The following is a 134043-nucleotide window of genomic DNA, read 5'->3' on the forward strand; positions in this document are numbered from 1 at the left end:
GACAGAGGTGCACCAGAACTGCTCAAAGTGTGGTCGCCCAGGAGCATCACCTGGGTGCTCGTGAGAAATGCAAATCAGATTCTCTGGGGTGGGCACAGGGCTCTCCACCTCAACAGGCTTCTGAGAGATTGTGTGGCATCCAGTGTGAGAAGTGCTAGGTCAGTGTTGTAAATGGCGGGGCCTCCGTGGGATGAGCAGGTGCGTGGCCCAGGCAGGGAGGCCTCAGCCAGCGCTGGCTGCCATTGTGTTTGAGTGCTCAGGCCAGGACGCCAGCCTCTCTGTCTCTTTGCTAACCCGGCCTCCCTCCTCCCCAGAGTCCCAAGTGATGGTGGTTTACGCGGAGGACGAGCAGAGCCCTGCACACCTGGTTAGCACGGTGGAGCCTGTAGCGGCACCTGCTGGCCGGTGGGTGTGAACCGAGGGATCTCAGTGTCTCAAGCCAAGAGGAAGCATGTCTAAGAAGAGCCGGAACAAGGGCGAGAGGCCCGAGATGGAGGCTGACGCCGTGCAAACGGCTAACGAGGAGCTGCGGGCCAAGCTGACGAGCATTCAGATCGAGTTCCAGCAGGAAAAGAGCAAGGTGGGAGGGGTGCGGGCCCCCTCGCTCCTCGGAGGAGGGGGCGCTGCGAGTTCCCTGGTGGGGGTCTTCCCAGGCTGGGGTTGGGGGTGGGCACTCAACCTCTGAGCCTCAGCTTGCCCCTTGGTGAAATGAGTATACCATCAGTGGTGGTACCATGTGGGTTCCAATCTTGGCCCCCCCTTGGACCAGCTCCATCACTGTCCATGCCATAACCCCCTCACCTGCAAGATGGGGTCATAACCGCCCCCCCCACCCCCGATGGACCTATGGGTTGGAGTTAGGAGGCAAGGGTACTAAAGAGCTTCCAGCAGAGTCTGGGTCTGGGATGGGGCCGTTGAGCTCTCGTGGGGCAAGAACGAGCTTTGGGGCTGGTCAGTACGGTACCAGGTTGGGTGCCAGGCAGACGGTAGGCATCCAGGTCGAGTGCAGCCGTGACGGGCAGCCTGGCACCATGGAGGAATAATAACCAGTCAGTTCGAAGTCCTAAAGATCCGGTGTCATGGATTCCAAACACAGCCCATCGGTGTTGTCACTCGGGTGGTTTGAAGGCCAAGCAGGATGGGGCTCTGTGGTGTCTATGGGCGAAGAGAGGGGGAGGGAGCTTGCTCCCGGGCAGCCTGAGTGGCCGAGGGTCTGGCCTGTTCTGGGCAGGGTGGGGGAGGTTATACCCAGGCCCTGAGGTGGTGTGCCTTCCAGCCCTGCCCGCAGCACCGGGAGCCCCGGGAGGGACTGCTGGGGATTTGTCGTAGGTGTCCCGTCTTGTTGAGCGCACTGGGACTGGGCAGCAGCAGGGGGCCAGATGGGGTCCAGCTCCCAGGTGGGGAGGAGCTGGGGCCTGGGCCCTGACTCAGTCCCCTGCTCAGGACAGCGCCATGGAGAGCAGAGGTAGAGGCCAGGACCTGGAGGGGAGGAAGGCTGGGCTCCTGGAGCTTAGGGACAGATGTGCCCCCTCCCATCCCCAGACACTCAGGGCCCCACGCCTGGGGCGGTCACCCTCTGCCAACCTGTCCGCGCTTTGTGCAGCTCAGGAGGGATTCACCTGCTGGGATCCCTTGGGGCTGGCAAGTCCCACCCCGAAGGAGCAACAGCAGATGTGGCCACTGGGAAACAAAGGTCGTTCCGCCAGGGCTCCGTCCCACCGCCACCACCTAACTCACCTTGAGGTCTCGGGGCAAGCCATGTGACCACCCATGCCTCAATTTTCCCCTTTGTTACATGGGGTCCTCTGATGTGCCTGCCTCCCTGAGTCGTTTGAAGAATGGGACAGTCACACACGTGTGTTGCCTGTCACACACAGTCACCCGGCACTTGGCTGTGACATTTATTACATGTCTACTATGCAGGTCACACCAGGTGCCTTCGATGGCCTCCTGACCTTGGCAGTGACCTGTGAGGTCGGGGGGGCTTTCTCCAGTTGATAGGTGAGCAAACTGAGGGTCAGAGAGGAGAGGTGACTTGCCCAGGTCAACTAGCTCGCTGGGGCCACCATCACAAAGCACCACAGACTTGGTGGCTTAAACAACAAGAAATTTATTCTGGAGGTTGGAAGTGGTAGATGAAGGTGGGGGCAGGTTGGTTTCCCCTGGGGTACCTCCCTCCTGGGCATGGAGATGGTCATCTTCTCCCCCGTGTCCTCACATGGCTGTCCCCATGTGTCTGTGTCCTGATCTCTTCTTTTAAGGACACCGGTAATAATGGACCAGGGCCCACGCAGATGACCTTATTTGACTTAATTACATCTTTTCAGATTTTATCTCCAAATACAGTCACATTCTGTGGTCGGGCGGGTTGGGACCTCCATTGGGAATCTGGGGGACACACCTCCACCCATAACAGCAGGTCTCAGCACAAGTGTAGGTGGTGGCACTGGGTTGGGATGCAGGCCTGCGGGGACTATGTCCCCGGGTCACCAGGCCGCCTCCCTGCGGGGCACGCCCTGGCTGCCTGATTTCTCAGCCCAGTCACCCCCACGGCCCCTCGGGAGGGCTTTCCCCGTGTCGCTGCTCAGGGAACTTCTGTTCTCAGAGCAGTCGGCAATGTGCTTAAGGGCTGATAGGAAAAACAGAAATAGAAAACTTACAGTTGCATTTAAATGATATTTTTGTATGGTCTTATAAAATTATTATTGATGCTGCAGTTAAAGTGTTGTCGTTTTTCCAGAGGATCCTGTTGAACACCGTAGGACGAGGGGAAGTGCTAACTGTATCTGTTGATTCATTCATTCATTCATTCAGCAAACCCCTGTGTCATCGCTCCGTGTTGCACGGGAAATATTAGGACACGGCGTAGGGGCAAGAGAGCCCAGGAAGGCTTCACAGAGGCCGTTTGGAACCGGCTCCCCAGGCTCTTGCTGGCTAGCGAGCCAGGGAACGGTGCTCACACGGTCCCAAGCATCCAGCAACACCCATGAGTCCCTGACTTGCCGAGGCCCGGGTCTGGGGTGGGCAGGGGCAGAGCTGGGGCGTTACTGGTTGGGAAGTGGCTGCCACAATCAGGGTGGTGGCAGGGAGTGGGAGAAGTGGCTGGGCCTAGAAATGGGAAGCCAGCACTGACAGATCGGACAAGGAGTGGGGTGGCAGGGGGAGGGGAGGCTGACTTCCCTGCTCCAGCCAGAGCGGCAGGTGTCGCTGGCTCAGAGGCTTCCCCTTGCCAGCCGCCCTCCCCACCTCCCCCAGGGTGCGGTCCCTCCCGGTCAGTTTGCTCTTGCCTCATCTGGAGCCAAGGGCTGAGGAGCAGCGGGTATGGGCCCCTCCCTCCCGCTGTACCTCTGGACTTGGGGAATAGCTTGGAGGCGTCTGGCAGGTGAAGTGCCAGCTGCTTTTTAGACTTGCTTAGATCGATGGAGTAAGGAACAGGTGCTCTGTGCACAGCGGGCCAACCCAGCCTTGCTCTGCTGGACTTGGGTCGTGGCCCCTGGGCTCGGCCCTCGGCTCCTCAGGGCAGAGCCGGTGGGACCCAGCGGGGCTTTTTCCCTTGACCCCGTCTTCTGTCGGCATCCCTGCCTTACACACTGGTGTGGCCTGGCCCATCTCAGCAGGCCCGCCCTGCTCCCCTCCACATTCTTTCCTCCTTGTCCACCTGTGAGCAAACTTCCCTTTATCCACTCATCTGCCTTTGGCTTTCCTCTGCCCGAGTCCTCATGGGCAGCTGCTGATGTCCTGTTTCAGAGTATATAGTCAGGGTTCTTCAGAGATGCACGGAACCACCAGTGCGTGTGTGTGTGTGTGTGTGTGTGTGTGTATGGATGGGGAGGGAGAGGGAGAGGGAGAGGGAGAGGGAGACAGATATTTTTTTTAAGAAGTTGGCTCACATGATTATGGAGGCTGACAAGTCTGAACTTTGCAGAGCACGCAGCTGGAGATTTCAGCAAGAGTTGATGTAGTCATGAGTCTGAAGCAGTCTGGAGGCTGAATTCCTTTCTCATCTGGGAGCTCAGCCTTTTCTCTTGAGGCCATGAACAGATTGGGTGAGGCCCAGCCTCGTTATGAAGGGTCAGCTCCTTTACTCAAGGTCTGCTGACTAAATGTGAATCACATCTTAAAAGAAATACCTTCACGGCAACATCTCCACTGGTGTTTGGCCAAATGACCTGATCCCGTGGCCCTGCCAAATTGACCTGTGACGCTAACCGTCTTGAGGCTCAGTATCCCACATCAGTGCAGGCTGGGGGTGCGGCCAGTCCCCTCCTTCTGACTCAGGTCCTTGTCAGCAATAACCAGGGAAATCAGAAGAGTGTGGCCTACCAGAAAGGACAATGCCAGAAGCATTTAGTCCCTTGCCGGGGCAATCATGTTCAGTATTTAAATTTCCGGTTCCTTGGCATTCAATCCATTAGGAAAAGACTCCTACTTCCAGCCCTGGGAGAGGTAGACCCAGGACTGACGGGGTCCCCCATTTTATTTCTGTGGTTGAGAGTATTCGACACAAGGAGATGCTGATCTTGTGTCTTCGCCTGCGCTGGTTTTGCTTCTTTCTCTGCTGTTGTGAGTGAGGGTTGATCAATACCCAGGCACATGGTAAAACTCCTCACCCGAAATTAACTTCAACATGTCTGGGGAAACTTGCTGCCTCCCACGGAAGCAGCTTGTCCTCGGTGCGATATAGTTGGTTTCTGTTCTTCGGAGACTGGTGTGACTTAGAAAGCGAATGGATTGGCAAGGGTTCCTGCCGAGTGTGTGTTTTGTGTGATCCTTGAAAAGGTTGAATAAAGCATTTTGGAGTGTTTTAAGAAAATACTCCCTTGGCACATTTTACAAGCAATGTTTTAAGTTTTGCTGATTTGATAAATACACTCAGGCGGGGTTGGCTGCCTGTTATCTGCGGAGCCAGGCTCTGGGGCCAGGTGCCTGAGGGTGAGCCTGGCTCTGTCCCCTGCTGGCTCCTCCCTGCGGGCAGGTCACCACTGCTATTTTCCAGCAAAACAGGTACCTCCCTCCCGAGGCTCCTAGGAGTTAAAGTGGGGGAACTGTGGGAGCCCCCAGCTCAGTAAGGGTGGTTGCTCCCTGTCTGCCCCTCTGCCTCCATCTTCTCATCCTCCCTAAGTCCCCAGTCCAGTGCAGAGGCCCTGGAAAGGTATTTCTGGAGTAAAATATGTTCCTCTTTGGTGAGAGATGATCTCTGCCTGTGTGTCTTGTGTTTTGTGACAGATAAATTGTGCTCTCTTGTGAATCTCCAAATTGGAAGAGATGTCAAAGGCTTGACTGTCCTTTCCAGCATCTTCAGATGTTTTTTCACCTCTAGAGAAATTCTCAAGAAAATAGTAGGAAATCTAGTAGGAAGGAAAAGAGGTGGGGTTGATGAAGGTCAGGACTGTGGGGGTGGCACGAGGGGGAATTGGGGTGCAGGGACCTGGGGAGGGTCACGGAGGCCCTTGTGCACAGAGTGGCATGGGGAGGTGGCGGCTGGGTCTGGCTGGCTCCCCCAGCTCTGACCCTGACCACCTCTCCCGGGGCTCCGGCCGCAGGTGGGCAAACTGCGCGAGCGGCTGCAGGAGGCCAAGCTGGAGCGGGAGCAGGAACAGCGGCGGCACACGGCCTACATCTCGGAGCTCAGGGCCAAGCTGCACGAGGAGAAGACCAAGGAGCTGCAGGCGCTGCGCGAGGTGCTCATCCGGCAGCACGAGCAGGAGGCGGCGCGCACGGCCAAGATCAAGGAGGGCGAGCTGCAGCGGCTGCAGGCCACGCTGAATGTGCTGCGGGACGGCGCGGCCGACAAGGTCAAGACGGCGCTGCTGGCCGAGGCACGAGAGGAGGCGCGCAGGACCTTTGATGGTGAGCGCCTGCGGCTGCAGCAGGAAATCCTGGAGCTCAAGGCTGCACGCAAGCAGGCGGAGGAGGCGCTCAGCAACTGCATGCAGGCCGACAAGACCAAGGCGGCGGACCTGCGCGCTGCCTACCAGGCACACCAGGACGAGGTGCACCGCATCAAGCGCGAATGCGAGCGTGACATCCGCAGGCTGGTATGTGCTGCCTGCACCCCCTCCCAGCTGGCATGCATGCACCCTTTTCTTCCCGCCCACGTGCATCCTTTCCTTCATGCATTCTTTCCTCTCCTCTTGCATGCATCCTTTCCTTCCCACAGGTGTGCAGTAAACGCAAGAGTTTTGAGGACCCACGGCGCAACAGACATGGTTCTAGGCACGGGGCTTCTAGCAAAGCCCCTGCCTGTCCTAGTGATGGTAAAGAGGCTTTGGGCAGTTAGAACTCTTCTTGCTAGGTGTGGGATCCTTGGTATTTCATGGAACAGCTCAGAAGCACAAATTTCTCACCTGTAAAATGAGGTTAATAGAAGAAAGGACTGTGGAAGCTTATTGAAGTGCTGGGCATTTATTTATTCATTTCATTAATAAACCGGAGCACATTTATACATCCAGGTAAGATGAATACATAGGAATAGGCCAGCCATTCTGTTGCAACAACTGGGGAAAACCATAAATTGCAAATAATCGTGTTTTTAAAGACTGGAGGACTGTGGAATTTCTGAGATCTAGAAGAGCTACAATTTCAAAGGGAGGAGAGCGAGCCTGCCCAAGTGAGCTGACAGTTACCAGCCACTTTCTTCCCTGGGGGGCATTTGCTCATCCTGGGTGTGGGCTGGGGATTGGGCTTCCCCCAGCAAAGAGACTCCACCACGGTTGAGAGAGGTGAGCAGGGTTTTTGCCATCTCTCAGGGTCAACATGAAAGGTAGGAAACTAGAGGATCCCACACATGGGGCCGGTTTGCATCCTAAAATATTCACTGAGTTCTGGGGTGATGTGGGAGGCCAGTGAGGCTGGGCAGAAAGGCAGAGTGAAATCTCCCAGAGCCATACCATACTTAGGAAACAAAGCTGGCCAGATGGAGGGGCTGCAACAGGCACCCCACAAGTCTGCCCTTCGGGACGACTGTTGGACTTGGAACCTGTACACTGCAGAAGGTTGAAAAGGCAAGTAAGCTAAGCTTCTCAGACTAGAGTCAACGACAGCAACAATAGTGATATTTATAAGAGGTGCATCTTGATTATGAGGACACGGTTAGACTGAAAACTATAAGGATGAAAATAGGTACAATATCCAAACACTAAGCAAAAGAAAGCTGGTCTGACTTTATTCATGTCAAAGATCTTAAGGCAAGGAGTAAAACTAAAGAAAAGTAGGGACAATTCTTAATAATAAAGGGGTCAATTCTTAATAGCACTTAATAATAAAACTTCAAAACGTGCAAAAGAGAAACATCAAAATTAAAGGAGAAACAAATCCACAGTTATAGTTGGAGAATAGCACTCTGTCTCAGCAAGAGATAGAACACAGAGGTAATAGATGAACAAAGATAGGTAAGATTTAAACAGTACAGTGAACTGACCAGAGCTACAATGACAGAATACAGTATTTTAGCAGCTGCAGATACGATTCTTTTCAAGGGGACATACACACTTTCTTTCAAAAATTGTGTTCTTTAGAATAAAGCAGATTTTAGACAAAAAGGAAAAACAGTGAAAATCAAACTTCCAAGCTTCCATCTCGAGAAGAAAGAAAACGAACAGCAAATTAATCTCTGAGAAAGCAGAATGAAGGACCTTAAAGAGCAGGAATCACTGAAGTAAATCAGTAAAGAAAATCAACACATCAAAAGTTGATTAGAATAGGTCAACTGATAAGCTCTGAGGAACTCGGATGAAGGGACAAAGAGACAAATCCCCAGTATACAGACCGTAAAAGGGGCACTACCACAGCCCCTACAGAAATTAAAGAGACAGTACGTGTACTTTGTGAACAGCGTATCTAATTGGAAACTTGGATGAAGTGGGCAGATCCCTTGAACAAGTACAACTTAACCAAACTGACACTATAAGAAATAGAAAATGTGAGTAGACCTCTGGCTGTTCAAATGAAATCTGTAATTAATAGTTTTCCCACAATGAAAAGCCCAATCCCAGAGGCTTCACAAGTAAATTCTTCTAAGTATTTAAGGAAGAAATAAAACTAATTACACACAGACTCTTCCAGAAAAGAGAAATTGGGAACATATTCTAATTCATTTTATGAAGCCAGCATAACTCTGATCCCAAAACCAATGATACAAAGAAAAGAAAAAATGTAAATTGTCCTTTATAAACATAGACATAAGAGTACTAAATAAAATATTAACAAATAAAATCCAGCGATATGTAGATTAGGGAGGACGTGGAGCAGTGGGAACGCTCAGACGCTGCTGCTGGGGATGTGACTGTGGGGGTGGGGAGGACGGATGGCTGAGCAGCAGATGATGTTGCTGGGGCACAGGGACTTTGCCTGTTCTCCCTGTCGGGTTTCTGTTCATAGACTTGTTTGCAGAAAGTAGTTCTTTACCCGCTGTCTCATTTTGTGGACTAGGAAGCCAGTCCAGGGAAAGTGACTTCACAAGCAGAGAGTCCCTGTGCCCTGGCCTGGTCACTCACTCATTGACAGTACCAAGCTCCTCTGTGTGCCCGGTCCTGGCCTGACCTGGATCCCACCATGTCTGTGACAAGCTCTAGCAGTGCAGGTGGCCAGGAAGGCAAGGGGCAGGACACTTCAGTGACAGGCCCTTAGAATGTTTTCTGGGGGCAGGAACCTCTTTTTTTTTTTTTCTTTAAAAAGCTTTGGTCATTGGAGGACATAGTCATTCATTCCCCACCCTCAATACCTGAAAGATTTTGGATTCCAAAGTCTCCAAAGAGTAGAACTGTCACCTTCCTGGGGAGATAGTGAGTATCTCAGCATGGGGAATGTGTAAGTAGAGGCTGCGGGAGGGACCTCTGTGGGAGACCCTGTAAGAGACTTAGGGACTAGAGGCAAAATGACCAGATGTCCTTTTGGAGTTCCTGCCCAGCTGTCCAACTCGAGATCAGTCACCCAATTTGTGGCAGAGCGTCAGTATGCATCTAACCAATCTGGCACTGAGAGCAGCAAGAGGAGATGCACTGATTTTAAAATTTCTAGTTTATAGAAAACCTAAGCACATACTGATACTGAGTTCTCAGAAGTAATCTCCAGCTCCTTTTCTCTTCGTGTGTGTGTGTGTTGGGGGGGTGGCCATTATCACATCAGGGGAAGGCGAGCAGTTGGAGAAGGTCTGCTCTGGGTGTGAATCCAGTCTTGTTCACTGGGTGAGCCCAATCAAGTCGCTTACCATCTCTGAACCTGTGGCGCCTCATCTACAGAATGGGAGTAATCACATACCTGCCCCAGGGTGATGAGAATAAAGTGAACTCCAGCTTATCATTTCTGTAACAGGAGACCTGTAAACTATGTTCCTCTCTTGCAGGAGAAATTCATATTTAAAGTAAATAAAATGGGGGAAGGAACAAATATTTGCCTAAGGGACTGCTTGCGCTTAATTTAAAATGCACCCAAGGATTTGGTGTCTGTTTCCGTTTCAGCACTAAACAGGAATATCCTCAATTCAGGTGTTCTCGGCGTGTGTGTGGTTTTCCCTTAAAATGGACACTTGAAGAATCGAGGGACAAGAACAAGTGTCCATTTCTCTGTTATCCTGCAGTTTGGAAAATGTCACTCCCCAGGCAGGCCTGTTGCTCATGGCAATGTGTTCGGAAGGTGGCCTGCACTTCATTTCTTCAATCAGCTGGATTGGATTAGAAATGCAGGAAGGCCTTTGGACCCCTGCTTGTACATTTAACATACCTCATAAGAGAAGCAAATAAGAAAAGGCAGTTATGGTCCACACGGGGCAGTGACACCAGTTTCTGGATTCATTTCCTAGACCAGTTAGGCTTTGGCCTGGTTGCACATAATGGACGACCCCCCACCCCCACCCCCCAGTCCACTGGGGCTTAACAGTTGGAAGTTTATTTCTCTCTCACGTACAAAGTCTGGAAAGTGTCGCCACAGGACTCATGAGGGACTCGGGTACCTCCCAGCTTTGGCCTCAGAATGGGCTTTGGGATGTGGCTCTGGTCCTCATGGCCCCTCACCCTTGCTGAGAGCCAGCCATCACATTGTCATCCCAGGTTGGCAGTAGGAGGGCAGATGAAGAAGGGCGTGGTCTTCCCTGAAGTTCCATACACTTCCCCTTCCAGCACTTTGGCCAGCACTTACTCAGCCTCACCTAGTTGCAATGGGGACCAGGAAATGTCCTTCTGCTGAGTGCACAGTAGCCCCTAACAAATCCCAGTCTGGCCCTCTGTTAGTCTTCCAGGGCTGCCGTAACAAATTACCGCAAGCTCAGTAGCTTAAAACCAGAATGTATTCTCTCATGGTCGTGGAGGCTGGAAGTCTGAAATCAAGGGGTCAGCAGGACTGTGCTCCCCTCCAGCTTCTGGGGAAGAGTACTTTCTTGCCCCTTCTGGCTTCCAGTGGTGGCTGGGAATCCTTGGTGTTCCTTGGCTTGTGGCCCCGCCATTCCCGGCTCTGCTGCCATGTGGCCTTCTCCTCCCCTGTGTGTCTGTGTCTGGCCCCCTTCTTGCAGGGACACCAGGAGTAGATCCAGGGCTCACCCTAATCTGGAGTGACCTCATCTTCTCTTACATCATCATCACATCTGCAGAGACCCCTTTTCCAAATAAGATCACATTCTGACTTTTAGGGTGGATGTGAAATTTGGGTGAACACTAGTCACTGACGACAGGGACCAAGGAGGAGAGTGAGAACGGGTGTTGGAGTGGCAGCCTTGGCTTCATTTTTTGTTCCTCGAACTTTGGGGCAAAGTGGGGCTAACAAAATTACTCTCACACTGGTGGGCATGTTGGGAGCTGGCCAAATAAAGGTTTTCACCGGGACAAATGTCCTGGCGGATGTGGGACTGATGGGACAGTGCAGGCTCTGCAGAGGGGGCCCTCCGTTGGCATCACGGCTCTGCTGCTCACGAGAGCCTGGGCACATTCATCGCACTGGGCCTCAGCTGGCTGTAAGAGGGTGTGAATGCCCTCTACAGTGAGGGTCTTCTGAAGACCCGGAGAGAGCATGTCTCGTCAGTACACACGTAGTACTGAGCTCACACTGGCGTATGAGAAGGAAGGAACAGCCATCTCCCAGTTGGTGTGCTTTCCCAAACTCTGTCAGGCTCTTTTGATTGCAAGTGACAGAAATTCCACCTGGAACCAGCCTGAACCGTCATCTGTCAGCCTCTGTAACTGAAGGAATGGGATGAGCTCCGGGCACAGCTCCGGAGGCACTCACGCCCTCCAGGATCCAGGTCTGGCAGGCTCTGCTCGGCCTCCTGCCGCGTCATTCTCAGCCTCTGGGCTCTCACATCGCGCTGTGCCGGACCCCCGTCCTCACACACAAAGTCCAGAGAAAGTCTCCTTTTTGGCTCAATAAGGAGGAACAAACGGGTCCTAGCTATGTTGTCTCCAGGCTGTTGACTCTGATTGCATCACGAATCCGACCCCAACCAATTACTGTCAGGGGGCGGGGCATGTGGGTGGTGTGAGCCAATCAGGACCTGCCCTGGAAACTGGAATGGCTTCGGTCCCACCCCTCTCCTAAAGCCTATGCTGAGACCAGGAGCTAGGAGAAGGAATGGCTTCACACTTGGGTGTTGCAGGTCGGGGAATCTCAACAGCAGAGATTCATGGCCTCGTCAGGGTCCTGGGGGCAGGGGGTAGGGTGGCTAAGAACTCAGCCTGGGAGTCGACACAGAGTCGACAAATGAAGAGCCTGCCATTGGCTGTGTGAGCTTGGCAAGTCTCCTACCCTTGGGGACCTCCAGACTCTGGCTGGGGAAATAGAACAGCCTAGCAGATGTTGACTCCAGAAACCATTCTGCATTGTCCATTTGTTCCTGGAAGTCATCTCTGCTGGTGGCGACTGTTTTCTAGGAACCTCTCCTGTGGTGATGGGTGTAAGCCCTCTGCTCATTACCTGGGGTAAGTGGGGAATTGGCACTTTTCTAGGTGCAGAATTTGGGATTCCAGAATTGTCTTGCTTGCCATGCTGTTGCTTTGTGTGGGATGAGCTAGTGTAATGCATGGTGGGGGCTCCGTTTCTGGGCTCCAGTGCAAAGCAAGAAGTGTGTGGCCTGGATGCTGCGGGGGATCCTACATATTAACTTGCACCTTCCCCCCACCCCCCACTGATTCCTGCACTTTATTTTTTTCTGCTGGCAGTAATCAATCTCCAATCTACTGTAGTGTTGACTTATTTATTATGTTTATTGGCTACCTCCCCCTCTAGAATGGAAGCTCTGAGGGCAGGGACTCTGGCCTGTTTTGTTCACAGAGGTTTCCCGGTACCCATTGATGGCACCTGGCTCAGTATTTGTTGCATTAATGAAAGCAGGTGAGTGGTTTACATTAATGAACTACTTTCACATACTTCTTACTGCTTCTGGACTGGCTTCAGTGGTGGGGACAATGTCTTCTGCATCCTTAAGGATTCTTCCCTATAGCGCTGCGGTGCTTCTCCCCATTCAGAGGGATTTGGTCCAGGCAGGGAGCTCCTGGTGGGTCGCCACCAGGGGGAGCCATGGGGACGTTCTGCAGCTGCTTCAGGAACACACCTGGCAGGCCCTGGGCTGGATCCAGGAGATGGTCACCAGGGGCTGGGAAGTGGGGGAAGGGGAGCACACTTTTTACTCTCCAAGAAAGGTGACTCAGAGAGTTTTCCAGAACTGAAGGACTTTGCTTGAAAACCTCCTAGTATTTTGAGGGTACCAATTACCCCTTCTATTATATTTGATTAGTGTTTAATGGTCTGCTGTTTAAGTAAGATAGCCTTATGTTCACCGGGAGCTAACATAGATTAGTGGTGGCAGCCAACATTGATCGCAGCTTATAATATGCCAGGATCTGCACTAAAATCTAAATCTCCACAACTGGACAGGATAGGTTCTAAAACGGTCTCCCGTGTCCCCACTTTACAGAGGCAGAGGCTGGGTCCGACAGGTGGCCCCACCTGTGTGTCAGAAGGTCACACAGTGTGTGTCTGGGGGGGGGTGCGTTTGAGCCTGCTTTCGTCTGCTCCCCGGGCTGTTAACCAGTATTGTCCGCCGTGGCGGTCTGTGTCTGGATTCGAGGTGCATGATTCACAAGGATGAGAGTGCAGATCACAATCCGTTTTAATTCATCACCCCGAGTGTGCTGAGTGGGAAGGGCATTTGTATTCTTCTCCTGTGACTTTCCTTTTTTTTTTTTTTCCCCTAATGTGGTCTTTTTTTTAAAATTATTATTATTATGTTATGTTAGTCACCATACAATACATCATTAGTTTTTGATGTGGTGATCCACGATCCATTGTTTTCATATAACACCCAGGGCTCCATGCAGTACATGCCCTCCTTAATACCCATTACTGGGCTAACCCATCCCCCCACCCCCTCCCCTCTAAAACCCTGTTTGTTTCTCAGAGTCCATAGTCTCTCATGGTTCATCTCTCCCTCCGATTTCTCCCCCCCTTCATTTTTCCCTTCCTTCTCCTAATATCCTCCATGCTATTCCTTATGTTCCACAAATAAGTGAAACCATATGATAATTGACTTTCTCTGCTGGACTTACCTCACTTAGCATAATCTCCTCCAGTCCCATCCATGTTGATGTAAAAGTTGGGTATTCATCCTTTCTGATGGCTGAGTAATATTCCATTGTATATATGGACCACATCTTCTTTGCAAATGACACTACAGATAAAGGGCTGGTATCCAAGATCTATAAAGAACTTCTCAAACTCAACACCCAAAAAGCAAATAATCAAGTCAAAAAATGGGCAGAAGACATGAAAAGACACTTCTCTGAAGAAGACATACAAATGGCTAATAGACACATGAAAAAATGTTCATCATCATTAGCCATTAGGGAAATTCAAATCAAAACCACATTGAGATACCACCTTACACCAGTTAGAATGGCAAAAATGGACAGGAGAAACAATAAATGTTGGAGAGGTTGTGGAGAAAGGGGAACCCTCTTACACTGTTGGTGGGAATGCAAGTTGGTACAGCCACTTTGGAAAACAGGATGGAGGTGCCTCAAAAAATTAAAAATAGAGCTACCCTATAACCCAGAAATTGCACTCCTGGGTTTTTACCCCAAAGACACAGATGTAGTGAAAAGAAGGGCCATATGCACCCCAATGTTCATAGCAGCAATGTCCACAATAGCCAAACTGTGGAAAGAGCCGAGATGCCCTTCAACAGATGAATGGATAAAGAAGATGTGGTCCTGTGACTTTCTTAACACATGGCCACAAACTTCGTGGCTTAAAACTACAGAAGTGGATTCTTGCACAGTCCAGAGGCCAGAAGTCAGAAATCAAGGTGTGGGTAGGGCTGTGCCCCTCTGGAGGCTACAGGGGAGGCTCCTTCCCTCCTCTCCCAGCTCCTGGGGCTCCTGGTGCTGCGTTGCCCTCTTCTCCCTCTTCACCTGACCTCCTCCCTGTGGCTTCTCTTCTCTGTCCCTGGCCTCTCTTCTTCTTACAATGGCACTCATCAGTGGATTTAGGACCTACCCAGTTAATCCAGGACGATCTCCTCATTTTACTGTCTTTAACTTAATGACGTCTGCAAAGACCCATTTCCTAAATGAGGTCACATTCACAGGAGTCTGAAGTGAGGATGTGGGCATGTCTTTTTAGGGACCACAATTCAAACATCTACAGTATTCATTCATTTCCTCAATATCTAAGTACGTAAAGGAGACAAATTCTAGGAAGAACAGGTGCTACTGTTTGTGGAGACCTACTATGTGCCATTGGACAACTCTCATCAGAGCTAGTGTCTATGGAATGCCTGTTCCATGCTGGCCGCTTTCCATGTGTTAACACATTTAATTCTCAAAACATCCCTAGTAGTTATGTGCTGTTCTTATCCCCATTTCACAGATGAGAACACTGAGGCACAGGAGGAAATCAGGGAACATGACCCAGGCGATGGGGCCGGGAAGTGGTGGGGTCAAGGCCCAGTGGCCCAGTTCCCCACCAGCCTGCTTGTCTCTGCTCCCCTTTTGAGTGGATATTCCTATGACCCCTTTCCTATGTGCAGAAGCTGAGGTGTAGAGAGGTTATGTGGCTTGGCTGAGGTCACACAGCTTGCCAACGGGAGCTTAGTGCCCGGTCCCTAACTTCTTGCCCTGGACACTGTGCTTGCTTTTTCCACTGTGCCAAGTTGTCGATCTCATCTGGCTGTAACTTGTAGGCTGGGTGATCAAAGCACTAGAGTATTGCATTGCTTCCATCCTTCCGTGCATGGGGGGACCCCCCCAGATACGCATTAAATAGCACCACAGATAGCATATCTGCAGACTTTATCCAGAGGGGATTCCATCAAAATCGGCCTTATTAAAGCATTGGTGTTCTTTTCAGAACTTTTTGTGTGCCTTAGGTCAAGTAGCATTTATTCCTAAATCCCATGATGATAGAGTCATCCCTGTAGCCGAAACTCTTGTGGCTTTTGTCAATGAATGAAACCCCAGTGCTTGGGAACCTCTCCCTGTTAAAGCCTGCCTCAGTTTCCCGGGGCTGCTATAATGAAGGGGCCACAGACTGGGTGGCTGAGGCAACAGGAATGTATTGGCTTGCAGTTTTGGAGGCAGGAGGTCTGAGATCCCGGTGGCACGGGGCTGTGCTCTCTGAAGGCGCGGGGAGGAGCCGGGCTTGCTGCTTCTGGTTACTGGGGCTGCAGATAGTCCATGATGTTCCCGGGCTCCTGCGTCCATCCCTGCGGCCTCTGCCCTCTGTCTCCACCCAGCCTTCTCCCTGTGTGTCTGTGTGTCTCTTCCTCTCTTCTAAGGACACAGTCATTAGGGCCCACCTGCTCCAGGGTGACCTTCTCCTAACTGATTCTATCTGCAACTGTCCTTTCCCAAATGACATCATGTTCTCAGGTTCTAGGAAGGACATGGATTTGGGGGGTGCGAACCCTAGTACAGCACCCTTACTGGGGCAGGTTCCCAGCTGTTGGCTTTGTGTCTGGAATCAGTGCAAGTCTATGGCCCAGGGCCAAAGCTTTCTCTTGTGTAAGCTTCTTTCTGCTTGGTGTCCTCTGGAGAATGCGGGACAAGAGCAGGCTGGGCGAACTGGGGCTTACATGAAGGTTTGCGTGTGGAGAGGCTGAGGTCCTTTAGAGACCCCAGCATAGATGTCAAGTAACCAGTTGGTTCTATGAATCTGGTGCTCTGCAAGAAGTCAGGGCCTGGGGAATACGTTGGGGTGTCAGCAGCAGATGGGGGTAGTTAATATCGTGAGTGAGGATGTGGCTGCCTGGGGAAAGGGTGCAGACTGGGGAGAGGGCCAGGCCTTGGAAACTGCAGACTCTGATGGCGGCCAGAGCAAGGTGAGTCTGTAAAGATAGAAACCAAGCTCTCATGGCAGAGGGCTGGAGTGGGGGGAGAGGTTCATGGGCCAGATGCTGGTGAGAAGGATGGAGGACAGAAAGTTGTCCTGTGGGATTGGGGGGCCAGGGGAGCATTGAAGACCTTAGCAGGAGCTGTTTTGGTGGGGGGTGGGGGCTGTGACCAGACAGGAGAAGCTTGGGGAGTGAGTGGGAGACGAGACCCACCAACTCTGTGAAGAAGCTGAGCTACGGGGGGTGAGGTGGCTGGAGGGGACTGGGTGGGGGGTCAGGATTTTATTTTCTTTCATTAAGATGAGAGAGACATGATCATAGATATCTTTCACCGGTAAGTGTCCAGTTGGCCGTATAGATCACTGAACCCATAACTTCTCTGCTCCTCTGTGCTCAGGGGAGCAGGGCCTGGGCCATGGGCTGTGGTCTCTCTATGTCCTGAGTTTTCTGAGTTCAGCTGACCCAGGTCCATGGTCCTGCTTAACAGTTTCCTGGGCTTCAGGCCAACGAGGGAGAGATTTCCCTGTGCGAGTCCCTAGATTGATGGCTTATTCTTTCTCTTTTGCAGATGGATGAGATCAGAGGGAAGGACCGTGTGATTCTGGCCTTGGAGAAGGAACTTGGGGTTCAGACGGGTCAGACCCAGAAGCTGCTTCTTCAGAAGGAGGCTTTGGATGAGCAGTTGGTTCAGGTCAAAGAGGCAGAACGGTACCACAGTAGCCCAAAGAGAGAGCTCCCGCCTGGGATAGGGGACATGGCAGAGCTCATGGGCATCCAGGTGAGGGGGATGGCGGCAGGTGCAAGCACTGGGTCCTGTCCTTCTTTCTATGGGTCATGCTTCTGGTTACCTTGCCTGCCTGCCTCCTCACGCCCTTCCTCCCTTCCATCCGTCCATCTGTCCTGCCCTCCCTCCCTCCCTAAACAAGCTGACATTCATGATGTGCCAGGCCCAGGCCTGGGAATATAGAGGTGAGCATCCAGCTGCTTGTGCCTCCAGCCGTCCTGAGCTCAGTGGACAAGAAGGAAATGAAGACATCTGTGCGCATGTGCGATAGGAGCATAGGAAGGGGGCCCAGTCTTGAAGTTGGAGTCCTGCAAGATGGGTAGGGGCTTAGCCAGCAGGAAAGGGCTTTGGGGGCAACAGCTTGGTGCTTAATGTGCACAGAGGAGGCTGAAGCAGCACGCACTCACTCATTCACTCATTCATTCATTCACTCACTCATTCAGTCACCACGTTTGAATGTCTGTCATGCATGCTCTGTGCAGATCCCATATGAGGTGCTGGCATTTCAGTGGTCAGCAAGATTGGCCCAGTGGGTCTTGAGGAATGTCCTAGCGTGGCCATGATGGGCCTTTGTAAGAGAGGCACAGTGGATGGGGGCTCAGACATGAAGGTCCCCAGAGATCACATTTGGCTGTTCGGGAGCCATTGGAGGTCTTCGTGGTCTTGTCACTTGGAGATGAAGTCTTCCCGTGAGTCCCTGTTGGGACGTGGGGTGTCGGTCTGTGTGGCTCAACTTCAGGGAGCCCCATCTGGCTTTGGGCCTCCCAACAAGGAGCTCTCGGTCACATCCCATGGGTTTTCTGAGAGTGCTTGGAGTCCTGTAAGCTTCTTCAAAGTACATTTGTATCTTGACGTTTTTCTTAGGATCAACATATGGATGAGCGAGACGTGCGGCGATTCCAGCTAAAAATTGCCGAGCTGAACTCGGTGATACGGAAGCTGGAGGACAGAAATACCCTACTGGCAGACGAGAGGAACGAACTGGTAATCAGGCCCCTGAGACATAGATGGTGCCCTTGTAGTGCATGAGGAAGCCGCCCTGGGGCCGCAAAGCCTGCCTTGAACACATAGTGTGGAGACCTTCTGGTTTTCTTTACTTTCTTTCTCATTAATCTCTGATTAAAAATCTAGCATGTGCTCAGTGAAGAAAGCTGTGACTGCCCTTTGTTTCTACAGGAATTTATCCTGAGCTAACAGTCGGAGGGAGATGTGAGGGGTGTGGACAGGATGTTCACTACAGTGTTGTTTATGCTAGCGACCAAAACCGACCCGAAACGAAACAAAAGCCCAATTGTTCAATACTCAAGTACTGGGAAACATAATTACGGACCATTTATGCAGTGCATTGTGTGCCATCATTAAGAATGGTGATACAGATCCTATTTATTTGCCATGGAAATGGGCTCGCGGTAGATTAAATGATAAGCAGTTTACAGAACAAGAATCCATTGTCATCGTGCTGGATATTGGATGTTGTTTTAGGTGGTGTGATTATGGATCACGTTTATTTTTTGCATAAAAGTTCACGGATTTCTAATTTTAAAATAATGAACGGGACTTTGGGTTAAAAATATAAATCTGTAGTAAAAAGAGCGGTTTATTGAATACACATAAATTTGCTGGATAAACAGCCAAATGAATTTTTATGAAGTGGGAGTTGGTACATAAACTTCTTGACAAATGCCTCATCATATTCCTGTTGATTCTAAATTTTATTATGAAAATAAGTCCATCTATATCATATCTGAAGAACACGGAAGATGAACAGTGTTAATGAATGTTACCTTTTCGCAATTTTTTAAAAATTAAAAAAAAATTTTTTTGAAGATTTTATTTATTTATTTGTCAGAGAGAGAGAGAGAGAGAGTGCACACAAGCAGGGGGAACAGAGGGAGAAGGAGAAGCAGACTCCCAACTGAGCAGGGAGCCCGATGCGGGGCTCGATCCCAGGACCCTGAGATCATGACCTGAGCCAAAGGCAGACAGACACTTAACCAACTGAGCCACCCAGGCGCCCCAACCTTTTCACAATTGTAACAGGATCAAGATTAATTCATTTCCTTCAAGTATTTTTAAAGGCATATTTTTAAATGGCTTTAATCAGACCATATGTCTAATATTAGATGTACGCTTTCCACGTAAATATTCATGAACCAAAAAAAAAGTCCCTTGTGGGCTACAGAATAGTTTACTAAGAAGATTAGAAACAAATGTAGCTTGCTTGAAACAATTCGGAGCACCCTGAAGTGTTTAGAGCAGAAATCGACCAGCTAGCCAGCACTTTGATCTTAAAATCATGAAATAACTACCCTTAGCTCTTTGAGGTGGTTCTTACATGGTTTTAATGCTCGTGTAAACATATCGACACCCTAAGGGACTTTCTGTTGTTGTTTTACAGTTATGAATGGGCTATTTCCCCTCTGTATTATTGTTCTGCAACTTGCTTTGTGGGTTACAGCCCTGCCCAGCAGGACATGCTGACTGATGCTGTCTGCTCAGCAGCCCACACTCCACGATGCGGACCTACCGTGGGTCATTCACTCAGTCCTTTACTGGCGGATCTCTAGGCTGATCAGGTTCCTTTGCATGGAGTACATTTCCAGAAGAAGAACCCATGGATCAAAGGTCCATTTTATATATGAATGGATGCTTCTCCGACTTTTTTATCTTCCTTGACAGCTTGGTCCCCCAAATCAGGGATCTGCGGTCAGTCCATGAGCTTGATTCTCGGTTCCAGGACTTTCTGTGTGGCTAGGAGCACAGCGCCCTGGCTCTTTGCAGTCAGGTTCTCTGTCTGGGAGATGGGGATGGGACCCCGTCCTCGGGTTGTGGGGAGGGTTGAATAAGCCCGGCGAGGCTTACCACAGTTTGTTCTAGAAGGCAGATCTGACCACAGAGGGCTCGTTCTTCGAAGCCCTCAAGGTCCAGGGGTAGAAACTAAGTGACAGAGCTCTCCAGATCCCTCAGCCAGGCCTCGCTGTGCCCACGCTTCCTCTGAGCATCACCCCACATTCTGTGTTTCCTCTGCACTGAGCGAGCTGTGTTCTTATCTCACCATGTTCATTCCTCCTTTACTGACTTTGCCCTCCTCTTCCATCCACTGGGAGGATACCCTGTTGTGCCATCCTTTGACCCAGCCCCAGCCTCAAGAGGGGCTCCCCCAATGCCGATCAGACAAGAGAGACTGGAAGGATACCCTGCCAGTTGTCAAGACTCGGGGGGCGCCTCCAGGGCTAATGCCCACCCTACTTATCTTTGTATCCCCAGCACGGAGTCTGGCAATGAGTGGTGCCCAGGCCTTCCCTGTTGCCCGAAGAAGGCAGAGCTTTCTGCTAGGTCTGCACTTTGGGGGAGAATGGTGGCCAAGAGCGGCTAGGTCACTGGATTGACTTTTATGCCTGTGACTCCTGACCCCTGGGGGTTATGCCCAGAGGTGGAGGAAGTGCAGACTAGTGGACAGGGGGCCCTGAGGCAGATCTGTGAGCCTCCCTGTTGGGCTGCAGCCTCCTTCTCTTGCCTTAACCAGGGCCCTCTGAGCCTCACATAGGACATTGTGTTTGGAAGCCAGGTGTCTGTGGGATCTTTTTGGAGGTTTGTGCCATTCAGGAAATGTGGTCCTAACAGTGGCAGCTCCAGTCCCAAGGAAGGCCCAGGCTGGATCTCTGCCGGCCTCCATGGTGTGACGTCAGCAGTTCACTGGGTGTTAAAGCCACCGGCCTTCTGTGTCTTTCTGATCGTAGCTGAAACGTTCCCGGGAGACCGAGGTCCAGCTGAAGCCCCTTGTGGAGAAGAACAAGCGAATGAACAAGAAGAATGAGGATTTGCTGCAGAGCATCCAGAGGATGGAGGAGAAAATCAAGAACCTCACAAGGGAAAATGTGGAAATGGTGAGTCATTGGCTACCTGGGACCACCAGCCCCAAGTTTTGGTGTCCGTCTGGGATTCTCCAGCCCTGACCCTCATAGTCCATGTTCTCCCCGCGGCCCCTGCCTCCCCCAGGAAGCTCATGAGGGTCTCAGTCGCGCCCATCCCCCCTGCTCCCACTTCTCTGGGCCCTCAGTGCCCCGCAGCTGGGCCGGACTTGTGTTCTGTTGCCTGCCACCCCCGCGGCCTTAGATGCACCCCTCATTCCCTCTGCCCCTCAGTGCCTTCATCCAGAAAGTGGGGATGGCAATACCAGCATCGAGGGTTGTCTGGAGGATGGAGTGGTGGCAGGGCAAGGCCTCCCAGCGTACCTGGTTCTAGTGCACGCTTACTAGGTGAAAAGCTATGGCCATTTCTGCTCCAAGGGCTTTCTCTGCATAAGGAGTTTGCATTCTCTCCGACAAGAGTGGCTCGTCTTTGTGGTCAGGGCGGTTCTGGTCTGTGATGGTCTGTGCCAGAGTCTGAGGTTCATTGTCCAAGGTAGGGTGAGTCACCCCATTTACAGCAACGAGACTGAGGCTCTGTGGGGTGCAAGGCCCTCGTCCCGGTGTCCCCAGCAGGCCCAGGAGTGAGGGTGTGTGATCACCGGTGGTGGGCTTGCCTCCCCAGCTTCCTCGTCCAGCTTCCAGGGCCCGGTTTGGGTGACCACCTCCCAGCCCCGTGCCTGCCCAGCCCTTTCTCTCAGCAGTGGACCCTGCTGGCCGGGCCCCATGCTGGCTTCTGGTCTGTATCTGTCGCTTCCTCCAGCCTGGGGACCGGCTGGCCGTCATCCTTCCTCTCTCCCTCTGGCTGCAGAAAGAAAAGCTGTCTGCCCAGGCGTCTCTGAAGAGACACACTTCCTTGAATGACCTCAGCCTGACCAGGGACGAGCAGGAGATCGAGTTCCTGCGGCTGCAGGTGCTGGAGCAGCGGCATGTCATCGACGACCTCTCACTGGTATGTCTGTGCTTGGCGTGGCGCCAGGGGACACGATGTCAGGAACGGCGTGGCGGCTCCAGGGCGCAGCTGCTAAAGCGGGCGGGGCCTCGCGGAGCTCATCCCGCGCACCTCCCTGCTTTATTCGGCCCCAAAGCAGCCTGGACTTCGTATAAACTGGGAGCCGTTTCCATGGCTACTCTTTTTCTCAAATCTTCTCCCTGATTTGCTGTCGTTAAGAGGAAGCATCAGTTTTGAGAATGAGTCTTCTGGCCTCTACAGAGTGGGCACGATTTGTCCCTGAGAAGTCTTTTTTTTTTTCTTTTCTTTTAGCTCAGTTGTCGCAGACCATGAACTTGAAAGCCTGAACCTTATAATCAGACTAGAATTGGAAGGGCTTACTAAGACTCTGTGTGTGTAAGATTAAGGGGAGATGAGTATGTCTTAGTAGGTAGAGTGTTATATCCAGAGAATTCTCCAGCTGACTGTGAAAGGAGCTTAGGCATCATAAGGGAGCATTTGTATTAAGCTTCAGTTGGATCTTAGAAGCAAAGCGTGTTCTTATTGCCCAAGAGGGAATGTGGTGGTTCCATTCATGGGTCTTCAAAGTGTAGACAAACCAGTGATGAAAATTCTAGAAGAAGCTTTGACCATAATTGTCCAGGTCACATTGCTGGCTTATCTTCCTCTCTCTTTAACTCCTTCTCTCCTTCCTTCCACCCACTAATCCATTCTATCCCTCCAGCCTTCTTCTCATCCATCCATACTCCCATTTCCCATCCTCCTCCCATCTCTTCTTCTTTCCATCCATCCACCTGCCTTCCCATCCCCCCCTCCTTTCTTCCCTCTTTTCTTCCTTCCATCCATCCATCTATCCACCTTCCCACCCTCCCCTCCTTTCTTCCATCCCTCTTCCTTCCATCTGTCCACCCATCCTCTCATCTCTCTTCATTACACAGACTTGATACAGCATAAGATAAACACACCTTCAATAAAATGATGATACAGTTGAAAAAGGAATAATAAACCAGAGACTAGAGGAAATACAGATAGTCACATCCACTGAGATGAGGAGGGACAAGTAGGTGGACCATAGGGGCTGGAACCAAGCACCAGATTTGTCTCTGGGTTTCTTGGCAGCCAAGGGGGAAAGCAGGGCTTGGTTAGGAGGGAGAGATGTCCTGGTTTTGCCTGGGATAGAAGGCTGCACACCTTCTACTGCTCTGCAGACACCATTCTTCCTGACGGCGGCCACCAGGTGGCCACAGCCTCCACACTGCATTGTGGGTTCTAGCCCCGTAGAGCAAAGGAAGAACCTGAAGTCAGAGGAATAAAGTGCATCACCTGGTCCAGAGGAGGTCCCTGGGGATTTGGTCCCAGCTCAGTCTGAACTCAGCCACAAGCTATTTCATCCTGGGCTGCAGACCTCACTAGTCCACACTGCCCAGGGCTTTATAGCTTCCAGCCCCCAAAGCACACAGGCTGGGGCTTTCAGGATTGGCATATTTGGGGATTTTTCTCAAGACAGTCCCAGTCTTGTTAAGGACTTGAGTAAACCGGGTGGCCCCCTAGTTTGCAGTTCTGGGAAGCGGCCATCACGCCGGTGCTCAGAACTTGGACTGACCCACGCCCAGTGCGGACAGGCAGGCACGGGGTGAGGGCCGGTGGGTTGGCTGGTGTGATGTGAGCTGGCTGCAAATGCCAACAGGTGTGTCTCCTTCTAGGAGAGGGAACGGCTCCTACGCTCCAAAAGACATCGCGGGAAAAGTCTGAAGCCCCCCAAGGTAAGCCCGCAGTGGTGCATCTGTCCCGCTTTGTGGCCCTGCCCAGGCTGCAGGGCGGATGGTCCAGGAGCAGGGAAATGTGAGCAATCCATAGGGGGTCCTCGAGGCAGAGACACTCATGTCTCCGCATGTCTGATGGGGAGAAAGCCGTTACGGCGTCTCTCAAAGCATCATCGGTTATGGCCATGGGCCAGCGAATGTAATTTATTCATGGAAAACTTACCGATGGATTCTGTATGTGGGCCTCAGGGGCTGCTCACCGAAAATTAAAAGCATAAATACTTAGACCTTTTGAAGGATTTAAAGGGCGCTCAGGCTTGGTTTATAACATCTTATATCCTGTTCTGACAAAGTCAGGAGCTTTGGGATTTTTCTGGAATAACGCAGAACCGTTCTCTTTGGAAAATGTGCTCTTGTAAAGACAGTGCCCAAATGTCCTGGCAGAGAGAGCAGTGCTGGCCGGGAACATTCGATGCCACAGGGACCGGGCTGGAATGAAAAGAGTAAATTGGGGCAGGTGTAAAAAAAAAAAAAAAAAAAAAAGACTTGGTTTGCATTTAAACCTGTGAACATTTTTTTCACTGCCACGAAGACGTGGGTCTGCTCTCCCTTCTGTTGAACTGGATGTCCCTCCTGGTTTGTCTTTGGATAGAGATAGGGTCCTGAAACATTTCTCTTCTCTCAAGAAAACAGCGGTGCTGATGTGCTACACATAGCCACCAATGTTGAGGCTTTCATATCGGAGTGGCAGTAGGGAGCCCTGGGGCCTGTGGTGACCCAAGCCCCCAGCAGCAGATGTCACACATTCCAGGGGTTTGAGGGAAGTGGGGACCCTTCTGCATTAGTTTCCTGGGGTGGCTGTAACAAAGTACCCCATCCCGGCGGGGGGAGGGGGGCGGCGAGAACAATGCAAACATATTGTCTCATAGTTTTGGAGTCTGGAGGTCCAAGGTCAAGGTGTCGGCAGGGTTGAGCCCCCTCTGAGACCCATAGGGGAATCCTTCCTGGGCTCTTTTAGCTTCTGGTGATTTCCCGGCACTCTAACATTCCTGGTCTTGCAGCTGCATGACCCCACCCTCTGCTCTTGCAGTCAGAGGCCATCCTCCCTGTGCGTCCGTCCCATGGCTGTCTTCTTATAAGGACACCAGTTGTATGGGATCAGGGGCCCGCCCTGCTCTGCTATGACCTCATGTTAATGGAGTACTGGGGATAGGGCTTCAACATGTCCTTCTTGGGGGGACCCAGTTCACCCTAAAGCACCTTATTTTATATAAAATCTGAGGATTTTAAATGTTGGCAAAATCTGTGGTCCAAATAAAATCTATCTGTGGGCCGAACTTGGCCACTTGGCTAAGTGGTGGTGCATACACCGCCCCATTTCATCCTCTCGGCAACCCCGTGAGGTCAGCGTTGTTTTTCCCATTTGACGGCTACGGGAAGCATGCGGGTACACAACATAGAAATAGCTCAAAGAGACAAAGTGGATTGACAAGGCAGGGGTTCAAACTCAAGTCTGGGCCCCAAAGGCCAAGCTTGCACCACCAAGTCAAGGTGGACGAAGGGCATTTTAAGGCAAACCCCCCCCAACACCCCCCAAGCCTTTGTTCTCTCCCCTCTTTTTCTTAATAACATAACTATAACTATAGAATCCATTTTGCTTTCTGGTGTTTTTTTTTCCCCCCTTAACATTGTACTACGAAGCATGTATCCATGTTATGACTCTGTCATCAAAAATAGAAATTTTTATGGCTACATAATCCGTTGAGTAGATGGGCCATAAATGTGTTCACCATTCCGGGCCGGGCACGTTAGCTTTCAGCTCCTGGCAGCTCTCAGTGCTGTTGCAGTGAGTGAGTGAGTGTGTTTATGCCTACGTAGACAGCTTGTTCTGGGCCAGGTCTCCTCTTGTCCCTGAGTGCTGCCCGTTCCATGAAGTGACTGGACATTCTGCTTCTGCAAATGCCACCGCAGTGGCCTCCCTTTGTCCAGGAAGCTGTGTCCAGGGTCTGGACTGTCCCCATGGGTAGATTCCCAGAAGGTGGGCTATGGATCACAGGGTGTGAAGGCTTTGGTGGAGAACGCGGGACCCCCTGTGCTGTACGGAAGAGACGCATCATTTTGCATGGCTGCCATTAATGTGCATGAAGGCCATGGGCATCACGGGGCATGTTGAAAAAGCAACAGTCGAAAGGCCTCCGGCTTGACTGAGGAACCGGACATACTGCGGCATTATACACCCAGGAAGCTTCCAAGGAGGGTTTTCGGGAGACCCACTGTTGAGCCCTGACTCCGTTTTTCAAGCCTATATCAGAATTCGCAGAGTAAGGAAGGATTCTGTTTTCCCTTTTCCCATTTCTGAATGTGCTCGTGGGATGAGAACTTTACAAAGGCCTAGAACGGACTTGGGGTTTGCTGGGCTTGCATGGACACAGGTGAGGAGAGTGGTGGCTGTGTCCCGCTCACCACGCCCCGCTCACTGTCTCAGCACAGAGTAGGTGTCCCTGTGTAGCTGTTGATTGAATAAGCAAATTGCTTTTACAGGTAAAGTGCGTTGGCATGACACTGGACCATCTCAAAGGATGGGGATGTTCGGTCACTAATTGAAATAGTTCAATGACATTAGAAGGCGGAGTTTGGGAGTCTCCGTGGGAATTTTTCTGAGCTGGTTCAGGATCGTTTCCACTTACTGTTTCTATGACCCACAGCCTCTTTTCTTTTTCTCAAGATTCAGGGTAGAGCAGTTTCCCCCACATGCTCGTACTTTCTCCTGGCACTATCCGGGGCCAGATGGGGACCTGAGCAGGTTTTGAACCCCCCAGGGTTATCTCTTGGGCCTGGGTGGCTTCCCTCTCTTCCCTTCCAGAGGCTGCTGGGATTCAGTAGTTTCTTTCTCCCCTTCAATGCCTCCCTCGAGCCCTGTCCGTTGCACATCCGTGGGCTTTACCACACTTTGCCCGGGCCTCTGTTTGGCCCAATTTTTTGTGCCAGAATTTTCTGGAAGTCCCTGGACTCTGCATTTCCCCTGGAGGGGCTTCTCCAGCTCCACGCCCACACCCCAATCTGCTACATTTGCAGGGATGGCAGGGCCGTGATATCCTCATCCCAGGGAGACCGTCACACCCTGAGGGCCGCTGACCCTGTCTCACTGTGCTCCCGGGGACAGGACTGGTGCGGGCGTCTCTGCCCCAGCACGCTGCTCGTTCAGCCCTTCACAGGGAGTAGCAGGAGAACCCCGAGTGGTTCCCCAGGCCCCGTGTGGGGAGGGCGGGCTCGCTCTGCAGAAGGACCAGGATCACGGATGAACCTAAACAGAGCCTCTGCCTTGGGGTGGGAGGCGGGTTTGCTTTTGGAAAACTTGCCGTCCGGCAACATGGAGTCGTGTCTCAGTAGAGAGCCGAGTGCATGAGCATGGCTAAAGTCATCACGGTTGGCTCACGCGCCTTGGTTAAAGTGGGGCTGGGATCTGGGGAGAGGCTGAGACCCTGTAGCCTGGCAGCCACGTGAGAGTCAGGTCTGGCTCCAGGCCATGTGGCATTGACCTCGGGGAGCCTATTTCCTGGCTCTCACCATGATTGTCCCATCCAGGAGACCAAACAGAGCATCTGGCTCTGTGTCTGGCATGTAGTCAGGGATCCATAAATTATGATTTTTCCTTCTCCCTTCCCCTTACGTCAGTAGCTTTCCTTTGGCGGATCTGTTGAATGCAGATTCCCAGGCCCTGCTCTTCATTTCCCTGGTTCTCATTCGTGTCACCTTTTTCAAAAGAGAGGCCGTCACAGGTAACAGCGAGGTGAGCTCTCGATGCCCTTTAGACAGTAGCTAGCCATCATTTGTGAGAGGCCGGGAAGATCGCTGAGAAACATCAGAGCGCCGTGGGAAGAACCGCCCTTCCTGGGGCCCAAGTGTCAGTGCCGGGGGCCCCTCGTCCCCGAATGGCCCCTGGGGCTGCTGTCACCAGGAAGCAGCTGATGCCTGGGCGGATCCCTTATGGCAGGTCACTCATGGTCCTCCTGCACCCTGCAGGGGCTCCTGCATCCATTCTCATCAGACGCTTGGGGCCTATCCACACTTGACCTTGTGTCCCCCAAGGCCAAGCCTGCCGCTCTGTGGTGGCAGTTGCTTTGGAACAGAAGACAGAGCACACCACCTTCCGTGGCTGGGGCTCCTGGGCATTTGTCATCATGTGCCACGCTTTCCATTTCTAAGTGGCTAAAGGAATCTTATTTTCTCTGTAGGGTTGTTTCCACTCGACTTCGTTCCTGGGCTGTCCTTCCCCACAGCTCTGTCACCAGCCAGCCTCTGAGCAAACTCAGCTTGCAGATAGCATAATTTCTGGGATTATCTCCCCCTCTCCCATTAGCCAAGATTCTCTTTACTGTGAGTGTCAAAAACTAAAAGTCATTTAAGAAAGGAAAGGAATTTAAATAGCTGAGAAGTCCAGAGATAGCTGGTTGCAGGCACAGCTGGATCCAGATGCTTACACAATATTGCCCGGAACCTGTCTCTCTCCCTTTCTACTCTGCTTTCCCCATGGGCTGGCCTCTTTCTCAGGCAGGCTCTCCCCATGTGGTGCCCCGATTGGCTTCAGCAGCTGTAAGCTGGCGTTACTCCTGCCTAGCAACTTCTGTGGCGGGAGGGCATCTCTCCTCAGTGGCTCCAGCAAAAGTCCCAGGGCTGGTGCTCCTTGGCTCAGGTTGGTTACAGGCTCATTCCTGAGCTAGTCCCAACTCCGCCTGGGTGGAGGGGGGGAGCTTATTTGGAAACATGAGTGAAAGGCTATGATGTGGTTACATAGCTCATATCATGGATACTTTGGGAGGAGCAGAGTATCAAGCATTATTACAATTGAAATATACATATGAACCTGATTGTCTATATTTTTCTTTTTGTGATGGTCCTTTGCCTTTTAATATGGCATGAATATCTTTCCAAGTATAGCAGTTTCCTTTTTAATGGTATTATCGATCTATTTTTTCCAATGTGCGGGATCTTACTTTTGCTGTTCTGCTGAGAGAAGCTTCTCCAAGAAATGCAGGCTCCCGTGGGCGCCCCAGGTGTGGATCCTGGTTTGCTCAGTCTGTATAAATAAAATAGGACTGCTGAGAAGCCCATGAGTTTAGCTAGTCCGGGTTGCGTGTGGGGTGCTCGGGGGACAGACAGAGAACTTGCCCAAGTGCAGGAGGCTCTGGGCCTGAAGAAAGCTCTCCCCGCGTCACGGTTGCTAGCGCTGTTCCCAGGGGCCTTGCGCTTGCCCAGGGACCCAGGGCCTGTGGCAGGGCAGTGCCAGGAGGGCGGCCCCCAGAGAATGCACCAGCGCGGAAGCTGTCCTGGGTGCCGACGGTGCCAGCCCAGATCTTGGAAACCGGCTGCTCTCAGCCCCTGGATCTGCCCTGGAGCTGGCTGCCAGAGGCTGATCACAGAGCTGCAGGCACGGGAGTCGGCAGGAAGCCTCAGACACAGTGGGCTGGGCGTGGTGGAGGGGAGGAGAATGTTCCAGGGGAGAAGCGGTGCTTCCCCCTAGCGCTGGAGAGGCCTGGGAGCAGGTGCCAGAGAGGCTGCTCTGGGCTCACCGGGCGCACGCGGGCTAGTGGGCTCTGCCTCTGTGCCCCGCAATGGAGTACATCCTCTTTGTGCTGTACTTCTCCTTCTTTCTCTGTCTCTGTGCCCTGGTGTGTCTGTACTTTTCCGGCTGCCAGGAGATGACCTATAAGCATGAAGGTAAGCTGCCGGCTCTGGGCGACTGTTGGCCGTTCTGAGAAAGGACACGGCCCTGGGCTGGGGAGCCCCTGCCCACGCAGGCGGCTGTTGGAAGGGACGCGGGCAGGGAGGAGCGAGGGGGCTCGGAGGCTGCAGTCCGGGGAGGGTGATTTATTTTGGAGGTACCTCTCTTCCCCTCGGGGCCTTTCCATCTGCTGAGAAGGAGCACCTCTGTCCGTTCCAGGAGTAAACGGAACAGACACATTTGTTTTTCATTTTTGCCCCAGAGGCATCTTAAACATTTGGATTGGTTTATAAAAAGGAGTGGGCAAGGCAGGACTCTGGGGGTAAAGAAGATGGAAATCTGGAGGAGCAAGCCCCCAGAAGGTGTGTGGCCAGGAGCCGAGGCTTTTCCTGGGAAATAAATGCCCAGGGAATCTGAGAAAGGTGGACAACTCTGGGAACCAGACAGTTGCCCCGGTGCTTGACTCTTTCTTAAAGAGCCGAGCGTTCGAGGAAGCAGTGTTTTCTAGGTGATTCTGTCCTTCCGTGGAGGCAGGTGCTATTTGACCTTGATTTTGAAAATGTGGCATCAGGGGGAGGTGGCAATGGCCTCAAAGAAGACAGCCCCAGAGTTTCACGTTAAGTGTGAGAATGTCTTTTTCTATCTTGCTTTTATTAACAAAGGCATACATCTCTGTGGTGTATTTCGGCTTCCCATATAATGAGAAAACTAACCCTTCGAGGAAACAAACTAACCCAACCCATGTGTTGTACAAGGTTGGGGGGCTTCTTAGGCCACTCGTTGCCTCAGAGGGAGTTGTGGGTGCTGGGGGTCTGCGGATTCACCTCCTGTTGGGAGAGAGACATAATGTGAGTGTCCTTTTGTGCTTGATGCCCCGTCAGAGCTGTGTCCCACCTCCCACACTGCAGCATGCTGCCCTGGAGTCTTGGTCTCCGGGGCCACATTGGACTTCAGGGGGCTCCACTTGGGTCTGGGGATAGGCTGTCGACAAAGGCTGCCAGCCAGCGCCGCCCCAAACAGTCCTGTCCCCGAGGCCTCGCAGTTAGCAGTGTTTACAAGAAATAAGGTGGGTGAATGGCTGCCCAGAAAAATGAGGAGCCTGGAGCTCAGGGAGGTGAGGTGTGTGTGTGTGCAGAGGAGCTTTGAGTGCGGTATAGCTGTCGCTCCTGAAGGTGCCATCGTCATCAGGATGTCACCGCCGCTCACTGCTCCCCAGAAATCATCTGGAGAGTTTTCGATACCTGAATTCAAGTGAGGTCTCTCCTCTGGAGAGGAGATGGGAGTATATATGACTATCCCCAGCTTCTACTTGGAGAAGGAATCATTTGAAATTGACAGAGCCTAATAGGTCCCCACGGTTCTTTTTAAGATTTTATTTATTTATTTGACAGAGAGAGAGATAGCGAGAGCAGGAACACAAGCAGGAGGAGTGGGAGAGGGAGAAGCAGGCTTCCCGCCAAGCAGGGAGCCCGACGCAGGGCTCCATCCCAGGACTCCGGGATCATGACCTGAGCCAAAGGCAGACGCTTAACCACTGAGCCACCCAGGCGCCCCAGTCCCCACGGTTCTACCCGCTAAACTCACCTGGGGTGTGAGCAGGTGCCTGCCCAGCTGGTGCTGGCTGTGTGAACGAGGGCAAGGGCTGTCCGTGCAAGCCAAAAACTCTTTGTGGGCAAACAAGTTAGTTTAGCTTTGAGTTCATTAACAAAGACACGTTCACAAATACGCATCTGAGAACCGGTATTTATTGAGTGCGCCAGGCTCTGGGCCACAGTGGGGAATACAAAAGCCCAAATCTCACCCCTCATGAGCAAACCCCTGTCCTCCTGGGTGCCTCCAGCAAAACCTCTCCAGAAACTCTAGCTCTACAGGAGGACAGAGTAATCACTCTGTCTCCCTCTCCCTTCCTGATGGCTGAATTCTTTCTTAATTATGTTATTGATTATGGTTGCAGCCACATTTCTTTTACATTTGGGCGCCCGGGAGTGCAGACATAGACCAGCTTCAACAAGCACAGTGGTGGGGGTGCCCTCAACGTGCAGGACGAGCGCTGACCCCTCTGTGGGACGAGGAGTGGGGAGGGGGTTCTGGGAGGAGCCAAGTTCTGGATGAACCAGTGGGAGCCTGGGGCCTGACTCTGCAGTTAGTTATGGGTCTTTCCTCATGGTCATGAAAAGCATTCATCTATCGTAAACAGAAATAAAAATCTTTCTCGGGGGCTATTTTGGAGGGAAAAAAGGCCAATGTTCCTAAAACAAGGGAGATTGATCTGATGATTGTCAGTTAATGTCTGCAGTCCCCAGGGGACCGAAGCTCCTTGTGGGGGAGAGCATGGCTGGTTTTAATCATGTTGTGTTCCTCAGGCCTCATCCAGTGTCTGACCCATAGGAAGTGCTCAGTCGAGTGTTTGCTGAATGAATGCAGGAACGTATGCGTGAATCGCTCAATGAAGCCCCATATATCATGGTATTTGGGGTGGGAGAAGTGCTAGGTAGGCTAACCAGGGAGCCGGCACACCGAGTGTTAACATTGCCTCTGAGTGATTGGTGCACGAGGGTCCCTTACACTGTTCCTTCTAATTTTATGAGTGTTCCAAGTTTTCTTAATAAAAAGTTAAACAAAAATTGCCTTTTAGTGCAGGTCCGGTTGAGGACCTGGACCACACGCTCACCAGCCAGTCAGAGCCTGGGGTCCATCTGTGGACCCTCTGCCCTTTTAGCCTTTCCCTGTGTCTGGCGCGTAGCATGAGACATCTCATGTGGCCCGGCTGCCCCTCCTTAGTAGGACACACACGCTGCCCATCGAGGGTCCACATGCCGGGCACAGCACACGCATAACCTTGCTCTTGGGTGAGGTGGGGGGGTTCCATGTCTGTCTGATGGAAAAGGAAGCTTGTGCTCAGAGGGGCTAAGTGGCTGCAGAAGGAGCCAGGGTCAGGCCAGTGTGCTCTGACCTCCTCTCCCACCCAGTCCATCAGGAACCCCACCAACCGCCTCTTGGGATGCCTTTGGGGCTCAGATGTGTGTAGTCACCCCTGTGCCCCGGGGGGTGATGGGCTGGGGTGTGCGGGAGGGGAACTCAGCAATTTTGAGTCCGTTCCTGATGTCATGCACATTGACTTAACATTTCTAGAAGCATGTTGTGGAGACATTTTTTGGATTTGATGAGGAGTCCGTGGACTCGGAGACATTGTCAGAAACATCCTGCAACACAGACAGGACGGACAGGGCCCCAGCCACGCCAGAGGAAGACTTGGATGATGTAAGCAACCCCACATCTGAGGCGCTGCGGGGGCGCCTCCGGCACCTGACAGCCGCCCGCCGCTCCCCCACCTAAAGCTCTAAGCCTGGAGGGCCTGCATCATCACAACCCGTAGCCCCGAGGGCAGGTCGCCCTGCACTGGGCGGGGCTCCAGAATGCAAGGGGGGCTGCTGGCAGCATGTGGCGGTCCCTTTCTTTCCCCGGGGCTGATCTCACAAAGGAAATCTGTTGTCGCCTTGCTGTTATCTTTGCAATTAAACTTGCTGCGTGGTGGGCTGTCCCTGGTCCCCCTGTGCGTGTGCACAGGGACATGTGCATGCACACAGGAGCACACATGCATGCATACATGCACACACACACGTGCACACACAGGTGCACGCACACACAGGCACACCACCTAGTGGAAATAGCATGAACTGCTTTTTCATTAAGAAGATGACGTCACACAGGAGAGTAACCACAGGGTGCTGGCAAGCGCAGAGGGCGGTAAAAACCACCGGAAGCCCTCTCCTGCCGAGTCACCACCCTGACATTTCCCAATCATCGCGCACATGCAGGTTCATGACCGCGGCACTGAGTGAGCTGGGTTCACGAAGGTGCAAAGGGCAGCGTGGTCCTTGCCCCCCCCACGCACCCCCCAGCTGAATTCTCCTAGGAAACCCAAGTAAAACGTGGTCGTACCAGACACATGTGACCCCCAGGATGTAACAGGCAGCTCTGGGCACCAAACACCGTGTTCCACATCCCCATCTCTCGTGAGAGCGGGGGATGTCTCACGCAGACGCATTTGATGTGACAGGTCCCGCATAACGGGTGGTTCCCACTTTCCATGACTACAAACGATGCGCCAGTGCCCGTCCAGTACTGTACCTCTGCTTCCTAGGGGGTTGTCTCCTTCGGAGAAATTCCCAGAGTGAGAAGTGCTGGTGGGAGGGGCTGGCTCTGGGGTGCTCTTGCCCTTTCTCCCTTGCCCGCGACTCAAGGATCCCCCCGGGGTTCCATGAGTTCCCGGGAAGGGTGTCGTTGATTGGGATAGCATCTCCCCCCCGCCGCAGCCTGTCACTCCAGGGCCCCGGTGACATCCTGGCAGTGACCAGTTCCCTAAGTAATTACTGGCCACGGCTGTGAGGGCTGGATGTGTGCTTCTGTCTCAGTGGACCCCAGCACTCGGAGCCACACCAAGTCACGTGCTTCCTTATGTCTTTCTTCTCCATGACGCTAAGACAACCACCAGGGAGGAGGCCGACCTGAGGTTCTGCCAGCTGACCAGGGAGTACCAGGCCCTGCAGCGGGCCTATGCCCTGCTTCAGGAGCAGGTCGGGGGGACGCTGGATGCCGAGAGAGAGGCCCGGGTGAGTGTCGCAGGCCCAAGGGCCACAAGGGGCTGGGTGGACCGCCAGGGTCTCCACGCCTTGCCTGTGACACTTGGAAGGGATTCTGAGAGGTGTTGGGGGGCACCTACCAGAGTGACGGTAGGACTTGCTGGAAGAAACGATACTGTTGTCTAGCACACATCATGTGTACCGTCTGTTTGTAGGAGTGCATTCAGACTTTAGGACCCAGTGACAAAATCACAGATGTGGTGGCCTTGTAGACTTCACCCTCCTCCCCCTCCCAGGCTGTGAACACCCCACAGAGCCCATGCAGGGATTGTTGGGGGGGGTGCTCCCTCAAGGCACTCCGGTCCCTGCCGGCCTCCCAGGTCTGGGCCATGCCTGCCATTGTGCTGGGCTGAGCTCTGCCTTCCGGTAACTTCCACTCACTGGCCCTTACCCCATCTCCGGGAGTCACATAGAGCAGGTGCCTGCCCTTCCTTCTGAAAGGGAGGGGACACCCAGAGAGCACACCACAGGGGCCAGCATGTTCCAGCACGTTCCCGATCTCATTCCTGCAACAGCCCCATGAGGTTGGAGGTGGCGGATGAGGCTGTGGGGAGGGAAGCTTTTTGTGCCACAGTAAAGGATTCAGCCTATAACCTATATAGGTCAGAGGAAGTAAAGGGCTGGGCATGGTTTGGGCTGAATCGTGTAGTTTTTATTAAAAGTTTCATCTAGTTGCCAACATTTAAGCATCAGGAGATTTCACATAGAAATCCAGGTTCCTGACCTCTCTCGGCAGCTCAAAACACGCTCAGCCTGGCAGCGGCTGGCTTCCCGTTCCACGTGGTAGCAGCTTTGGCTGCAGCCAGGTGGTGATTTCCCCTGAGATGGGCTGTGTTCCACAGTCCTCCCCGTCCCCTCACACCCCACACACAGTCGGCTTCCCTGACTCACACACCTGCCTGGTCCTTGAGGTGTTTTGGCTTTCAGCCCTTACTGCAGGCAATCAAGGGCCCACAGAACATGCCTGGTAGTGCTGGTAAAGGCAGCCACTAAACTGATCAGAAAGCCGGGATGGGGAACCCTGACACGCCTGGCTTCTGGCTCACTCACGTCCTCGAGGACGCCGACCCCTGCTCCAGGCTTGCATGTCATTACCTATAACATTGAGGGGGTTAGAGCCACCAACGTCTCGAGACCCTTCCATTCTTAAAAACCGTATACGTGCAGTTGGGTAGGCCACCTTGGAACCCATGCATGGACGTGCTTCCAAGGCCTGGATTACAGCACGGTCCTTGCTGCTCCTCTGTCACCCATTCCCGGTGACCTGCTCACTTTTTGATCCTTTTCGTTCCAGACTCGGGAACAGCTCCAAGCTGACCTGCTGAGGTGTCAGGCCAAAATCGAAGACTTGGAGAAGTTACTGGTTGAGAAGGGACAGGTGAGCAGGAGTGATCGTGGGGTTTTTGCACGTCTGTCCCCTCGTGGTGTCGCTGTGGCCTTGGTGCCGAGGGGGTCCCCCCTCTATGGGTCTGAGTTGTTTGCTCCAGAGACATTAGAGAAAAAAACACCCAGGCCGAACCCAGGTGAGAATGTCCTAGCTGAGGTGCCTATTTGCAGGGTTTTAAAAAACCAAAACATGTTATGAAATTCTAACTTGGCTTTTTCATTGTTGGCCAAGTGGGTGAAAGCAGGAGACAATTCAGAAAGCAAAGTGGTGACCAGAATCCTTTTTGACTTGAATCTGAAGGAAAGCTGCATTCATTTATCGGGGTTTAGTTGTGAAAATGAACTGGCCCCTCAGCCCGTGCCTCAGGATTCCACGCTGTGTGTGACTCTGTCCCGGGAAATCCCAGCCCTTGAGTTTCTCAGAGTCGAGTTGCCTCCATGCACACATTCTCTGAGCGTGACAAGGCCGGGCTGATGGCAGGACACAGTAGGGAGGCAAAGCCCAGGCCCAGACCCGTGCCCTGGGTTGGGGGAGACCATGGAGGGGGCTCTGGGTGGTGGTCCAGCCTCTCAGAGGGAAACATCCAAAGGCAGTGCCCACCTGGAGTCAGTGCAGGTCAGCTGTTCTCTCTGTGGTAGGAGGTAGCTGGAACTTCTCAGCAGCTTAGCACAGTGAGGTTTATTTCCTGCTCAGTACACCGTCTGTCCCTCCTGGAGGCAGGGGTCGCCCACTCTGGGGGTCACTCAGGGATCCTGTGCCGGAGGCACCGCCATCTGGGAACCGCTGCATCCACTTCATGCCCTCCTCCGCAGAGGGCAGGAGAAGGCGGGTTTGCTGCCTCCGTGCCTTTCTCCCAAACGGTCACGGGGCCCCCCCTCACACCTCATGGTGAGGGTGCCGAGGGCCGTGTGGGGGTGGGTGGAGTCAGGTGGCACCACGGTCCCGGTGCACAGGCAGGCCGTGGGGGCTGAGGTGGGCTGGCGAGGGTTTCCCGAGGTCCTTGGCTGGCACGCGGGGCCTGGGGCTGGGTGTTCAGGGAAGGTGGTGTCCGGGGTTCTGAACAGGTGGCTTAGAATGAACTCGGCCTCGTGCCCAGTTAGTGGCACGAGGGCTTGGGTGGTGGTGACCAGGATGCTCTGGGCACAGACGGAGCTGGCGAGTGGCCAGCTCCCGCGTACTGCTTCTGTAACCGTGGTCCAGAACGCCCCACAGAGGCAGGGGAGGGGTGAAGGGCAAACACGCTGGGACTGGCTTGCCTGACGTGTTATGTGACCCACGCAACTGACGTTGTCTCTTTTCCTCATCTTTAAAACGGGGTAGTAATCATACTTCACACACGGGGGAGGCAGAATGGGGAGAAGGAAGCAGCCGGGGAAGAGTCCAGGTGGGAGAGAAGGCTGTTCTCAAACTCCTGTTCTACCTGCCAGTGACCTCGGCCCCTCTTGCAGCCTGAGCTCACGTGTCGCCTGACTGTCGTCTTCTACTACGTTCCGCCCCCACCCGAGAGTGCTCGCCCTATGTTTGCGGGCCGGATCTGCCCTCAGCACCTGCTGAATGGAAGGGCCAGTTTGGGACAAAACAAATGGCCATTTGTTGAGGGAGCAGCCACCAGAGCCCTTACCCTACACCAAGTTTTGTGCTTGGTGTGCAGGGATAATGTGTCAGTTAGCTATCACTGTGTAACAAACCACCCCAAAACTTAGTTGTTTAAAACAACAAAAATTGTATTTGCTCACAGTCCTGTAGGTCAGCAGTTTGGGCTAGACCCAGCTGTGTGGTTCTTCTGCTGGTCTCACCTGGGGTCATTCTCGAGGCTGCTTTGCCGACACATCAGCTGGGGCTAGGTGGCCTGAATGGCCTCTCTCTCCTGTCTGGGCATGGGCACCTGCTGTTGGCCAGATCTCTCCTTGTGGCCTCTTACTCTCAAGGAAGCTAACCTGGCTTCTTTGCCTGGCAGTCTGGGGACAGGAAGAAAGGGGAGGCCTCAATGCATAAGTATGTTCCAAGCCTCTGCTTGAGTCCTATTTGCGAATATCCCAGGAGCCAACGCACGCTCCAGCACGCCCCACTTCAGGGTTGGAGAAGTAGCCATCACGTCTCATTGGGAGGAGCTGCAAAGTCACACTGCAAAGGGTCATGTGCATGCAGATGGGCGGGACGGCTGCAGGCAGTCTGCTCCAGGCAAAAAGATGAGTGGAACATGGCTCTCTCCTCACGGGGACTCACAGCCTCGTGGGGCCTACACTTGTCAACCCAGGGACAACACAGGGTGATAAATGTTGGTAGAAGGAAGCCCAGGAGGCCATCAGAGCTGAGAGAAAGGAAGAAGGAAGTTCTTTCACCTATTCCTTTATCCATGTATCCATCCTCCAGTATTTATTGAGCACCAGCTGTGTACCAGGCCCTGTGCTAGGTGCTGGGGATGCCATGGTGGAAACAGAGGCCTGGTGCCCTGTGCTCACAGGACTTCCCTGGATGGGACCTGACCAGGCAAAGAAACGCCGTTAGGGAATCACGGGCAGTGGGGCCAGAAGGCACAGAAGCACGTCCCTGTGATGATGCCAGGTCCGTGGGTGAGGGGCAGACCCTTGGGGTGTGGCCTGGGTCCCAGCCCACGGGCCGAGGTGAGCAAGCCTGAGCGGGTCTGCAGGGCCGATTCGGTCCCTCTGCAGCTGCTTTCCCATCCAGGACACTCACAGCGCGAACTCTGTGTGCTTTCAGGGGGTGTGAGCCGTGGGGAAGGGACACCCCACAAACCTGCCGGCTCTCTTTTTCGGGTGTAGCAGTTTAGAGGGACCATGATGTCTTTCCAGCGCTGTCCCTTTCTCTGACCTTTCCATACAGAGTTTTCTATTGCCTTTTGGTCACCGACACCACTTTGCTCTTTAGCTGCCTGTTTGCTTCAAGGAGTGTGAACATATTTAGTGCTTTTTCTTAGGATTCCAAGTGGGTTGAAGAGAAGCAGCTGCTCATCAGAACAAACCAAGACTTGCTGGAAAAGGTAGGTGGGCATCAATCCCCTCACTGCCCCCTCAGAGAATCACCGAGCCCGGACAGTCAGGGCCCTCAGAGGCCCACAGAGGCGCCCCCGTGGCAGCCCTCCGGCTCCTGACCGGCTCTCAGAGGAGGGACCTGTCCCTTACCTTGAGTCAGAGCCCAATTCCTGGGGCTTCCCAGCCGTTGGCCCTGGTTCTGTCCTCTGGGACGAGGCCCGCAGAGCTGGTTTAGATCACCCTGCAGACACAGTGAGGGTCGCTATTCCTCCTTCCACCCTCCCACCTCTGCCATTGTTTTGGGGTTCCAGAGCCCTTCCCCTCCCACCAGGGGGGACTGAGGGTGCCAGTTGATGGGCAGGCCTTCAAGCCATCATGGTTCAGTTGCTGAACTGGAGGCCATGGTACCGACAAAGCTGAGCCTGTCTTCCTTCTGTGGTCATGGAACTTTCTAGACCTTTCTCGAGACAGCATGGGGAGTAGATTTAATGCTTTGGGACAAGACTTTAGCTTTATTTTTTTCTTATTTGTGCACAATTCAGAGTTGTTTTGTTTTAGTAAATTTACCGAGTTGTGCAGCCGTCACCACAATGCAGTTTTAGAACATTTTCAGCCTCCCATAAAGGTCCCTTGTACCCATTCGTAGTCCCTCCTTATTTCCCACCCCTTAGCCCCCGGCAACTGGCAGTGTACTTTCTGTTCAGACCTTCCATACTAGCAGAACCAGACAGACCTAGGTTAGGCCTTAGTCTTTGAGCATCCTAGAATGCCTGCCCTGGATGAGCCCAGCCTTGCCCTCTTGGGAGGGGGCTTGGTCCAGCCCCAGCTCTTCACTGGCCAGCTGCGTGGCCGCTCACTTCCCTGCGTTTCTCTGTAGCATTTGGAGCCCTGGGACAAGACCTGTCACTGCCCTCCAGGTCAAGTCCGTGCGTTGGGAGAGATTCCGTGTCCTTGGTCCTGCTCACTAAATTTAAGGAGCCATGGAGAAAACACACTGTTTCCAAATGTCCCCTGGGGCGCAGCACCCCGTCAGTGGAGAACCCCCTCTGGTTCTCCAGGCAGGAGGAGGGAGAGGCCTTTGCCTGTGGCTGTGACTCATGGAAGCCCTCGATAAGGAGTTGTGCCTTCTCTCAGTCAGTCCTGGCTGCTGCCAGAGGAGGACGGGCAGCTTTATGCTCCTTGGACAGAAACTGAGCCACGGAGCCATTAGGGTGCTTTTCCAGGGTCTCCCGGTGGGCGTCAGACCAAGCAGCCCACCTTCGCAGATAGACTTGTGCCTACACGAGAGCTGCTTGTGCTAAGCCTTCTCCTGAGCCCTCTGGTTGGGTGACAGCAGTGTATGCTTTTCTGCTGTGGTTTGTCCCACTCTGTCTGGGGGCGGGGTTATCACCCTGGCGGCTGGGGGTTGCGGGGGGAAGACAGCATGCAAAAAGAATACACACAGACTTTGGGATCAGAAGCGCCCATGCTGCACTCCTGCCTCCCTCACATTTGACCTCAGGAAGGGACTTAGTGGCTCTGTGCCTCAGTTTCCCCATCATTCATTTATTCAGCAAGTCTGTGGAGAAGCCCATCTTCCGGGCCAGGCCTGGGGCCAGAGGGATGGAGCAGGCACCCCCCCCCCCATCTGCACTAAGCAGGCCACGTCTCCGTGGAGACGGCGGTCCTCCTGCCCACTAACCCACAGGTGCGTCTGCTCTAGATTTACAGACTGGAAATGGAAGAGAGCCAGCTGAAGAACGAAATGCAAGATGCGAAGGACCAGAACGAGCTGCTAGAGTTCCGAGTGCTGGAGCTCGAAGTAAGAGACTCTATCTGTTGTGCGCTCTCAAACGGAGCAGACCTTCTCTTTGAGCCCAAACTGAAATTCATGTAAAAGCTCCCAGATGTCCTCCAGCATGTGTAAAGGGACGTGGTAGAGTTGTTTTCTTTTCTTTTCTTTTCCTTTTCCTTTTCTTTTTTTTAAATCTGTATGTTCAGAATAATTTCACTGCCTTAATATGTTCTGGAGAGAATGCTCACCGAAGTCTTTGGACATGTACCAGAGCTAATCTATTTATTGCCTACGGCTTGTTTTGCACTTAATAAAATAATTTGTTTTTGCAATATTTTGCCTTTTTTATTTGTGTTTCATTTCCATAACTACTTCTTTCCTGCATGCATAGTCACCTGGTATGCATTCTGCAAACCCGGACAGAAGCACTGTTACAATTAATAACACACCTTTTTAGTGACCTTGCATGCAGGGAATCTCTCCTTTTGAAAGAGCAGGGCCCGACCTGGCCCACAACTGACTCTGTAGTGTGTTTACTGCTAGTTTGGCCCATTTTCTATTTGCCGAGATAAACACAGGTAAGTAAGTAAGCAGGGGGGAGGGAGGTATTTGTATATAGGCATTTGAGAGAACCCGTATGGTTGTTCCAAATCCCCGTCCAGTGAATGCAGGCTTGGATGTCACACGGGGTTGCACTGGACTGAAAACTTACTGTTTGTAACTCAACCTGCAACTCAAAACTGCTATTAGCACAGAGGGAGCCTGAATGCTTTTCACGGGTAACCATCACATTCCAAACCTTCAGTAAGGTCCCCAGTACAGAGTTGGATCCAGCATAAGAATAGTGATGGTTTACTGCTTCCCACTGAAACCTCGCCCTCGGGTGCCTAGCATTGTGTTGCAATGCAACTTCATCTCTTTTGTTTGTTGCCATTTAAAAACCATCCACATTTTAAACATCACCTAGGTTTGTGACTCGTTTGTCTGAGCACCTGTTTGTCTGAGCACCTGTTTGTCTGAGCACCTGAGTGGCCCCGCTCTCCCTCCGCTGAAGCCTTTGCATGCACGGATGCCCCAGGGAAAGCCAGCAGCCTTGCGACACTGGTGTCCCTCCCGTTCTGTTTCCTCCTCCTGGCTTCCATTAAAGTTGTTTGCACCAGAACTTACCATCTTGTCCTTTGTCGTGTTGGCATGGACTGTGGCCTGAATGTCTCCAAACCAAGTGTTACCGTGCAACTCAACTCTTGCTTGAGCGTGAACGGGGTCTTCCATTCACAAGGCAGGAGCCGGAAGCCATGCGAGGTCCCTGTTCACACTTCGGCCAGCGAGGAAGCCTTTCCCAGGGCTTTGTCATGCGTCTTTCTCAGGAGATTTCCATGAGCATTTCTCAGTGTGCTAGAATTTTCTTTACGTGTCTCCACCATCCTTCAGAGCCATTAGAAACCAATTTTCTGACTTTTGTTCATATTAAAATAGGAGCTTTCTGTTGTCCCCTTTTCTATGGAGACTCCATTTAAGTGTTGTAGGTAGGAAGACATCCATAGAATGGAACCACTGTGAATTTTGGTCTTCTTGGCTAAGAAGAGAAATAAACTTTTCCCCCTGAACTGCTTCCAACCAGGTTAGCCAGGTTGGGCTTTGGGGAAGTCAACTGAATGAATGCCCACCCCCCCGCCCCCAGTCTCCATTCGCCTTATCCAAGAGCATCTGCGTAGGTCCCACCATCCAAGCTAGTGCTCATTTGGTTACATTTCTTAGTTGAGTGACTAAAGAGACCGATGGGTGCTGTCACTAGATTCTGCAGGAATGGTCCAACGCATGCTTACTTATCTTACTGTAATTTTGAGAAAATAAAAGCAGTTTGATTTAAAGGTATGATTTAGAAAGATCTTCTCTGCTGGCCTTCCCATAAAGCTAGCCTGTCCATTGCTCAAGTTTTCAAGGCAGATCTATATAATATATCCCTGTAATTAATTGGGCTTCTCCTGTCCTTTTTAAAAACATGTCACTTTACATCTGATTAGTAAGTACCTCTTCTGGGAAAATGCCTACTTTTCCTTCCTTAGTGTTTGAGATTTGACTATCAATCTAAGGCAGGGATAGAATGATCACTGGTGTGTTAGTGCAATTAAAAAAAAGACTGTGAATGAAATCAGCAGATTATTTTGGAAAAAAAAAAAAGTGAGTGGGGGGTTTGTGTCCTGGTCCTGCCGCCCTGTTTATGAAAGCGATAATGCCTGCCTCGTGGGGTTGTGAGGATTCAATGAGAGAGTGATGGGCCACAGGGTGCAGGGGACACGCCATGGCTGGTGGCTATGTTGTCTGTTGAGATTTCACGCACTCGTTCTTACCAAGTACTGGATGATGGTGATCTGTGGCTTCCTGGGTTTCCATCTCGCAGCAGGTAAACACATGACACCTTGTTAACGTTTTCTTCCTAGCCGAGTAGGTAAGAAGTAGACACATTTCCGCAGGAGATCCAGTGCGCTGCAGAGGTGGGACCACGGCGCGCGCCTTCGAGGACCAGGAGATGGTAGTTTGTGCGCCTTTTAGTAACACCTTTGCCAACTGGAATGCCTTGGTTTTTGCTGCGTAACGTGGGGAAATGGCAAGTGGTAAATAATCCAATAAAGTTCTGTTTTTAAACCAAATCTTTTCTCCAGGAGAGAGAGCGGAGGTCGCCAGCCTTTAACCTCCAAATCACCACCTTCCCCGAGAACAACAGCAGCGCTCTCCAGCTGTTCTGTCACCAGGAAGGAGTTAAGGTAGCGTGCTTGGGGGGGTGCCTCCGCTAAACCGACCGCCAGGGGCCCGCTCGAAGGCCAGGCGCAGCCGTAAAGGGGGACTGTGCCTCTGTGCCAGACATAGAACGGAGTTAAAGAGATGGCCCGGCCCCCGCACCGCATTTTGAAAGCCGAGTTCGTTTCTCAGAGGGTCACCCAATGTCACTCTATTTGCACCCATGTTAAAAGAGCAGAGCCGCGGGACGCAGCTTTGAGGGCACACGCCAGCTTGGCCGCGTCCCAGCTCTGGGCCGCGAGCCCTCCGAGCCGCACTCGCCCGCGCGCCAGGTCTGAACGGCAGCACCCACCCCGCGCGCGACGCGACGCGACGCGACGCGACGCGACGTGACGTGGCGTGGCGTGGCGTGGGTGTGACGTCAGAGCGGCGCCGCGCCCCGCGGCCCCGCGCAGTGAGTGAGTGGGCGGGAGACGAGGCTGCGGGCTGGGGTCCTCCTGACCCTCGCGACTTCTCGAGCCTTTCTGGAAAGCTCCGCGGGCCGGGCGAGTGGCAGGCACTGCCTTCTCTCCCTCGACCGAAGGAGCTGCCGGGAGCTCCTGGCCCCGAGGCGCGCGCCGGGAGAGGGACGGGCGAGGCCGAGGCCGAGGCCGCGGCGCTAGAGACCGGTCTGCACGGGCTGGGCGCCTCCCGCAAAATGAACGTTGGAAATCTCTTCCAGGATGTGAATGTTTCTGAACTTATGAAGAAGCTAGATATCCTTGGCGATAATGGGGTAACTATGCCGGTCGGCTTCTGCTCGCGCGCTCTTGTCTCCACCTGGGTGTGCTCTGTGTGCCTTTCCTTCCCTTTGGGTTTGGTTTCTTCCTAACCGAAGAGATCTGACACGTGCAGTGTAAGGCTTCTGTCTGGCCGTGCCCCCGCGGGGGTGGGCGGGCCGCGCTGTCACGGGGGGATCGCGCTGTCACGGGCGGGTCACGCTGTCACGGGGGGTTGCGGCGTCACGGGGGGGGAAGGGGAGGCTTCCGGACTTAGCTTCTGGATTTAGCTCCTCCCTCGCTCCTGCAAGGGATGAGGGCGCGCACAAAGGATCACCCAGGGGGACCGCGGGATCCCTCCAGATTTCCGAAAGCAGGACGTGGCATTTTTGCCCCCTTAGAAAATTGGCTCGAACAGGCCCTATCTCCAGAAGTCCTGGCCCCAGAGAGGGCAGGGCTGCAGCTGCATTTGAAAGCTGGCCTCTTTAGAGAGTGGGGGCCGAGCCCCGAGGTCCCCTCTCGGAGGGGCGTCAAAGCCGGTCAGCGCTGGCTATCTGCACGGGGATGTGGGGTCCAGTGTAAAACGCCCTTCCCACATTTTTGTGTTTTAGAATTTGAGAAACGAAGAACAGGTTGCAATAATCCAAGCTGGAACTGTGCTTGCCCTGTGTGAAAAGGTAGAGCCCCGGCACTTCTGTCCGTGCACCGTGTCTGAGCTTCCCAGCGCCCCGCAGGAACCTGCGCACCGGTGTCTCGCTTGGCTCTGGGGCATGTGCTCCTCGTCTGCGTCTGCATGTGCACGCGCATGCTGTTCCTTCCCGGGCCCAAAGCCACCCCCGCTTCCCCTAGAGAGCCTAGCGCAGAAGCAGAGGAAAACCCCGTCGAGGAAAGCATCTGCAGCCCTGGGGTGGATTTCCTACCAGGTTTTCCCCATGCCTGTTTTTTAAACTTAGTCAAAATCGTACTTGACTTCCCGTTTTTAGGCCTGCCTCCTCCGCTTCCACTCCGCCTTGTTCTACCCAGTGGCTAAATCAGAAGCTAATTATGCTAGATTTTGCCTTTCCGTTTGTTTTTGTTTTTTGTTTGTTTTTTCTTATTTATCGTTATGCAGCGGTGAACATCTCTACCCGGAGATTCCTACCTACCTTTTAAAACACTTCCACAGGATAGATTCTAGGGGTGGAATCACTGGGCCAACTGGTAGGGAGGTTTTTCAGAGATTTAATATTGTCAAAGTGGTTTCCAGAAAAGGGGTACCAGTTCCCCCTCGACCTGAGTATGACCACATTGCTGGTTCCACGTTCAGCGTAGCGTGTCTCCGCTAAAGAACCCTGCCAGTTCCAGAGGCTAAAATCACATAGATGTTCGTGTATCTGTTTGCATTGATTTGAGTGCTAGTGATACTGGGTTGTTATTATGTATTATCTATTTTCTTCCTTCTTTGTGAATTGTAATAACATTTCTGTTGACAATTTCCACTGGGTTTGTTTGTTATTGGTTCGTTCGTTCATTCATTCATTCATTCATTCATTCATTCATCTATTCATCTGTTCATTCAGTAGGTGTTTGTCCTAAGTATGGTGTTTCTTACTGACTCCTCCCTGTGCTTTACATATTAAGATAATAACTCTTTGCTGTATTTGTTAAAAATATGTTCCTGGTTTGTTTACCTTTTACATTTGTTTAGGATATTTTAGGTACACATAACTTTTATGCAGTCCCATCCAGAGGACTTTTCCTTTCAAAGCACAGGAGTTAAACTTTAAAATGTTATTTTAATAACAAGGAAGTCTTAGTGATCTTAATCAAGATTCTTCCCAGAATTTTTGGAGGGGCATTGAAAATAGAAATACTTTTCTGCCCTGGGCTCTTGTCCTTCCTCCCTAGTCACATGAAGGGCACAAAGTGTTGGTAACAGACTTAAGCAAAGCCTTGCCCGAGGTCACACAGGAGGTAAGTCACTTCCCAAATCCCTTCCCCTGGCTGAGCCTATGTCCCCAGCTGGACAGGGGGTGATGCTGACTCACACCTGGCTGGCTGCTGGACCCATTAGCCTCAGGCAACCATACAGGGTTAGGCACAGGGTACTCATTCAGTAAACATCCCTCACACCAGTATATCCAAACGTCCTGTGCAGAGCTCTGGGGAGTGTGACATAAAAGTGCCTAGTAAACACTCAAAACTCAGTTTAGTGCCGAGCGCTCCCTGGAGGATTGGTGAGGTCAGGCCCAGCAGTTCCTTCCTCATCCCCTGGGAGGCCCCTCCTGGGTGGACCCCCACCTGGGGCTTCTGCAGATCGGTCTCTGGGTTACTGTGAGCCACCGAATGGAGAACCCACAAACCTGGCAGGGTTGGTGTCGGGACTCCAGGACATGGCATTTTTAAGCAGAACCAAACATTGCTACTGAGCACTTAGGGCAAAGGGGTTTGACCAGTGATGGTGGGTGGTGAACCAAGAGCAGCAACCCTCCGTGACTTGGGTGGCTGGTTTGGGAGGGGCCTGGGCAGCAGGCCTGGGGGCCTCCCTCTCTCCAACCCCCAGAGTCTCTTGGAGGGCCACACCCTGTAGGGAGTTCACAGCCTCGTTGAGAGTAGCCCCTTTCAAGCTGCTCCCTTCTCCCTGATACATTCCTCCCCACAGCCCGGCAAATCGTGGGTGTCCAGACCTGCAGCCTTGGGCTTCCGACCTCAGATCTATAGGGCCCCTGTTCCTCTCAGCAACCGTGTGAGATTAGCGATGTGCCCCCGTCATACCCCTGCCTGGCCTGCAGCAACTGTCTGCTTTGACCCTGTCACAGGCCACCCCCCCCACCACCTTTCACCAGCCAACTGGGTGCAGGTGAGAGGGTCCCACCTCCGGATCTGGGACAGTCCTTGGGGACTGGACTCAGACCAGTATTTTCCCATTTTTTCAGTTGGGTCTAGGAGATCTCAGCTCTGCCACAGGTCTGTGACTAAAGATCCCGTAGGTTTGGGAGTTGCTATCTGTCCCCCTAGAGGGAGTGTTGGTGCTGGGAGTGGCCCCAAGAGGAAAGGTGGGTCTGCAGGACCAGCTGAGAGCCCTGACAGGACCCCCAGGGACACAGACTGCCCAGTTTGCCTTGGACTGAAGGGTTCCTGGGACATGGGGATGTCAGTGCTGGAATGGGGACAGTCCTGAGCAAGCACACATGAGTCGGTCACCCTGGAGCTCATGAGCTGGCAGTGGGATCAGAGACCCCCCACCCAAATGCATGTAGTTTTAAAAATTGCCACTCAGTGTCAGCGTCTGACCAGACTGAGGACAAATTCAGTTTTCTCTTTGGAGGCACAATGCCGCTTTTGTAGCATATAAGTAAGTGCAGCTCTAATTAAGAATGTCACATGGTGCTCCTGGATGACCTTGCCAGGGCATCTTGCTCTGGGGGTTTGCTCCTACTTGCCTGGGGAAGCCTGGTTCCTTCTTGAAGGTTAGCAGAGTCCAAGGTCAGGGGCCACATCTTGTCTCCACCCCACGTCCTTTACACACAGCACGTGCCCAGAAGAGAAGCTTGAACATAGGACATCTGAGGGTTTACAGGTGATCAGAGTCACACCTCTTCTTTTTTTTTTTAATTTTGTTTATTTATTTTTAGAGAGGGAGAGAGAGGTGAGGGGAGGGACAGAGGGGGAGGAAGAGAGAGAATCCCAAGCAGGCTCCACCCCCAGTGCAGAGCCCAACTCAGGACTCCATCCCACAACCCCAAGATCATGACCTGAGCCAAAATCAAGAGTCCAACGCCTAACCGACTGAGCCACCTAGACGCCCCAATTCACACCTCTTCTTTATGAAGCTCTTTAAAGTTCAAAACCAATTGAGAAATAGTCAAAACCAATCAGACAGATGGCAGTTTTTAAAAAATTTTCATGTTCTCACTGGTAACAATAGATTAGTGAATTCAGCTTAGGCCTGTGGCCACAGCCAAGCTTTCCAATAGTTGGCTTGGGGTCAAGGTCTTGGGACCCTCTTGAAGAGAGAGTTGGGTTTTAGAGGAGAGAGGGCCCCCACCCTCCAGCTCTGGGGCTCAGGACCCTGCACCTGTGGGCAGAGACCTGGCTTCCTACACGATGTCCTCCTCCTCGCATCCCTGTAGGCTGACTCATTTCTTCCCTGAGGGTTTGGAGGAGGGCAGTGTCCCCATACCCCTCTTTCCTGGAGGGTGGTGCAGAGCCACTTGCATTTAGATGCTCACTCTTGGAGTGTGGCCCAGTGGCTATCTGGTGGACTCTCTTCCATACGAAATTCATGACCTTTTGTACCCAGGATGCTCATGGCCAGCATTTTCTGTCCTCATTTTCCTCTTTCAATTGCTGAGAAGCACTTGTCAAGTTTTTTCTTTCTATGCATAATACGTATGTCAAATCTTTTTTTTTTTTTAACAGTAAGTAGAAACTGGACACCATATTCTATAAAACCTATTCTAAGAGCAGCTTGTTGTAATGATTCAAAACTGGATTTTGATTTTTTTTCATTTAAATTTTATTCATTTTAGGACTGTCTGCATTAGGATATTAAAAATGAAATGTCTTTCCTTTCCTACCCAAAATATGCTTGTCTATTTCTAAGACATTGCACATCCTCTCAGTAATGTCTAACGAGATGCTCTATTTTGGGCGCCTGCTTCTGCTGCTGGCTCTGGGGGTCCACTCTGGGGGCCAAGCTCAGTTTGATGTTGGGGGAAGCCTGTGTGATCACAGCTTTATCTAGTCTTGTTCCCTCCATGGAGCCAGCACCCCTCCCCCCCGCCAGACCTCCACACTCTCATGTCTGCTCTCGTTCAGCAAATGTTTGTTGGGCCCATGCTTCATCCCAGGCCTGTGCTGGTTAAGGAAGTGTAACAGAACACGTCTGATATGGTCCCTACCTTCGGGCTTCTGTGGGAGGGAAACAGACAACAGCAATCCATCAGGTGAGTGCTGTGAGAGCCACTCGTAGGATAACATAGGGATCCTAGAGGGCACCTGATCCCATGGAGGTAGGAAGCAGGGCAGGCTTCTTGGAGGAGGTGACAGCTAACTTGGCCTGAAGGCTGAGTAGGTGTTAGCTCAGTGAAGGCCTGGGGCTGAGCCAGGGGTGGGAGAGGTGGTGAATTCCAGTCACGGAGAGCAGGTTTGGCTTGAGGTCCAGCCATTGTCAGGAGTGATGGGATGTCCCCGAGGGCTTTAAGCAGAAGTGGGTTTTTGAGAGGACATGCGGACTCAAAAGCAGAAAGGGCTTTGGGTCCAGACAGGAGCCTGGAGGGATGGTGGCAGTGGTGTTCGGCAGGAGGGTGTTTGAAACAGTAGAAGGTGGAACCAGCGTATGGACAGGGGAGGAGAAGGAGAAATCAAGGCTGCTCCCTGCTTTCTGGTTTGGGTGAAATGGGGCTCTTCCCCAGCAGAGGGACCAGGGAGGCTAGGGAGGCATCAGAGGGAGGTGTGGTGGGGCGGTCTGGGCTGCGGGGGGACACTGCAGAGAGCAGAGGGAGCACAGGGGCAGGTAGAACCCCCAGGGAGGCAAGGAGCGAGGGGGGGAAGGGAAGGGCAGGGCTCCAAGGGGAGGGGGAGTCCCTAGCAGGAGAGAAGGAAAGCCAGGAGGCAGCTGAGCCTCGCGTGGCAACTGAGGGAGGCTGGGAGGCCAGGAAAGGTCCCCAGCCTGGAGGCAAGGAGGCTGTCTATCGTGTTGAGTGCACATTCATACATGGTGTCAAACATGGACACCCGCTGCCCTCAGACATCCCCACCAAAGCCCCCGCAGGTCTCCCCACCAGCCCCTCTCTTAGGTGGGCTCCTCATAAAGACACACCTAACAGACCTCCATCCCGAGAAACAGCTGCCCACCTCCTGCTCACCACCGGCCCAGACCCAAGAAGAGGCAGACTGTCCCTGTGACCTGCCCTTGGCAGGTGCTTGCCCGCCCACTTCGGCACCCTCATGCCCTGGGACTCAACACACCCCTCACTCTGCAGTGCTCCTGGCCACTCGGGTGTGCTGCAGGGGTGTGGTTTTGCAGGCTGGGTTAGAAGTCCTCATTGCCCACCTGTGTGACCTTGGACAAGTGACTTAACTAGGCATCCATGTCTTCACCTATAAAACGCGTGGTGCTGCCTCTGCCATGGGGTGGGTGTGAAGGGCTGGATGAGGTCTCCAGCATGAAGCCACCCTCGAGGCACTCAGCAGTAGACCTCAATGACACTCAGCCACCCAGCCGCACACAGGGGCCCACTCTGCACGGAGTCAGGCCCCCAGAGCATGCACACCAAGTCTCTCCTGGACACGTAGGCTCAATTGGACATACGTACCCAAGCCCATGCACAGGCACACACACACACACACACACACAGAAGCACGCGTGCACACATGGATATCCGTGACCCGGTTGATCCCTGAGCAAACATCTGTCAAAGCTGAACATCTGTACAGACGATGAAATTCTGTTTTGAGGGCCGAGGAGGCCAGGAGCCTCGTCGAAGAGGCCCCCTGCACACGGCTTTGGTGGAAGGCCCCCAGCCAGCACGGGTTCTCATTTGCTGGCCCTCTGTCCCTGCTGTTTTCCAGTGGCTGAAGCAAATAGAGGGAACTGAGGCAGCCCTGACCCAGAAGATGCTGGACCTGGAGAGGGAAAAGGTAAAAGACTCAGTCCTCTGGGATGCAGGAGGGGGCCAAGAGCTTCCTTTCCAGGAAGGCCTCCCGTGTATTTTTTTTTTAAGATTTTATTTATTTATTTATTTGAGAGAGAGCGCGAGAGCATGCTCACAAGCGGGGGGGGGGGGGGTGGTGCACACAGGGAGAGGGAGAGAGAGACTCTCAAGCAGACTCTCCACGCCCAGCGCAGAGCCTGACGCGGGGCTCAGTCTCACAACCTTGAGATCATGAGCTGAGCCGAAATCAAGAGTCAGCTGCCACCCAGGTGCCCCCTTGCATGTACTTTCATAGGTGTTTATTTGCATGCATTTCTAAATTTTGCGTTTGCCCTAATGTCTGTTCCAGGTAATTGTCCTCCACTCACTCTTTCACTCACTCAGTTGTTCACTTAATGCCTATTTTTTTTTTAAAGATTTTATTTATTTATTTGAGAGAGCGAGAATGAGAGAGAGAGAGAGCATGAGGGGGGGAGGGTCAGAGGGAGAAGCAGACTCCTCGCTGAGCAAGGAGCCCGATGCGGGACTCAATCCCGGGACTCCGGGATCATGACCTGAGCCGAAGGCAGTCGCCCAACCACCTGAGCCACCCAGGCGCCCCTTAATGCCTCTTTTTGGAGCCTCTGCTGTCCCAGGTGCCATGCCAGGATTGGCAGTCCAGCAAGGAATATGTGGGGCCCCTGCCTTGAGGAGCTAGCTTACGAGCCTATGGGGACGTGTGCTCATGAGCCAACAGCCACAGTGCTGCCTGGGGACGTGAGGAGCAGCACGTGGGTGATGCCGAGGCACTTGGCCCAGCGGCTCCAGAGACACACCGCTGAGCCTCCCATCTTTGCTGGCCTCCTTAACGGCCATGAGAGTTCGGGAAAGACGGACTGGCCCTTCCTTTCCTCATTGCTAAGTGGGGGTTCCAAGTTCCACCTGCTGGGCCATAGGGATGAGAGACATGAGATGCACAGCCAATTGTGCACCTTGCTTGGCACGTACGGGTCCCTGATGAGATGCGGTGGTGGCGGTTATTCACCAGGGGGCTTTGGCATATGGGGGGTCCGTTGTGCCCAGCCTGGGGGATGCAGAGAGGGCTGCCCGGAAGAAATGGGTCTTGAGCCTCAAAGACCAATTCAGGTTTTGCAAATAGAAATGAGATGTGGCAACAGAAGGTAGAAGGAATCGCTTACAGCCTGGGAGCACACGTGGTGTGAGAGGGCCCTGGCTTGGAGTCTAGTTGGTCCTTGGCCACCACGACACCGTGGCATCTAGGGCAAGGCACTGGGCTTCTCTGGTCCTGCTTCCTCATCTGTGAAGTCACGGGCCCACAGGAGAGGAGCTCTCACCTTGGAACCCTCCAACCAGTAGTGGAGATTTGCATTCTGGGTAGACCATGCTTGCAGGGACCGGAAGGGTGACCCGGGCATGGGGAGGAGGCGTACAGCAGTGAAACTGGTCGGAAGGTGGGGGATGCTGTCGTGGGGGGAGGAAGAGCCACATCTGAGAACTGTTGGGATGGTCTTCAGGGGCAACCAGGACGTGACAAGAGGAACTGAGAAGGACTCCTGCATGGGCACTGGGTTGGAGGGGCGTCGCTTTGGTGCAGTCAGGCCCCCATAAGGTCCCTTATCACCTGAGCCCCTGGCAGGTCCCCAGCTTGGTAGGACTGTTGCTCTCTAGCAGAGGTGAGTGGGTGGGCTCTGCAGAGCCTCACTGGGATGGGTTCTCACGCTGATCTCGATCGTGGGGGGCCTCCTCTTTTTCAGGACCTGTTCAGCAGGCAGAAGGGCTACCTGGAGGAGGAGCTAGACTACAGGAAGGAAGCCCTCGACCAGGCGTACCTGGTATGACCGGGAGTGGGTTGGTCGCTTTGGCTTGTTAGACTCTCCCTCAGAGGCTGTGTTTTCCTTTGGGGCATACCACATTTAGGGACCCCACCAGGGCGCCGTGGGTGCCATCAAAATGCCCTGTCTGTGTTCTGACCGGAATGACTGTACAGAGAAATTGCCCCTTTTTTCCAAATCAATCATGATTTTCCAAAACATTTACTTAGCTGGATGGTTTCTTCAGGTGTGCTTATTCAATTCTAGGAATCGTTTGAGATGAGTGTGAAGAAACCGTCTTTCTTATGAGTTTGTGATACTTGAATACTTGTTTACGTGTAAAACCCCAGAGCAAGTTTTCCTGTGCACAGGAATGAGGGGCAGCCACTGAGGGACATGGAGGCTCAGCAAGGAGAGCAGAGGCCGCTGATCGGAATAAAAATTACTTGTGCCATACTGCATTTGGGTCACGAAATTTGTCCCGGGCTTCCTGGTGGTTAGCTTAAAATGGGATCCCGTCCAGGTTCACGTGTCATATGGTTTTGAGGACTCTCCCAGCAGCGAGTGAGACAGCGAGATAATACGGGCCCCACCAGGGGTCCCCACGGCACAGAGAAGGGAGAGTTGAGTGTCCCTTCTTGCAGGAAGAAGTGCGGTACCCAAAGTCTCCAGCAAGGCTTTGCCCCAGTCATTTGTAGTTAGGATCATTTTACAAAATGGTGCGTACCCGAGAAATGCAGAGTCCACAACAGAGAAATGATTTTCAAGCCTTTGTTTCCATGAGCTTGTCCAGGAAGATGGAGAGCCAGGAGCCTGGGCATGAGGGCTGGCCCACCTCCCTAAGACCCCCGGCTCTTGGTGTCCAGGGTCTGAGGCCTGAATGAGGAGGACGGGGAGCTGGAGAGGTCTTAGGTCCTGGGGATTGAGCCTCACTGGGACGGGCCATCTTCTCTCCTAGCGCTTACTTCTGGGCACACGGTATCGTCATGGCGCAGAGGGCAATTTAAAATAGAAATATCTCCTCCTTCTAGGGGAGGGATGCTCACACTCAACCATTCCCTTGCTGGTTTTGCCTCAACTCCGCCCCCACCTTGGTCCTTTCGAGAATGCCTTTCCCGCACCACACACCATCTGTCGTGTGGCACTGCCTCCCTAGCATTTCCTAGAAAGCTCTGAGGATGTGATTTCAGGAGATTCGTAGGCACTGAAGCCAATGGAACAAGTTTGGAAAACTCTGAAGGGCTCCTTGGATCCTTAATGTGTTGAAGGTTGAAGGGTGGGCCGGGGCTCTGAGAGGAACATAAGCAAGCACTTTGCCAAGCTCACTGGATCACGGACTGACTTTTCAAGGGGCCTCTGGCAGGACTGGTGATTTCCAACACATTTTGGAAAAGCTCGGTGTCCACCCTTTGCTGTCTAAGTACCGCTCGCAGGAAGGCCCCGGGGGTCCCTCTGAGTCCTGGTTCTGCAGAGGAGGCCCCTGGGCGTGCTGATCCTGCCACCCTGTAGAAACTATGTTCCTTCCCAAAACTGTTCCAAAGCCTCAGGGGGGATTTCAGGCCCATGACAGGGTTGTGTTCTGATGCCAAGCTGGATGGATTTGAACAGTGAGGTAATCTCCAAGAGGGTGGCAGTGCCTCGTGCCTGGGCAGGAGTGAGGGCGGCACGGCAGGAGCCACGTGTGGACCTGCATTCCTTTGTCATCGCACTGAATGAGATGGGGCGGGTCTGCAGTGGAGCTTCTGGAGTTGGGTGGTGGGGTCCTGGCTGAAAGCTGGTGACCTGGGTCTCCTAGAAGCTCAGCTCTGAACGGGGAGGGGGTGAGCCAGCAGGCACAGGTGAGCTCTGACGAGAGCAGCAGGGAGAGCTGGGGGCCAGACGGCTGCAGACGCTTTCCGTGGAAAACCTCCCCCCTGCCCCCCTGCCTCTAGCCACCTCTCGCCTCTTCTTGGCAGTTTCCATCCAAACTGAAGATTGGTCTAGTCGGTCTTAGGAAGACGAGGAGCAGTTCCTTAGTTCCTTAGCTCCCTTGAGTAGAAGCCTTGTGGTGGGGAAAGTTTCAGGGGTAGGACAGGCTTCGGAGGGAGGGGACCAAGAATTTGCAGTGACAATGACCAGAGCGATGGTCAGCCTGGCCCAGGCTGGGGTTTCCATTCAAGGATGATGTGGGTGGGGGTTAGGGAAGCAGAAAAGGAGATAATTCTCTCTTTTGTCCCTAGATATCCCTATGAGGTAACTATATTTAAGTGTCTTGGGGTGAAGTGGAGAAGAACTTCCTCTAACGATTAAAACCTTTGCCTTTCACAAGGAGCCTTCGACTGGCCACTAATCTCTCATCCGCTTTGCTAACACCTGGCGTCTCGCGTTTTTAGCAGGGAGGGCCTGGTTAGAACACTGTCACTGTTTGCTTTCGGTTAAAATCGCATTCTGAACGAGCTGGCTGAAAACCACGTGTGTGCAGTTTGAGACTCCCCCCCCCCCCACTGCCACCCAGGATAAAAGGGGAGGTTTGCTCCCAAGGTGGGGGGAATACGTGGGGCACCAAGAACAGAATGAGAACAAGGCTCTCTTTGAAAAACACACTTTAAGGGGCGGTTGTGATGGTTTTCTCTTGTGGCCCCGTCCTCTGCTATGCAAGAGGAGGGCTATTCTTGAGTGAATCGAGTAAGACATGTTCTCTATAAGGTGTGCACGGAGCTGAAAGGGGCTCCCTCGCTCCCCCCGCCCACCCCGCCCGCGCCTGCTGGCCACTCCGCAAGGCCCCCCGCACGCCTCCCCTCCCCGCCTGAGACCTCCAGCTCTGCCTCCCTGAGCCGCACTGCCCTGGTCGTTACTGTCCGCCCCTTTGTGATCTCCCACTGTCGGTGTGATTTGGGCCCCTCAGAAAATCCAGGAGCTGGAGGCCACGCTGTACAGCGCGCTGCAGCAAGAGCCCGGGCGCAGGGCCAGCGAGGCGCTGAGCGAGGGCCAGCGGGAGGACCTGCGGGCTGCCGTGGAGAAGCTGCGCCGGCAGATCCTGAGACAGAGCCGGGAGTCCGACAGCCAGGTCCTGCGGGAGCGCATGGAGCTGCTGCAGCAGGCCCAGCAGGTGAGGGGCAGGCGGCTGGCACCAGGTGCCTCTTGCCCTCTTCCCAGCCTCTGAGCCCTCGGGCGGGCCCCTGGGCGTTCCAGGCATGTCTGACGGACAGCTGACAGCCAAGCGAGTCTCCCCGGGGCCAAGGCAGGTCTTCTCTCGGATGTCCTCACAGCACAGCAGGTGCACTGTTCGCAAAGGGGGGCGCTGGGCCGATGCGCAGTTCAACCCTGCGGCCCAACCCTGCTGAGTCCTCAGGCAAACCAGAGCCAGCTCTGCCCTGGGACCTCTCCCTCCAGCAGGTGTATTCTGTTTGAAAGTCAGGTTCTTTTTAAAACCAGGAGGCGTGGCTGAACGGTTTGCTTTTTTTTGCTGTATTTTGGGATGATGGCTAATTTGAGGACTGGACCTGACAGCTGTATTCGTCGTTGACTCTGAAACCCTAAATGTATACCAAGGTTTGGAGTCCTGTGTGAGTGTCACATGCTGCCGAGCACACGGGGAGCCAGGCTTCGCAGACTGCAGGGTGATAACAGGGACGAGAACAGGGACGCTTGTTGGGTGCTCGCCGGTGGGGACCCTTGATGGTGGCCCCCCGTGGGGTGGGGACGATGATGTCCATTCCCCTGATGAGAACGCTGGGGCTCAAGAAGTTTAAGTCACGTGCCTGCAGGTCACACAGCTCGTAGGGAGTCCCACCAGTGAGGAAGGGCCCGGGGAGCAGGGGAGGCGACAGCAGAGAAGGCAGAAGGAGGAGGTCGTCAGGAGGGGCAGGGGAGGGTTGTGACCAAAGAGAGCACAGGCCCCCGCAGATTTGAGGAAGGCGCGTGGGGGGCACAGCCAGACGCCGTGGTGCCGGGGTGGAAGGAGGCAGGGAAGGGGGACCGGTCAGCCCGGGAGGGCTCTTCACTCAGGACTTGGTTTGGTTGAGAGGACACGCAGGCAGCCCCTGTGACCCCGGCCTGGCTGTCGCCTCCGTCCCCATGCTGCCTGCTCTGTTCTGGTGGATCTGGTCATCGGCTCCCCAGCACCCTGGCTCAGAAGCAATGTGTGCTCAGCCCGAGTGTACAGACATGTGCACACACACCCTGTGTAGAGGGAGGGGGGTTTCGTCAGAAATTCCTGATCAGGTTGGCATAGCAAGGGCAAGGGCGAGGGGGCGGTTGGAGATGGAGCAGCGAGAGGGGAAAGGCATCAATCCACTGATTGAGAAGGTCTGGTGTGTGGAAGGGGTGAGTGGGGCCCAGGGTGTGGACCAGCAGGTGAGGCACAGGCTCAGGCTTCTGAGCAGAGGGGAGGGGGAGGGGAAGGAGGCGACTGTGGTGAAGCTGCAGCCTTGTGCCCACACACAGGGCCACTTCGCGTCCTGAGGGAAGGTAAAGGCAGACCACGTTGTTCACGTGGGGTGGAAGGGGGGAGGGGAGGACGTGGAATCCCTGTGGCCCAGGTGGGTGGGGAAGCTGCTGGTGTAGGGCAGGCCCCTGAGGATGGAGACCAAGAACTTGCAGTGACAAGGACCAGAGTGATGGTCAGCCTTGCTGGGCAGGGCATCGCAGGACGGAGCGGGGAGGGAAAGGGAGGCATGAGAGGGAGGGGGAGGAGGGGCTTGCGGCCAGTACCATCGAGGAGATCTTGGCACAGGGATATAGGCGTGGGCGTTTGCCTTCAAGGACATTGCCACTGAGCCACCTCTGTTTTGGTCACATGGATAGTGAAAAGTGGTCTGGGGCACCCCCAGCCCAGTGCGAGGCCCAAACACAGCACAGATCCTCACCGACTCGTGTGGCTGAGGCTCTTATGCCAGGATGCCCCTGCCCAGGACATTGGTTAGGAGTCTGGGAAGGTTCCCAGTGGAGGGCCCAGCTGTACCAGGCTTTGAAGATAAATAGGAAGACACCAGGTGGCCACCAAGGGGAAACAGCATTTCAGAGAGCAGCGCAGCATGGCGCAGTCAGTTTGGGGTAGCAGAGTGGTTAAAAAACACTGGGACCAGACAGTGTGGCTTTGAACCCTATTCTCCTGGATATTAGCTGTGTGGCCTTGGCCAAAAGACTTGGCATCTCTGGGCCTCAGTTCCCTTGTGAGGATGGAAATAATGCCTACTCATTGGGATGTTATAAGGTTTAAACAGACTCTTGCAGGTGAAGTGCTCCCAGCAAGTGTAGGCGGCTATTTTAATTGCCAAGTGGAGACCACAAGTAGGTGTAGTAGGAGCAGGACCAGACCGGGGAGCTGGGTGCTGGCTTGCACCTGAGGTCCAGCACTGTGTTTCATTTGTGGGGTTTGCTGATGGAGTGTGCAGTGCATGGAGGGGTTGTTCAGAAAACCCAGCCCAAAGCAGAACAACATTTGCGTGTTTGAACCAAAAAGTCATTACCTGACTTAAGGGCTCAAATCTCATGAAAGTGCTCCTCACGGTCTAAGTCTGGAACGTATGATGAGCTAGTGAGTATACCCCAAAGACCCAGGGCAGTGCGGCATTCGACTGTGACTCCTGGGGAAGCTTTGATGAGACAAGGCATGCAAATCAATTAGTTATGTCTGGAGCATGGTGGGTGTTCAGTGAAAGGAGACTCTCTCTATATAATAACCCTGGTGGATGCTGACCCCTGCTACTCAAAGTGTGGTCCGTGGACCAGCAGCAGCATCAGGAGGAATGTCACCTGGGAGCTGTTAGAAATGCAGACTCTCGGGCCCCACCCCAGACCTACTGAATCGGATTCTGCATTTTACAGGATTCAAAGGTGATTCTGCAGATTAAAGTTGCTCAGTTTTGGTGAATCGTAAATAGAGATCCGTGGCTGTGAGTTCCAGAGGGCAGTAAGGGTCTGTCTCCGTCTGCTCGGGCACCATAACAAATGCCACACGAGAGACTTGGACAACAGACATCTGTGGCTCCCAGCTCTGGAGGCCGGAGGTCCAGGAGCAAGGGGCTGGCTGATCCGGTTGCCGGTGAGGGCTCTTCCTGGCTCGCAGACAGCCTCCTTCTCTCTGTGCCCTCATGGCCAAGGGGGACAAAAGGAGAAGGAAGAGGGGAAGGGGAGGGCAGGTTGGAGGGAGAGATTGTTCTCCTCTTATAAAGGCCACCAATCCTACCAGCTCAGGGACCCCTTCTATGACCTTACTTAACCTTAATATGTCCAAACACACTCACACTGGGGGGTTAGGGCTCCAACCTAGGAATTTGGGGCAGGGGTGCAGTTTGGTCCATAGCAGGGTCTGATTCCTTTTTTGGTTCTGGAAGGAAGTAAGCTCTCACTCCTTCTTGCCCTCCTTCCCTCGCCCTGTCGCCCTGACTCAGGCCAGGTGAGCCCCTCCTCTGTCGCATAGGGCCGTAGAATTCAGAGAACGGGGCCCACCTCCTCCCTGCTCTGGGCCCGGTGCCCGAATCAGCGGCAAGGCTTAACACTCGGGTTTCAGCCTCTTCGCCTGTACTCTGGGCAATTTGGCGCAGCTCCGCCTCCAGGCTTTGCCTCGAGGGGGAAATGCCTGGCCAGACTCTCCTGGTGTGGCAGGTGCAGGGGTATCTGAGACGCCACGGCCCTCGCTGCTCCTTGCTCCCCGCCTCTGCCGAGCGCCACACGTGTGAGCCGCCGGCACGGGGCCCCCGCCCGGCATCTCGGTGCCTTCGTAAGAGATGCTCAGACTTCAGAGCACATCGGTTCCCTGTAACAGAGTTTCCTGGAGTTGGTCATCCGGGTGTGATGCCCAAGCAGAGGGGAGGGTTTCCTTCCAGCAAGCCCTGAGACAACAGGGTGCCGGCTAAAGCGAGGTCTTGTGGCTTCCTGCTTGCTTCCGATGGTCGAGTACCTATCATGTGCCAGGCACGGGTCTGGCCGCTGGGGCTGGGGCAGTGAGCCAAGTCCCTGCTTTCGTGGAGAAGAACATGCTCTTATAATCCAGTGAGGAAACTCACAACACAGATAAATGCCAAGGATGTCAGAAAGGCTAAGAGGACAGGTGGGAAATGATGAGGAGGTGAAACCCCAGGCTCTGTGCAGAGAGCAGCAAGTCCACAGGCCCTGAGGTAGGAATAGGTTTACTGTGCTTGATGAAAGGTGTACATTGTCTGTAAGCTGTAATTTTCAAAAGTAGCAGCTGCTGAATATAGGATTTTTTAAAAAGATTTTATTTATTTGACAGAGGGAGACAGAGTGAGAGGGAACACAAGCAGGGGGAGCAGCAGGCAGAGGGAGAAGCAGGCTCCCCGCTGAGCAGGGAGCCCGATGCGGGGCTCGATCCCAGGACCCTGGGATCATGACCTGAGCTGAAGGCAGACGCTTAATTGACTGAGCCAGCCAGGCGTCCCCCAGCTGAGTTCCGTGCCTGTTCTTGGGTGCTCTCTGCCTCATCACCTTGCCAGGGGATCCTTGGGGGATGGTCATGCCACACTGAGGTGCACACTCCTTCCCTCAGGTGGAAGAGAATTAGAAACGTATGGGTTTCTTAATCCTTTATAGGGTGTGTACTCTATGCCAACTCTGCTCTGAGCCCTTGGTGCAGATTCACTTGTTAGATCCTCAGACGTGGGCAACACAATTACCCCCAATCTACGGATCAGGAAACCAAGGCCCAGAGAGGTTGAATCACTTGCCAGAGATCTCCTATCTGAGGATAAGTAATTTTCTTGTCTTCCATGCCAATCCGTTCTGTTTCTGCCAAAATCAAACTCTCATCATTTCCCTGCTTAAAACCCTTCACAGGCTCCCCATGTCACCCCCAAATCTCTGAGCTCCTCATTGGGACATTCCAGACCCTCTGAGCTCTGCCCCTGTCCCCACACTTCCACGTCCCTGTGCACCCTCTTTCCTCTGCTTGGAATTCCCTTCCCCCTTCCAAGTCTAGCAAACCACTGTGGGTGCTGGGCTGGGCTCTGCCTCTTCTGGCTTCCCCAGCTCATGGCTCAATGCCCCACTCTTCTCCCCTCTGGGCTCCAGTGCCACCTGCCTGGAGCACCCACATAAAATAGCAGCCCGCCCCCTTCCCTACCCCTGCTTGATTTTCTCCATGACGTTTGTATTCATCCAATGCACCATCTGGGTACCCGAATAATGCTTTTATTTGAACTTTACTGGACTGCAAACTCTTTAGGGCCCCAGGCATATTGACCCATATTTGTTGAGTGGGTGAATGTGTCCATAGAGGTGGTTCTCAAAGTGGGTCCCCAGACAAGCAGCATCTGCATCACTCAGGAACTTGCTGGAATGCAGCTACTCGGGCTCAGCCCCCCGAAACTGAGTCAGAAACTCTGCTGGGGGAGGCAGTGATCTGTAAGCCTTCCAGGTGACATTGATCTGGATTCAAGAACCACTGTCCTACAGAATGCACGGAAGGCTTCTCCAGGCCTGGCTAAGTGTCCGTGGAGGCCACATGCTTATGGGGCCTGACCTGGGTCGCCCACCCTGCAGCCGGAGCACTCTCTGCAGGAGTGAACTCTGCATCTGCATTCAGGCCTGGCAGGGCTGTAGCCGGCTGGGCAGTGGTCGGGGGGGCGGTGGGTACCAGCATTTGAGGGGTGACTCTTGGGCATGTGACAGTCTGGAAAAGGTTCACACTTGCCAGACATTCTGGGTGGGATGCCGTGTGGAACTGGAAGGAATGGGCTGGTAAACCCTGGAGCAGGGGTGAGTGCCCCAAGGGGCATTCGGCAGACACAGCAGCAGGCAGGGTGACCAGCCTTTCCGGTTTCCTGGGGCTGAGGGGTTTCCGGGGACCCCAGACTTCAGTGGCAAAAACCAGGAATGTCCTGGGCAAACCGGGACGCTTGGCCATCCTGGCACATGTGCTGAGTGGGCTTCTAAGGGGCTGGGGTGCCTGTGGGAGCGATGGCCACAGCCGGTCCTCGCTTCCCCCGCTCAGCGCCCCAGCTCCAGCTAAGTCAGTCTTGCACGAGTACATCATCTGATGCCACTTCAAATCCATGATGTGTGATTCTGTTTCTGTGCACTTCAAGAACAGGCAATATCGACCCTCCGTGTTGGAGGGCGGAGGGCCCGAGGAGCCTCCTGGTGGGGGCCCTCTATCTGGATTCGGGTGGTGGAGATACGGGCCTGCACACGTATAAAACCCAGTCACACTGCCCACCTGTATTTGCCCGATTCTCTGCTTGTGTGCCACACCACGATAAAGAGTAAAGAGTAAGTTTTGAACCTGGAAATTTTACCTTTTCTGATGCATGAGGTCATGTGTTTCAGAGAATCCGAGAATTGGAGGCTAAGCTGGAGATCCAGAAGAGACATCTGAAGGAGCTTGAGGAAAAGGTAGGTGGGGCGCCCGGCCCCTCCCCCCATCCCCTGGGGCTTCTTGCTGGGACTGGTCACCGTGGGGCCTTGTCCTTCTGCAATGCCAGCTTTGTAATGCAAGAGGGGGCTGCCTCCCGCCTCCCTTCTCTGCCCCGGTCCCCCCAAGATGGGCACATCCACGAACTAAGTAGCTCTTTCAAAGGCTTTTCTAGGGAAGAAAAGTGCAGTTTGGGACCAACTTTGTGTGTGGGCAAAGTGGGGGTGAGATGTCTTTTATTTTCCCTCACAAAAGACCTTTCGGGGACGGTGTGACCCTCTCTGGAGCGATAAGCCAGGCTTGGTTCTGTCCCACGGACCCCTTCACCTTATATGACCTCTGTGTGCCAAAACCCAGTTGTGTGTTCTTGGGAGTCTCTCCCCTCCCGGCAGGAAGCAAGGCTGACCTGTCCCATGCTGACACCCGGCCTCATGTGTCTCTCTGCGTTAGCATCATCTTATGGGTGGGGAGCCTGGGCCGGAGATGGGTTCAGACACTGGACCCTGATTCCGCAGCTGGGAAGGTGTAGCTGGTCTCCTGGGTGCCGCAGCCACCCCTCAGCCCCCCCCCCCCAGCATGTTCTGTTGGTCCAGGCAGACAGACAGCTGCCACTCAGAACCATGTGTGTGGCATCTGTGTCCCCCCACTTACATCCGCCCGGTGACCACGGGGTCCTTGAGCTCAGGGACCAGCTTGTATGCACCGCTGTATTCAAGACAGTTCTCACCGTGGAATAGGGCACCTCACATGTTGGCCAAACGAGTCATAGATGAGTCATAGACAAGTGAAGCAAAACCTGTCATTGCATGTTCTGTGTCACAGAGGTAAGCTCACGTGTGGGAGCCACACGAAGGCTCCAGCCCCGTCCGGGGGTCATCGGGGACGATGTGCCCAAGGAGGGGATCCCAGTCAACCTCGAAGGCTGATACGCAGTCACCCCGGGGAGGAAGAGGGAGAAAGGGCATTGGTGGGCTTCAGTTGCCTGAGGCGGGTCTTAAGAGAGAGGACGCCAATTCCCCCCGTGGGCAAAGTGGGGCCAAAGTCACAGAAGTCCCCCGAGGACCGATTTCTGGGCAGATAATCTAAAAATAGGAAAACAGCCCCTTCCCAACCTGGAGGCAACCAAACACCGTGGGCCCAAAGAGACAGAACAGCTCTTCAGATGATGCTAAGCCAGTTTTAGAAGCTTCCTCCCCTTTCCTGAGAGGATGCAGGAGTCACCTTCCTTCTCCATCCGGAGCCTCTGCGCCTCCGGCCCGCACAACCGGCAGTGTCCTCTGGGGGGCAGCAGAGGGTCGTGGCGGGCCGGCTCACACAGGGGTTCGGGCCAGTTCTCCCACTAGAGCCCTGGGAACCTCTGTGGGATTCTGGTTTAAGCAGATGCCTAGTGTCTCCGTCTGCAGATGCCACCGCAACCATCTGGGGCTGTTTTGAGGTCCCGAGGGAATCTCAAGTCTAATTCCATCCAAGAATCTCCGGGGATAACCGGGCTTTGCAGGCAGGTGTGTCTGGGCTCTGCCCCAGGCCGGCCCTGGAACCCTGGGGGATTTATCCCTCCACCCTGGCCTGGGGGCTCGCATCTCTCCCTGTCTTCTGGGGTGGTTGTGCGGATTGCATGAGCGTGGGCGTGTGATGTTCTGAGCCCCAGGCCCAGACGAGGTCAGTGGGCCGTCAACGCTGGTTCTGCGTCTCAGTCCCCCAGCTGGGCTTTAGGACTCGAGTGGGCAAAATGGGTCACAGAGCAGGAAAGGACAGCAAAGAGACTTGAAACACGCCACAGTTGTCTGGCTCATTAAAGTTTTACGAGGTGGTCTAGGCACACACGTAAAATAAGGCAGGTGGCATTTTTAGTGAGGAGGCCTCCTGGGCAAAGCAAGTGTGTGCAGGATGGTCTGTGTCCTCTTGTCGCAAAGGAGTTGCCGAGGGGGGCAAGCAGCGTGGCTCATGTCAGTGGCCAGGAACCCTTCCCTGCCACACCCCACCGGGTGCTCTTGGCAAGTCCTTCCACCTCCCTGGGCCTCAGTTTCCCCACGTAGAAAATGACAGCTGGGTGACTCCATGTAGGCCCTGTCCGGCTCCAACCTCCAGTAACTCGAAAACTTGTGTAAAAGTTGGTGGCTGTCTGTTTGGATTTGAATTTTTTCAATAAATAACTTAGGGGCGTTATTACCTCATGGGGGGAGGGAGAACGATTTTCAAAAGCCCCGGATGATGCTCCAACAGGTTCTACCTAATGAGCAGTAATTCTTTCGCAACAAAGCGGGTCATGAATTCAGTTCAGAAAGAGAAGTCTACTTTCAAACTGATCTGTATAATTTTTCCTTCCTTTAAGGCCATTTTTCTCCCTATTTTTTTTTTCTTTTAAAGCAGACGAACTGAATGGCACAAAAGATTTTAAATAATGGTCTCTTGGGAGAGGGGGCCCTGGCAGAGATGGTGCAGGGGGGAGGGCTTCTGCTCGTGGGCAGGTGGGTCTGGGGGGCCTGTGGCCCGGGGCGAACATGCCTGGTCCTTGGGCGCAGGCCAGGCCCGGCCTTTGGTGGGAGCCACCAGCCGTGACCATGGGAGGGTCCTTCCTCCGTTTGTAGCGCGTCCTGCCACCGTCTGCAGGAAAGCCATGTCTCAGCACCGAAAGCATCCTGGTCTGTCTGAATCAGCCGGGGGTTTGGGGAGAGCACTTGGGGATGCGGAGGGACTCCAGAGGACGGGTTTCCCAGTGAGGTCAGCTGCCCAGGCCCGCTCACTTCCCTTTCCTCCTCCTGAACCCGAACCTGGTGCGGTAGTTCTTGTGAAATGTGTCACTGAATCCCATACTGTGTATCTTACATCTTTCTTTCTTTCTTTTCTTTTTTTTCTCCCTCATTTTCTTTTGGTCTTATTTTATAGTTTTTGTTCCTTTTTTTGTTTTTCTCACTAGCATTCATTCTGTGGCCTTGAAGACTTCACTAAGCAAAGAACTCGGGTTGGTATTCTTTTAATTTCACAGATAAATGTGATGATTTTCTGAAAAGGAGAATTTCTCCCATTTCTGACCATAGCATCCCTTGAGCGATGAGGCTCCATGGAAGGTGGGCTGTGGCAGATGCCTCAGCTCCCTGGCTCCCTGGGCGGGGGGGGGGGGGGGGGGGGAGCACCAGGGGTCTCTGGCGAGTCCTACCCTTCAGAGGGAGGTTGGGAGAGCTCTTTGTGAAGAAGAAGAAGGGACAGTGGGGACCTGGTTTCTTCCCTGTTGTAGTTCATCTTCAAAAGGGGGGGTGTGGTTTTTCCAAAGTTTCTTTCTATTTTGGCTTTAGTTTCTGGGGCTGTCTATTGCCTGTGGACCAGACCATAGCGGGTTTCTGGGGTCAGGGGTCTTCAGGAGCAGGAGACTGATGGGCAAGTCCATGACCTGCACATAAAATACCCAGGAAGCCTGTGTGAAGAGCCCCCAGCTCCCTGCCCCTCCCCCACCCTTAACCCTATGCCTGGTTCTGATGCTCAGGGACCTTGAACGGAAGCCATCGGGGCAGCTGGTCCTGCTCTGCCCTGCGTGCCCCCAGGACTCAGCTCTCACCAAGTTCCTGCTTGGGCACCCATGTCCTTCCCCATTCTCTTTGCTCTGAGTGTCCACCTTAGGGCTGGGGGGGATCTACCAGGGCCCCAAGATCTACAGTTCTGTCTCTGAATCTAGCCCAAGCTGAGAGCCCTATGAGCTCTGGGGATGCCCACAGTGCCCATTAGCTGTCCTGACTCCCAGGCCGAGCTCTGCTGCTGGTTCCTCCCCTGCCTGATGTTCTCATGGGAGCCCTGAGCCTGGCCCCTGAATGCAAGGGCTTTGTATCTCCTGTGTCCCAAGGCCTAGGTCAGTGCTTGGCATGTGGTTGACTTTCATGCAGTGTTTGTGTAGTGACTAGTAAAGGGATCGTCCCAGGCCTAATCAGATGGGGAGTGGGGGTAACCATGGGGGGTGGGGTAGGTACTGGAGATGAGGCCATCCAAGTCCCATTTCCTCTTATCCTACGTGGTCAGGGAAGGTCCTTTAGTGGGCTTAGCTGGAGAGATTGGGACTGAAGAGGGGGCAGGTAGGGTAGATAAGCCAGGGGCTTCCCCAGCCATTTTAACCGTTGAGTCTTACAGCATTTCAAATTGTTTTTTAATCTTACAGGATAGAAAAAGAGCTTATGGAATAAATTGAGTCCCTATGGCACCCCAACCCCCACTCAAACCAAAATTCAACAGCAAAACAAGCTACTTCAAGCCAGAGACTGAAAACAGAATCCATGCATACTTGATGAGGAAGCCTTTTGGATCCATGGCTGGGTCCTGGCTGGGCCGAGCTGTAGGAGCCCTGAAGACAATGGGGATTTTTGTTGAGCTTGGGGCCACCTCCGAGTCCCCACTCTGGCACCTTCAAAGCCCGAGGGGCAGAGACCTGAATACCAGGAAACTAAGTGCAATTACTAGAAACTGAGTCACTGGAGGGCCACTGCACTGTCAGGGACCAGGCCGGAGTCCTTGTCCCTGCGCTGCATGCCTCCCCTGGCCACGGGGGTGTGACCAGCTGGACACAGACCTATGTACATATGTCTCCATGAACTGTGCTTCATGTAGCCCGGAATCTGTCAGCCAGAGTGACTTGCAAATGTCCCTGTGACCTGAACCTGAATTCAAACCCTGGTCAGCAAATCCCTTCAGATCCCCGTGCAGCTGATCCAGCAGGTGGCGACCAGGGAGGGAGGGAGAGAGAGCGAGCGAGTGAGCAGGACTCTGATGAGGGGCTGGAGGCTCGCCCATTGTGGAGGGCGGATCCAAGGGCCTCAGATTTCCAAGAAGGAAGCCGCGGGCTCCATCACTCTTGTGGATGTGACACGGCGACAGTCGCAGAGCATGACTGTCCCTGGGGCCATGTGGAGTGGGGACTGAGAAGGTGGACACAGACTATACCAGTCCCAGGCTATCTTTCATCTTGGTTGTAATTTGCAAGGCTCTGTGGAGGGAAAATGCTGGAAGGTGGAGTGTTCTGTGGCGCGTCCGTGGGGAACAAGCCTCCCTCTGACCCCAGCACTACTCTCTCACAGTCGTGGAGGAAGGAGCCCTTCCTGACCTCAGGACACGGGCCCCTGAGTGGAACCTCCTAGAAGACGGAGTGGGGCAGCCAGGAGGGCAGGCAGGAGCTGGTGAGAGTCGGCCCCGGAGGGAGCCCCTCGGAAGGGAAGAGACTTGGGGGTGTGGCTGCTGCTCTTATCCTAGGGCGGGTGGGGTAGGTGGGCGACCGTCTGCAGAAGAGGCCCCTGCTCACATGACCGCTCTCTCCTAAACTTCTGGAAGAAGACGTGTGGAATTAGGAGGGATGAAGTGAAACGGAAGGTGTGAAGGAGAGGATGAATGCCCTAGGAGGATCATCAGGGATTGGGCTGATCCCAAGGATGGGAAGATTAACTGCTCTGTGTTTGCTGGGCTTCGAGAGCAACCCTGGGATTTCTAGTAAGAAGAACCCTGGGAGAAATCCAAGTGACTGAGATTGAGGCCACTGAGGGGACCCACAGAGATGGGAGCCCAGCAGAGGAACTGGAAGTTCTCAGAAGGGCAAAAGGAGGTTGCAGTGGGCACAGAAGGGGTGCCCAGCCAGAGGGGGCGGGATGTCCAAACCAAATCAAAGAATTGGGGCGGGGGGGCGCTCTAAGCAAATGCACACCAGGACAGCTGAGAAGTGACCATTCTCTGTTGCAATCTAAACCCAAAGCACCTGCCACACCAGGTGTGGCAGGACAGGGGCCACCTGCCACGACTTACCAACATTTGGTATCCAAATGGGAATGAACTCGTGTCTTTGCTTGAAGACAGGCAGCTGAGCATCCCGGGTAGCAAAGGGAGTATGGAACCATGCAGTGAGTGAAAATGAACACCCATCTGCTTCCTCTGGGGGCCCAGGCAGCAGAGAGAGCCATTGCTTTGCTAACTTAGTAGACAGAAGTCCGGAGGTGCACATGGGTCTCTGGGAAGCATTTCTGAGACACCGAGTGCCCAGCCTCTCCCCACTGCAGGAGCATCCAGGGGGGTGGTCCTCATGCCCTCCTGTCCCCGTCCTTCTGTCTGCTCGGCTCTCCCACTCAGACAACAGGGCAGGAATGCTGTTGGCTTTGAAATCAGACCCATCTGGGTCCACTCCTAGCCTGGCCCCTTTCGCACAGCAGACGCTTGCAAAGTACCTGCTGCTCTGAGTCTTAACTTCTCCGTGGGATGGGGGTGATGGTTTCCATGCAACATCTTGCCTCTTGTCTCCGTGGGGCATGACTAGACAGACCTGCAGGACTCCAGGATCCTGGCGGGAGATGTGACAGGCAGCACCCACGGCTCCCTTGGTGGGACTTGTTGGTGAAGGAGACCACCCGACCCCTGGGGGACCAGGAGCCGTTCTCGGAAACAGCGCAAGGGAGTGAGACCCACACCAGCAGGTATGGGAGCAGCCCTGGCTTAGAAACCCAAAGTCCCCCAGTAGGGGCTAGTGTTTCCTGTGACCGTCCCGGGCATTGCTTCCAAGGTCCCTGCCAGGGACAGACCTGGTTCCAAGAGCCGTTGTAGTCAGGGGACCCCAGAGCTCTGGTGGCCCAGCACACGTGTACCTGGACTCCATCACAGCCCTCCGCTCCCAGGAGGGGGCATACACCCCTCACGGCTGCCTCGTAGCACAGCCAAAGTCCCCCACGGGTGTGGCTCCCAGGGCAGCAGAGCTACGAGGTCAGCTGAACCCCTGATCAGTGTCTCGTGTGGAAAGGAGAAGGGTTGGGACTACCCTTTCCCACCACCCTCCTCACAGATCTGCTGGGAGGCTGAGGGGAGAGCCCTGGCAAGTTGCTGGCACGTGGTGAAGCCCCTCACCCTCATTCCTGGCTCCTCTGTGGCCAGCGGTAACCTGTGCGGAGCTGGGCAGGGACGTCCAGAGGTCACCCCTGTGTCCTGTCCCCGCCGTTCTGGCGGTGCTGTGGGCCAGGAGACCAGCAATGCAGGCTGACAAGCCAGCCCCGTTTGTCTAGGATGTGGGACTTCCAGTTTGAAAGTGGGGTAAGTCCCGGTCAAGCCGGGATGAGGGGGTCCACGTACAGCACGAGGACTTGGCTGGTGGCCCCACTTCACTTTGGTTCCCGATGCTCATGGATGTGTTTGCCCTCCGTGGCGCATCCTGAGCTCAACTTCTGTGAAATGCAAAAGGGCGGGGGGCGTGTGTGCTGCATGGATGCTCAGTTCATCTGAAGGGCCCGAGATTTACCGACGGCACCCGGCACGGTTTGAGGTCTTGTGTGTAGGGGGGCTAGCTGCAGGGGCACTGGGCACTGTGTCCCCTGTTCCTTGTCAGGGTTACCTTGGAGAGATGAACACGGTGCTTTAGCGAGAGCTCAGCACCTATCTGAGCAAATTCATTAGCTTTCCTCCCACCGGCTGCTCCTTCCCCCTTTCTTCCCCCTCCTACCATCCTGTGCACGGAAAGTCTCATGGTCCCCTCTGGCTCCAGCTTTTCCCTCACCTTCCATAGCCAGTTTGTGACCTGTGGAATTCTGCCCGATGGTCCCAGTACAAACAATGACATGTTTGTTTTTGCCAGTTTTCTCACATTTAACCAGAACCTGCTAGAGGCCTGCCAATTTGGGGTTGCTCCTCCCTGAGGTTGTCTAAGAGCTCTTGGGGGCTTCTGCAGACTCCAAACTATGCCCCGCCAGACTACGCCCAGCAGTTAAGTAATTTCCCCAGGATTCTATCTGAGAATACAAATGAGATTCAATCCCAGGCCGTGTGGTCCAGGTGCCTGATGACATCCCTCTCAGCCGCCACCCCACCCCGCTGCCTCCATGTCTGTCGCAAGCTCTGTGGGTCACCCCAGCACACCGGCCACTGCTGGAGCAGTGGAATTAAAACAAAACCTTCCCCCAACCCAGAAGACCTCTCCGTGGAGGTAGACAAGAAAGGAAGCATGTTTATTCTTGAATGAGCATCAAACCAGAACGTGATGCGCATCCTAGGTGCTCTGCTCAGAGATTTGCAGAGACAGAAAGGAATCTCACCCCTTTATTAGCCAAGCAGCCACAATCCATTCTGTACATGCCCTCAGGATAATAGTGATCAGTTTTCCAGTAAGAGGACTTGACAGCACCATCTGTTATGCCTAGGTCACCCTAAATTCACCTTGCCGTTGGGGTGACCCTCTGTATTTGTTAATTTGGGTTTTTTGTTGTTGTTGTTAGTCTCAGAGGTAGAATTTAGTGATTCATCAGTTGTATATCATACCCAGTGCCCATCACATCACGTGGCCCCCTTAATGCCCGACACGCGGTTACCCCATCCGCCTCCAGCAACCCTCAGTTTGTTTCCTAGAGTTAACAGTGTCTCTTATGGTTTGCCTTCCTCTCAATTTTCATCTCATTTTATTTTTTTTTATACAAAGGGGAACAAAACTTTTCTCATCTTTATGACAGGTGGCTTTGGGGCATGGAGCCAGGCATCCCCTGAAGTTAGGCCCCTCACCTCCTACAGGACCTGGGAGACAGGGTTGTATTTTCCTTGGATGTTTGCATTCCATAGAGATGGTCCCCAGGCCCTTCAGAGAGACATTCCTGGATCAGAAAGCTGGCAAAAGGCTTACCCTGTCACCTCCTGCATGCCCCAGAGGATGCTGTCCTCAAAGCAACATCTGACCAGGCCCTCCCTGCCTCTAAACACTCCCAGGACCGCCCCCCCCCCCCCCCCCCCCCCCCGCCCAGTGGCCCCAGAGATATGCCAAAGTCTTTGCCCTGGAGCTCAAGGTCTGCACGGACATGGCCCTAAGCCACCGTCTGTCCTTCCTCATTTCCCGTCCGAGCACCCACAGGACCGGCCACTCCCTTCATCTGTCCTGATGCTGCCATGGGTCTGGGACCCGCAGGCTGCCTCCACCTGGCAGAATCCTGTGCCCGCCTCTGTCAGCTGCAGTCCCTCCAACCTCTGGCTCCCTCCTGCAAGACATGTTTGCTCCTGCCGGGTCGTGGTGCATTCATTTCTCACCTGAGTTTTGGATTCAGACCCAGGTTTGAATCCTGATTCTAGCACTTCTCCTATGTGAGGCCTGGACAAGCTCCTCCACCTTCTGGAGCCTCTGTCTCACCATCTACAAAATGGCTATGATAATGCCCACTTCCTAGGATTACCTAGGAAGTGAGTCTCTGTCTCACCATCTACAAAATGGGTATGATAATGCTCACCTCCTAAGATTACCTAGGAAGTGAGCCTCTGTCTCACCATCTACAAAATGGGTTTGATAATGCTCACCTCCTAGGGTTACTGGCACAGCTGGACCAGCTAGGGTGATGTGACCGAGATCTCAGGCGATACTCAGAGTGCAGCACTAGCCCTAGGTCCCTGATTAATGTTTCCGATCCTCAGAGAGGAAGCATAGAGTTTCATTCACTCATATAGGAGGGTGAAACTTGAGCTGCACAGCCGAGAATTTATATTTCTGATGGTCCTGCCTGGAAATTTCATCTTACCTCTCTGTGCACATCATTAAGCATTTAATTCCAAGTGACCTTTCTGCGATGTTTTCTTGCTTTGGGTGGCATGCCAGCTTGTAAACCGAGAGGCGTTCATTCATATTGTATGATGCGTGTGAATGAAACCCAAGGCCCACTCGTGAATAATTCACCTGTTCTTACCCTCCTCAAAGGTTATTCTCCTGCGCAATCTGAAGGCCCTGCGGACATCTCGAGATCTCCAGAGAGTCAGTGTTGAAAATCTACTTAATGTCACGAAGTCCTGACCCGGGAGCTTTGTATGGGATGGAGCCCACGGCTACGGGACGGACTGAGAAAAGCTTCAGCTACGTTGTCAGAGTGCCCAGCAGTGATGGGCTTGACATAATGAACGTTGATGTGAAGATCGACACTTGCTGGGTATTTCAGGACTCAGAGGACAGTGGTGAGGAGCGGGGCCGTCCTGCGGACGAAGCAGCCGGAAGCCCAGAAGTGGATACGGGCGCGCTCAGGAAGCAGCTGGAATCCTCCAAGCGAAAGCTCTTGGCAACTGTGGACAAGTCCGTGATGTCCAAGGCCAGGCTGAGGAGCAGGTAAATACGGTGTTTGCACCTCCTCTTGGTGTATTTAGCGAATCCTGGGCATCCTAATGGGCTTAGATCAGTGTGTTGAATTGCTTTTGAGGCTGAGGATGCGGATGCCCGGGGCAGCCCCACCTCTGGTTCCTCCTCCGTCCTGTCCTGTCCTCTGCTCCGCAGGTCAGGGGCTGAGCCCGCACCGTGTCCCAGGCTCCTGAGCTCCAGCTTCCATGGGGGTCCAGCCAGTGGAAGGCACCGAAGGGAGGAGGAAGAGAGAGACCAGGGTTTCCCCTCTCCTGCTAGGGGTGACATCCCACAGCGACCCAGCCATGCTTTTGGGCTCCTCTCTGGTCCTCCCCACCTGGTGGCTGGCTCCTGGGCCCAATATCACTGCCTCCTCCCTGCATGTCCCTCTGGCCACAGGGGCAGGAAGGGTGCCTGTCAGTGGCTTATCTCTGGGTTGCCGGTCCTCTCTGTCTGGCCTTTTAGCTCTTCTGTTATTACAGCAGACTCTCTCTGCTTATTTCTCACTGCTGACCTTCCTGACTTGGGTACTGTTCTCCTGGTGGAAGCGATGGGGTCCAGAGGTTGGCATGTGAGCCCAGGTCCTCCAGGCCCATGCTCGTTCATGACCATTACCTGATCCTGAGGCCAGCAGAGTGAGGTGGGGTCCTGCATGCATGTCAGGGGAGAAATCCACCATGGAATTGCAGGACGGTAATGCCTGGGATCCATCCAGACAGGCTTACCACGATCCCAGCAGCCAAGTTTCTTGGATTTGTCTGGGACTTCACCATTTTTTGTATTTTCCTTCATTTTAATGAAGGCAAGTCATTAAATGTGTATTTACATGTGCTTTTTATCTTTTTCCTCTTTGTAAGACTTTTTACAGGAAGAAATTCACATATCAGAAAAGTTGTTTTGTTACTTTATGTGATTGTCCATTCATTCATTCATTCATGCCCTGTTCATTCATTCATTCGTTCTCACTCATTCTACCACCTGCACTAGCCCACCCCAGAATCATGTGCTGAGTTATGTCAGTTTGCTCAGGCTGCTTTAACAGAGTACCATAGACTGGGGGACTTAACAGAACTGTACTATCTCACAGTCCTGGAGGCTGGAAGTCCAAGTTCAAGGTGTGGGCAGGTTGGTTCCTTCTGAGGCCTCTCTCCGTGGTGTGTAGACAGCTGCCTTCTCCCTGTGTCCTCACGTGGTCATCCCTCTGTGCGTGTCTGTGTCCTAATCCCCGCTTCTTGTAAGGATCCCCATCAGATTGGATCCGGGCCCACCCAGATGACCTTATTTTAACTCAACTACCTTTGTAAAGGCCCCGTCTCCAAATACGGTCACATTCTGAGGTCCTGGAGGGTAGGATTTCAATATGCGAATTTGAGGGGACACAAATCAGCCCATAACATAAATCCTGGGGGTTGCGACCCAGGGAAGGAAGGGCCTCCCAGCCCTGGAGAGAGCTGCACTGTAACCCCACGTGGTTGTGGATTTAAATCTTTCTCTGGAAAGACTGGCAGTGAAAACCGGAAAGTCATCGAGCCCGGGGACAATGGTGGGAAACCCTTACCAGTGGAGACCCCTCTATGCAAGGAGAGCCCTAGGGGTACCATGAGCAATGGAGGGGAGGGGGCCTCTGGGGCTGGGGCCCGGGGTGAGGCCGCTCTGGAAGGGAGCATCCTGGACCTGCCTGTGGGGAAATGTGGGCTGTGTCCTCTGTTCTCGGAAGGTGGGCCACACTATCCTGCATGAGGGGAGCTGGGGCGGGGAGGATGGACTGCGTTATCCAGGGTCACTAAGAGGGGAAGCCAGGGTTTGAATGCACAATGGGTTAATTTCACCATGGGTGTCATCTCGCCAGGGTATGGTAAAGGTTAGTAGTGTACATTGGGGTTCACTTTGATGAAAGGGTTAAAATTCTAAAGTATTTATTATGGGGCGCCTGGGTGGTGCAGTCGGTTAAGCGCCTGACTCTCGGTTTCAGCTCAGGTTGTGATCCCAGGGTCGTGAGATCGAGCCCCATGTGGAGCTCTATGCTCAGCACAGCATCTGCTTGAGTTTCTTTCTCCCTCTGCTCCTCCCTCCCCTGAAATAAATAAAAATCTTTAAAAAAGTATTTATGATAAAAAGAATAAACAGTGTAGTTAGAAATTTGAGAAAGAAAACCCACTCCCATCTTCACTACCCTAGCAATCATGTGTATTCATCTCCAACCTAAATGCCACAGATTTATCAGTAGCTCTACACTTGAGTGTTTACTCGGTTCCAGGCATGGTTTACATGTTTGTTTACATATTCACGTATTTAATCCTTAAAACAATACCCCAAGTCAGATGATAGCGTTATCCTCAATTTATAGATGGGGAAATGAAGACGCAGGGCAGTTAAGTGACCTCTCCACGGTCACGCACACATCCAGCCACGTCGGGGGGCTCGGACTTGAACCCAGGTGGCCTGCCCAGGGTGGTGATAGCAGCCAGCCATTTTTCCTGCTGCCCTGGTGGGGTCTCCTGGCTTCATAGCACTCTGCAGCACTGCGTCTTAATGTTTGTTTAACTGGTCGTTAATCCATGAAAAATGGTACTTCATCACCTATTTCCTATTTGTGAGCGTATCAGTTCCCGAGGGCTGTGAAAACAAAATACTGCAAACTTGGTGGCTTAAAGCAACATACGTGCATCGTCTTATAGTGCTGGAGGCCAAAGTCCTAAAACTGAAAAGAGAGGCTTTTCTTGTCCCTTTCAGATATCACCACGTTTTATAAGCAAGCAGGGGCTCAGCTTGCTTATAAACCTGGGGTTTATAACCTGGGACCACTCCTCAGTTCAGTTTAGAAGGAACTTGATCACAAAAGACACACTTCCTTCTGTCACTTACACGAGTCTTCCTCAGGGCCTCAGAACTAGAGCAAGAGAGGAGACTCTTGGCCTTATTATTGATCATCATGCAACGTTTCATTCAATCTCCACAATAACGCTCCGAGCTAGGTACAATGACCTCTATTTTACAGATAAGGAGACTATGGGTCAGGGTGGGGAGCAAGCCCAGTGAAGGCCTCATGGCTGGTTGGTGGCAGAGTCAGGAAGCAGAGCTAGGGCCTGACCCAGGGAGGCAGAATGTGTCTTGGGGCAGCGGGCCCCCCTGTGTGGACTCGGGCCGAGGAGTGAAGGTGTGCTCAACATTCCCCCAGGATAAGAAAAGGCTTCATGTGGCTTGGCCGTCCCTAACTATGAGGCTGTTTCCACCTTCTCTCTTCTGTAAGTAATACAAAGATTAGTGATTTTAATTGCGGAAACTTTTTTCTGAATTTCAATCATTTCCTTGGAAGAGATTCGGAAGAGCGTAGCTCAGATGGGAGGCAATGGAGCATAGTGTTAAAAGTATGAGTTCAGGAGTCAGATGGTCTGGGCTCGAGAATGCTGTGTGACCTCGGGCAAGTTGCCTGGCCTCTCTGATCCTCAGTTTTCTGGTGTGTGAAGTAAGGGTAAGGGAACTCACCCGCAAGCTGGTAATGTGAGGCTTGACTGAAACAACACAGATGAAGCTCTTAGGCCACGTGTCTCTGGCTCAGTTCTTTGTTGGTTTCACCTGAACTTGGGATTACCGGCTTAGGGAGAACAGTCTTAAGATTCCTGATGCATGGTGCATTATTATTCCATAGATACCTTTGAAGTATTCTAAATCATCTTACATATGTATGAATGTTTCACAAAATGTGATTTTGTCAGAATTTCAAATTGGCCAAATGAACCAAAAAAAAAAAAGGTTGGCCTCAGTGTCAGTGAAAATGTTAGGCCCTTTTCACGGCCTCCTGAGTAAGCACCTTCCTGCTTCCGTGCCGCAGAACCCAGGAGCTGGAGCTCTCAGGAAGACACCTCCTCCGGACGGTGGCGCCGCTGAGCGCCCACGTGGCACAGGAAAGGAGCGCCGCTGCCCAAGCCCAGGAGAAGCTGCAAGCCTTGCTGGGGGAGCTGGCCAGCCAGGTACCATGTCCCCTCTTCTTTCCAGACCTTGTTTCTTGACCCAGCAGGGTGGCCCCATGTGCTTGGAGGAGGCGGCAGCTGCAGCTGAGCAAAGACAATGGTGGGTAGTGGTGGTGGGGTGCTGGGAGATCCCAGCCAGGGGGCTTAGAGGGGTCTTGATTCCAACTGTGCAGGCAGGGGCTGCGGCACCTGGGGCAAGGGCCTCAACTGCTCCATCTGTACAATGGGATCCGCATCCCGCCCTGCCTGGCTCACCAGGGTTCCGGGTGGGATCCGCTGCGGGGGAAGGGGGTTGGTGAGAGCATTGGGTGACCTGCAGGGGCCGTGCCCTCACTGGGAGCTTTGGCCAGAGGTTCATTTCTGTGGCCCTTGTGCCTGGCCCCAGGGAAGCCAGCTCAGGCCTAGAGACAAGCTGATGACTGATGTAGGGTCCCTGCTCTCAGGAGCCGGCATGCAGGTGGGGGCGTGGATAGGAGACAAGTAACTCCCCAATTGGATGCCAGGGGCCGGGGGGAAGGTGCAGGCACAGTGTGTGTGCATGGAGTCGGGGGGTAGAGGGGATCTACAGAGAACTGAGCCAACTGAGTTGGCCCTCACGGGAAGGGCGTGTGAGGTGTGGACAACAGCCTGTGCACAGGCACGGGAGTGTGGGAGAACATACTGGAGCCAGAGCAGAGGGTGTGGCCGTAGAGAGGGCATTGGCGAGACAGGAGGCTTCCAGAGGGGCCAGGTTGCCAGGACCACGGTGTGGACCAAATATTGACTGCAATGAGGAGCAGGCTTTAGGGGACTTTAGCAGGAGAGGCTCAGGACAGGGTTTTGGGGAAATTATTCTAATTGCCTGGGAAAGAGAGAGAGAGAGAGATGGTGGAGGCACGGCGACAAGTTAGTGCTTTGGACAAGCAGTGAGTCATGCCAAACCTTAACTCTGACGCTGCCTGGCTGTGTGACCTGGGGCAAGTGATTTAGCCTTTCTGGGTCTCAGTTTCCTCCTCTGTGAAATGGGAATGATATAGTACCAACCGACTAGGGTCGTTGTGTGGGCTAATTGAGTTAGTATGTGTAAAACACTCACAACAGTAACAGTAAATAATACCAGCTGCTTTCATAAATATTAGCCTTTATTGCAAGATTCCAGGGGAGATGATGAAGGCTGGAGGTAGGGCACACTTGGGGAATACTGCAGAGGCAGAAATGACAGGCTCCCAGGACGGCTGCATGCGGCTCTCAGAGCCTCCCCCACCCCACCCCCCTGGACAGCCCAACAGCGACCGTCAAACTGCAGGTGGACGCCCGCTTGTGGGTTGTGAGATGAGGTCCGTGTTGCAACCAGCATCTTAAAAACGGAATCAACTAGGAAATAAGAAAGGGCATTAGTATACAAGGAGTGCTGTTTCGTGAAACTTCTCTTTCCATGGCACATGTGTGCGTGTCATAGGACACGGGGGGAAAGTATTTTCTCAGAGCGGGGAGCAGTCAAAAGAGCAGGAAAGGGGTGAACAGAGACAGGATGTGGAGCGTGGAAAGATAAGGAGCTCATTTAAATTGAAATTCGTCTTCGAGACGCCAGGGAGACATGCAAGTGCATTCTCCCCTCTGCATTGAAGTCCGGCTGCAGAAAGTACCGTTAATGTCCTCCCCTGCCCCCCCAGCATGCTCTCATCTGTGTCCTGAGAGGAGGTGTCCCCTGAGAGGTAGTGGCATTGTATGGGATCCCACCACAAAGGATGTAATCTCTCCGTGGAAAATACTTCAATAAAGATGTGTTGGGCCATGCCCTATATCCATGTAGGATTTCCAAGGGGCCTCAGCCACAGCCCCTTGCAGTCACGAGATGTTCCCAGCGTGAATGGGAGACAGAGGACGAGGGTGGGAGCAGGGACAATGCTGTCGGGGGGCTCAGAGGCACCGCGGGACCAGCAGGTCTGTAGGATGCTATGGCCTCTTCGGAACGCATGTCCTTATTAGCGTGTCATGTGATCTCTACACTCCTGGGAAGACCTATCAGGAAACCCCACTTCCAGATGAGGGGCACAAGTTCAGAGGGGTGGGGGTGCCTGTTCAGGGTCCCTCCGAGACCACTTGGCCCAGCTACAGCCCTGAACCTCTAGTAATGTCCACGTTTCAGAGCAAGTTTTATAGGAGTGCATGGATGAGTTTTTTTCTGCCTTGTGTACCTGATATTTGCCGAGTGGCAGTTTTGCCCTCTTGTCCTGTTCCCAGGAAAGCATTTGCGTATGCAAAGTGACCTTGTTTCTGTAGTGACCTGTGGTCGTTCTGAAAGCCGATAAAGACAGACCAATCGGTGATGGAGCTGTTTCGGGATAGCTGGGAGCAGTTTTCCTGCCAGGGAATCGGACTCCAGCTTCATCTGCCCCACATCCCCCAAGAACAAGCTGTCAGACAAAGTCTGCCGAGCCGTCCCCGGGCTTACCTCTTCTACTGTGCTCTGTGCTGTCTTCTGTAAGCTCTCCTGGGCCACAGCAGTGGCCAGCTCTCGGCACGCACTAGGGCCTGAGACAGAGCTTAACATGGAGACAGTGCCACCCTCGTGGAATTGGGCAGGGACTCCCGTTTTCACCCTGGCTGGGTCACCCTGGTCCAGCTTACAGCTCCAGGGCTGGCAGAGGGCTGGGTCCAAGAACAGAGAGATGTGTTGTCCAGACCTTGAGAAAAAGCCTTGAGTCAGATACACGGAGGTTCGAATCCTGGCCGTAGTGACCTGTAGCACAGCGATACTGTGCTAGCCGCTTCTGAGCGTCCCAAGGGGTTAGTGACAGTGCCCAGTGCTTGGGGGTATGCACAATAAGGAACAGCTGCGTGCAGTGTCTCACCAGCCAGAAGCCAGGGCCGGCTGACCTTAGCAGGGTCAGGCATTAACCCATTAGGGTTAGGGAAATGGAGAGATCTGGGAGGTCCTGGGTGGACGTGGGGAAACTCAGATGGGTCCAGGCCACAGTTCTTTACAAACTGGTGTGGAGGTATTCAGTACTGAAACCACTGGTGCGGCTCTCTCCGTGTGCACCAGCTGATGCCCACGTGGCCCAGCACAGTTTCCTTGCAAGGACCCAGGGAGCTCCCGGGTGCAGGGCTCCTAGGAGGGTGAGGTGGGGGAGGCACTCCTCCCCTGCAAAATCTGCGTGGGCGCCAAAAAATTCAGTAATGAAATAAATAATATTTGATGCAATATTTTAATGCAAAAAATAATGCATGAAAAAAAAACCCCATGCACAAAACATGGAAGTTTAAAATAAAGACAGTGTGAGCGACAGTGTGTCGGGGGCTGGCTTCCTGACGCCCTCATCCACCGCCAACTTGTAGGTTCTGGAGAAGGAGCGCGCGGCCCGGCGGCTGCGGGAGCGGCTGCGGCGCAAGGACGAGGCGCTGGGGCGGCAGGCGGCGGCCCTGGAGCGGGGCCGGCGGACCCAGCGGCTCCAGCTGGGCCTGTTGCGCGAGCAGGAGCGCGGCCTGCGGCAGCAAGTGCAGCGGCTGGAGCGGGACGTGCGGCGCCTCTGTCGCGCGGCTGGCCTCCTGTTGGCTGAGCTGGACGCCCCGGCCCCGGGCAGCCCCCGCCCCCGCCCCCTCGGCACGGCCGGCCTCCGGGGCGACCCCGGGGAGGCCGCGGAGCTGCGCGCCCTGCAGACGCGGGCGGAGCGTGGCGAGCGCGAGCGGGACGAGGCGGAGCGCCGGCTTCGGGAGCAGCGCGCCACCGAGCGCCGGCTCCGCGGGCAGCTGGAGGATCTGCGCTGCTGCGTCTATGAGCTCAAGCTGTCGGAGATCGGCCTGCAGGGCCAGGTGGAGGACCTCGCCCAGCAAAACCAGAGCCTGCGCGAGGCGCTGGGGGCCCAGGCCCTGGGGGAGAGAGCGCGCAGTGCCGCCGCTGCTGGTCCCTGCAGCCCGGTAAGTGGCCGCAACCCAGGGCGCCAGTGATTTTTTGATTTTTCTCTAACTTTAGCCTACAGCCACGTGTTAATCACCAGCTCCTCATTCCCCAGTCTTCCTCTTCATCCACTCATCCAACCCCAGCAGCCCCATCCATCCATCCTGGTTCCATCAGTCACCTACCCACCTAAATGCACAGCTAGTCATACACCTTCACCTACCCATCCTTCAGTGCAGTCACCCCACTAGCCATCTGTCCACCTTCTCATCCACCCATCCACCTGTCCACCGCGGACCACCCACTTGTTTGCATATCCATCCATCTGCTTGTCTACCTACCCTCCACCATCTCGTTCACCCTACCACCTGCCCGTCTATCCCTCCATCCAGCCACTCTACAGGGAGCCAACCAGCTACCCTTTACCCCTTATCATCCGCTCCCTCCTGTCCATCCATCTCTCCAGCAGTTAGAGTCCCCGCTGTGTGCCAGGCCCCGTGCCAGATGAGCCCCTTTGGGTGTGCACTATTGTGTAACTGCCATGTGCCCGTGAAGTCTTCCCAGTCCATCCCCTCCGTCGAAGGTGACGGCCCCTCTCCCACCTCCCGCACAGCCCCAAAGGTGGAGATGGTTCCCTGCCGACGGTGCTGTATGTGCATCTTCATTTCTCCTCCGTCAGACTGTGAGCTCCTTGAGGGCAGGGTCTGTGTCTGATGGGTCTTTGTAGCCCACACCATCAACACACAGAAGGTCCCCAAGACTAGCAGTGGAAAACACACAGGGTTGGGTCCCCTTCTGGTTCTCTTACTTACTAGCTGTGTGACTTTGGGCAAGTTTCTTAAGATCTGCAAGCAAGGGCAGATTGGACCTCTGTTTTTTCATTTGACTGACAGAAGAGTAAAAACTAATGTTTAAGATATTCCTGCTCTGTGCTCAGCACCCTCCTGGGAGTTTTCAAAGGCATTATTTCATTTAATGCTCAAGAAGACTATGAGGTGGGCGCTATTGGTATCCCCACCCCGCATGTAAGGAAATCGAGGCTCAGATCTGTTGTCACACAGCTAGTAGGGAACAGAACTGGAACTTGATCCAGATTTGATGGGAGTCCAAAGTGCTCTGTTTCTCCTGCACCAGCCTGCCTTCCTGAAAAGAGAGAGTTAACTCAGCCCCTCCCAAGAGATCAAGATCCTGCTTCTTTCCACCAGGTCAGTTTACATTTAAGGAGCAATCAGTGAGCAACCTTACCCAAAGAAGACTACTAGTTAAACAAACTAACAAAAAAAAGTCAAATTTTTCTATTTCAAATTAACTAGAATTTTAAATGCTCTACGGTGTCTCTCTGCTTAAATCATATTGATAATGAGTTTCCCTGTGGCCATTTAAAAAAATTACTTTATGCTCTTGTTTCTCTTCTGTGTGATCTATTCATTCTTCCTCCGTTCTATCCATCAGATAAAAGGAAACCAGTGTACATTTAATATTGGCACCTTATTGTAATTCTGGAAGATAAACCATGATAGATGGAAATGGTCATTTATTGGGGCTGCTGTAATGAAGGACCATGAGCTGAGTGGTTTGAACAGCAGTTCTGGAACTTGAAGTCCAAAGTCAAGGTGTCGGCAGGGTTGGTTCTCTCTGAGACTTTGTGGGAGGGTCTGTTCCAGCCCCTCTCCTGGGCTGGTGTAAGCCATCTTCTTCCTGTGTCTTCCCAGTGTCTTCCCTGTCTGCACGTCTGTCTCTGTGCCCAGTGTCCCCTTTTCATAAGGACATCGGTCACACGAATGGACCTCATTGTAACTAATTGCATCTGCAAAGACCCCATTTCCAAATCAGGTCACATTCTGAGATTCTGGAGATTAAGGCTTTAACTTGGGAATTCTGGGGGACACCATTCAACCCGTGACAAGTGTCCCTCTGGATGAAAGTTATGAAGACCCGCATGGCGGTAAACTGTGGGTTCCAGTCCCTTGATGGTAGGAACATGTGCTCCTTCACCAGCTTTGTGTGGGTGGATGCTGACGATCCCCAACACTCACTAGAGCATCTTTGTGCCAGACACTGTTTTCTGGGCTCTATATCTGTCACTGATTTAGCCCATCCACAATCTTCGGAGGGAGGCACTATTTTATTCTCATTTCACAGATGAGGAAGTAGGGGCACAGAGAGGCTCATGACCTGCCCAGGGTCACAGAGATACAAAGTGGTGGGGCTCGTGGTGCCCCTCCAGCGCATACTGGTCAGGGGCTTAGTAATTAGCATCTCATGGGTGCTCACTTGGTGCCTACGCTTGGCTTGGGCTTTTTAGCTGGGTACAGGGACTGGAAAGTGCCCAAGACAGACCCCCCGCCTACACAGGATGACCAAACAATCTGAGTGCAGGGCGTGGGGCTGAGGAAGGGGACTGACAGCCTGTGGGTCACTGCTGGGGGCCCTGGCATTTAGAATGGGGGCTGGACCCAGGACCATGGGGTGTGACAGTCTGCCAGGTTCTGTCTTACTCTCAGAGGGCTGTGACAGTCCTGACTTGGAGCATTTTGGAGTCTAAAAGGGCCATCTTGAGAGCAAGAGGACAAGAAAGGGCTGCTGGGGAGATGTAAAGTGCCAGCCAGTTACTAGCTCGCGGGGACGTGTAGCTGAGATTTCAAATTTAAATGCTAGAGCCTATTGATAACAAAATTGCCGGTGCCCTTCCGGGTCTTGGTGTAGAACCGAACACCTGAGAAACTGTAGGCAGAGTTCTGAGAACATTGCACGAGTGTGTGAATATTTGCTCCGCTGTCCATGGCAAATGGAACCTTCCAGCGAGGGGACGCCTCACAATGGCGGTGCTGGAGGAAGGCCTAGAAACCAGGAAACCTGGAGCAGTGTCTAGCCCTGGGGAGGTGTGCATCGGATAGAAAACCATTACAAATCATCAGGGAGCCCCCGTCGCCCCCGCCCACGCAGCGGCCCATTGGATATGTCTGATGACTCCCGCTGGGCGTCGAGGTGTGAGTTATGGTGATGTTATCATCATGGGAAGATGGTTTACTTGCTTCGTATTTACAAGCACTTTTCCAAACAGGATCTCATCAGTGCTGAGGTAGCCAGGCAGGGATCTGCCTCCTTGTACCCACCCCACAGTCCAGGGGAGGCACATGACTTGCCTGGGATCACAACTTGCCAGTTTCCAGAGCAGATCACTCGGGACTCAGGTCCTGAAGGAACGGGCCACGGCAGGGACAACGCCTGGCCTGGGGAGCTGTCCGGGGAGGGGGTTTCTGCTCAGGGTGTGGGTGAAAGGAAATTTAAAAGGACTGTGGTTTGCAAGACAAGAAGGGCCTGCCTGCGGATGCGTCCACTTTCTAGCGAGCGTGCCCTGAGTACCTGCCATGTCGCGGGCAGTGTGCGGGCACCGGGGCTGGAAGGGTGAGCCCGCTCTTTGAAAGCTTATAGGGGAGACGGACAGGTGCGGCAGTGGAGACTTGGTCTGCAGACTGCTGCGGCAGGGCACAGCCCAGGGACCGTGGCCTGGCCTAGAGGGAGGCTTGTGCAGGGAGAGGGCAGGTCACACACTTACAAATGCCAGCGTCAGGCTGTCGTGCCCGAGCTGAGATCCTGCTCCTGGTGACCGTAGCGTCGGGATTACGGACGTGTGTGCGGAGCGACCCCTGGTGGCGGTTACGAGAATCGTTTCCTTGTTGGGCAGGTCCCAGGCGGCCCCTCCTGGCTCACTCTGCGTCTGTTCAGAGGTGACTCTTGCACACTTGATATCGAGGGCTTTCACACAGGTGAGTGATGTCAAAAAAATAACGTAGCAAAGCCACAAAGGTACAAGTAATGTACAAGGAAATAAGAATGGTTAGTGGCCTTATGCAGAGATATCAAATGTGTTCCAAAATAAATATGGGAAAGCTCGAGATTCTGTTCTATTCTGAATATTTGTCAGATGTTAAAGGCACCTCGGCACTGTTTATAGTTGGTGAACATTGGAAACTACCTAAATGTCCCATGAGAAGGAACGGTCTTTGTAAGTGAAGGCGTTCCATACGTCAACAGCTATTAGACGGCTATAAAACACCACTTTACAGAGGAACTTGTGGGGAGATGGTCCTTCGATATCATCACATGAGAAATGCACAAAGCAAAAATGGACATTCTGTAGAAACAGACTTTTGGAAGAATTTAAATGTCTCTGCAAAGAAGAAAGCCCGGAAGGGTATATTCTTTTTTTTTTTTGATTTTTAAAAAATTTATTTATTAGAGAGAGAGGGAGAACATGAGAGGGGGGAAGGTCAGAGGGAGAAGCAGACTCCCTGCCGAGTAGGGAGCCCAATGTGGGACTCGATCCCGGGACTCCAGGATCCTGACCTGAGCCGAAGGCAGTCTCTTAACCAACTGAGCCACCCAGGCGCCCCAAAAGGGTATATTCTAACACATGGATCATGTTTGTGTCTGGATTGCTCTGTATTCCTCATGTTCTTCTTTTTGCTTATCTTTCAAAATAATTGCACATGAAAGCTAAATTGCTGTGAAATTGGGGGTCACTGCTCCCATGAGTAAAGGAGGGCAGGAAGGGTTGACCAGACTGAGCAGAGAGGGGTCGACAGGGTGAGAGAAAGCCCGGATCCAGTTCAAGACCTGCGCTCTGGTTCTGTTCTCCCATCCCGTGTGCTGTGTGATCTCGGACAAGTCACTCTCCCTCTCTGAGCAGTGATTTTGTCACTTGTCACATGAAGGGGGGTAGCATCGTCTTCTATGATGGCCCCTCCTCCCCATCAGGTCACCTCCCCGAGGCAGGGGTTCTGAGTTTTATCCGTGGTGGTATCCCCAGCTCCGGAACAGGGCCTGTCCCTTAGCTGATGCTCAGGAAGTATTTGTGGAACCAAGCTGAAGTCAGCTTGGGCATCGGAAGGAAATCCGAACAGCATAGACTGGTGCGGCAGAGTTGGTCTCTGATGCTGCCCTCCCAGCTCTCCTTGGCCCGCTCCTTTGTCCTCCTTGCTGTCGCTCTCCTGCTGGCTTCCAAGCGGAGTTTCTGTTTCTCCCATTCTCCATCTGGTTCCCTCCTCTTCCTCTCATTCCTTTCTCTTCTGCCCTCTCTCTCCTCCACTTCCCTTCTCTGCCTCTTTCCAGTGGTGCCCATAAGACACTGGCAGAAGTGCTTCATTCTGATCACGCGGGAAGCAGGCGGATCCATGCAAGAGGCGGCATCAGGCACCGCGGGTCAGCGGGCCTGGCGCCCACAGCACGATGCTGGTACCCAGGCCCGTCTGGCTGCAGGGGCTGTGGGCTGAGGCCCTGCTTTGTGACCGTTACAAGCTTCTGGGTGATTCTACGGTGCAGCCAGGGTTGAGATTCCTGGTCTGTGAGGATGCTGGACATGACACAGACAACGGGAAGGTCCCAAACTCAGCGTTAGGAGGAGATGCTTGAGGGAGAGAGTGGACTTAATTTGGGGGAGGACCAGGGAAGGCCTTGTTGAGGATTTGGCCTTTAAGCTGAGCCCAGAGGGGAGCTGGTTAGCTGGGCAGAGGGGCAGAAAGAGAGGCAGACAGCAGGCACTGGGGGTACAGGGCTCTGACATGGGGGGGAGCAGGGTCTCTTTAAGGAGCAGAAGGAGGGTGGGGGCAATGTCCCCGGGCAGGGGTTTTCTCTTTCCGTATAGTGGGAAGCTTCAGAGGTTGGAAACAGGGGAACCACCTGATCCTGTTTCTGTTTCAGTGGGATTGCTCTGATGCTGAGTGGGGTATGGAAGGGAGGGGCAGAGAGTGAGGTGCAGGCAATCCACATCCTTCCTAGGAAGACGTGCCATCCAGGCAGAAGGAACAGCATATGCAGAGGTGCAGAGGCAGGCACGAACCAGGGTGGGGAGGGGCAGGGAGGCTGCCATGAGCAGAAACCCGAGTGAGGAGCATCAGGGGCACCCCTGGCAGCCCATGGATGGCCTACAGTACCCCACTCCAGCATTGAACTCATCCCAGACTGGGGGGGAGCCAAGGGACGCCTTGTAGGTGGGAGAGTGCATGCCAGGAGGGCTCCCTGGCGCTGCGAGCAGGACTGGGGGGCGGGGGAAGAAGGAGGCCTAGCTGGGAGTCGATGCAGGGCTCTGCTGAAAGCAGATGAGGAGCTGGGGGGCAGGTGAGAAGGGGATGGACAGATGTTACTTATTCACTTCTGTTTTCTCCCCTCACCTAGAATAGCACCTGACACACAGTCAGAGCCTAATAAATGCTTCCTGAGTAAGTGCTGAGCACCTGTCTTTCTGCAGGTTCTGCCTTTCCATCTAACTATCAAACATTTATTAAGCACCTAATGTGTGTCGGGCTAAGGTGGGGGTGCAGACCAGGTGAAGCCATGTTGAAGGCCTGAAGGACTCACGGTCTAGTGGGGGAGGCAGCGAGGGAAGCAAATAACACCCATTAGAACCTGGCTAGAAGGGGCAGGGGGGTCTTCCCCAGACTCGTCCCTAGCCCCTGGTGGACGATGGGTCAGAGCTGAGCTGTCCCTAAATAATGCTCTGCAGGGTGGGAGCCGGCTCAGGGAGGCTCCTCCCTGCACACCAGGCTTGCCTTTTGGGAGAGGCCAGGGGGAGGGGGCGCCGCCCGGAGACACCCGACTGCAGCACTGGGGACTTGTTGACGGTTGAGGGACAGGTCCGCCCGGAGCCCCTGGGCAGACCCCTGCCTCTGCTGTATGGGACCCAGAGGAAGGAGAGGGACCTGGGAGCCTGTGGTGCCCCTCTGGGGGGCCCAGACGCATCTTGGCTGGACAGACCAGCTCCCCAGAGAATGGGCTGCCGCGCCTCATTGTCTGCTGAGCAGAGAGGTGCTAGCAGGAGGGAGTTTGGCCCGCAGGACCAGGAGCACAAGGCCACGGTCAGGCCGCGTGCCCTCTGCTTTCCTCAGCAGGGGTGGGGATCTGGCTCCCTCCTGGAGTCGCTGGGGCTGGGCTGGGCTCGGAGGGAACCCTTCCGCTGTGAGGACACTCAACAGCTCTCTTCCTGTGTCTTCCTCAAGGATGCTCTGAGCCGTATTCAGGATGAACCACTGTCCCCGGCCAGGGAGGACGCACGGGATGCCTGCAGAAGACAAGGCCCGCAAGCCCCCTTCTGCTCCGCCCATGCCGCTGGGCCGAGGGGCTCTGCAGGTGTGTGGGGTACCTGCAGGGACACCGGCTGGCAGGCTAGCTCACCTAGGACGATGTGCCGGGGGCTGGGGACGGGGGGACTGTCCGCTCTTCAGACAGGAAGCTGAGGCTCAGAGAGGTAGTGTTGCTTGCTTGATGTCACGCAGCTGGAGAAGGTGGGCTTAGAGCCGGCAACGTCCATGACAAGGCCCTTGACTTGGGCTCAGCTGACCGGTAGGCTCACTCCTGTTAGCACCTCACCGCCCGTGCCAGCGTGGGGCGGCGGGTGTCTCGGAGGAGGGCTCTTTGCAGGAGGCCATGGGATGACTATCCTATCCCCACCCCACCCCTGACAGCTCAGGTGTGCGACAGGTGCGAGGTTTCTGGGAGCTGCTGGGGCTGAGGAGCCCCTTGTCCCTGACTTGTCCCTAATGGGAACCAATGTCTCTGATCACAGTCTTGGGCACGGCTTCCGGATTCCCTGCGACAAAAGCCACTATACTCGGGGAGCCCCAAAGCCACGATGTCCCACTGGGAGTCTGTGGCTTACTTACAGTCTGCCAAGGCCAAATGCGGTTAGAGATGAGGGGGTTATTTATAGCCAGCAGTGCCGCTGACCCACACAGCTGTCATTCCCCCACTATCCTGTTTCTGGGGGACAGAGCTGGCAAGTCACATGGTCAAATTTGTCCTCGGCGAAGAAGGAGGGGCCCGTCTGGTGGTGAAGCCAAGACCAGCTCCTTTCTGCATGCCTGCCGTGCAGGCGGGGCTGGAGGCAGGGGATTTAGGACCCTGTGGGACCCTGAGGGTGCCCGGGTTGAGGGAGGTGTCATGGGATTTGCCACCTGTGTGAGCTTCGTGGTCGGCAAAGGTGGCTTCCAGACCCAGTCCACTGTGTGTCAGAGGACAGTCATTCCCGGTCTCCGAGCCGTGGTCTCCTTACCTGGCAGGTGGTGGTGATCCTTAGGCCGCCTCTGGGGCTTGAGCGCCTTGAGTCAGTGAGAAGTGCCAGGTCATCCCAAGAGCTGGGGGCTCAGTCGCTAGTGGCAGTTGTGACAAGACTCCCAGGAGGGTCTCATTAGCTCCTGGGGTCTTCTCGCCTCCCAGGCCAGCCCTCTGGGGGCCGCTGCTCCTGGGGATGCGTCGGGACTGGACAAGGACCCTCTGTTTTGGTGCCAGGTCTGGAGACCACGGATGAGTCCCCGGAAGACGTCACAGGATCTGACTGTGGACCGGTGAGGCTGGAGGCTTCCCGTGTGCCCCGGGGTGCCAGCCGGGTCTGGCCAGCCCTACTGCATGTGGGAGGTGGGAGAAGGGGCTAAAGAAGGGTTTGGAAGATAATTGAGAGGGAGGTTTGAGGAGACAGAATGGATTACTTGTATTGAAGAAGTGTATGTAAAAGTATAGTTTAAAATATCTATGAAATGCATCTTGGGGGCCTGGCACTGGTCTAGGCCCAGGGCCCTGGCCCTCGGAGCGGATCGTCTACACCGCCTGTCCACTGAAGCCTTCCATGACAATGGAAATGTGCTACGCCTGTGCTGTCCAGAAGGGGAGCCATGAACCCCAAGCTTCTGAGCTCTTGAAACATGGCTGGTGGCCTGAGGCTATGTGTTGGACCACAGGGATAAAGGGGGGAGACAGTGCACACACAGATACACAGCAGGCTGTGAGAGGGTGGGAGCGTAGTAAAGGGGAACACACAGCGTGGTGAAATGACCAGGGGGCTACTGGAGGAAGTAACGTCTGAGCGGAGATTTGAATGGATGGAGGGTGAACCACGAGGGGATCCGGGGAAGGATTCTGGGCAGAGGGGAGAGCAGGTGCAAAGGCCCTGGGGTGGTGTTGGGCTCGACATGTTAGGGAGGCCTATAAGGCCAGGTGAGGAAACACCAAGAGCATCAGGAGATGAGGTCACAGAGGTGTGGGGGGCTAAACGGAGGAAGGGGCTGCTTCATACCTTCTCTTCTCTTCCCGTCCCTAGCCGACTCCTGCTGAGCCTAGCTTGGATGAACAGGCTCTCCTTCTCCTCTGTGGCTGCCCCCCGGGGCAGTACAGAGATGGCTCACCCCTCCCCGTGGAGCTGGCCTGGATTTTGGGGCAGAGGCTAGCAGCTGCCCAGGCCCAGGGGTCCTTTCTCCTGGTGCAGACGTCCACACTCCCTCCCTGGGGGCCAGCCAGAGACCCCTCTTCCCTGCTGCCGCTGCTCCAGGAGGCTTCTCCGCAAGAATCCCAAATGCAACAGGTGCTGGATGCCCGAGCCATAGGACAGCCGCGTCGGGATCATCACTGGGCAAGGAGCCCCAAAGCCTCCCTCTGCCAGGAGTCCCCAGAGACTTCAAGTCGGCAATTTCCCAGGAGAGGGCCCAGAGATCTGAAAGACCCTTGGAAAGACGGAGGAGGACCAGAGTGGAGAATGGAAGAGCAGGGGGCGAGGCAGGCCTGGGGCAGGAAGGAGGAAGACGTCCACCGAGACGGGAGCAAGCTAAGTCAGGAAAGCCGAGTGAACCTGAACTTGCGGGGTGGCGTGCGCATCGAGAACGGGGCTTTAGAAACCCAGGCCTCTGCCTCCTGCCCTTGGCCCAGGCCAAATCTCCCACTGCCTCTTCTACAGGAGGTCTCAGTGTCAACGGAGGGGCCCAAACCCCTGAGTAGGAGGGGGAGTGTGGGAGGGCTTTCATCAGAGGAGGAGGAAGAGCACCCCACAGCCAGGGCCCGGGGTGCCCAGAGGCTGTCTCCAGCCGGCGCTCAGCTCCTTGCAGGGCAGGGCACGGAGGAAACTCTTGTGTGGGCTGGAAAGGCTCTGCATCTGCAAGAGGAAAGCCCTGGGGACGAAGGGCAAGAGAAGGAGGAAGAGGCATCGCCTCTAGAAGGGTCCAGTCTGGGCCATGGGGATGTCCCGGAGGAGCCTGGCCCCGTGGAACATGCTGGCCAGGATATGTTCTTCTTAGTGGCAGAGGGAGGTCTGACACCGGCTCCCGGATTGGCCTTTTCACCCAAGGGGACTGAATCCACCAGTAACCCATGGGCTCTGAGCAAAGAACCTGGCAGTTCTGAGCTCAGACTAGACGAATTTGAAAAGGAGATGGAAGCTTGTTTCCAGCAACTCTCCATCCTGGAGCTTGAGGGTGGGGGGCGGTGGCCGCAAGCTTCCACACTAGCGGGAGAGAGCAGGAACTTGCCTTGGAAATGGCCCCGCTGCCAGGGGAAGGCTTACTCCCGGCAGGCTTTGGGAAACCAGGGCTTGGATATTTGTTTGGCCAGGGAAGTCAAACCCAGGGAGGTTAGTGAAGAGATTAGACCAGGAGAGACGGAGGCCTTGGGAGCCAGCGCGGTTCTTCCTGGGACGGTGCCTGATTTGGATGACGTGAGTCCGCGTCCAGAGGGGCCTGCTGAGCTGGGTCGGAAATGGCCACCGAGAGCCCTTGAAAGGCAGAAGAGAAGGTTCCAGCAGCTCATTTCTGGACTGAAAAAAGAGAGAGGCCAGGTTTTACATGACAACGCCAAGCTTCGGGGCGACCGAGAGAGATGCCGTAGAAAACTGCGCATCCTCGAAAAAGAGAGGGACAGAAATGGGACAAAGATCGCCATGCTTGAACAGGAAAACAGCACACTGTTAGGGGACATCTCTCACTTAAAGGGGGAGCTGGACCAATGCTGGCAGGTCATTTCCGACCTTGAAGACTGCAATGGGAAAAGTTATGGCAAAATTTCTGAGCTCGAACAGGAGAATGAGAAGCTGAAAAGTCACATGGCCCAGCTTCATAAAGCCACATGGGAGAGCCTCAGAAAATCCAAAGGTGTGATGGAGCGCGTCACCCTGGGAAACCAGGAGCTCAAGGCACTGATCTCGGAGCTCAGGGTCGGTTACAAGGAGCTGATGAAGGGCGTAGTGCTGGGAATAGAAGACACGGTCCGGGCCTTCAGGGGGGAGAATGCCCACCTTCTGCACAGGATCCGCGTCCTGGAGATGGAAGTTGCGGTGGGGGCGAGCACCGCGGTGGGCCACGTGGTGAGAGCAGAGGAGGGTCTGCAGGGGGAAAGCAAGATGCAGGGGGACAAGGGGAACGTTGTGGAAAGGGGGGTGCAGGTGACTCGGCTCTCAGGGCAACTGACCCCAAGAGCCCACGGGCTGCCCTTGGAGGAGAAATCGGGTCCAGCTGACAGGTGGATGGGGCCTTCCTTAGTCATGGAGAATTCCAGATACGATGTCAATTCTGGCGCTCCGTCCTTGGTCCGGGGAGGTGCCAAAGTGTCCAGTGCCCCTCAAGGACACATCAATGGAGCAGGAGTAAAAGAAGCACATTTGGAAGAGGAGGAGGAAAGACCAGGGTGTTCTGTGGGCCCAGGGCAAGCTCCGACCACCCCAAGCAATGGTCCCCAGGTAGGTTGATAACACACAGCTGCTGCCTCGGCCTCTTGCTAGCTGTCTAGACTGCTGACCACCCCCTTTCCTCAGGGGAGGCTCCCCAGGCAGCCCTCGGGGGAGGTACTGCATCATCCCCACTTAGCAGAGAAGGAGGGCACAGGGATGTTGAGTACCGGGCAGTCATGCGGCAGGAGGGGCGGGGCTGGGACTGCCACCTGGGCACTCGCCACCTGTGTTCCTGCACACAACCTGGGACACTAGCCCTCCCCCCTCCTTGGGCTGTTCCGCTGGGTATCGGGTGGGACAGCGGAGGGGCGGTGTTGGCACTTCAAGATCAGAGCTCATGTTTTCAGATCCAAGAGTTTATCAAGCAGTCCAAGTCCTAAGTCTGCCCATTGGGTCTCTCTCTCTCTCTTTTTAAGATGTAATTGACATATAACATTGTATAAGCTTAAGGTGCACGATGTGTTGACCTGATACATTTATGCATTTCAATATGATTATCACCATAGGTTGGCTAACACCTCAGTCATTCTCCGTGTTGGGTCTTAAAAAGGACGATGGAAAGAGCAGGGACTTAGGACTTAATCGGGGGTCAAACCTAGCTCTGCACTTAACCACATCTGTGATTTGGCCAAGACATGGGCTTCCCTGAGTCATTGTCCACACGTATGGAGGGTTCTCGCTGTTCAGGAATCCCAGGATGAAATGCTCATGATATTCTCACTGTGGTCTTTGATGTCTTTAAGATGTTCAGTGTCGAGCCCTTTGTACCCCCTCATTCATTCTCTCCCAGTCTCTCTCTCTCCCCCTTTCCCTCCCTCCCCCCCCCCCCGCCCCTTGGCAATTTTATCAGTCATTTCAGAAGATCCCTTTGGGTTTTGTCAGTTTTCTTCATTGTATGTATTTTATTTCCCTGGATTCCATTTATACCTTCATTCTTCCCTTTCTTTCACTTTCTTTTGATTTAGTTAGCTGTTTTTTTTTTTTTTTTTTTTTGCTTCCTGTGTTGAAAGCTTAGATCATTGATTTTCAGCTGTTCTTTTGTGATCTATGCACTTACATCTCTGCATGTCTCTCTGAGCACTGTTTCAGCTACATCCCGCACATTTTGATATGTTGTGCTTTTATGTCCGTTCACTTCAAAGTACTTTCTAGTTTTCATCTGTGACGTCTCTCTTCACCCATGGGTGATTTAGAAGTGTGTTGCTGAATTTCCAAGCACCTGCTGAATTTTTTTCGTTATATTTTTGTTCCTGATTTGTAGTTTTATTTCACTGTTGTCAGAAAACATAACTATATTATAATTTTTTAAAGATTTTGTTTATTTATTTGACAGAGACATAGCGAGAGCAGGAACACAAGCAGGGGGAGCGGGAGAGGGAGAAGCAGGCTTCCCGCCGAGCAGGGAGCCCGATGTGGGACTCGATCCCAGGACCCTGGGATCATGACCTGAGCCGAAGGCAGATGCTTAACGACTGAGCCACCCAGGGGCCCATAACTATATTATTTTAATTATTTTTGAATTTGAGATTTATTCTATTGACCAGGTTATGGTCTATTTGGGTAAATATCCTGGGTGTCCTTGTAGAGAATGAATAGTTTGCCGTTGTTGAGTATTGTGATGGGGCCAAGCTGGTTAATTGTGCTGATCAGATCTACTGACGGGCCAGCTGTTTGCTTTGTTATTTACCCAGATATGTTTGCAATCTCTGAATGTGCATTTGTGTATTTCTTCTTCTGGTTATGTTAGTTTTGATTCATATATCTGGATATTATTTATGAGATACATGCAGACTTACAATTATGTTTTCCTGCTGACTTGACTCTTTGATCATGATGAAATGCCCCTCATTACCTCCCACGCTTCTTGCCCAAATTGCACTTCGTCTGATATGGAAGTAGTCACATCAGTTTCTTTCCCTTAGTGTTTTCATGGAATCCAACTTCTTTTAGACCATCCACCCTTTTGCATTCAACCTGTGGGAATCTTTATATTTAAAGTGTGTTTCTTGGGGTGCCTGGGTGGCTCAGTTGGTTAAGCGACTGCCTTCGGCTCAGGTCATGATCCTGGAGTCCCGGGATCGAGTCCCGCATCGGGCTCCCTGCTCAGCAGGGAGTCTACTTCTCCCTCTGACCCTCCCCCATCTCATGTGCTCTCTCTCTCTCTCTCTCATTCTCTCTCTCAAATAAATAAATAAATAAATAAAATCTTTAAAAAAAATAAAGTGTGTTTCTTTGAAATAGCATGTGGCTGGTTTGTTTTTGTTTGGCTCAGTTTTGCAATCTCTGCTTTTCACTTGGGGTGTTTGGTCCACATATATTTCATACATGTGATGCTAGAATTGGGTGTTTGTCTCCCTTCTTACCATGTATTTTCTTTGTTCTGTTCTGTTCTATTTCTCCTTTCTTACCTTTGTTTTTGGTATGCGTAAGTATTTTCTCTTATTCCTTTGTCTTCTCCATTAGCTCATTCTGCTATACATTTTAGTATCATTCCTTCAGTGCTTACCCTAGAGATTTCAGAATGTATCTATTCATTATTTAAATGTACCCTAAATTAGTACTTTTAACATATAATACAGAAATCCCAAATAAATTAATAATTGTTAATAAATAATGCAAAATTTTTAATAGTTTATCTCCATTTACTCTTTCTCTTTTCCTCATTTTTGTCATATGTATTATGCCCATGGATGATAAACTTCATAAGGCATTGTTACTATTGTTATTCCAGGCAAGCGATAATCTTCTACATTTACTGGATCTCCCACACGGTCCTGTGCTGTCCATTCTTGCTTTCACTCCTGGGGATCTGTTTTCCTTCTGCCTAAAGAGTTTGTCATTTCTCAGAGTGAGGATCTGCCGGTGATGAATTCTCTCCTAGCTCTTTTTATGAAAACAAACTTCAACTTCCACTTTTAAGAGATATTATCCCCCCTGCTGGATTCAGAATTTTAGGTAGGCAGAGATTTCCCCCTCTTTAGCACTTTGAAGATTTCATTGCATTGCCTTCTGGCTCCCACAGTTTCTGTTGAAAAAAAAATTGGTTGTTTTTGTCATGGTTTTTTTGTTTGGTTTTGTTTTCCTGAAGTAAGTGTGTTATTTTCTCTCTGGCTGCTTTTAAGATTTCCTTCTTATCTTTGGGTTTTGGCAATTTGACTGTGATGGGTCTGGTGTGGTTTTATTTGTATTTATCCTGTTTGGATTTTTATGAGCTTCTTAAAATCGTAGATTCAAGTCTTTTATCATACTTGGAGAATTTTTGGTTATTATTTAATCAGATGTTTATTCTGTCCTATTTTCCTCTTGTTTCCTAGAATCCAGACTTTTTGATTATATCCCACATCTTTTGAAACTGTTCTATTTTTCCCCCCTTTTTAAGCTTTGTGCATTAGTTTGAATTTTCTATTGACTCGTTATTTAGTTCACTAATTCTGTATTCTGTTGTATTTTATCTTCTGATAATTTCATCCAAGGAGTTCTTAATTTCATTTGTTATATTTTGCAACTCTAGGATATACATTTTATCCTTTTTAAGAGATCCTCATTCTCTATTGAAATATTCCCATCTTTTCATTCATCTGTTTTTCCTATATTTTAAAAAATATATAATCATAGTTATTTTTGAAGGTCTTGTCTGCTAATGCCAGTATCTGGATTATCTCTGCGTCTGTTTTTATCGACTATTTTATTTCTTGGTTAAGTCCCATTTTCCAGCTTCTTCACGTGTCTAGTGATTTTTAACAAAATTTTATGTTGGACATCATGTAGGATATCTGGTAGAGATTCCTGGGTGTTATCTCCTGCTAGAGAATGTTGAGTGCCTTCTGCTCTGGCAGGTGGAAGGATCAGCAGACCAGATCATTCCTGGGCAGGTGTATGTTAATTTCAACCCAGTCCTAGGGCCTGATTTTCCTCCTGGGGCATGACCTTTCAGGGGCAGCTGCTGAGTCCCCTGAGTATTCACTGAGGACACCAATTTGGGCTCAGCCAGAACTCTGCCATCTTGGCAGCAGTGTGAGACCTCTGAAGTCTCCTCAGCAATTGGCCTGCCAGCTTCTCTTCTCTGCTAGGCCTCCAAACCCCGCACTGTGCTACCCAGCATAGGATTCAGCCATGGATCCAGCAGGCATTTCTAGGGAGGTACCTGGCTCTCTCCTTTCTGTTACTTTGCTCCAAAGACCCAGCTATCAGAGCATCTCTGAACTCCAGCCTCTGAGTCCCCCATCAAGCAGGACCACCCCTCTCAGCTTAGGCTCCCACTCCTGAACCATCATTTGGAAAATGCTGCATAGAGAAATCCAGAGAGAATGTGGAGCTCGCCTTGATGTGCATCCTTTCCCTCAAGGATTGTAGCCCTGCATTGGCTGCCACTCGATGCTTGCAAAGAATTGTTTTATGCATTTCCCCAGATTTTGTAGTTGTCCAATCTCAGCTGGTCAGACCTTGTAGAAACTGGACTCTGAGGAGAGGAATATTGAGCTGAGCGTTTCAAGGTGGGAAAAGGGGCGGCAGATGAAGAGCTTTTCAGGCAGAGGGAGAAGCAAGTGGCCAGGTCCTGAGGCAGGAATAAACCTGGCTCATAGGGAAAAAACAGAAAGTAGCCAGCGTGGCGGGATCACGTGGCAAGGGTGGGGTGTGGTGTGAGATGGAGCAGAGCTCAGATGGCCTGCAGGCCACAGTTATGATCCTTTCTAAATACAGTGGGAAGCCGCTGGGGGCTTTTAAGCAGGAGAACAACGTGGTTCAATTTCTTTTGTAAAAAGATCATTGTCTACTGGGAGGAAGAGGGCCAGGGGGACGCGGGAACACAGTGAAGACAACTTTGTAGTCAAGAAATGATGCCAGGATAGAGGGATTTGGAACTACAAGAAGGGAGGATTCCAGACAAAAACCAGAGTTGAAGGAAATGAGGTTTGTTGATGCACAGGGGACAGAGGACAAGAAAGCTTCCCCATTTCATCCTCCCAAGTCACAGACTTGATCATGTTGCTATTTTGCTTAAAATGCTTCTGTCCCTTCCTCTTATACTTGGTGTGAAATCCCAGTTCCTTCTGGTGGATTCTAATCCAGGCCTGGGGAGCCTTAGCTGTCGCTGTTTACCTCCCACCCTCCGCCCTCCGGCATCCTTGCTTGGCCTCTCCTCTACCCCAGCCTTCTCCTGGGAACTGCCGCACATCCTCGGGGTCTCCTTTTGGGGGGACAGCACCTTCCAGGGCCACAGGATGGGCTCATGCAGAGGTGTGACGCCATTTTCATAGCTTGTCATTGGTCCTAGTGGGAGCATCTGTGCCATGGGAATCAGCAGATGCTACGGATTCGCGAGCCCCTCGACCAGCCCAGAGAAGAGTAGTTGCCTCCTGGCTTAGTGCCTCCTGACTTCCCCTTGCCGTGCTGTGTCAGATGGCCTGTTTCTGTGTCAGTCTCCCCCACCAGAGTTCCCCGAGGACCGTGGGCACCATGGCTCTCAGCCCACGGAGAGCATATGGCTGGAGCCAGTGCCGATCATGCCCCTTTGGGAGCAAGTGGGTCATGGGGCCCATCACAAGGCTGCTGGGTGGTGCCGTCCCATGTGGCAGGCAGGGCTGGCCCCCACCCCACACCCCACATGCCCATTCTCTTTAGAACATACTGGGGGATCCAGTAGAACATACTCTTAGGATCCTTGGGGTAAACCCCTTGTCCAAGTCACTGGGGAGCGGACATAGCGAAGGCACCAAACTTCCCAGAAAGGCCAAGTTGTTTTGCAAGTCTTAGAGCTGGATTTCATGAAACCATCCGGAGCACCCATCTGTTCTTGACAGGGCCCAGCCTGTGCATCTCAGGCCCACGCTCTGTGAATTTCTATTAATTAGGAGAAAACCACATTCTGCTCTTGGATTTCTTTACTAACCGAGGGGGAGTCCTCATCAGCCACGAGGCACGTTGATTCTGTCCTCGCACTGGCCTCTCTCTCCTCTCCCAGCAGAATGGCTCAGCCTCTGCCCCCCTGCTCACAACCAGGCCAAGAGCACAAGGCAGAGATGACCTTGGCAGGCCTCACCTTCCCAGGGTGGCAGGTGCTTTAAATGAAGGGTGGACTGCCACAGCCAAAGGAAGGGAGTGTGAAAAGCCTCTGAGCTTCTGGGTTCCTGTGCACAGAGCCTGATGATTAGCAGTGCTGCACCTTCCTAGGCCACTGTAGCATGTGAATTGTTTAATGATACTCAGACCCTAGGCCCAGAAAATCCCCCTCTGATGATCTCAGGGAAGGACTCAGAGGTCCGTCCAGTAGTTATGTGGAAGGCTGTTTTTGACAACCCAACCACAGCAGGAAAGTTTTAGAATGCCCCGAGCATTCAGCATGCCACAGAATGTATGCTCACAGTGGTGTTTTCAACATCCTTTTATAATATGGAAAAATGCTCCTGACATGGTATTGAGGGAGAAAAGCAGGATACCAAAGATGTAAATGGTCTGTTAAATGTTATGTAGAGAAAATGTATGGGTGTGTCTGTGTGTATATATGCATCTATGTGTGGATGGAAGTTATTAAAAAATAAAACCTGAGAATCCAGAACCACTGGGGGAAGCAGCATTACCACTATCCAGCCCCCCCCCCCCCCGAGTGCTAAATCACCTCTCCTTCCCACCTTTCTGCCTCCCAGAAACTCCCCAGGACATCCATATGAAACCCGCTCATGTCTGACCCAAAAAGAGTGAGAGACCATTTTGTACTGATTTAAGAAAAGCGTTTGGGGCGGGGGGGAATGCAGTATCCTCTGTTTTATATAAACGGAGGATGCTTTAATGTAATAAGCATCTCCTAATTGGATTTGAACCTTAAATTCCATTCATTATACTTTTTTTTTTTTTTTTTTTTTAGCAGCGTGGTGACTGAAATCGATTGAAACAGATTCTGGAATGCCATGCCATTTTGCATATTTTTGAAAAGATGTGCAAAAGATATATATATCTGAATATATATATATACACAGACACACACATATATAGCTGAAAATCACATTCTAGAATGTTCTTCTATGATTCCCCAGACCCTCTCCAACACCCACCCCTCCACTCAAAAACCCCAGCATGGCCACACGCTCACATGTGCACATGCATAAATGCATAGCAAAAAGACTGGGAAAAAATATATGGATAATAATGATGATTTTGGCTAATAGGACTTGGGGTGATTTCTGTTCCTTTATTTTCTAAAAATGTTGACCTGAGAAAAAATGTAAGCCAGAAAAAAAAAATTAAGAAGGAAAACAGGTCCTTTGTTTGCTGAGACAAATTGTGTGGAAGCTAAGCTAACCTAAGCATTTCAATCGGATGGGTGATTTCCACAGCTGCGGGACCCAGAGGCGGACCCCCCCATGGAGGACCTGAGGCTGCGCATGGGGCAGCTCCAGCACCGGGTGCTGACCCTGCAGTGCCAACTCAGAGACCAGGCGTCTGCCCACTTCCAGCTGCAGGTGGCACTCGGGGAAGCCGCCCACCTTCGGGACCAGCTTCAGGGTGAGGTAGGCTCGAGCCGCGCTTCCTTTCCCACCTGTAAACGAAATGGGCCCATGCTCCAGGAAGTTTTGTTTTTGTTTTTATTTATTTTTTTAAGATTGTATTTATTTATTTATTTGAGAGAAAGAGCGAGCATGAATTGGGGGACACGAGGGAGAAGGAGACAGACCCCCTGCTGAGCAGGGGGCCCGATGCAGGGCTCAATCCTAGGACCCTGAGATCATGACTTGAGCCGAAGGCAGACGCTTAACCTAACTGGTTGAGCCACCCAGGCATCCCTCTGGGAAGTTTTGAAGATTGAAAAAAGAATCAGGCGAAATCTCACCATTCCCAGCATTTTGGTAGTATTTATGAGATTTCCAAGGTAAAGAGCAGTATGCAGAAGGAAGTGAGGCCTGTAATCCCTCAACCAACCAACTTCTGTTCCATCTGAAACTCATATACATGCGTTTTTCTAGATAGTCTAACTAGTTTTCAAATGTTACATATATAGGAGTGAAGTGAGAGTGATTTTACGAAAGGGCAGAGAGATCCTTGTTGATGTGAAAGCGTTCGTTATCTGTGATGATGGAGATACGAACTTTTGTGGGGGATAAAATTGCACAGAACTTAGTACACACATATACACACAGGACAAGCAGAACTAGAGAAATCGGAGCATGATTGTTAACAATATAATAGACATTATAGGGTTGTAATATACTATAGTTTTGCAAAATGTTCCCCTTGGGGGAAATGGGGCAAAGGATACAAGGGGTTTCTTTGTATTATTTCTTACAACTGCATGTAGATCTATAATTATGTCAATTTTTAAATGCAAAACAAAAAAAAATAGTCCTTCCTCCCTTTGACCCCAACCCCTTCTGAACTCCGGCATTTTTTTTCAACCCTATCTACTCACATTCAGTGTATGTGTGGATGTGTATACATAAATGAAATTTTACCATACAAAAATATTCTGCGTCTTGATTTTCTCATTTAAAAAACATTTTTTTTAAAGATTTTATTTATTGGGGTGCCTGAGTGTCACAGTTGTTAAGCATCTGCCTTCGGCTCAGGTCATGATCCCAGGGTCCTGGGATCGAGCCCCGCATCGGGCTCCCTGCTCGGCGGGAAGCCTGCTTCTCCCTCTCCCACTCCCCCTGCTTGTGTTCCCTCTCTTGCTGTGTCTCTGTCAAATAAATAAATAAAATCTTTTTAAAAAAAGATTTTATTTATTTGACAGAGAGAGAGGAGCAAGAGATAGTGAGAGAAAGCATGAGTGGAGAGGAGAGGGAGAAGCAAGCTGACGTGGGTTCGATCCCAGGACCTGGAGATCATGACCTGAGCCGAAGGCAAATGCCTAACCGACTGAGCCACTCAGGCACCCCTAAATCCTCTCATTTAATAGAAAATTTTGGTGATATCTCCATATCAACGCATACAAACTGATCTCATTTTTAAAAAAACTCCATACTATATTTTCATAAGGCCAAACCATAACTGACTTAATCAATTCTTTGTTTATGGAAATCCAATTTTTTTCTGTTTCTTTGCTTGACAAAGCTTAGTGAACCTTTCTATAGCTCTATCTTGGGATATGTTTCTGCTACATATTCAAAGGTTAAAAGTCTAGCAAAGTAATTATTGGGTCAGTGGATATGTATGTAATTAACTTTGACACGTAAGGGCGAATAACCCCCCAAAGTGGCTGTATCATTTATGCTTCCGCCAGGAACAAATGAGCGTATGTGTTTGCCCGCACTTGTTACCCCGAATGTTATCACATTTTACATGTTTTTGACAAGCTGATGGATGAAAAACACACCATCAACATTGAGACGTAATCTCTGGCTCCGTTCCCGTGCATTCTTTGTATAATCAGATGCTCTAGACTTAGAGTTTCATGTCTGTTGCATCCTAGACCTTGTGCCCAGTTTTTTTTTTTTCCTGTGCAGTAATCTATTGGGTGGATGTGATTTTCATTCACCTGTTGTTGGATCTATGGTTATTTCCATTAATTTATACATTCCTGTTTATATGCAAGAGTTCAGAGAACTGGGATTACTGGTGCAGAGTGGGGGTAGTGATGGTTCTTAATACGTATTGCAGAGAGCTTTCCCAGAGCTGGAACCCACTTGCAAAGCCCAGGCAGTGAACAGGGAATGTTCCTCACTGTGCTATCAGCCAGCAAAGGAGCTCTTAGGCCTTTTTTCTCCTGTCACTGATCTGTGAAGAACATAATTCCATTTGCACATGCTGGGGCTTTTATCAGATCCAGTATCTTTTGAAGTCTGTTTTTCACAATTTTCAATGTGTTTTTTTCTTTCTGCTCTTCAGTTTGGGTATTTTTTTCTAACCCATCTTCCAGTGAATACTCTTCCGGAGAGTCAGATTTACTCACAAACTCATTATTTTTGTTCTTAATTTCAGGTATTATATTTTGCAATCCTAGAATTTCTATTTGGTCCTTAAAAAAAAAAAGATTTTACTTATTTGAGAGAGAGAGAGAGAGCGCGTGCACAAGCAGGGGGAGGGGCAGAGGGAAAGGGAGAAGTGGACTTCCCACTGAGCAGGGAGCCTGATAGAGGGCTCAATCCCAGGACCCCCGGATTAAGACCTGAGCTGAAGGCAGAAGCTTAACAGACTGAGCTACCCAGGCACCCCTCCATTTTGTTCTTTTCTAATTTTTATTTTATTTTAGCTCCTCCCCCCCCTTTTTTTTTTTGAGAAAGAGAGAGTGCAAGTGGGGTGGGGCGGGGCAGAGGGAGAGGGAGAGAGAGAATCTTAAGCAGACTCCTTGCTGAGCGCAGGGCCTGATGCGGGGCTTGGTCTCATGACCCTGAGATCAGGACCTGAGCCGAAATCAAGAGTCAGATGCCTAACTGACTGAGTCACTCATGTGCCCCCTCCCATTTGGTTCTTTCTTTTTCTTCTTCTTCTTTTTTTTTTTTGTAGCTTTCTGTTCTCTGATGAAATTCTTGTAATATAACGGTGGAGTATTTCAATCACAGTTACCTTAAGGTCGGTCTGTGTTCCCATAGCTCTGTTCCCCACTCCCACCAGCATGCGCAGAGGCCCCCACCTCTCCACGAGCTCACCGATGTTCACTACCGTCTGTTTGGTGATGACCATCTCAGTGAGCACGAAGTGTCAGCTCCGTGTGGTTTGATTTGCCTTTCCCCAGTGGCTGATGGTATTGAGCATTTTTCACATGCCTATTGGCCATTCATCTATCTTCCATCAGAGAAATGACCATTCAGTCCTTTTGTCCATTTTGCAGCTGGGTGGTTTATTTCTTTGTTGTTGAGACGCAAGAGTCTGTATATGTTCTAGATACGAGTCCCATATTAGATATGTGGCTGGCAAATATTTCCTCCCATCTGCTGTCCTTTCGCTTTCTTCTCATTCGCTTTTTCATTGCGATGCATTCACGCTGTTTCCAAAACCGAAGCAGAGAGGAGGTTGAATCCAAGCCTGCAAACACTATCGAGTGCCTTTTGAATAGAAGACCGTCTGCTTGCAGCTGGTGTTTTACACTTTGAATACTTTCGGAAAGGTATGCCGAAAGAGCTGTGTGGGAATGTCCATCGAAGCCTTGTTTGCGAAGCAAAGAAGTGATATACATTTTCATAAAGAATGGGCTCAACAGATCGTATTTCAGCCTCATGCTGAAATAACATGCAAGATTTTAAACAGATGTGATCAGTTCGTATGTATTGACATAGAAATAACACCTTTGATTGTAAATTAAATGACAAAACCAAGATGTAAAACGTTTGAATGGTGTCATTTCATGTGTGTATATACATACGTAGGCATTCTGGTTGTGAATATGCAAGGTTGAGACCTGCGTGAGAGATCAGAAGAGGTTGGGAAGAGGAAGAAGGATTTTTATTTGTGCAGCGTTCTTGTTCTGACTATAGAGGGAACAAGAGGATGAAGGAGAAGAACTTCTAGAACAGCCATCTTACTCTGTCTTAGGATTTTGTGGGTCAGCAATTTAGACAGGACTTGGCTGGGCAATTGTGCTCCACAAAGCATCAGTGGGAATGACTCGCTGGTATTCAGCCAGGTGTGGGGCTTTCCTGGAAGGTCCAGAGTTCTTTCACTCACGTACGCATGCCAGATAGTAATAATTGTTTACATTCAGTGAGCGTTAACTGGATATTTTAAGCAAAAGGGAAACAATTCACAGAGCCCTCGATATATAACCCTCACTAATTAGGTAGGTGCTAATATTATCCCCACTTTACAGACGAGAAGACTGAGGCAGAAAGAGAAGTGATTTGTACAAGGTCACAGTTCTAGTGAGTGGCTGAGCCAGGATTGGGACCCAGGGTGTCTGGCTCAGTTACCCAGAGGTTTAACATGGCACCGAAAAACTGGCATGTTTGCAGGGGGAATCCGGGAATGCTTCCTGTCCGAAGGAAGAAGCAACAGAACTGGCCCCACAGCGGCAGTCTGGCAGCGCTCAGGGCATCCTCCCTCCTCTGATCTTGCAGAGCCGGGGATGGGAAAGGTCCCTGTGCCTCACCGAGAAGCCCGTGTGGGGGAAAAAAGGGGACTAGAGCCAACCTCTCTGAGCCCAGCTCGCCTGGGGAGACGCTGGCTGTGTAAACAGGGACTCAGCATTTTACGCACGTTAGTTCTCTTTCAGCTTAATGAGCTTCAGAAAAAGCAACTATGCCTATGAGGTCAATATTAAATGTTTCTTTCGAGCAAATAGAGCTCGGGTTTTCCCCATTCTAGGTGTTTAGTCCATCTTTATTATTTAAAAAAAAAAACTGGAAAGAAGAGATATACCCCCCAAATTCCCATTTGAATCTAGTTTTTTCATGTATTTTCTTCCAGTATACTTGACATGTGTCTGAGATCCCACCACACCTACATGTCTGTGTCCTGCTTTTCCTGCCTGAGAATAATCCAGAAGGCCTGTCCTTGTCTGTCCTGAGCCCCGAATCTGCTGTTCTTGCTGGAGAACAAAGCACGAGATGCCGCAGTGCATAAAGCTGCCGGGCCCTTGCTCCGTGGTCAGGTCCGTCTGTCCATCCTCCCCCCTCCCGCCCTCTTTTGCATTCTCATATATAAACACCGTGATGCACACATTTTATTAGAAAGATTTTCCCCACATAGCCAGACGTGTCTTTAGGACAGATTCCCAGAAGTGGTCTTACTGGCCCAAATGTTCTTCACCATTCGGACGTGCCGTTTGTTGGAGACGACACATTTCACCTCTGATGTGAACCTGGATTTGGGGAGTGGATCCGGAGGGCCAACCCCTTCTGTCCTGTCTCTGGGCGGGGTGCAGAGGGGGCCCTGGGCCCTACTGACTCACTGGCCCGACCCGTGCTGGGGCCTCGGTTTCCTTAGATGTTAACTCAGAAACGTGAGCCACGCAAGCCCTCAAGCCCTTCTCCCTCCCAGCGCTCCCACGTCTGTCGGAGGCTCAGGTCTACGGCTGTGACGTGGAGTGTTGGTAATTCCCACTCACAGCTTGTCCTGACGTCAGCGGTGGAAATGTCCACTGTAATGCCCTATGAAAATGTGATGCTTCCATGCTCCGCCCTCTTGTTTTTATCATTTCCTTGTACCTTTTTCTTCAACAAGCACCATAATCCCTTATAAACTATGAAGGCTGCCATATGCCAGGGACTCCACACAGAGTTTGTTCTAAGGTCCACAAGCAACATGTTGGAAAGGGGAACATGAGCCCCACTTTACAGATGGGGAAAACTGAGGCTCACAGAGGAAGTGACCTGCCCATAGTCACACAGAGCTACTTGGTAGCAGTGCCATGATTTCATCCCAGCTCTATCTGATGCCAAAGGCTCCCCTCAGCCACACGGTCCCTCCAGGAGGTCAAGTTCATGAAGAGCCCAGTAGTCACCATCACCATCAACAAGGCCGCCTTCTCTGGGGGGAGCCACACGTACGATGTTTGGCAGACGCTGGCTGAATGCACGAGGCCCTGATGTTTTGGGGTGGTGTGATCCAGGGGGCCTGGGGAGCCCCACCCAAGTGTGCTGAGAGCCCTGGCCTCCGAGTCAGACCCCCCCCATTCCTGCCCTGCCTTCTTGCCGGGACTGGGTGTCCAAGTACCGCTGCCTAGGGGATGTGCCCAAGCCTCTGGGCAAAAAGTCCTGGCAGGAAAGGATCATCACCTCCTCCTCTGACGGAGCAGAAGAGCACACCAGGAGGGAAGGAGACTGGCCCAGGGCCACCCTCAAATGACGAGAGTCTGTCATCCCCTCCAGACATGCACAGATGCAGGAGGTCATTTCAAGGTGGGGGGGGGTCACTCACTCATACCATTTGTAGAACAAATCCCTCCCAAGGGCCATGCTGTGCCCAGCGATGGGCCAGCGATGGTGCAGGGATCCAGGGCTGTGTCACTCTTGACCTTGAGGAGCTCCCAAGCTATGTGGGAGACAGACCCGCAAATATAAAAATCAACCATCAGGATAGAAGGAAGCTGGGAGCCAAGCACAGAGGGACATGAGCTCTTTTATCCTGGTGCCCTTAACGATGCCCGTTGTACAGATGAGCAAGTCGAGGTGTAGAGAGGAGCTTGGTCACAGAGCTGGTCAGTGGCGGAGTCCACGCTATTGACCCCTGATCCTGGACCCCATATCCAGAGGGCAGTGGGGAGCCTCTGGGGCGGGTAGAGTGCAGCAGTGTGGTGACTTGTTTTCAAAGCAGGTTCTGGCTTCTGGGCACGGGGAGGAATTGCAGGGAGAGTGCTGAGCTCAGGCAGCTGGGAGATGCAGAGCAGGGACCCAAGGCCCCAAGCCCAGCTCAGCCGACCAATCCCCGGGGTGCCCAGCATCCGTGGACCCACCTGGCTGAATCTCTGCTCCCACACCTTCAGGCCGAGCTGGCTTCCCTGGTCCAGAAGTGCCAGGAGAGGAACCATCTGACCACGTACCTACTGTAGGAGCTGTGCAGACACGGGGTGGAGGATCGGCTGCTCTCTGAGATGGCGCAGAGCATGGGGGATGACGTGGTGCTGGCCGAGTACACGGCCACCTTCCTGGCCCTGGGGCTCCCAGAGGTAGTTTCCATAGACAGTGCTGTCCCCCTTCCAGGGGCAGCTGTGGGCCCGTGAGTTTCCTGTCCACCCGCCTGACCTGAACCGTCCCTCTCCCCTTCTGTCCACAGAGCCCACCCAGAACGTGCCCAAGACTCTGGCTCCATGCTGGCCCCTGTGCTCCCACCTGGTGCAGGAGGGTGATCTGGGCGTCCTTACCCTTAAAGTGCTTACACTCCAGTGCCGGAGACAGACACACAAACAGCGTCAGTTCAGTGTCCTGCAAGCACCAGGGGTTCTTTCACTTGTGCCCCAGGGCCTTAGCACTCACCGCTCCCCACCCCGGCAGGATTCTTGTCTGTCCCGCAGCCTCCTACCCATCCTTTGAGATGCAGTTCAAGTGTGACCTTGTCCAGGGAGACTTCCCTGAGCCCATGGACCACGGAGTTAGCCACATCCTCTGTCCTCTGTGGTACGCCAGAGGGATTTTCCCCTGCTGTTGTGGGAGCTTTGTCAGCACCCCTCTGTTGGGGCCAGAGTGGCCCCATAACCATCTCTGTCTCCCTGGTGGCTGGCCCAGAGAAGCTGCTCGGGGAATACTTGTTGAGTGAATAAAATCAGGAACTAATTGAATGAGGATCTCCTCTCCTAACAGCCATCCAAAGAGGAAACTGAGGCCCAGAGAGGTTGGGAGGCTGACTTAAGGTCACACAGCCTCCAGGCAGTGTGGATGGTCATGGATGCCAGTTCTCACCCAGGTCTGGTCCTGAACTTCTCTGTTCAGGGGTCTGTGTTCATGGTACGGCGGGTGCTCAGTTGAGGCCGCAGCCCACCCCCCTTCACACACAGGCAGGCACACAAACTCATTCCTGGGGACCAGCCAGCAACACCCCCACCAAACGCAGCTTCTGATGGTGTGAGGGCGAAGTACAGCTCCTTCTGTAGACACAGCCAGCCCTGTTTTCCACACTCCCGCTCAGCGGCCTAGCACTAGCTCCGCTCCTCCACTCCTTGGCCCTTCCCAGCCCAGCTCTGCAAGGCCCGCCTTCTCCGTCCCTTCCGTTCCCCCACAGCCATCAGAGGCCGCCTGGTCCCAGCCACCATACAGCCCAGGAGGCGAGACCTGGAGGCCAAGGGGTCTGCTCAGGGCTGCATGGTAACTTGGTTCAGAGTCAGAATTTGAATCCAGAGTCCCAGACTCCCAGTCCAGTGCTCATCTCTGCATGAATTGTTCAAGCCTCTTCAGAGCCAGCATAGGGCTGAGGAAACAAGTTAGCAGCTTGCTGAAATGCTTGTCACAGTCTCTGTTGACTGAGGCAGGAGGGAAAGCAGAGTTCCAGGGGTTGGGATGCAGTAGGTGTCATGTGGGAGGGCCAGCTGGCTGTGTGCTGAGGGGGCATCTTAGCACTGAGAGCCCCACCCTCCAACGGCTGCTCTGAAACTAGAACTAAAATGTTTGCTGGGATTGGATAGGCTGACTTACAATGACCAAATTCAGAGACACTGATGTATAAACCTAAACACTAATTTATCAGTTTCCTGTGAGAACTAGAACCATGTGCAGGGTGATGGATTGGATGGATGGATGAAAAAATGTCAGCATATACTTCCCCTAAATGGCGGAGTTGTCTGGAAAGTCAAGTTCATTCATTCATTCCTTTGTTCATTTGTTAGTCACTGAACATTTATAATCATTTATAATCAGAATCCTTTTGGACACTGGGATGAGAACAGGGAGAGTTAATGGTATTGTCAGCCTGATTCATTCATTTCCTGTAAGGTTGTGCTCCTGGGGCCTGGACGTGCCTCCTGCTGGGCCAGGGTGTCTCCCCGAGACCTGCTGAAAGCCGTGGCTAGTTATAAGCTTCTACTGTTCTAAGGTGGTTTTGAATCTACCCTGACTCGTTTTGCATTACTTTACGGCTCCGCTCTCTAAGAACACCCCCATTTTCACGATTGGGGTGGGGGTGGGTGACTGATTGTTCCCTGTGCAAACCACAAAGTCCACAGGTACTTACTGAGCACCTACCGCCATACCCCAGGCCTGGTGCCAAGCGCGGGGCAGAAATGGTGAAGTGGACAGACCAAGTGGGCAAGAATCTTACAGGCTCTGAGCCTCAGTTTTCCCATCTGTAAAATGGCAACAGTACAGCCTACATGGCAGAGTTGACCTGAAGACAGATAATCTGTTGAGCGCCCCATACAGGGGGTCCCACTGGGTAGGAACCTGGCCTTTTTGTAGGCAGTTGTCAAGAGGGCGTGCTCTGACATCAGGGAGCTCCACCACTGCCTAGCTGTATGGCCATAGGAGGGGACACTTATGTGTACCCCTTAACAGTGCATGGGCACTTCCCGTGTGCTTTATGGAGCTCACTCAGGAGGTCCTCCCACGGAGAAGGAGCCTCTTTATCCCTTCCCCAGATGGGAAACCTGAGGCTCAGCAGTTGCAAGTCTGGCTCAAAGACACACATCTCTGAGTAGCTTTCTAGCTCGGCCTTGTCAGTGTGAAACTGCTTGGCTGAGCCCAGCTGGGGTTTGACCCCAGTAGGGGGCTTCTGGGTCCTGCCACTGCAGTCACGAGCCTGTGGGAAAGGGGGTGTAGCAGGTGCATGTGCGCTGTTGGGAGTCTGGGCTGCAGCGCGGGGTCTGGCACATCCCACGTCCTCAAGGAATCGGTCCCTCTTGTTGCTGGAAGGCCGACCCTCAGCGTGCAGCCATTAGGCAGTGATGTGTCTCAGAAACCAAGGGTGATGCTCCAGGCTGGCTGGCTGGAGGGGCTGGGTGCCGAGGGGAGCAGTGGTGGGAGACTGGAGTGGTGGGAGGTCACTTGTGCTTCATTCCTGAGTGAGTGGGGGGCCAGCGCTGGTGGGGGTCCCTGTGCTTCGGGAAGGCAGATCCAGCAGGCGTGTGGCCTAGGCCGGGCTGCCGGGGCCATGAAGGCCGTTCAATAGCCAGTGACTTGGGCTGTGAGGACCGAGGGCCAGGCAGCCGAGCAGAGCCTTGGGGGCACTGAGGCCCTCGGGGTGGTGGCGGCAGTTCCTCTTGCTGGCAGCTGGGCACTGACTTTACGGGCACTGACTCTCATTTCAGAGAACACAGATGGAATTCCTGATGCAGGTTGTGGAGCCCGGCTTACAGCCTGGGAGCCCTGCCCGGCTGGCTGGGGAGACACGTGTGGGCTCGGGGTGGGATGCACCAGAGCAGAGGGAGCACCGAGGCTGGGCAGCGGGGCTGGCCTACGTGCCAGTTGAGGCCTTGCGGAAACATCTCTGGGAGGGCCTGAACCCTGGAGGCTCAGGATGTCTGGTGTCTGCCCTTGGGAGGAGACCCACACTGACCGCAGACGTCCGAGGGAGGACAGGCCGCCGTTCGTTTGTTCACTGGATGGCAATTATGGCTGAGACTCAGCCCTTCCCTGTTCCAGCATGTTCCATGGATTAGCTCACTTCATTCTCCCAAGGCCTGCTTTATCGGGGGGAAACCGAGGCACAGAGCAGTCAAAGAGCTGGTTAGGGTCACACCTGGGGCCGGCAGACGGGTTCAGAGCTATGTCCGTCCACACTCCTGCCCTTGGAGGAGGGTGCTCACGCCTGCAGCAGGTCACTCGGGTCAATGTGTATCTCCCGTTGAGTTTACGATTTTCTCGCCCTGATTGGGCAGGCGATAGACAGTAAGCCTCGGTCCTCTGAGCATCTGTGTCTTTTCCTCGGTGCCGTGTCTGAGTCTCATAGTCAGCTCAGGCAGCTGTAACAGAATCCCACAGGTGGGGGCTTAAACCGCAAACATTCATTTCTCACGGTTCTGGAGCCTGGAAGTCAGAGATGAGAGTGCAGGCGTGGATGGGGGGCTGGTCAGGGGGTCATCTGGACTGCAGCCTCGGGAAGATGGAGGCGACCGGGACAAGGGAGCTGCTCATTTCCCTTCCTCTTGCCCTGCTCGTTTCTCTCCCCTCCACCTCCTGGAAAAAGCTTGCTTTCCTCTGAGTACTGTCAACAAGATCTATATATGGGCCTTCAGAAATGGATCTCGTCTTAAAAAGCAGCGAGACCCTAATTCATTAAATCAATGAGCCCAAGCCTGGGCCTCCTGGGATCCAGGCAATTACTTTGTCTTTAGCTTTTGCATTTTATGAAGTTTAGAATATTCCCCAAAAGTTTACACAGGTAGAGAGACAGGGGGAGTGGAACATGTAGGGCGAATCTTTGCTACCCTGTGTGGAACATCCAGGAGACATCCATTCTCATTGTATTCCACCAAAACCCCACAAGGGACTTAGTAGTATGTCCATTCTACAGATGGACAGGGCAAGGCTCGGGGAGTTCCACTAACTTGGCCAAGACCATGGAATTGTAAGCGGCAGAACCAGGGTTCAGCCTGAGAGTGCCTGGCTCTGAGCCTCTCCAGGCTGGTGGGATACATGAGGCGCAGGAAGCAGAGGAGGACCACTAAAACCCTGATCGCATGCCGAATGCAGTGCCCCCTGGAAGCCAGTTGAACGGATCTGAGGCTGCCCTGGATACGAAGGTCAAGGAAACCTCGTTCTCATGTTGAAGGCGTCTGCATCGAATGAGACACGCTCTAAAGCTGGGTGCAAGGGGAGGCATGTGTTTGGAGCATTGGCAGTGAGCAGAGAGCCTGAGAGAGAGACTTGATGGGGAAGAGGCTTCCTGGAAGAGAAGGTACACACATCAGGCTTGGAAGGATATAGAGGGGTTATGATAGCTGGAGGGATGGAATGAAGGCACTCGAGGCCCGGAGACCTGCATGAGGGAGGGCCCCGGGGTGTGAACACTGAAGGTGCTGGAAGATGCATGGTGTCCCGGGGGATATAAGCACCAAGTGCTAAGAAGAGGCAGTGAGCATGCCTAGTGCAGAAGGCTCCAGGAAGTGTGGTGTGGATTATGGTCAAGCCATAATCTGTGCCCTTGTGCATTAGCTGCCGGATTCGTCAATCCCCTTTAGAGGGGACAAACGGCCCAGTTGTCCCTGCACGGCACACGGAGGGACTTTGTGAGAGGTAGGTGGCTGAACTCTGCCAGGTGGAGTCAGGGAAGACTTCACACAGCAGGGGACATTTGAATGAGGTCATGGCATACACACAGGGAGAGAGCGAGTGAGCGCCGGGGTCTTTAGGCAGGGGGGCCAGCTGATGTAAGTGCTTGGTGGGCACAGTGATGGGGGAAAGGAGGTATCCCAGTGACCAGCTCGCAGGGCTCCTGCTCCGCCAGAAACACCCATGAAGAAGCATGGTCTGGGCCGCTGGTCTGGAATCTGACCTGCCTTCAAGGCCAGCACTGATCTTGAACAAGTTAGGGGCTGCCAGGCCAACCAGCCAAGTTGCCCTTGCCACACCACTCTTGTAGACCCCGTGCAGTCATGGGATCCAGGAGGACCACCACCCAGTCGATGGGGTGGCATGGGGGACTTGGGTTCCAGCCCAATCTGAATTCCTGGGCGACTGAGCCAGGGACCCCAGGGGCAGTTCAGCGATCAGCTCTCACAAGGTGTCATCGGGACCTCCGTGGAGAAAGAATATTCCTCTTGGAAACTCTTGCCATCCAGCTGCCTTCCATTTCCCCACTTTTAACAGCAGTTTCTGAAACACATTAATCACAGGCTCCGTTTGGAGAATTAATTCGGGTAAAGGAAATGCAATCGTTTTCCTGCACCTGTATTCTCTCAGAGCCGATCTTCCTCCTTTGTGGGTCACGGGCAGGGGAGGGACTGGTGGATCTGGGCAGGGAATGTGCTTTCTGCAGGGAAGGGTGAGAAGTCTGCTTCGTTCCAGTTGCGGCCACCTGCGTGAGGCTTTTTCTCCTGAGCCGTTCAGAATAACTGCTGAGATGTCTTTTCTTCCAGACCAGCCACCATCTGGATGTCGAGTCTGAGAAGGCAGCTGTTGTAAGAGGTCAGTGCGATATTCAATTAGGAATATATGTGTGCTCAGACATGGTCCCAGCCAGCAGGACTATCTGACGGGTGGGCCTGGGTCAAGTGTGAGGTGAGGTGAGGAACGGGACCCCATTTTCTCCCCCCTCCTTCCTGACTTGGCCCTGCTTTCTCAGTTCACAACGTAAGCAGAACACAGTAGGAAAAATACGGTCTCTGCAGAAGTAGCCCAACTCCTCAGCCCTGTAGTTTCACTCCTGGAAATTAATCCTAAGTGAATAATTCTCTGTGTGGAAAAGCTCAATGGACAGGTGTATTCATGACAGAGCATTTCTAATGATGAAAAACTGGCGGTGGCGGGAGCGGGGGATGCCCTCCAGCATTGTTAATTAACCCATAGACTCAATGAACTATTGGTCACTAAAATCATGCTGCTAAGCATCATGTAATACCATAGAAATGATGATATTCACCTAAATTTTTAAAAGCTAGGGAATGGAATGTAAGGGGTGATTACACTGATAAAGCTATATAACCACATCTGGATGATTGGCAACTTATGCTAGCAGATAAATTCTAACAGTGGTTACTTAGAAAGATGGTAATAGGAGTGATTGCTTGTGTTCTGTTATTTTTATTATGAAAAAGGAAATTAAGATGCTACCCAGGCAGGCAGAATTTCCCTGGTTAAGTGCAGCATGCTCTCAGCAGGGGGGAAGGAAGGCTTCTAAGGATTCGTTTAGGGTTATGTTCATATCAGGGGCTCAATAGGAACATGGAGAAAGTATGGATGGGGTTGACTTTAGGCACCTGAGCTGCTCTTGGGATCTGCTCATCTAGCAATTCTTAGTACAGGATTCTGTACTTACCAGCTGTGTAGTCTTGGAGGAGTTAATTAACCTCTCTGAGTCCCAGAGTCTTATCTTCTAAAGGAGGATGATAGGACCTTTCTCAGGAGTGTCTGGTGCCTGGCCCAAAAAGAGAAATCTTTTCCTTGTCTTTGTCTGGCCAGGCTGGGCCTGTCCTCCTGTACCTTCCTCTCCTATGCTTGCAGTCTGGGTGAGCATCCGTTTTCATGGTTGGAAGGGCATAATTCCACTTGGTCCTGCATCTGCCAGTAATTTGTGCCAGTGTCCTTCCTTTTCTGGGCTCAGCTTCCACAACTTTAAAGGAAGGAAATGTGCTAGATTGATTGAGTTATTTGTGCAGTCAACATTTCTGGAAAACTGCTGTGTACCAGATCCCTGGTAGGTGTTTCAGGGTTTACAAAGATGGGTCAGCTTGCAGAGGTGGTGGTTCCTGTGTTGAATGAGCTGGCAGCTGGGGAAGGAAAGCTGAGGCAGGCAGGCAGTTTTCTAGGATAACCATGACCATGGCAGGACCATCAGAGGGGTATGGATGAAGCACTCGAAACTTTGAGGATACCCAAGAGGGCCTCTGTCATGGGATGTGGGGATCTCAGAATAACAGAGACTGGAAAAGGTTATTCCAAGGCTCAGAGACTTGTTGATTTTTAGAATAGATTTCTGGGTTGAGGCTTGACTGAGAATACTCTCTTCTAGCTCAGAAATACCTCCTGAATCCCAAAATGGACAGTATCATCATCCAAAGACCTTTGCATTCAGAGTCCTGGCCTGTTCTCGAGGCTGAATGGCCAGCACAGACAGCTCGACTAGATTCTCTGAAGGTAAGAGGACATCAGTCATATAATTTCTTAGATCAGCTTTTTTATTAAAGGTATAACACACATACAGAAAAGGACCCGACTTGTAAGTGTACAGATCAATGAATTATCATGGAGTAATGCCCAGAAACGTATCACCAGGTTGAGAACTGGAAAATGCCCAGCCCCACAGAGAGAGACCCCTTGGTTTCCCCTCCTGGTCTCTGTCTATTATCTCTTTTTTAATTTGTGGGTTTGATCAAGTTGTGTGTTCTGTGTCTGGTTATTTTTCATCGAGTGCTGGACATCATGTGTGAAAACTTGGAGACATCATTTGAGGTTGATAATGTCTTCATCCAGAAAGGGCTTCCTTTTGCTTGTGACAGGTGATGAGGCCAGGACAGAGACAATTCCTCATGTCACAGCTGGTTCAGAGATGAGTTTCAGTACTTGCGAGGTCTGCTTTCCTTCCTGTTCACTCTTACTCCTTGGGCACAGCCTTTTGGGGTCCCGGCCAGAAGCCTGTAGTGTTTATCAGCATCTTTTGTCTGTGGCCCTTGTCAGTCCCATGAGGCTCTCAAAAGCTCTGCTTTGCCTTCCACCTCTCAGCCGCCACCAGCTCTGCCCTCACCTGGAGGGAATACGGTTTCCACGGCCATGGAAGCTACTCCAGCTTGTCTCCTGTTTTCCGTTTAAGTCCCTCAGATCCTGACCATATTGGTAGCTCTTGGGTGGTTTAAATAGATGCTGTGTTATGTTCTGTCCAGCTTCTCTAGTACTTACTGGAGGTTCGGTCCAAAATGTCCTAATCAGTTGCAGCCCGAGCAGCCCTCTTTTCCCAGAGAAAACGTATTTTACTTATGAGGTGTGGAGTCTGACAGGCCTGAGTTCAGATCCCAGCTGTAGTTTGGTGTGATGGTGGGCAGATTACTTAACGTGTCTGTGTCTCCGCCTCCTCGTCTGTAACATAGGGGTAATACCGCCTACTGCTAGTACGAGCACAAAATTAGGGAAGCAGGGCAGAATATGTGTCTGAACAAGAGAGATGCTCAAGAGGAAACAAAAAAAGCAGCCATGACTCAGGAGGCAACTGATCTTATTCTTAGCATTTTATCTCAGCCTATTATTGGTTTCCTTCTACCGGCCTTTTCTGTGGCTTCTCTCCTGCCTCCATGATTATATTAATTTTTTATCTAAAACCTGGAGAGAGGGGCGCCTGGGTGGCTCAGTCGGTGAATCGTCTGCTTTTGGCTCGGGTCATGATCTCAGGGTCCCAGGGTCGAGCCCCACTTCGGGCTCCCTGCTCAGCAGGGAGTCTGCTTCTCTCTCTCTCCTTCTGCCCCTCCCCCCAACTTGTGCTTTCTCTCTCTCAAATAAGTAAAACCTTTAAAAAAATAAAACCTGGGGACAATAATTTCCTCTTGGAATTGTTGAGACAGTTCTTTGGAATTGTAATGTGCTTACTATTCTGCCGGGTGCAAGAGACATGTTCAATAAATGTTAGCTATTGCTATTGACCTTCTTAAACCTTTTTTTTCCCCCTGACTGGTGACTTTCATTTTAAATTCCTCATATACAGGTTTATTACCTAGGAATGAGAACTTTCTTTCCAGCTCTGGTCTCTTTCTAGGAAAATTACCTCTGACTTTTGATCTTTGGCCTGGCTTATCACAAGCAGGGGGGAGGCATTCTCAACAAAGGGAACAATGCCTGTCAAGACAGAGGGGTGAGTGCTCCTCAGAGGTTGGGGGAACTGGGAGCCATTAAATGTGGCTATGGCACAACGTAAGAAGGTGTAGAGAGGAGTCTAGGAGATCGCAGTGATGGTGTGGATGAGAACAGCGATGGGAAAGAAAACCCCCACTCCTGCTTCTTTAATGCTTGCTTACTATGTACAATGCACTGGCTTTTCCAGTCCTCACGAGGGGCCTACAAAATAGGAATCAGCATTAACCCCCTTTCCCTATGAGAGAAGGTGAGGAGAAGAGGGGGTACACGGTTAGTAAGCGGCAGAGCCGGGGTCCAGCCCAGGCAGCCTGGCTCTGAAGCTGGTGTGGACAGATGGAGCGGGGCCTTCCCTGGGGGGATGGGAGTGGTCCCTCCTACCTCTGGTGCAGCCCAGTCTGGAATTCAGTGTGAGAAAAAAACCCTCAAAGGTGCGCTCTAGTTGGTGCTGGCCAGAAACCAACAGCTACCCTCTCGAGGACGTGGTCCGAGCAGAACTTGCATGAATGAATGAACCAAAAATGCACCCTAACACTCGTATGGTCCCAGGTTTCTCTGTTATTCTTTAACTTTCTTCAAAGTCATTGCCACGCCCATAGCATGCCACTGGATGAAAACCCTTCCTTTGTTGGACAGAATTTCCAGCCCACAGGATGTTTTTGTGCCTTTGCAGCAGGATGAGAGAATGTCAATGTCAACATTTCTGTTTCCATGTTTTACCCAGCACTTGGCCGTGGGGGGTCTTCCTGAGTAATTAGAGAGGGGCTGGTGGGCTCTTTCTCTAGAGGGTCATGCGAGCACCTCGCTCTCACCCCCCAGCACAGCATTGTCACCCCCCTGCTCAGTCGTGGTTTTGCTCAGTCGTAAAGGACGTCGAGGAACAGAGCCCTCTGCCTTTCGGAAAAACAGATTGCAAGCCGTGGATCCGGGCTGGCTCGGGGCAGCAGCTTCCTACGGGGAAAATGAGTTTGTTAAGTAATTGCACCAGGGGATCAGTGACCCGTCAGCAAAATGAGGTCATTTTTGAAGGACAGTAACTAAATTTGTCACATGTCGCAAATCTATTATTTTATGGTTGAGCTTAGACCAAAAAGAAAAAAAAAAAAGCTGAGGGGAGCCTAAAAATACACAAAAATATCCTGAAAAGGCTGGGAAACCTTTGGTGATTTGTCTGGAAATATTTGTCCCTATGTCACATTACCCTGATCCTGTCACTCGGTCACTGAAGACCCTTCATCCGTCCTGTGTTTAACAGCAGACTGTAGTGGTGAACAGTGCGGTCTCGGGGGTCATGTGGCCTGGGCTCGCATCCTGACTTTGCCTCCTATTGGCTGTGTGGCCATAGGCAAGTCACTTAACCTCTCTGGCCCTCTGTTTCTCCATCTGTGTAATGGGATAATAATATCAGTTACCTCTTTGGGCTCAAGACTGAATGAATCAATATGCATACATTGCTTAGCATGATACCTGGCCCATCACAGGAACTCAATGAATGTTCACCATCATGGGTTCAACCATATGAAATACGCCCCCGTCCTACAAAATCTGTGGTTTCATAAGGTTTACACTATTCTTATTAGGATAAGTCCAGGTTCCTTAAGTTGCTGTTTGCATTCAGTGTGTACATTACTATACATGGAATGACCTTCAGTTTTTAACACCGCAGAATCCCGCTCCTTCCCCAAAGTCTGGCTCAGACACCGCCTCCTCCAGGAGGCCTTCCTACTCCTCAGTGTGCAGTGGGTGCTTCCCTCCTGGGTGCTCCCCGGTAGCTGCATGGGCCTCTCTTCCGGCTCCATCTCTGCAGCGTTGCTGCACGTGTGTCTGCTGCTGGGTGGGGAGCACCCTGGGGGAGGGGCTGGTCCAGGCGGGGCCCACAGGGTGGTGCCCGGCGACCCTCACCCCCTCTTCTCTCGCGCTCCGCCTTTCTCAGCCATCATCCTCTGCTGGCACTGAGAGGGTGCTGAGCGTGCACCATTGCCCACGGTCACTGCCCCCCTGGGGTCACTGGAGAAGTGTGCGTCATTCCACCTGTCTGACCGCTGAGGCACAGACCTCCTAGCCCGTCAGCCAGGGGACTGAGCAGGGACGGAAGTAGGACTCGCACTGGGGAGCACAGGAGTCCTTCCTTCCTGTCATTTGCAGGGAAGGCGTATGATAAATGGGGGATGCTGGGCATGAAGGGCTGATACCCTATAGAAGCTGCTGGGGGAGCTCCAGGAAGAGTGGGGTCTTGAGGTTGGGTGGCTTGGGTGTGGGCATTGAGCTAGTCACGCCAGAGTGGCATGGATGTAGGTAAGCTCTTTAGAGTGTGTGAAACAGGCACCGGGTTCCTCATCCGTCGTGCGGGCCTGATGGCCGCCTGGCGGGAGGATTCCATGGAGACAGGTGAACCAGTTCATTGAGAAGAGCCATGGGCAGTGCTGGGCATGAGGTCAGCATCCTGTTGATGCCAATTTCCTTCTGATGGGATGGTCACCATCTCTCGACCCTGTGAACAAGAAACCTTAGAGCAGACCCCTGCTCTGTGGGGACAGCCATCAGCGACCCTCTTGGCAGACACCTGCTGGGTGATGTGGTGGGAACCACCCCCCAGCCCCGGCTCCTCACCCGCGGCACCATGATGGCATTGTGTGCCTCGTTGAACTGTCATAGAAGGAAATGAGCAATGCAGGGGGAGCCCTGGTGGGAAGCCCGGAAAGTGATCAATACATACTCCTCATCATTGCCGTCTCTTCCCTAGACGAACGTGGGATCGAGGGCTTTTATGAACATGTAGAAGCAGAGACCATTTCATTCTGCTCTTGCCTCCAGCTTCCCCTGCCCTCGGGGCGGACGCCTGCTCCTGGAGTGTGCCTGGCTGCAGCTGCCTCAGAACCAGCACTCCCCGCACAGCGCCTGCAAGAAGAAGGTGGACCGTCCGGTCCCGTCCCCCGAGCTGATGGCCTCCCGCCACCCTCTGAGCTCCTGAGTCCTGCTAGGATCCTGGCTTTCCACAAAGAGCTTCGACAAAGCATTTGCAGCAATTCCCAGGTCAATAAATCACCACTGGAGTTATAAATTTAATAGAACCACTCACGCTCTGGGGACATTTCATAGACTCCATAAATATTTGAAGCAGAACCTTCAGACACTGCTTGAAGAAATTGGTAGCAATCAAAGCCCTCATTCCGTGGCAAGTGGTTTTGCCTTTGGCTCGGGGGGCGGGGGATCTATGTTGGTTGTCTGAGCTTGGGAGAAATGCTGGAAGGAGCTCACACATTCTGAGGGCTTCGGCTTTGGCTAATGTCAAGGCAACAAAGAGAGTATTTACTGTACCAAAACCTATTGAATGACGACGGGTCCGATGGTTCTCCACTGGGCATGATTTTTCCCAAGCAGGGAAAAATTTGGCAATGTCCAGAGACATTTTTTGTCATCTCAACGGGGAAGTGCTCCTGGCTTCTAGTGGACGGAGGTCAGGGATGCTGTTACACATCCCACGATGCACAAGATAGCATCCTACAACGGAGATTATCCAACCCAATGTCAACAGTGCCGGGGTTGGGAAGCCCCGGACTGGCCCGATAGCTCCTAACATCGCCAGCAGCGGAGAACTCTTTTGTTACATTCCTGCCCTCAGGGCCCTTCCCCATGTTTTAGAAGATTTTTGTCTACTAATGGACATGCTTAATTTAAGTAATTATATATTTGACATTTTAAAACATTAAAACCAAGCAGAATTTTCTAATAAGCCCAATCATTCAACAGACACTTGTTGATATCCCACAAATGCCAGGAAATATAATGTGGAGGGTGAGGGGGGTGAGTCAGCTTTGGTCCCCGCCCCGGGAGCTCAGAGGGCAATGGGACACACATGGACAAACAAAGCTCTGACCTCCAGAGAGCAGCCAGATGGGCCAGCCCAGGCTGCCGCAGCAGAAAACAATTTGTCAGCCCGGCTGTCAGCGAGCGACAATGGTGGCCTTCTGTGGGATCGTCTGGCCCGGCTCTGCAGTGCGGAAGCCCCGAACCCAAACGAGGTAATGCACATCCTCTCCCCCACTGCTGTCAAAGGGCCCCACCTGGGCTTTTAAGTAAATCAGATGAGAGGGTTGGCCTGGCCCGTGGTCAAGCAGCAGAAAATGTTAAGTGCAGTCTGTCTGTGTCTCCCTGCTGCCTGATTCATTGTCCTGCTCTCCTGGGAGGCATTTTGCTCGAGTGGCAGAGGTTCTGCTCAGCAGATGCTTCCCTGGGCACTGCTGGGGCAGGTGAAGGGCTGAGAGATGGGTTGCAGGGCTCTCATTCCTGGTTCCCATCCTCCAGGCTCCTGGTGGGCGGGTGTGCAGATCAACTGAGACTGCATGGCGTGGGCCAGGGGCAGCAGGGAGGGAGAACACAGGATCAGGGGGCACAAAGCTGCGGCTAACCAGCGAAGGGTCAGTGAGGACTTCCTGAAGGAGGTGTCAACTGGGGTGGGTCCTGGAGATGAGCAGGGGTCAGCCAAGGAGGAAGGACTTGCAGACCGGGGCAGCCACATGTGCCAAGGCCTGGGGTGGGGTCAGGGGTAGGAAACGGGTGGACATACTTGTCTTTCTGTAATCCTGGGATGGAAGGTGCCAGAAAGCAGGTGCTACCTTTTTGCAATCCCACTGTGACTTTCTTCTTTACTTATGCACGTTAGTATGAGTAAGACATTTTCACTCTTCAAAATTTGGAAGGCGCAGAAGTGTGCCCAGTGCAAATTTCTTCCTTGTCCCCAGTTCCCTTCTGCAGAGGCAAACAGGTCCCAGTATTTTAGGAATCCTTCCAGAGACGCTGATACACCGTCAGCAGTAGAACTCAGACAGACATGGAGGTGCCATTTCATAGGTCTTGGTGATCGTTCTGCATCCCGACATACATCTTTCCTTCATCTTTTAAATGGTTGCGTTGTTTCCCATCATGTGGTTCCTACCAATCCTCTTGACGGACATTTGCGTTGTTTCTGATCTTTGGCCGTTAACACCGGTACCATCGCGAAAATGCATGTACGTGCACCTGTTCGCACATGTGTGAGCCTATCTGAGGGTAAATTCCGGAAGGAAGAATCACTGCCTCGAAGCAGAGAAGCCGTGGTCGCTTTGAGAGTCCTGGCCAGCCCCGCTCCTGGCCTCACCCGGGGGTCCCACTGGCAATGCTGGGGAGAGGGGGTCCTGGTTGCCCACAGCCCTGCGCTCACTCTAAGATGTGTTCTTTCAACTCAGCGTCTACCTCTGAGTCCCCACGACGTGCCAGGCATGGTCGGAGGTGGTGAACGAGACAGAGGGGGACCCTGGCCTCACTGGGGAACTCCGGAGTGGGGGGAGGGAGTTCGTAAGCAGGTGTTTGCTTCCTGACCCCAACGAGGGACGGCCCAGGTTTCCATCTCGTAGCCTGGGTGGGATCTGGCCACCAAGGACAGCTGGTGACAGGGCCCTGGGGAGTCGGTGGCTGAGGGCGAGCGGAGAGGCTGGCATTTGGGCAGAGCCTCGAAGGGTGATATGGTCCCCAGGGCAGAGGTGGCCGCCCAGGTGGGGCCAGCAGGAAGGGACGTAGGGCTTCCGAGCTGTGCTCTGTGCTGGGCACCGCACTGAGTGCTGACACCCCCACTCCCAGGGTAGAAGCCCCTGGCTGGGGCCTAGGAAGCCAGAGGTGGGAGGTGCCGGGCACACCTGCATTTGCTGCCCCACTCCACTTCTCCCAGCGTGGAAGGCTTGGTTTCCTCCTGGAAAAGGGAAGTAGCTTCACCTAACATTGTCCCAGCTCCCTGGAGCCTCGCCAGGGGTGTGGTGTCTGTGACAGGTACCCCTCCGGCGTGTCCCTCTTTCCCTCCTTCTAATGCCGGCAGGCAGGAGGCCCAGGAGCCCGGCGCACACCCTGCCTCCGCTCACTTCTCTGTGCCTCAGTTTTCTGACCTGGCAAATGGGGATGCCTGCCTCCCAGGGAGGGTCCGAGGGGCGAGTGGGGTCATTTACCGGGAGCGCTGAAAACAGGCCTTGGAACACGGGGGTGGTCGGGGGGGTGCTGTGGAAATGCCACCGCTGTTCTATCTCTGTGCGCGGGATCTTTGACAACCAGAATGAAAACAGAGTCCCTTCGGGCGGGGCGATAGCGAGACAGAGCAGGAGAGAGGGCAGCCGGGGCTGGGTCCGAAAGCTGATGGAGGGGGCAGATGGCAAGAGAGACTGGAATAGAGTCATGGTGCCTCTCAGTCCCTGTGGTGGTGACGCTGCCCAGCTTCCCCAGGAGCCGCAGAAAATCCACTCGAGAAGTTAGTCCCAAAAGCAGTAGCCCGTCCCTGCAGGCTGAGGCCTCGCATGGGCCCTTGCCACCCCAGCTCAGAGCTGTGCACCCCCTCAGGGTCCCTGGTCCTTTCTCTTGCTCTACCTCCTCCCCAAACAGCCCTGAACAGCCCCGAACAGCCTTCGTCGGGAGTGCAGAGACCCTTGCCGGGGCCCTTCCGGATGTTGCAGGGGCAGGGGGAGGGGGCTGACTTCCCTTTCCTAAAAGTCCCGGTTTATCTATTGGGAAGAATGCTCATTTGTGCTGTTCCAGGGTATCCTTTTTTTTTTTTTTTTCCTTTTGACCCTTTTAAAACTAACCAATCTAACATGGGCAGCAGACACTAAACAGCTAAGAGAGAGGGAGCTCTGCAGCTCGTCTACCTGGGCCAGAATCCCAGCTCTGCTCCCCAGCAGCTAGAACAGGACCCACCTCACAAAGTGTGTTCTGGAAGGATTAAGTAGAGGCTAAGAGCCTGATTCTTAGCGCTTCGTGGTATTGATGTTATTTTAAAGTGCAACTTGCCACCACTCTTCAAGTAGAAAGCCGGCATCAAAAACAAAGGAAGCACTTCAAAAACAAAGACTTTACTGTGTAGGGCATAAAATGATTTCCCACACTGCGCCTTCCTCCTCTGAGCCCAGGTCTGGGGGAGGCAGCGCAGCCCCAGGCGCTGGCCTGCAGCCCCTCAGGGATCTGACCCACAACCCCTCCAGCTTGCTCCCCTCCCTGCTGCAGCCCCAAGGTCTCTGAGCCGCCTGTGGGTCCTGCCTCCCAGCGTTTGCCCTCTGGTCTGCTGTGCCTGCCAGCCATCCTTGGGAGCAGTGACACGGTGGATCAGGGTTGACTCCAGCAGCCTGCCCTTTGCTCTCTCTATGGCCTCAGGCAAGTTTAGCTCCTCGGGGCCTCCGTGTTCTTATCTGTAAAATGGGGACACTTAAAGGAGGCAATTCATCGAGGCATAAAGCACAGAGCCCCCTCGCTGGGTAAACTATGATTATTTCTGTTGTTAAATTCTTCACTGGCGAAAGTCAGGGGACAGCATCCACCTTCCTGTTGCTGGAGTCAGGCAGGACACAGAGCTGCACCGGTGGCTCCAGGCCGGGGCTGTGTCTCCGAACTTCTTCACTGTCCAGCCTGCAAGGGAAGGTCTTTATGCCCATTTTGTGGCTGAGAAAACGGAGGCTCCCACAGACCCAAACTGCTAGACTCGGGATTTGAGTCCCAGTCTGTAGGGCTTAATCAGTTTTCTTTGCCCCTGGCACGCGGGTCCTCATGTCTATTCCCTTGTGATCCACGCACCCCACCCCGTGCATGCCTCATGTGTTCCTATCTGCTTCCAGGAAGGAGCTCACGAGACCTAAAATAAAAGACACAGATACAATAGAAAGAATCTGTATTACAGAAGAGTGAAAACTTAGGGCCAAATAATAGTTGAAGAGGGAGTCGGAGAGAATGACCACACTGGGCACCCCGAGGCCACGGGCCCCTGTGACAACTGAATGGAAAAGTGAGTTCTGAGCTTCCTGGTAGTCAAGGCAAAAAGCGGAACAGCGTGGGTGTCTTGGTGCTGACTCTCCAATAAAAGGAAACAGGTCTGAAGAACGTTTCTTCCAGCTCTGAGCTCTGAGGGAAGTCATCCTGAGGGTCTGTATACCGTCAACAGGACAAATGTGGACTCGTGTCCCTGGTAACATGCCTCCGCATCCTCGGGAGATGGAAGGCACATCTGTTGGAAGCTGCGATCCACCTCTCCCTTTGCCAGGGGCCCACGCCAGGCTTTGTGGGGTTCTCATGGCTCCTTGGGCTGAGCAGTATTACTTGCCCTTTATGGGAGAGGCCCATGGAGAAGCCTCGGCTCTGTCCCAAGTCTATCTGCTTGTGCGGCACAGAACCCCCAGCACCAGTGCACGCCTGCTGCACTCCTCTGCTGTCCTGCCCAGCTCAGGGGGCTCCGTGGTGGATTTCCTGCCAGGAGCTGATGCTGCCTCCCCGCCCCCTCCCAGTCTCTTGCTTCCCCTCCTCCCTCTCCCCTCCACACACACACACACACAGCAACTTTCCCTCAGCTATAAATCTCCGCTAAGTGCTCCCCTGGGCTTGTAAGCCCCCGGGGCCCAGCTCCAGGACTGGCAGCTCCGTCTGCTGGGGCTGCGACGCAGGGGCGAGGCTGGGGGGCAGGGAGAGTGGTGTGCAGAGGGGGAGCTGGACTCTGGCTGCCTCCTGAGGCTGCCGCTTCCCTCATCCCCATCCCCAGGCCTGGGGTGTCCTGTGGTTTGCCTCACACTGGACCAGACCCAAGAATCAATCTCCGGCACCACGCACACACAAGGGGAAGCCGGCACACAGAAGCTGATGGCTTACGTCCTAGTGGCCTTAAGTGACCAGCTCCTCCGCTGTTAACCATGGTGCACTATTGGGTACCCGCCATTACTCCGGGTCTGTTGTGTTGGTGCTGTCCTGGATTCGAGGTAGGCAGAGCTGGGTCAGAGAATACTTACTGGGGGTGGGGGGTGCGGTTCACTGTCAGGTGGCAGGAACCAGCCAGCCAGCCACCCTCTCCCCTCTTCCAAGGCTGCTGTGTCTGGTTGTTCAGGTTGTATACTGAACAAAGCATCTGGCTCGGGGGCAAAAGGGGATGAAATCCAGCCCTCCTCTCTTTGCCAAAAGGCTGTGCCCATCTGGAGGGGGTGGTGCCCTTTACAAGTTCACACAGAGGCCTGCAGGCTGTGACCCCCCTGGAAGGGGTATCTTTGTGTGATTCGACACAGAGGGTCTGTGGAGTCTCTGTGTCATGTCTTGCTGACCCAGACCCAGAGGTGCCAAGTCAGCAGGCAGAGGCCAGTGGGTCTTTGGGGGACACACGATGCCACCCCAGTACAGCCCTCCAGCTTGTGAAGCACTAGGGGCCGTGTCCTGCCCCCATGCACCTTTGGGCTTGGCTCAGGAGCCAGGAGGCCTGAGCCTGGGAGCAGTCCTGAGACAGGACGGTGGTCTCTGCCCACAGTCATGATTAGGATTCTGCGGCCCACCAAAGCCACCCATTCCTTCCTTTTACCCCCAAGTAGTCTGAGCCCTGCATCCTCGGTCCCGTGTTAGGAACTTACTGCTACTTCACCCCAGCACCAAGCTGAGGGGAGAGAAGGAGCACTGGACCAGGAGCCAATGGACCTGGGCCTACTCGCAGGGCTGCTGCTCAATACCTCTGTGTCCCTAGGTGAGTCACTTGACCTCTCTGTGTTAATGGGCTGCAGTTTCGATATGACTGCGTAATAAACCAGCCCAAAGCCAGCCACCCCAACCATCTATCGTCACACACTCGGGGCTGTAGGTTGCCTAGGGTTTGGCCAGCCAGGCTGGGTTTGGGCCGAGGGCCAGGTTCAGACCCGCTCCACCTGTCACCATGTTCTCCTTGGAATTCTCGGGATTCCTTCTCTGGGCCCCTGGGGCCTGGTCATCTGTGGCACGCGGGAGGACAAACAGAGCGTGCAGCGCCTCTTAACACCTCTCTGCTCAGAATAGTCAAAATCAGTCTTGCAAACACGCTGGACATCGACAGCGCGAGCACAGGCCTTCCCGAGTCACAAGCTCACACGCAGGAGGAGGAACGGGTCAGAACAACCCAACCTCCTACACCCTCCCAGCAGGACTTGAGCGCATCCAATGTGGAACTGCGGTCAGGGCAGGAAGCGACCACATATGCAGAGCCCGTCACAGAGGGCAGCGGTGGCTTTGTGTCCCCCTGCCGTCCTCCTTTGCCGTTCTTTGAAGATCTTTACATTGACATAAAATATTTCAAGCAAATCCAAAACTCACCAGAGAAAATCCACACACCCCAAGTGGAGCGAGGGTTGGAGGGTCATCCTTATGGGCAGGAGCGCCCCGCTCGAGGGTCCTGCCCCTTTGTCATCCCCTCTAGTGGTGTCCCTCCTCCCCACTCTGCCTCCTGGCAACACTTGGCTTTCCTCCCAGCTTTTCCAGATGGATCTGATCCGAGACATCCAGAAGGGAATAACTGATTCCAGTCCTCAGGGGGGCCAGGTGGTTTTGTCTTCAGCGCTTGATCTTCCAGGAGGCTCGGGATGTTTTCCCCATGGTCTCCTCAAGGATGGGAGGTGGGGTGGGAAGGGCTGTCTGTCCCCATGTCCTGGGTCTGGGACCTCCCGGCTGCAGGGGTGGGGTCACCTGGCTGAGCAGCCTGGAAGCAGGGACCCCAGGCCCCGCTGCATCCTGGACAGGTGTCAGCCGGGCTGTGTCCCCCTCTCCCTTCAGCTGTTGGAGGCTAGCCCGCCAGCTTTGCCAGGGTTCTGAGATGTGAGTTCGCTGAATTCCTGCGGCTTTCTACAGGAATTCAGGAGAGCAAAGAAAGCTGAAAAGCTGAACTTGTGTTCCCTTTCTCTCTCCTTCTTTTCGCTCTTGTGTGTGTGTGCGTGTGTGCGTGGGTCCCCAGATATTCAGAGTACACCCGGGAGCCAACTACTTGTTACCACTCCCAACACTGATTGTCCTGCAGACATATTCCCTGCACCTAGGTTAGTGGCTGGTACACACTAGCGACTCCATGTTTGTTGAATGAATGCATGAACTAGTTGCTCAGTTTTCTTTGGCACTCCCAAGCACGCATTTCACTGCATCTGGTGGTCTGTAGAGCAAATTCTGTTGAATGGGAAAGTATGAGTTTTGTTTCATTTTTGCTTTGGGGGTGGGAAGGAGAGGAAGGAAAGGACTCAGAGAAGAGCAGGAGGATGAGCTGGAGTCTCAGCGGTGCCCCCTGCCCACCCCCACGCCTCCTACACCAGGACACTGCCATTAGCTGCTTAGCTGCGGAAGGAGCAAAGGGCCCGGGATTGCAGGGGCCTGGAGCAGGAGGAGCAGCGTGAGGGTGTTACAGGGAAGGCAGGTGGAGGGTGCAGAGGTGGGGAGGACAGTGGGGCAGGGAAACCTCTGACCTGCTCTTCATCTTGGAACTTTTTTTTTTTTAATAGATTTTATTTATTTATTTGACAGAGAGAGAGACAGCGAGAGCAGGAACACAAGCAAGGGGATTGGGAGAGGGAGAAGCAGGCTTCCTGCCGAGCAGGGAGCCCGAAGCGGGCCTCGATCCCAGGACCCTGGGATCATGACCTGAGCCGAAGGCAGACGCTTAACGACTGAGCCACCCAGGCGCCCGGAACTTTTCCTTTGGAAGGACTGGTATTCATTACACACAGTCTGCCTTGGTGCATTTAACACAGACGCTTTATCTGTGCTGTTATTATGAGGACCATATATTTCCCCTTCTAGATACAGGGATACCTTTTCTTAGCTTCATGTTGGTATTTCTGGTGTCGTGACGATTATTCTCCAAGCAGTGGTTTGCAGGGTCACGGACAGCGACTAGGAAGGGGACAGACTGGAATGCCTGTTCTAGATCTGCATTCACATGCTGTGGGATCCCAGGTGATGGGACCTCTCCGAGCCTCAGTTTCCCATTCCTGTTTGCCTTACTTCCCCCCCGCCCCCATCAGAGTGGTCGTTCCCTCAGTGCAGGTGGCCCTACTGTAGTGTGACTAGGACAGTCCTCGCGTGTAACTCTTTTACACTATGTGGTGAATGGCTGATAGTTTCTAGAGACGTTTGTATTTTGTGAAGAAGATGCTCATCTGCACAGAGAAATTCATTGGCATCATTTTGGAAAACATTTTCATATGAGAAAATACAAACATTTACAAAAGTAGGCAGAATATTAAAAGGAGCCCCCGTGTAGATGTCACTCAGCTTCAACACTGGCTCATTCAAGAACAACCTCAATTCATCTGTACACCGCCCACCCTCCCCACACATATTCTTTTGAAGTAAAACTAGATAGTTTATCACTGAATTCATAAATATTTTAAAAACCCATCATACCTCAAATAAACAATCCCTGATTTTGTCAAACATCCAGTCTTCAAGTTTCTAATTGTCTTATGAATTAATAGTTAAATTGTTTTTTGTAGTTTGTTTGTATCAGGATCTAAATAAGGTCTTTACACGCTGATTGACTGGTATGTCTCTCTTTGTGGTAAAATTTAGCATTTTAACCGATAAGTATTCATATTGTGCAACCATCCCCACCCCATCTCCAGAACTTTCTCATCTTTCTGAACTGAAACTCTGTCCCCCCGTTACACACTCACTCCCCACGTCCCCCTTCCCCCAGCCCCTGGCACCCACCATCTGCTTTCTGTCCATGAATCTGATTACTCCAGGGACCTCATATGAATGGAATCATACAGCGTTTGTGCCTTTGTGACCAGGTCGGCAAGGTTCATCTGTGTGGTAGCGTGTGGCCAAATGCCCTTCCTGTTTAAGGCTGAATCATGTTGCACTGAGTGGACATATTTTGTTTGTCCATTCATCCTTCAGTGGGCACTTGTGGAATGTTTTTTTGACTGTACTCATCTTTCTTGTCTTGGAATATTCTGGAAGCGGGTGGCTTGCCCTGCAGTTTCCCATGCAGGCTCTTACTGGTTGAGTCTCCACGGTGCTGTTGTCCACGTTGCTCTGTCTTCTGTGTGTCCATACATCACCCCTGGACCTAGAGCTTTGGTACGATCCAGGCTCAGCTGGGGTTTCTCCTAGACACTTCAGGGTAGTGTTATGTCCTTCCTTCAGGAGACGTGGGTCTGGCTGGCTCTTCTTTTGTGATGTTGCCATCCGCTGCTGCCCAGGACTCAGATTCACGGATCCATTACTGGGTACAAACTGACAGGTTACGTCATTCCTTTACGTGTGAGCTGGGACCCTTCTCCAACAAAGGATTCCCCTTGCCTGCTCTTTAGCTATTCTGTTTATTTGCTTTGTATTTGCCTCCAGAGTTTGTGTGCTGGAGGAGCACTCACTCATTCACTCATTCACACACTCATTCACTCATCACTCATTCATTCACTCACTCACTCATTAACTCATGCCCTCATTCACTCGCTCATTCAATCCCTCATTCACTCCCTCATTCACTCACTCACTCATTCATTAACTCAGTACTCATTTATTCATTTGTTCACTCACTCACACATTTGCTCACTCATCACTCACTCATTCACTCATTCATTAACTCACCTACTCCCTCATTCACTCACTCATTCATTCACTCACACACTCATCCATTCATTCATTCACTCACTCATTAACTCACCATTCATTCATTCACTCACTCATTAACTCACTACTCATTCACCCACTCATTCATTAACTCACTCACTCTCACTCACTCCATCATGCACTCACTCATTTCTCACCCTCTCATTCATTAATTCATTCACACACCCATTCACTCATTCACTCACTCACCTACTCACTAATTCACTCATTCACTTACTTCCTGACTTTTACTGACTGCCAGTTTTGGATGCTCACTGAGGTGAGAAAGATGAAGCATTGGGTCGCACACCTGAAGGAGAGACAGGTGACCAGGATAATAGAAGCATTAAGGTCCCATGAGTGCACAGAGGTGAGGGAGCCTGGAAGAAGTGATATAATGGCAGCATCTGGCTCCACGCCATCTTGTGCAACGACTAGCAGATGGTGAATTCAGCTGGCTGACATGGCTCGCTGCTGGCCTGGCTGACAACTCATACTTTTAGACTTTCTAAGTTTGGGTTTTTAAAGTTGGGATGCCCGTAGAGCAGTCCTGACACTATTGGTCTCCCAGAGGGACAGATCCAGCTGACATTTCCTGGGGTGTTCCCCATCCTCTAGAACCAGAGGAGTGTTAGGTTCGAGTCTGGACACAGCTGCATGCAAGGGCTTCAGTGGGAGTGACCAGGACCTCGGAGGACACAGGAGGAACCTGCTTTGCTGCAGAAGCCAGTGGCTGTCATGAGAGGGGCCCCAGGGCTGGGGGGCCAGGGAGCCTGGCCTCCATAGACCCAGCTGCCCTGCCTCTTTGCACTCACATGGCTCTTCAGATCTTTTCTTCCAGAGAACTGCGTGTTCCATCTGTGCATCTTCCCTGGCTGCATTCACCTATTCCCGGGAGCGGGAGGTGATGGGTGTTGAGTTCCTCCCCCCATCTTTGCACCCCTAAAGGGGGGCTTGACCACAAAACTGTCTGGATGGTAGAATTTGGGTCAACAGGAAAAGAAGGCCAACTCTTAGAGGTTACACAGTTCAGCTTCTTCATCTCACATCCCGGTTCTGGCAGGAAAGAGGCTACATCCCCAAGTGGGTGATTGGAGGGGGTGTTTTTGCTTTGGGGTGAGGGGACAGAGGATGGCAAGAGCAGGAAGCCATTACCACCCAAGGGCTGCGGAGCGAGGAGAGGGCGCTGCTACCCCAGAAGCTGGTGGAAGGTGAGTAGAGGAGCCTACCCTGCATCATCCCAACCTTTTGATGGGATAGAGAATAAATTCTGGAACCTTCTTTCTTCCCTCTCTCCAGACTCCTGCCTGCATCTCTCATTGGCAGGAAGCCAGAGACCAAGGGAAGCATTATTCTTGAGTCAGCCTCCTCGGGCTCATCCTTAGGAGTCCACCTCTTGGGACCCAGAGAGTGTGACCAGGCAGAATAACCAGCAGAGCACATAAAAACACAGACAGGAGATTAGCTGGCCAAGGTCAATCACAGTCTAGACACCTACTAGATATTCAACAAAAATCTGAATTTCCTTCCATGATTAAGAAGAGCCACTGAGATGGAGAGGAAGAGCCTGCTAAGGAGTCAGGAGGCCTGGGCAAGGCTGGGCTGGGCCTCCCTGGGCAGGCTGCTCTGGAACATTCCGGGGCTCGCTTTGCTCATCGGGCCACGCTGTGAGTCACTGAGTGCACAGATGCTCGGCGCTCAGGGCCATGAAGCACATCTGTGAATTCACTGTGGGGTTTTTCCTCCCCTGGAGCTCGTCTGGAGGCTAATTGAATGCTGGGGAAGAGGATGTGGAGGAAGGTGACGTGCATCTTCAGGGTTTGGCCTTAGCCGGGACCTGGGGACCAGTGGCTGACTCGGCCCCTGGGGAATCCATGTGATGAGCTGAATCACAAATGGCACTGGAAGGAAGATTAGGATGTCTTGCCATTGCCAGGCTGTCTCGTCAGGACGTGGCTTACTAAGGGAACCTTCCGCTCTCTGCTTTGGCTCCCTTATGCAGTGGGGGCTGGGAGCTCCAGTGACCCAGGAAGATCCTTCTGCTTCACCAGAAGGGCTTGAAAATTCTCAGCCCCCAGCACCTCATCATACAGACCCAGGTGATGGAGCCACTCGTCTTTTATGAAGATTTATTTTATAAATCTGAGAACAGGTGACGGGGCCAGATGTGCCTGGATGTGAATTCCAGCCACACCATTTACCAGCCTTGGGGCCTTGGGCCGGTGTCTCAGGTTCCCTCCTGGTAAACTAGGTTTTCATAAAGAGTAGGTGAATTGGGGCAGACCCTGCCACCCCACGCACTAGGCTCCCCAGCCTCTGCTGCCCACTGTGCCGATGAGCCTTGCCCCATCCACCTTGTTCTGCTGCTTGTCACCAGTCTGTTTCCCTGTCAGGCTATGTCCTCTTCAAGGGCATGGACCCACCCTGCTCCTCTCTTCATCCTCCACCCCTGCATGCCCTAGGAGGGTGGAGGTCCTTCCTCCACTGGGGGATTCCAGGAGATTCTCCCAGGTATTAACTAGGCTGTGGCTTTTACTCATCAGTCAGAGCGGAGGATGTGCCAAGCTGCTCTGGGTCACATTTTCTGTCTCGATGTTGGCTCCATCAGTCACTCCCATTTGTTCACTCCCTCACTCATTCCCCAAACCTTTACCTAGTTCTTCCGAGGTGCCAGGGAGCAGAGAAGAGGAAGAGAGGACCTCTGGGGGAGAGATGGCCCTATAAGCGGGCCAGCTCCCTGCCATGGGCTATGGGGACAACAGGGGCAGCCCTGGACAGTCTGAGAACCCAGGAACTTAGAGGCTGTCCACTGTCATTGTCCAGGGGACAGATGAGGGACCTGGAAGCCAGAGGCATGTGGTGACTTCCAGTCCAGGGCTGTGTCCCATCGGCTAAGGACACAGGTGTCAGAGGTTCCTGCAGGAGGGATAGGGGAGCTCCAGGGCTGCTTGAATGGCCTCCCGAAGAGACAGCTTCCAGGGCTGCTGGGGGTGGGGGGCTTCAGGGGGGCTTTGAGCCCGACGGTCTGACCACGCCCTCCTAGAACCCATCCTCACATCCAGGCAGCTAGAGCATGCTGACCTTCTCTCTCAAAAGGAACTTGCCATTTGAGAAATAAAATGAACTTCAGATGAGTATATGATATCAGGAAGTGATTCCTAATGAAATGTATTTTCCTGACTTGCAAAGGAATTAATGCCAGGTTCTCAGTTTCCTGCCCATTTTCCAGCCCCTGAGTTGTCTCAGTCCACTGGGGCTATTGTAACAGAATCCCATGGATCAGGGGCTTATAAACAGCGAGAGTGCATTTCTTAATATTCTGGAAGTCTGAGATCAGGGTGCCAACATGGTTGGGCTCTAGAGGGATGGTTGCTGACTTCTGGCTGTGTCTGCACACCATGGGAGGGGTGAGAGAGCTCTGTGCGGTCCTTTTCTAAGGGTACAAATCCCATCATGGGGCTCCACCCTCAAGACCCAGGCACCTCATGGAGTTCCCACCTCCGAATACCATCACATTGGGCATTAGGATTTCAATGTGTGAATTTGGGGGGCCACAAACATTCAGACAAATGGTAGGTGTCTTAGTGGTTGCATGCCTGAGATCCTCAAAAGTATTTCCCACCTCTAGTTTCTGGATGGGACTTTACTGTTTGTAAAGTGCTCCCCTGCATGTGCTCTTCTTTGAGTTTCCCAGCAATATCCACTGACTGTACAGAGACGGAAACTGAAACTCAGAGAGGTTTATGTCTGCCCAAGACCACACAGCGCAGGTGAGAGGTGGAGGTCCGCTTTACTCTGACTCCCCACGAGGGGCTGGAAAGGATGCCCCACACCTCCGTGTTATCCCAGGTTCCACCTGCTGGTGCTTGGACAGCAACCCAAAGGGGCACCCCTGGTAAAATTCAAAAAATTAACTGTGGGGATCCAAAAATGAGAACCCTCGGGGAAACTTACCTTCAGAGTGAATGTAAAGAAACAAAATCATTGAGATATTGGTAGGTTGTGTTGTGTTCAGAACGGTTTTAGGAAGGATGTGACCACTTTAAGAAGAAGCCTACCATGGGTGCCTCGTGGGGCCGGAGAGCACAGAATAGCTTCTGCTGCTGTGGGGAAAGATGCTAAGCATTGCTGAGCATCTATTCTGGGTCAGGCTAGAAACCTTCCAGATATTGCCTGAAAAACCAGGATAATATCATAGCCTTTAAAATAAACCCGGTGCAAGGGTGCCTGGGTGCCTCAGTCAGTTAAGCGGCTGCCTTCGGCCCAGGTCATGATCTCAGGGTCCTGGGATCAAGCCCCGCATCTGGCTCTCCTCTCAGTCATCAGGGAGTCTGCTTCTCCCTCTCCCTCTGCTCTCTCTCACTTTCTCTCTCTCAAAGAAATAAAATCTTTAAAATAAATAAATAAATAAAATAAACCCTGTGCCTAGCTAAGCAGAAGAGCAGATATTAAGAAACATATTTTTATTTTTATTTTATTTTATCTTCTTTTATTTTATTTATTTGCGGGGGCAGAGGGAGAGGGAGAGAGAATCTTAAGCAGGCGCAATGCTCAGTGCACAACCCAACATGGGACTCGATCTCATGATCCTGAGATCATGACCTGAGCCGAAATCAAGAGTCGGATGCTTAACCAACAGAGTCATCCCAGCACCCTAAGAAACATATTTTAAATAATGATTTTTTTCCTGCTTATAAAAATTAATATATATTTATTTGAGTAAATTTGGAAAATACAAAAAACAAACAAAAGCACATGGAATCCCAGCATTGAGATGTTCGCTTTCAACATTTTGACATTTATCCTTATTCAGCCAGACTTTCTACCACCTGCGATCATACTGGGTATAGTGGTATTTAGGAGTATTTCCCATTCAACAATGTGTTCTTGTCATATGATTTCATAGAGGCAGGAGAGCCTGCTGGTTAAAGTAGTGGATTCTGGAACAAGTCTCAGCCATTTGCTAGCTGTGGATAAGTTTACTTAATTCCCCTGGGCCTTCATTTCCTCAAATAAATTAGAGATGAGCACAGTATCTATCTTACCTGCTCGTGGGAGCAATGAACTGAATGTGCTTAGAACAGGCCTGGCATATAGCAAGTTCTAAGTATTTGATAGTGTTCTTACTCTTGATAAAATTCGTTAAGACACCCCAAATACTTACTTTATTCCTTTATGCAGTGACATTTCCTCACACCTGCCGTGTGCCCAACACTCTTCTAAAGATGAAGGACGCCTGTGTCTAGGACGCAGCTGACAAGACCTCTGTTCTTAAGGGTCTACACAGATTAGTTTCAGGTGTAGAATTTAGTGATTCAGCACGTCCATACATCGGCCGGTGCTCATCACAACAAGTGCACTCCTTCATCCCCATCACCCGTTTCCCCCATCCCCCCACCCACCTCCCCTCTGGTAACATCAGTGTGTTCTCTAGAGTTCAGAATCTGTTTCTTGGTTTGCCTCTCTCCCTCTTTTTTTTTTCTTTGTTCATTTGTTTGGTTTCTTAAATTCCACATACAAGTGAAATCCTATGGTATTTGTCCTTCTCTCAACTGACTTATTTCACTTAGCATTATACTCTCTAGTTCTATCCACTTCATTGCAAATGGCAAGATTTCATTCTTTTGTAAAAAAAGATTTATTTTTGCGAGAGAGAGAGAAAGAGAACACAAGCAGGAGTGGGGAGAGGGGCAGAGAGAGAGAGGGAGAAGCAGACTCCCTGATGAGCGGGGAACCTGACGCAGGGCTCGATCCCAGGACTCTGGGATCATGACCTGAACCGAAGGCAGATGTTTAACCACCTGAGCCACCCGGGCACCCTGGCAAGATTTCATTCTTGCTGATGGCTAATAGTCCATTGTGTGTGTGTGTGTGTGTGTTTGTACACACCATATCTCCTTTATCCATTCATCAGCTGAGGGACCCTT

The 134043-nt window shown here is 52.7% G+C and overlaps 2 protein-coding genes across 5 annotated transcripts; both read left to right on the top strand.

The window, feature by feature from the left end:
* Nucleotides 1-342: 342 nt before the first annotated feature.
* On the top strand, nt 343-64473 carry JAKMIP1 (janus kinase and microtubule interacting protein 1). Of its 4 annotated transcripts, none has more exons than XM_045879489.2 (20): nt 343-580; nt 5544-6038; nt 16881-17090; nt 17961-18080; nt 20837-20983; nt 21816-21956; nt 23660-23719; nt 32574-32702; nt 33926-34054; nt 35379-35462; nt 38410-38472; nt 40167-40265; nt 42902-43003; nt 43699-43752; nt 44347-44412; nt 50291-50359; nt 52128-52205; nt 55069-55272; nt 61452-61517; nt 64423-64473. In XM_045879489.2, exons 1-20 carry the CDS (start codon nt 452-454, stop codon nt 64471-64473), a joined length of 2496 nt encoding a protein of 831 aa, XP_045735445.1. In that variant the 5' UTR covers nt 343-451. The 4 variants fall into 4 exon arrangements, with proteins under 4 accessions (XP_045735445.1, XP_045735446.1, XP_045735447.1 ...); XM_045879490.2 differs by having other exon boundaries at nt 16881-17069; XM_045879491.2 differs by lacking the exon at nt 38410-38472 and having other exon boundaries at nt 16881-17069.
* Nucleotides 64474-71318: 6845 nt separating this feature from the next.
* CUNH4orf50 (chromosome unknown C4orf50 homolog) lies at nt 71319-117793 on the top strand. Its single transcript, XM_045881828.2, is given in 13 exon segments — nt 71319-71605; nt 75447-75592; nt 76442-76470; nt 78919-79485; nt 87523-87577; nt 87680-87807; nt 88557-90956; nt 98279-98452; nt 103087-103110; nt 105265-105480; nt 111316-111364; nt 112908-113032; nt 117548-117793. Coding segments are annotated over 13 exon segments (4446 nt in total).
* Nucleotides 117794-134043: the final 16250 nt, after the last annotated feature.

Source organism: Mirounga angustirostris, unplaced genomic scaffold (assembly GCF_029215605.1).
Source record: "Mirounga angustirostris isolate CCGP_5_RB_7025 unplaced genomic scaffold, mMirAng1.0.hap1 SCAF_2, whole genome shotgun sequence".
NCBI lineage: Eukaryota > Metazoa > Chordata > Mammalia > Carnivora > Phocidae > Mirounga > Mirounga angustirostris.

Bases quoted from the DNA above. Each gene is read 5' to 3' on its own strand.
- JAKMIP1 (XM_045879489.2), top strand. From the start codon at position 452: ATGTCTAAGAAGAGCCGGAACAAGGGCGAGAGGCCCGAGATGGAGGCT. The intron at 23,720-32,573 runs GTAAGCCCGCAG...TAACATTTCTAG, and splicing joins AAAGTCTGAAGCCCCCCAAG to AAGCATGTTGTGGAGACATT. The intron at 55,273-61,451 runs GTGAGGGGCAGG...CATGTGTTTCAG, and splicing joins TGCTGCAGCAGGCCCAGCAG to AGAATCCGAGAATTGGAGGC.